Here is a 144,179-nt window from a genome sequence, read left to right as displayed (position 1 = left end):
CAAAGATTTCATATCCCCTTATTTTCACTTCCAAGCGCTTAGATTGGGCAAGAGCTCCATCCCCATTCAACACTGGGAATAATACGACTACAATTGAATCCAAAATTTCTATCACTAAGGCGAAACAATTGTTAAGTGAGTCTTGCTCCTGACCTTTTACGACCTTTCTTGCCATTGTTAAGTTAGTGATAGGGGTATAAATGGAATCTGGCTCCCCCATTGATTTTACTTGTTCGAAGCTTGCAAAGAAGAATCACGTGACATGACCCTGGGACACTGCAATCATCATGTAAAGCAGTTGTCAAGCAGCCCAAGTTTTGATCACGTGACCATGGGGACTGCAATGTTCGGGCAAAAAGAAAGATCATCGATCACTTTTTTCAGTGGCATTGTAACTTTGAACAGTCACTAAATGAAAATTTGCAAGTCGAGGATTATCCTAGCCAGGGGGTAGGCAAACTTGGCTCTTCTATGACTTGTGGACTTCAACTCCCAGAATCCCTGAGCCAATCATGCTAGCTCAGGAATTCTGGGAGTTGAAGTCCACATGTCATAGAAGAGCCCACTTTGCCTACCCCTGATCTATACAAAGTTCCTTAAATGTGTATGAAATCAGTACTGAAATAATAGGAAAGACTTTTTCCTGAAAACAGCTTGAAATATCCCAAGAGTGTTAAGGGTTTTCCTACTATCACAGCATTCCAGTCAAAACTTAAATAACCTTGCATTGATTTTGTGAATCAGCTTGGTAGATCCATGTAGCTCTGGATCAATATTTTTAATACTGGGTTTTCTCCAAGAAATAAAGGAAATGCCCAGCAATAGTTTTTTTATTTTTTTTCCTTTCCTGTCTCGTTTTAGAAGATCCAGTTACTCACTCGCTCGCTTCTACTCTCTATAAATGCTTCAGGTTCTCAGATAACACAGAATCGATTTAAAGCTCAGCAAGTTTTATTTTCGTCAACCCTGGGAAAGTGCCCAATTACCAAGCTTGGTTATGGAGCCTTATTTGCTCAGTTCTGGATTCAAAGAGCGGTGACAGATGCGGAATATATGACATGCAGGAGGACGGGAGCTGTCATTGCCAGCCCGGCTGCAGAAATGCACAATGGAAAGCTTTTGCCACTGCAGCTCAATAGAAGCCCTGTTGAGACATTTCTTCATTGGCTGCATTCATTGCAGCTGTTGTTGTTTCTAAAGGCAGTATTTACATTTGTGGAAGCTGAAGATGGCTGAGAAAGCAAGAAGGAGATTCATTTCTGTTTGAGAGTAGGAATATTAAAAAATAGAGATATCAAACATTTTACAATAAATTGGGCATGTTTGGAAATGGGGGAGGGGGAGATTCAACTAATAACCATTCAAGACGATGGACTATGAACCAAACAATATTTAAAGAAGAAAACTTTCAAAAAATGTTAAAACAACAATTGGGTGAGTTTCTCCAAATTAACAATGATGGTAACACTTCCACACAAAACCTATGGGACACAATGAAAGCCTATGTGCGAGGAACCTATATTGCATACCAAAATAAAAAGAAAAAACAGAAACAAAACAGCCTATCCACACTAAAAATAAAACTTCAGAACCTTGAAAAAACCCTACAAATGAAACCAGACAACGCCGAAATTTTAGGAGAATTGAATATTACAAAACATTACATAAACCTGCAAACTCAAGAAGAACTCTCACATAAATTAAGGATTGCCAAACAAAAGCACTTTGAATTTGCAAACAAACCTGGGCGATAGTTAGCCTCAAAACTCGCTCACCAAAAGCAGATAAAATTATAGAGGCATTATATGACCATACAGATGCTTTAAAAACAACACTCAGCGATAAAAAACAAATAATTAAATCTTTCTTTGAGGAATTATATAAAAAAGATGACGTAAATGAACAATTAATAAATAATCTATTCAAGAACTTAGAAAATACAGAAAAAATAAATAAGGAAGATCAGGATATGCTAAATGACAAAATAACATCAATGGAACTAACTAGTGCAATTACAAAACAAAAAAATAATAAAACCCCGGGCACAGACGGTATACCTGCCGAATTCTATAAACAATTTCAAGAAATTCTGGAGCCTATAATGTTACCCCTTGTTAATGAAATTCTCGAGGGTTCAAAACTTCCTTCCTCCTGGAACGAGGCCTACATAACTTTAATACCTAAAGATACACAAAATAGAGCTCACATTCAAAATTATTGTCCAATATCCCTGCTTAACTCAGATTATAAAATCTTTGCATCCATCATAGCCGAAAGATTTAAACGAATATTAACTGTTAGAATACATACAGACCAAAATGGCTTCCTTCCGGCAAGAAACATAACAACAAACACAAGGATTATTTTGGACTCTTTAGAATACTACGATAAAAACATAGATAAACCAGTAGCATTCCTATTCGTAGATCTACAGAAAGTTTTTGATAGTTTATACTGGCAATTCTTTACAACACAAATAGCGTCAATGCAATTTGGTAATAAATTTACAGAAGTCATTAAAACTCAATACAAACAGCCAAAATACTGATAAACAATGATATGACAGAAACAATAAGTATAAAAAAAGGAGTGAGGCAGGGCTGTCCCTTAGCCCCCCTGATTTTTATCTTTGCACTAGAAGTTCTACTAAATAAAATAAGACACAATAAGGAAATCCAAGGATTAAAAATTAAAAATGAACACTATAAACTTCAAGCTTTTGCTGATGACATGGTGTTCATTGTACAAGACCCCTTAAAATCTGCACCTATCCTAATTAATGAAATAAATAAATTTGGAGAGACTGCTGGATTAAAAATTAATAGAGAAAAAACAAAAATGATAACAAAAAATATGACAAAACAGCAGATATCGAAATTAGAAGAATCCACTAAAATAAAAACTGCCAAAAAAGTTAAATACTTAGGATTATGGATTACCGCAAATTGCAGCACTATCAAGAAAGACAATTACGATAAACTAATCAATGAAATGGACAAAGATTTTTGCAGATGGTCGAAACTCCCATTCTCTATAATGGGGAAAATTGCTGTAATTAAAAGCAATATACTTCCTAGATTTCTATACCTTTTCTAAACTGCACCCATTAAACTAAATAGGACCTTTTTCAAAAACTTACACAAAAAAATTCGCAAATTCATATGGACAAAAAAAAAGGCCAGGATAAAACTTAAGGACCTACAAGACCATAGGTCAAGGGGTGGATTTGGGTTACCAAACATGGAACTATACTACCATGCCTCAATTGTAAACCTACTGAAAGAATGGATAATACTTAAAAATTCTAGAATATTAACACTTGAAGGCTATGACCTTCAATCCGGGTGGCACAAGTTGTTGATGACAGACATAGATAAAATACCAACATATTTCAGATCACACTACATCCGAAAAACCTTAATTAACACCTGGCACTTCATTAAAAAAAACCACTACCTCTGCATCCCAAAATGGATTTCACCAACAGAAGCCATTATATACCCGAATGTATTAACCCCTGATAAAATTATAACATACAACCAACTACTAAACAAAAATAATGAACTAATCCCTAAGCAAAAACTCATGGAAAAAGGTATTAAAGTAGATTGGTTACACTACCTACAAATAAAATCAAAATATAATGAAGATAAGAACAAATCAGACTTCCAAAAAAATAACCCCCTCGATAAAATAATTTTTGGTCCACAAAAAAAGCAAATATCAAATATATACAATATCCTCTTTCAACATGATACTGTTGAAGAAATAGTTAAAGGAACTATGATAGCGTGGTCACAAAACTTTGGGTACACAATTTATTTAAACGAATGGGAAAAAATTTGGACTGCTAACTATAAATTAACGATGGCAACCTCATATAAGGAAAACCATTATAAAATGTTCTACAGATGGCACTTGCCACCTGCTAGACTTGCAAAAATGTATCCAAATCTATCATCATTATGTTGGAAATGCAGAGAAAAACCAGGTACATATTACCACATCTGGTGGACATGTGAAACCACCCAAAAATATTGGGGAAAAATTAAAACTATACTAGAACAAATTACTTCTCAGACTATCCATGCGAAACCCGAACTATTTCTACTAGGAATCACAAGACAAAATTTTAGTAAAGAAAACAGATATATTATAATCCATATTATTACAGCCGCACGGATTTTATATGCACAATTTTGGAAGCAAGAAAAAAACCCAACTACTCTATCACTCTTGATTAAAATAATGGAATGCGCAGAAATGTCCAAACTAACAACGGAACTGCAAAACAAGGATGAGACAGATTTCTACAAAGCTTGGGATAAATGGTACCTCTGGTTAAAAAAAAGGAATTATCTAAAAATTATTCATCAAGAAAAATATCCAACAAAAACAACTTGAAAAAATAGCAATTTACATCACAAATCATAACATCAAATTGAAACAACAAACTGTAAACATCGATCGACACGAACTCCAACTTTACAAAGAAAATAAACCACTAAATGAATTATATATATTGGCACTAAAAACTACATTCAAAACATATCGATAAAGCCTTAGGGTAAAACACACCAACTACGAGCTCAAACTACACGCCGCAAATCATGAAAGACCCAGCTCTAACGCTGGTTTTCGCTTCTCTATCCCCCCCCTTTTTTTCCCTATCCCCCTTCCTTCTATATCTACTTCCCTCCCTTCACAACCCCCTTCTCCCACTCCCCAATTACTACATAAGTAGAGTGTAAAAAATGTACAATATGCATATCTCTTTTGTCTTTCTGTATTTGGTTTTTATTGTATATATTTAATAAATTTATTTTCAAAAAAAAAAGGAAATGGGGGAGGGGAATTGATAAAGATTAACAAAAAGTTTTTACAGTCTATTTTTTTGGAGAGAGACTGAAGCATTCAGTTAAAAATAGTAAAGACATGTAGTGGTCTGACTTCAATTTCAAAGCAAAAATATGAAGTTCTCCACATGGTATCAATATTGTTTGGTTGGTTGGTTGGTTGGTTGGTTGGTTGTTGTTTTTTATACCGCCCTTCTCCTTGGACTCAAGGCGGCTTGCAACATGTTAGCAATAGCACTTTTTAAGAGAGCCAGCATATTGCCCCACAATCCGGGTCCTCATTTTACCCATCTTGGAGGGATGGAAGGCTGAGTCAACCTTGAGCCGCTGACCTACAGATCTACAGTCAGTTTCAGTGACCTGCAGTACAGCACTTTACCTACTGCGCTACCTTGGCTCTCTATTATTACTATTGGCAGTTCAGGAAGGATACTACAGATAGGAGATTCATTGGCTTATCTGTGAACGTTTTGAAGTAGACTGGCATTCTTTTTATTCCTAAACATGAAGCGTGAAAATATGAAGCCCAGAATCTGAATCCAGATCTCTGTGGAGAACCTTAAACACAGCCCAAAACACACAGCCCATTTTAGATGCTGTGGTTCAGCATTGTGTCCAAACCCAGACAGCACTCACAAACTTCCAGAAATAGATATGAATGGACCCAGAATGGAGATATTCTCCAATCTCTTCATGAAATTAGTCACAGTTGTAAAAATAGAGACAAAATCATTGGATTTTGTCCACCCTATATTCAATGACTCCATCTCTGTTTATGACATTATGTTCCCAGTGGCAGGACTCAAATAATTTAACAACCGATTTGCCCAAGGTCAGGTTGGCTATCGTGAGAGGCATGGCCTATTCCCGCCTTCAAGTTCCAATGCACATGTAGGACAAGCCTCCGGTTGATAACCAATCTGGGGTAACCGGTTGTTAAATTATATAAATACGCACACACACACACACACACACACACACTATCAAAGTGCAATGGAGAAATGGGCAACGGAGCAGCCGACACAAGGGAAGGAGGAGCAGGGAAAAGAAAAATGGAAAGCGGCCTTCTACTACACCAGCCACTTTATTGCCCGTTTCTCCATTGCACCACAGCATAGCACCCAGGATCCATTTTGATAGTGGGGAGAGGGATTTAACAACCAGTTCACCCAAACCAGTGTCAACCGGCTAAATCCCATCACTGCATATACCACTTTGGTATTTGCTATTTTGAAATATGTGACCTGTTGTCGTCCACTACAAAGATAATTGGGATAGTATCTAGAGAGGAGGATTTGCTGTCATGTCTGCAATGCACATGTAAACACACCTGTTGTGTCTAGATCTGTTTAAATACTGTGTATGCAAACCATTATTTATCTAAAAGCCCAACAAAAATGAAAGTTGACATTTGAAGTCATGCTTACAAATAAAGCATACATCAAGCAAGCAATGGCTTGACAAATTCAAATTACATAGAAAACTAAGTCTACTGTTAATTATAAGGAAGAGCTTTTGCTCTTATTATTACTTACAGAAGAAATGAAGGAGGATAGAAGAAAGAAAGAGGAAGGAAGGAAGGAAGGGGGGAGGGAGGGAGGAAAGGAGGGAAGGGGGGAAGGGGAAGGTAAGGCAAGGCAAGGCAAAGCTAACAGTTGACAAATGGATTTTGAAATTGACCAAAATGGTTTGGAAAATTTTATAAGAGATTGGAAGTCATTTGTTTCTGCATGTTAAATACAACAATGGACTGTTAACAGAGGGTTTTGAAGATTAGTTTAACTTTTTGGGTTACCAGTTAACTTTTTTTTTCTTTACAGTGAACAGAAATTGACTTGATTTGATTGATAGACAATATAAATTTCTATTTGGAATATTTCTAAAAGTTTGTTTGTTTGTTTGTTTGTTTGTTTGTTTGTTTGTTTGTTTGATTGATTGATTGATTGATTGATTGATTGATTGATTGATTTCTATGCTGCCCTATTCCTCAGACTCAGGGATGCTCACAACAAAATAATGCATAACATGTAGAAATATAAATTTAAAAAAACATACTAAAACCCAAATTTCTTAAAATATCAGTCACTTGTATTCAGGCAATCAAACATGAATTCATTTGTCAGCTTGGGCTAGATGTTGGTCCCAAACCTGTTGGCAAAGATAGGTCTTTAGACTCTTGTGGAAGGTGGGGAGGGAGGGGCAGTACGAATCTCTGAAGGGAGTTGGTTCCAAAGGGCCAGGGCTACCACAGAGAAGGCTCTTCCCCTTCTGTGCATTATAAAATTATTTATTTGATTTATTTGATTGTTTATGCCGCCCTTCTCCTTAGACTCAGGGTGGCTTACAACATGTTAGCAATAGCACTTTTTAACAGAGCCAGCATATTGCCCCCACAGTCCGGGTCCTCATTTTACCCTCCTTGGAAGGATGGAAGGATGAGTCAACCTTGAGCCGGTTATGAGATTTGAACCACTGACCTGCAGATCTACAGTCAGCTTTAGCGGCCTGCAGTACTTCACTCTACCTGCTGCGCCACCTTGACTTTGCACATGTGCATGCTGCTTGCACAAATGCAGCTTTTGTATGCATGGTCATTCACAACTTGCGCAGCCTGGTTCCCAACGGGCATTAGGTTCCCTGCTTTAAAGCAGTGGTGAAATCTAAAAATTTTCCCTACTGATTCTGTGGATGTGGCTTGGTGGCCAGGTTACTGGGTGGGCATGCCCAACTTGTAAAATGTGGTGAAACTCACTTAATAATGCTCTTGCTTAGCAACCAACATTTAGGGCTCAGTCATAAGCTTGCTTGCTTGCTTGCTTGCTTGCTTGCTTGCTTGCTTGCTTGCTTGCTTGCTTGCTTTGTTTCTTTCCTTCCTTCCTTCCTTCCTTCCTTCCTTCCTGCCTTCTTTCTTTCTTTCTTTCTTTCTTTCTTTCTCTCTCTCTCTCTCTCTCTTGGTGGCAGGAGAGGAAGAAAGGGCTCTGGGAGACTGGGTGGCCCAGCCTGGCAGCAGTGCATCCCCTGGGCTGAATGTGGGGAGCGGGACCAGGGGCAGGGGAGAAGGCAAGCAGATGTCCTGGGGCTCCACAGCCCAGTGACATCTGCCCACCATCCCGGAGCACCACCAGCACCGCTGGTGCTTACCCTTGCTTCCTCCTTTTTCTGTAGGTTGGCCCAAAGCCACTCAAGTACCTAAGGCATGCTAAACCCCATACTACATCTTCCAAAGCAGACCGCCCTGGCTTGAGGTGAAGTCACGGCAGCCACGGCAAACAAACTCCACTCCATTTATGGTTTTAGCAAGATGGACTGACTCCCTAACTGAGCCTCAAAGCAACAATGCGGAGAGAGGTGTGGCTTTGGAAGGCAGCTGCAAGCAACACCTCAGGTGCTTTCCCAGCAAGACACTGTTGTCACACCACTCACGGGCAGTTTGGTGTGGCAAAGCACTCTGCCCACTCAGCCAGCTGTCAATCATTCTCCCCTCCCTGCCACTCATTCACCTCTCCACCTCGTGGCAGGGCAGGCAAGTGGGCTGGAACTTCCATGCATTCAGAGCAAAAAAGAATGAGTCTAAAAGGAAAAAGGAGGTGGGAGAGAGAGAGAGAGATGGAGGGAGAAAAGAGAGGTGATGTAGCTATATAGCTGCCTATTTTTAACATCCCGAGCCATTTGAGCAAGCCAGGTGCAAAAAAATCCCACATATATACACACACACATATATATACACACTTTCACTCCGCAACAGGCACAAGCAGCACGGAATCCAGATGTTGTTCCCCCCCCATCCTCGAAATCTAATTTAAGGAATTGAAAGGAAGGAAGGACCTTTAGGATTTTGCGCCCCGCGGGCTGGGATGAGGCTGCGCCCAGTTCTGCACTTGGCTGCCACACTTCGTGGAAGTGAGGAGCAGTGCCATTACCAAATTGCACCTCTTGGGAGGGGAGGACTGCCTCTTCTCCCCCCCCCCCTCCCTTTTTAAACCTGCTTCCAGTTAAAGTTACAAGAACACAGGGTTTTTCGTGTAGTTACAAATTCAAACTCTTTCAAATTTTTCTTTTGCTCTCTCTTAGTTGCTCCTCCGGTGTTTGTCCGACCCAGCGCTCCTGTTCGGTGCTCCTCTATCTTGGCAGGAAAGTTTGGCCAAATCTTCTGGCAGTTGCTGATTTATTCTCTCTGTTGCAAGATTTAACCTGGCTACTTTCCCCCTCTTTCTCCTGTGGGCTCTGGGTGTATGAGGCCAAGAAGGAAAAGAGAAACAGCCATGTTGAATGCTGCAGCAGAGAGAAGCCGAACTCCCCACCCCCAATTCCACAGTGGAGCTGCCCAGAAGGCAGTTCCTGCATCTGCCTGTCACTTTATGATCCCCTTCCCCCCCCCACGTCAAAGTACCTTAAAGGGACAGACTGCGGTGGATCGCTCTGTGTATGCTAGACTTCCAGGGACAGCGCGAACAAGACACCAGCACTCTTCCCTCCAGGGCAAAGCCCTGTACTGCACCAGGAGGCTGAAATGGGAATTTCAATTTGCCCTTCCCTCCACTCCAACCTGCGCATGCACCTTGGCATCCTGTTTGTTTCTCTCCGCCCCCTTTTTGTGTTTCTCTAGCTGTAACACTGCAGGGGGAATAAGAATCTAGCTTTGTTGCTGTCCATTGCAGCTAGGAATCTCAAGGCATGTGTGGTTCGGATGCTAGATCATACTGGCCAAAATTTTGCTGAGGCACCAGGAAGATGGAGGAAGGGGCTGGCCAACCTAAGTGCCTGAAGGACCCCATTCTGTCATCAGGACTCCTAGATGAGGCATGAGTGAAGACAGGAAAACCTGCCCTGCCTACCTAGCACCCGGATTGCCACAAACATAAACATTCATTCTCGGCTTTATTTGACATCCCTAGCTGTGATGGAAATAGGACTGACCCCAGCTGCGGCTTCTGGCTCCGAGCTAAATTGGAGGGACATGAGGGCTGTGCTGGCAAGCTGCAGAGCAGAGACAGGGCAGGGCAAGTGAACAGTGACAAGGGGAGTGGTTCAGGGGCGTGGCCAGCCAGCCGTTGCTACCAGTTCGGCAAACTAGGCCACAAGTCTGCTAATGGTTCTCTCGAACCAGTCCGAACCGGTAACATTTCACCCCTGCTTTAAAGAATTTCATAGAACCTGAAATTGAACTGGATCAAATTTGTATTAACAAGCATATACTGGGTAAAGAATTCCAGATTGTAGATTTGCCAGAATAACAAAACAGATGGTGATAAAGCACTGTGCTGTCCTGAAATGAACTTGAATTCTCCTCCCCCGAATTTAACATCAAGTAACAAATGCTACCTTGTAATGATGGACGTCATCTGGCAGCACAGAATGTCTTTAGGTATGCTTCAATTTCTTATGTAAGGAAAAATAATAATAATAAGGGACATAGAATTTGGAAGAAATAGTGAGTCAGAGGTGAAGATTCGTTATGCAGCAAATGAACTGCTCAATATTACCAATTGTGACCTCTGATTCAGCATTTGCACCGTAATTCCTCTTATTCTTGCTTATGAATTGTAATAGCCTATTAGCGGCATCTCAAAAGAGTAACCTACGATCAAAACAATGACAACAGATAATTCGACTTGTAACCATTCTTTTAGCAACCATCTGAAGCTACAACGGCACTGAAAAATGTGATATTCAACTGGTTCTCACACAACCATGGAGCTAATCAGTTACATGATTAAAACTCAGGTGCTTGGCAACTGGCATATATTTACAATGGTTGTAACATTCTGGGGTCAAGTTGTCTCCATTTACAATCTTTCCAGTCAGCTTCCAATCAGCAAAGCCAATGGGGGAAATCAGATTCACTTTAGAATCATGTGACTCGCTTAACTGGATGAATCACTTAACAACCACTGCAATTTTAAAAAGGTCATAAAATCAGGAGCAACTCAACAACTGCCTTGCTTAGCAATGGAAACTTTGATCCTAATTGTAGCTGTAAATTGAGGGTTACCTGTAAAGTAAAATGCTCTGAATGAAAGGAAATAGTGTCTACCTTGATGCAATAACCAGAAAACAAAACAAATGTTCAAGAGTTAAAATTGGATGATAATTTATTTCATTTAATTATCAACTTCAAAAACTGCAATGAGATCTGAAGACAGTGACCAGACATGCTTTTATTGCTGACCTTTGATTTTACGAACTTATTTTAAAAGTTTCCCTCTCCTCAGCAATAGGTTTTCCCATGATTCTTACAGTATGTAAAAATTAAGCATTACATTTATACGTTCTCATTTTTAACATAAAAGTTACTAGTTTACACCAAGACAATTCATCTAGACCTAGGCAGGCATAGTTGAATGGCAGCAATTTTTTGAGAGAGAGGGAATTTTTTGATGATAAAAAAAGGATTAGGATTTTAGGCTTAGCCTAAGATTTTCTTCTTTGTTTGCTGCATAATCCTTTCTCTGACTTCCATCAAGAGTTCTATCAACTCCACATCAAATAATATTTCAGTTGTGCTTTTAATTGAAGAAGACCTCTGAGTATGTATGAGAGATCATCCATATGCATTCCTATCATATCTACAATTCTACAGACTGACTTTCTTAGAAATGGGACAAAATATTAGAAATATTTGGCTAAAGTTACATTTCATTCTTTGCTGTCAGATGTCTTATATTAAAGCAAGGGTGCACAATTGAGCCCCAGATAGCTCCAAAAATTATAATCAAGTGTTAATGTTGAATGTGACATAAAGAGAGAGATAACTACAGTGGTACCTCAAGATACGAACCCCTCATCTTACGAACAACTCGTGATACGAACCCGGGGTTCAGAAAAATTTTGCCTCTTCTTACGAACTTTTTTCGAGTTACGAACTGGCGTTCGGAGACTGTTGGGAAGCCGCGCAGCTGTTTTAAAAGGTGACAGCCTGGCGGCGGGGCTTCCAAGAAGCCTCCCGAACGCCGGTTCGTAACTCGAAAAAAGTTCGTAAGAAGAGGCAAAATTTTTCTGAACCCCAGGTTCGGTTCGGGAGGTTGCTGGGAAGCCCCCCAGCCCGGCTGTCACCTTTTAAAACAGCCGCGCGGCTTCCCAGCTGTCTCCGAACGCCGAACGCGGAAGTTTGGGTTTGGCGTTCGGCTTCGGGAGACAGCTGGGAAGCCACGCGGCTGTTTTAAAAGGTCACAGCCGGCCTGGGGGGCTTCCCAGCACCCCCCCGAACCCTGAACCTTTGCCGAACTTCCGGGTTTGGGGTTCGGGGGGGTGCTGGGAAGCCCCCCAGGCCGGCTGTCACCTTTTAAAACAGCCGCACGGCTTCCCAACAGTCGCCGAATGCCGTTTTTTTGCAGGGGGGGTTGGGTTGCACGGATTAATTGACTTTACATTGTTTCCTATGGGAAACAATGTTTCGTCTTATGAACCTTTCGTCTTACGAACCTCCTCCTTGCACCAATTAAGTTCATATCATGAGGTATTACTGTACAAGACTTATATTAACTCTAAACTGCTATATTTCAATAAATTTAAGTGTCTATGAAATTCAAGGAAATCAAATCTAATTTCTGTCCCCCTTTCTCCTACCTGCTACTGTTCCCAGACTGTTATTCAAGACAGGAATAGCTCTCCGCTGAGAAAATTACATCGAAACGTCATATGAATATCTGGGCATTCTTTGATATGAATCCAATGTATATGCTACCATCCAATACTGGGCGCAAATCCCATATTCATCCAGAAGAGGATGTGCAAATAGATAACAATAGCATTTAGCAATAGCATTTAGACTTATATACTGCTTCACAGTGCTTTTACAGCCCCTCTAAGCAAATTACAGAGTCAGCCTATTGCTGCCAACAATTCTAGGTCCTCATGCTACCGACCTCGAACAGATAGAAAGCTGAGTCAACCTTGAGCCGGTGGGACTTGAACTGCCAAACTGCTGGCAAGCAGCAGTCAGCAGGAAGTAGCCTGCAGTACTGCACTCTAACCACTGCACCACTACTATTTCACAAGAGCTGAATGACACACATGGTAAACTCTTATGAAGAACGTGATTATATTTAAATGTTACCACCCATTCTCAGCATAGTTATCAATTTTCTTCCATTAAGAGAAAACTCTTGATTTACTCGTTTTGAGCACTGGTTGACTTCCTTTTGAGCACCCTTTGGCATCTAACATTTTAGTGTTAGGGCTAAAGGCAATATTCTTTCAATTTCAGGGTGTTGTATATTCTAGCAAAAGGGAACACCTAAGTACTTGTAATGTATAGAAAGCATTCCATATTTAGTTCACAGTGACAAAACTGGGCCATTTGCTGTCTCTTGATACTTACTCATTGGCTATTATAATTACTCACTGGTTAAAAAAATCCCAGACTGTATCAGAGAAGTCACATTCTAGAATAATATTGAGAATAGGCAAGGGGAAAGTTAAAGTTTAGTGGATCATAAAAAATAAAAAAAATATTGCTGTCGATATTGCATTACAAAGTAGATCTTAAGTCAGTGATGGTGAACCTTTTTTTGCTCAGGTGCCAAAAGGGTATGTGTGTGCCAACACCCATAATGCAATGCCTTCCCCCCCCCATGCATGTGCGAGCACACACACACTGCCCCCTTTGCACATACACACAAAACTCCCTGAAGCCTCAGGACATCCAGTAGCCTATTGGGCCATTTTTCACCCTCCCCAGCCTTCAGAAAAGCCTCCTGAAGCCTGGGGGTGGCACAAAATAGGCCCAACGGGCCTACCAGAAGTTATTGTGGTTAGCTCTGGCCCTGCTCCTGCCCCAAGGACTGTGGATGTGGGGGAGACATACACATACTGCAGGCCTGTTTTGCCCCCAGTGGAATCTGCTGATGAAGGCTCCTCTGACCAAGAAGACATGAGTGACAGGGAGGAGGAGAGTGTGGCAGACAGCTCAGAAGGAGATCAATTATCTAACTCCTCCTTGGATTCAGAACAAGAGTTAATGATACAGCCACGCATGCAGAGAGCGATGCATAGGCAACAACAACTGAGAGATTATTATCAAAGAAAATGAGGCCACCTGTGGTTGGGTGGGGCTGTGGTAATTAGTGAGGCTGCTATAAATAGCAGCCTGTGGGTTTGGCCATTGTGGAGGATTATCTGATCCTTGTGTTTCGTGACTGCTTTACTGACTTTGACTTTTGGTGTGCTGATTTTTCCCCGCTTTGAAATTAAACCAGAGCAAAGTGTGTTTCACTTTATGAAAGAAGAAGGACTGTGAATTGCCTCACAGCTGCAAGCTAAGTATCACAGAACTGCTAAGGGACTTGTACAAATTACCAGTTTGTTTGGAGAGGAGTGCTCTTGGCTATACCAAAAGAGGGCTTGGTTTAAGTGAATTTTCATTATAAAGAACATTGTTTTGAATTTTCAAATGTGTGTGTGTCTGAAATTTGTACCTGTGAATTTTTGGGAGGATTCTACCAGAGAGCCTGACAGAACAGAAGTTCAGAAACAAACTTCTGGTTGAGCCATTTTTTGCCCTTCCCAGGTTTCAGAAAAGCCTCCTGAAGCCTGGGGAGGGCGAAAAACGGCCCAATGGCCCAACCGGAAGTTCATTTCTGAACTTCTAGTAGTCCGTTGTGTCTGTTTTTTGCCATCCACAGGCTCCAGAGGCTTTCCTAAAGCCTGGGGAGGGCAAAACTGGCCTCCCCTGCCCTCTCGAAAGTCAAAAAAAACAGCTGGCAATCACGCACATGCATACTTGAAGTGACATATACAAAATCTCACGTGCCCTCGGATATGGCTCTGCATGCCACCTGTGGCAGGCATGGCATAGATTCGTCATCGCGGTCCTAGATATTGAGTTACTTTGTCTCCAATAGCCAGTTTAGAGAGATTTACCTTTGTCTTAGCCCATTATTTCTTAACATTAATTTCTTAAATACACACTATCAGTACCTAAAATTAGGCTGGAGAAAATAGTTCTGAGCATAAATGTCACAGGGTTTAAACTACTGTGAGGACAACCATGGAGATGTGTCTCTGTCAGTCAAAGGCACGTAGAAATGCACTGCTATATCAGACACCATTGTCAGCTGTTGCCTTTAGAGCCAAGAGTCTATTCTCAGCAGCCCCAGTTCCTGCCGTCATCAAGAACTACAAGACCATCTGCAAACCTTCCCATGTCCAGTCCCAGATGTTGTTCTTAGATGTGGATATGTTAAGACACCCCACATCATCAACCTGCAAGTATCAAATACACTTTACAAAAAGAGAAATTTATGGATTTGAAGGGATATAAATCAACTCTGCAAACCTAAACCCGCAACTCTAAATACAAGGAGTAAACATAACATCAGTGGGACACAGCTTTGAAATCAAAGTACACCACATTAATTCTAAGAGTGTCTTTTTCAGTGTTACAATACCAAACTGAAGTAGGGACTATAAGAATGTATAGTTATATTATATACAAATAAACATTTGCAAAATGCAATATTTATAATTAGGATTTGTCAGCTAAGAATGAGAAAAAAAATTAAAATTTAACTGGCTGAATATTCCCAATAAATGCAGATCCCAATAAATGCAGAGGATTACATGATACTAGAAAATTCCAAATGTCACTGTTGTTAAATGATTAAATTCTCATTGCTAGGTAGGATTAGGAATTTATTTTATTTATTTACTTTGAATCATTTGACCCTAATAACTACTTGGACAAGACCCTGCAGTTTTCTAGGCAATCTTTTCAGAAGCTTTTGCTTCTGAGAAGGAATGACTGACCCAAAGTCATCCAGTTGGCTTCCATGTCTAAGGCAGAACTAGAACACAACTCTCTCAAAGTGGATTTTGGGAATTGGATTTGGGGCACCAAGCCCAGCTCTAAAGGTTACCGTTTTCATCTTAGGCTTGTAAAGACTCAAGAAAGAATGCCAAGCAAAGGCAAAAGGCCAGGTTCCTGGTATTTATAGCAGCTCTGACTCATATACAAGCTTCATACTGGATGGCAACTACAGGACTAATGTATCTCTAAGAGCAAAAGGGCTGAATCTGTAGAGACCATGGGCCATAAAAGATCTGGGTTAAAGGACTGATTGGGCACTTTCCAAGGGCTATGCCACATCCATGAATTAGTAGTGCACTGTCCTCCTTGGAACCCATGTATCTCTTTCATCCAAGTAATCTAATGGAGGAACCCAAGCAAATATGAGAGGAGGAAATGGAGATAAGCACCATGTGCTAGAATCAGACACAACTAGAACAGGGGAAAGCTTTACCTTTACCTTTAAAACAAGTACAATGATACCTCGTCTTACAAACGCCTCGTCATACAAACTTTTCAAGATACAAACCCGGGGTTTAAGATTTTTTTGCTTCTTCTTACAAACTATTTTCACCTTACAAACCCACTGCCGCCGCTGGGATACCCTGCCTCCGGACTTCCGTTGCCAGCGAAGCACCTGTTTTGCTCCCCTCCATGGGAAACTCCCCCTCTGGACTTGTGTGTTTTTGTGATGCTGCAGGGGACTCCCAGCAGTGCAAAAATGGGCACTTTGCTGCCAACGGAAGTCTGGAGGTGGGGTTTCCCAGCGAGGGGAGCCTCAGTGAAATCGCAGCATCACAAAAATACAGAGGTCCGGAGGTGGGGTTTCAAGGACTTCGGTGTTTTTGCAATGCTGCGATTTCACTGATGCTCCCTTCGCTGGGAAACCGCACCTCCGGACTTCTGTTGCCAGCGAAGCACTCATTTTTGCGATGCTGGGACTCCCCTGCTGGGATTTCCCTGCAGCATCGTAAAAACACAGAAGCCCGGAGGTGGGTTTTCCCATGGAGGGGAGCCTCAAGGGAATCCCAACAGTGCAAAAACGGGCACTCCGGCTGGCAAAAGGGGTGAATTTTGGGCTTGCACGCATTAATCACTTTTCCATTGATTCCTATGGGAAACATTGTTTCGTCTTACAAACTTTTCACCTTAAGAACCTCATCCATTAAGTTTGTAAGACAAAGTATCACTGTACATGCTCTTATAAACAGATAGATTCTCCAGTGTTCTGCTTGGAGAATCCAAGAGTGAGATGACTTCTATCTATTTGCCAGAGACTTTTTATTTATTTTATTTATTTATTGGATTTGTATGCCGCCCCTCTCCGTAGACTCTTTGTTGGCCATGCCTTCTCTGCTCAGTCTAAGCTCCACTTTTTCAACTAGCCATCCAATGGAAATAGAATGGTGCTGCAGAGAAAAGGGGCCACCCCCTACGATCCTCAGAACAGGCTGCTAAAGGGAGGGGTTGGATTCTCTCACAGCACACTAAAAAAGATATTCGGGTAATACTAACGTCCACTCTCCAGTGAGCTGCTTGGAAAATCCAAGCATGGGACATTCCCAAACTTAAGATTCTATGGGTTAAATTTTGTGTTGTCTTTTTTAATATGAAAATTTTCAATTAAAAGTATTTAAAAGAAAAGGTTCTATGGGAACAGGTGGGGGTTTCTCTTCACCGGCACTACTGGAATGCTCCTGGTGACTGGTGCAGGCATGCACAAGTCCAGCGGGCAAGAGCACAAGCGTCGTCAGGTATCGATGCCAAAGTATCTCTTGGAGCACCATTGACAGAAGGCCCAAAAGGTTGCATGATAAATTCTATTTGTTGAGGCCCACCTGGAAGTCTGAATAGTTTGTATCATCTTCCCAGAGAATTTATTCTTCCTCAGGAGGTTCATCTCAAGTTCCGGATGTAACAAGACCCCTAACTGAGAAAAACCCTGTCCCAGGGAATCCTCTAGGGACACTGAGAGGCTTACCAGATTGGTGTACCAGGCGTGTCTGTGCTAATAAAGGGTGATGAGAAGGACCTCCGCTCTCTCTGACAACAATTTCCTGATTACCCTCCAGATGGTATTCATTATTATTATTTATTAGATTTATTATTGATTAGATTTATTAGATTTGTATGCCGCCCCTCTCCGTAGACTATATATATCATATTATACCGTGTTTCCCCGAAAGTAAGACAGTGTCTTACTTTCTTTTTATCCCCAAAAGCCCCACTATGTCTTACTTTCGGGGTATGTCTTATATTTGAAAAAAATTGTCGAATTTTTTGTTTTAACCATAAAATTAACATTTATTAACAACCTGAACAGACGGAGGCGGCAGACGCGGTGACGTATGGAGGGGGGCGGCGCGGAAGTGGGCAGGAGGCGGCGCTCATTAAGATCAGAGGGAGGTGGCAGACGCGGCGACATATGGAGAGGGGGACGGCGCAGGCGTGGGCAGGAGGCGGCGCGCAGCTAGATGAGAGGGAGGTGGCAATACCCCTGTGTTTCCCCGAAAGTAAGACATATGTCTTACTTTCGGGGTACGGCTTATATTAGCCGACCCCCCTGAAACCCCCGATACGTCTTACAATCGGGGGTGTCTTACTATCGGGGAAACAGGGTATATATATACTTATAAGTACTATCTAATATGAGATTGACAAAATAAATAAATGAAATAAATAAACATAGGTAAGGGGTTAGCCTACAATGAGTCAAATTTATTTGTTTTTTCAAAGATGAGCTGTAGTTTCCACAATTGTAAGCTAGGCCAAAGATCTATCCTCAAATGTTTGTTTCAGCCACAATTGTAAGATTGTAAAATCGCAGACAGGCCTCAAGAAAGACATAGCCAAGTTCCAATAGAGAAAGTATAGTGCATTTGCAATAGATTAAGGGTCATAGAGAATTGTCTTTTAAAAAAATAGTCTTGAAAAATAGAAATGTCTTAGTACACAATGAGTTGAGCACAGTATGGCAGTAAATCGAATGCCTTTTGACAGCTGCAGGCCCATAATTATTTGTAGCTGATTTACTGATCTCATTGAAGCTTTTTAAGTACAGTATTTGGAAAAAAAATGTAATTTATTTGGAGATCCAAAGAAGCAGATGTTTAGAAGCAAATACCATATTTAGATATTTTAAGTTCTTTTTTTTAAGTTCTAAATTCTTTTATCATTAATTTGCCAATTGGAAGAAAGTTCAAAGGGTTTTTTGGTGAAAACTTAGAGCTTTTTCTTTAGCGTAATTAATTGCTAGGCTTTTTCCAGCACAGAAAGATGCTACTGCTATTAACACCAAAATTAGTCAGGAAAAGTAAGCAAAGGTCTGAAAATTGAATATAGTGATATCCTTCAGAGACCGAAGTTAAATAGATGTAATTCTGCACTGACCAAGCTCTACAGATTCTTTGCTCACAATTGTTGAGCATCCAAATTATAACTTCTCACAATAAGTCAGGCCATGCAGGGATTACTGTGCCAATCACATGGTACAGGGTGGACAACAAAATGGAAACACCTTGCAGCTCTTCTGTGGAATCCAGATTTGTGAAGCTCCCTTCGAACAGTTTTTGTGGAAACTGGGTTCTGTACATGTCTATTGAGCTTTGCAGTGATTTTAGGAGCTGTGGCCTTGCGATCCGCTCTAACAATTCGCTTTAGAGTCCAACGGTCTCTCTCAGACAACTTTGACTTTCAACCAGACCTGTGCTTGGCTGAGGACGTTTTCCCTTCTCTTTCAAAAACAGTCATTACTTTTGAGACATTACCTCTTGAAATGCCAAACATTCAGGCACTTTTTGTTACACTAGCGCCTGCCATTCGAACACCAACAATTTGGCCTCTTTGAAAGTCTGAGAGGTCTGCCATTTCTAGAAGGTTATAACCAATTTCCTTAAATTTCTGTTTTAAAAAAAGGTAGTTTAAAAAAACATATCAAATAACAGAATTAAAAAAGAACATTAAAATATGTCACGTTTTGATTGATTTGAACATGTTCAAACATTATGATGCCAAAAGGTTAAGTGTTTCCATTTTTCTGTCCACCCCCTGTAGATTAATTTATCATGTCATTATTTAGTTTCCTGTAGATGAAATCAAAAATAGAAAAAAGTAAATGTGAAGAAACCTGGAACTGACAATTTAGAGTTTTAGGCTACTTGTATCTAGCTGGGATACAACAGGAAACCACTTTACTGTTTTTGTGGCAACTTTGCTCATGTGTCTTTGAGCTTGCACTTTATAATATATGAGCTGAAACCACACAATCTCTGTTTGAACAGTTCTTTTTTGAAGTGTATATTCAGACGTAATTCTTTGATTCAGTTGAGTAATGTTGGCTTGCACATAATGTAATAGAATGCCAAAAATTATAAAATGGGCTCAATACAAATCACAACTCAAAAAAACAATTGATGGTAATAATAAATTGGCTAGTTAATGCACATGATTCGGGAGAATGATGAATGGATATATACATGAGTAATTTTACAAATTCCATAGCCAACAATCTGAAATGAACGGACAAGTTGTTGTTAAAGTCAACTTTTATTAATCAAAAGAATAACAAAAATAATAACTAATCAAAAGCATAAAACCTATCGGAAAGAATAACTGAATATTAAAAGAAATATATATAAGTATTTTGTTGTGAGCCGCTCCGAGTCCTCAGAGAGGGGTGGCATACAAATCTAATAAATAATAATAATAATAATAATTCAGGATATTTACTTGAAACTATAAATAGGCTGAAGAAAATAATAGTCAGCAGGATGGTTGACGTATGTGTTAATTGTTTTGTATTCAAGCTTTGATACAGATTTGTACATATCAAAAAATTGTGTGTGTGTGGGTCTGTTTTGTATTGTATTTGTTTTTTATATGTAAATATTTAATAAAGATTTTTTTTTTTAAAGAATACACTTTGTACAGTTCTGATCACCGCAATGCAAAACAGGTGCAAAGAAGACCCTAGAAGGTGTGCAGAGAAGAGCAATCAAGATAATAAAGGGTCTGGAAACTAAATAATATGATGAATGGTTGAGGGAGCTTAGTCTATCGAAGAAAAGGATTGGGCGGGGCGGGGGAGAGAGATAGGATAACTTGAGGGACTATTATAGAGAAGAGGGGATTGACTTATTCTCCAAAACACCAGAGGGCAGGAAGAGAAGTAATGAGAACAAGCATGTTAAAAAGAGATCCAACCTAGTAGTAAGAAGAAATTTTCTGAAGGTGTGAACAATTAATGGAATAGCTTGCCTCCCACTCTGGATACTACAACACCAGAAGTTTTTTAAAAATAAACTGGCTCATTTGACCAGAATGGGCCTCCTGTCTTGAGTAGGGAGTTGGATTAGAAGACATTTTCAGCCCTAATAATGGAGAAGGGTTCTTTTGATAGTCGTACACATTATCAAAATTATTCATTCCCTGGGAGATTCAGTTCAAATCCATGCCCAATCATGGAAGCTCTACAGGAGACTTTGAGCAAATTACTCTCTCTCAGTTCATTTCACCTCCTAAAGTTGTTCATGTAAGATAAAATGGAGGAGGCAGTGTTGGTTATGACCTATAAAGCCCTTCATGGCACCGGGCCAGTTTATCTCAGGGACCGCCTTCTGCCGCACGAATCCCAGCGACCAGTTAGGTCCAACAGAGTGGGCCTTCTCCGGGTCCCGTCAACTAAACAATGTCGGCTGGTGGGACCCAGGGGAAGAGCCTTCTCTGTGGCTGCCCCGACCCTCTGGAACCCCCAGAGATTAGAATAGCCCCCACCCTCCTTGCCTTTCGTAAGCTCCTCAAAACCCACCTCTGCCGTCAGGCATGGGGGAATTAAGATAATCTTTCCACCTAGGCTTCTACAATTTATGCATGGTATGTTTGTATGTATGATTGGTTTTATAACAAGGGTTTTTAACTGTTGTAATATTGGATTTTTACATTCTGTTTTTTGTCACTGTTGTTAGCCGTCCCGAGTCTACGGAGAGGGGCGGCATACAAATCCAATAAATAAATAAATAAATCTATAAACTGCCCGGAGTTCCTGGAAGGAGAAAGGAATATAAATCTCATCAATGCATGATAGATGAATAGTGTTCAGTACAATAAAATAACTTGGCCTCACTCTTCTGTCTTTCTTTCCTTTCTATATCCATCACAATTGGAAGTTAATGAATTTATACCCTGACATGTCCCTTTGCATTTTCCACCATGTCCAGAACTGAGACAAATGCTCTCAGAACGAAGCAGCAAAGGATGAGTCACAGCTGAGCTATTAGAGGAACAGCCTTTACCGGAAGATGGAATTAAAGAGAAAATACTGTAGCTTTTAGTTGAAGGGGGGGTAGTTGCTTTCATCAACATCCTGCGTTGCTGAATATGCTGCACAGAAGTGAACTGAAAACAACTAATAATGTGCTCGGTCTAAGCTGCTCCTGAAATTGCCAAATGGTGCTGTCCTGTATTGATATGAGAAGTCGTGCCTCTCGTCTTACAATCGGCATGCCTGATGTGGTTCCCACAAGCACTAATGTTTATCTGCTAAGGTCTTAATAAAAGAAGTCAATCATTACACAAATGATCAGCAAATATAGCCTGAATCTATCCTGAATACACATACACACTTCAACCCACTGTTCAAAAATGATGCTGTTAGCAGCAGGAGAAGGAAGGAAGGAAGGAAGGAAGGAAGGAAGGAAGGAAGGAAGGAAGGAAGGAAGGAAGGAAGGAAGGAAGGAAGGAAGGAAGGAAAGAAGGAAGGCTGACAAAACATAGCATTTGGAAAGCAGCAGAAACCTTGCCAAAATGCTGTTGCCTGGAGCAACCAACTAGTCCCATAGCCCTATAACTCCTGTGCACCTAGAAAGGAGTTATTATATGGTAATTTGGGGGCCAGTTTTCATTTCTAATTTAACATTCTCAATATTTGAACTGAAAATATAAATGGTTATTTTTAACATCAAAACCCTGTTCTGGATTATCCTTTTTGGTCATTGATCATATTTTTATTAAAAAGAAAAATCTCCCTGGGTTGAGCCCAACTGCTGGTAAATTTGTAGGGGAATCCACATAGTCTTCTTTGAACTTGTATGGTATTATTGGATATTGCCTTCCCCGGGCAAGTTTTCAATTTTCCAGTGAAATCTACAACCCTTGGGTTTGCTGGTTTTATCCTATAGTCTAATACAAACCAGGTTAGCTTTTTGCAATCAGCCTGGATCAGTCTGGTGCTGCCGACAGTTGTAACAAATTACTGATTGAATAATGCCCGCATAGTGTTTTTCAAACTTGGCAACTAAGAGGTGTAGACTTCAGCTCCTAGAATTCTGCAACCAGCATATTAGCTGAGGAACTCTGAGAGCTGAAGTCCAACAACATTCCAAGTTTGAAAAACACTGTGTTAAGACTGTAGTTAGAGTCTTTTAAATCAGTTAAGTGAAGATGGCATGCTGCAGAGTAGCAATCTATTGCATAATCTGAGCAACAAGAAAAAATGAAAGGCAGCGGAAACCAAGTTCTTTATTTGGAAATGTGCTCATGTGACCAGGAAAAAAGGACAAAGCTATGCTTGGCTCAGTATTAAGCAACTTACAAGAGGGGAGGTTAAAAGAAGTGACAGGTCACATTTCTGGTAAAATGGGGCTCTGCCATTTTGCATATGCATAACAATGATCTCAAAATTCCCACTGTATGTACATCAGTCAATCTATAATAAAACCCGAAAGAGAATCATAAGATCTGTCTAGCATCCTTATCTCTAATTAAACTTTAAGAAGATGATGGGAGCAGAGTTACATGAAAGCTGTGTCTGTCTATTAAAAGTAACTAAATCCCAACCTACTAGCCTGACATCTGAGAAAAACTGAACTATGCAGTTTACTAACTATTCTGCTGTGACGCTGGTCCTACAGGAGGCCTTTTAGATGGTGTGAAGTATGCAAAATAAGACTTAATATAGAACTAAATACAGTGATACCTTGTCTTACAAACTGAATTGGTTCCAGGATGAGGTTCTTAAGGTGAAAAGTTTGTAAGATGAAACAATGTTTCCCATAGGAATCATTGAAAAAGCAATTAATGTGTGCAAGCCCAAAATCTACCCCTTTTGCCAGCCGAAGTGCCCGTTTTTGCGCTGCTGGGATTCCCACCTCCGGACCTCTGTGTTTTTGCGATGCTGCAATTTCACTGAGGCTCCCCTCGCTGGAAAACCCCACCTCCGGACTTCCGTTGCCAGCGAAGCACCCATTTTTGCACTGTTTGGATTCCCCTGCTGGGATTCCCCTGCAGCCTCACAAAAACATGGAAGTCCAGAGGTGGGGTTTCCCATGGAGGGGAGCCTCAGGGGAATCCAAGCAGCACAAAAACGGGTGCTTTGCTGGCAATGGAAGTCCAGAGGCGGGGCATCCCAGCGGCGGCGGTGGGTTTGTAAGGTGAAAATAATTTGTAAGAAGAGGCAAAAAAATCTTAAACCCCGGGTTTGTATCTCGAAAAGTTTGTATGACAAGGCATTTGTAAGACGAGGTATCACTGTATAAGAAATGTTGGTGTTTAAGAGCCACGGTGGCACAGTGGTTAGAATGCAGTACTTCAGGCGACTTCTGCTGATTGCCAGCTGCCTGCAATTTGGCAGTTTGAATCTCATCAGGCTCGAAGTTGACTCAGCCTTCCATCCTTCTGAAGTCAGTAAAATGTGGAGCCAGATTGTTGCAGACAATATATGCTGACTCTGTAAACTTCTTGGGGAAGGCTGCAAAAGCACTGTGTAAATCTGGCCCTGGGATCAGGTTGCTGCTACTCAATGCCAGGTCGGTGGTAAATAAAGCTCTCCTCATCCGGGATCTGATCCTGGATGAGGAGGCCGACCTGGCATGTGTAACTGAAACCTGGCTGGGCCCAGAGGGAGGAGTTCCTCTCTCTGAAATTTGCCCAGCCGGGTTTCAGATATGGCACCAACCTCGATCCCGGGGAAGGGGGGGAGGAGTGGCTATTATAGCCAGGGAGAGCCTTTGCCTGCGTAGACTCGTTGCTCCGGAGATTGCGGGTTGCGAGTCCCTCCTGGTGAAGTTGGACTTAGGGGTTCAGGTGGGCTTGTTTCTCACGTACCTGCCTCCCAGCTGCGTGGCACAAGCCCTGCCTGTGCTGCTCGAGGAGGTAGCCGGGCTGGCGGTGGGGTTCCCTAGGCTTATTGTCTTGGGGGACCTCAACCTGCCGTCGCTCGGCGAATCCTCTGGACTAGCACAGGAGTTCATGGCCACCATGGCAGCCATGGACCTGACTCAAGTAGTTCAGGGTCCGACTCATGAGGGGGGGCACTCACCCGACATGGTATTCCTCTCTGAGCAACTGAGTAATGGTCTGAGACTAAGGGGCTTAGAAGTGCTGCCTTTGTCATGGTCAGACCATTTTCTGCTGCGGCTTGACTTCCTGGCTCCAATCCTCCCCCGCAGGGAGGCGGAACCAATTAAGATGTTCCGCCCCAGACGCCTGATGGATCCAGAAGGTTTCCAGAAGGCGCTTGGGGTTTTTCCAGATACACTCGTCCGCAGTCCGGCAGAGTCTCTGGCTGAGGCCTGGAACAAGGCTGCAGCGGAGGCCCTTGACCGAATTGCGCCGCTGCGACCTCTCCGTGGCGCTAGACCCCGTAGAGCTCCATGGTTCAACGAGGAGCTCCGGGAGTTGAAGCGCCAGAAGAGACGTCTAGAGAAGCGATGGAGGAAGAGTAAGTCCGAATCCGATCGAACACTTGTAAGAGCTTTTATTAAGACTTACAAAGTGGCGCTCAAGGCGGCAAGATGCGCGTATCATTCCGCCTTGATTGCATCAGCGGAATCCCGCCCGGCCGCTCTGTTTAGGGTAACCCGCTCCCTTCTTAATCAGGGGGGAGTTGGGGAGCCCTTACAGAGTAGTGCCGAGGACTTTAACACGTTTTTCGCTGATAAAATCGCTCGGATCCGGGCCGACCTCGACTCCAATTGTAAAACAGAGTCGACTGACAACGAGTCAGTCGAGGTGACTGGGGCTAAACGTCTTTGTCCATCTGTCTGGGAGGAGTTTGACTTGGTGACACCTGATGAAGTGGACAAGGCCATTGGAGCTGTGAGTTCTGCCACCTGTTCACTGGATCCGTGTCCCTCTTGGTTGGTTTCGGCCAGTCGAGAGGTGACACGGAGCTGGGCCCAGGAGATTACCAACGCTTCCTTGGGGAGGGGAGTTTTTCCAACACTCTATAAAGAAGCGCTCGTGCGCCCCCTCCTCAAGAAGCCCTCCCTGGACCCAGCCGTACTCAACAACTATCGTCCAGTCTCCAACCTTCCCTTCATGGGGAAGGTTGTCGAGAAGGTGGTGGCACTCCAGCTCCAGCGGTCCTTGGAAGAAGCCGATTATCTAGGTTCCCAGCAGTCGGGTTTCAGGCCCGGTTACAGCACGGAAACTGCTTTGGTCGCGTTGATGGATGATCTCTGGCGGGCCCGGGACAGGGGCTTGTCCTCTGTCCTGGTGCTTCTTGACCTCTCAGCGGCTTTCGATACCATCGACCATGGTATCCTTCTGCGCCGGCTGGAGGGGTTGGGAGTGGGAGGCACTGTTCTCCAGTGGTTCTCCTCCTACCTCTCCGGTCGGTCGCAGTCGGTGTTAGTGGGGGGTCAGAGGTCGACCTCTAGGTTTCTCCCTTGTGGGGTGCCTCAGGGGTCGGTCCTCTCCCCCCTGCTATTTAACATCTACATGAAACCGCTGGGCGAGATCATCCAAGGGCATGGGGTGAGGTATCATCAATACGCCGATGATACCCAGCTTTACATCTCCACCCCATGTCCAGTCAACGAAGCAGCGGAAGTGATGTGCCGGTGCCTGGAGGCTGTTGGGGCCTGGATGGGTGTCAACAAACTCAAACTCAATCCAGACAAGACGGAGTGGCTGTGGGTCTTGCCTCCCAAGGACAATTCCATCTGTCCGTCCATTACCCTGGGGGGAGAAACATTGACCCCCTCAGAGAGGGTTCGCAACTTGGGCGTCCTCCTCGATCCACAGCTCACATTAGAGAAACATCTTTCAGCTGTGGCGAGGGGGGCGTTCGCCCAGGTTCGCCTGGTGCATCAGTTGCGACCCTATTTGGACCGGGAGTCACTGCTCACAGTCACTCATGCCCTCATCACCTCGAGGCTCGACTACTGTAACGCTCTCTACATGGGGCTACCTTTGAAAAGTGTTCGGAAACTTCAGATCGTGCAGAATGCAGCTGCGAGAGCAATCATGGGCTTCCCCAAATATGCCCATGTCACACCAACACTCCGCAGTCTGCATTGGTTGCCGATCAGTTTCCGGTCACAATTCAAAGTGTTGGTTATGACCTATAAAGCCCTTCATGGCACCGGACCAGATTATCTCAGGAACCGCCTTCTGCCGCACGAATCCCAGCGGCCAGTTAGGTCCCACAGAGTGGGTCTTCTCCGGGTCCCGTCAACGAAACAATGCCACTTGGCGGGACCCAGGAGAAGAGCCTTCTCTGTGGCGGCCCCGGCCCTCTGGAACCAACTCCCCCCAGAGATTAGAATTGCCCCTACTCTCCTTGCCTTTCGTAAGCTACTCAAAACCCACCTCTGCCGCCAGGCATGGGGGAATTAAGACTTCTTCTCCCCCTAGGCTGATACAACTGTATGTATGGTATGTTTGTACGTATGTTGTTTTTATATATTAGGGGTCTTAAGTTAGTTTTTTAGTATTGGATTTTTTACTGTACATTGTTCATGATTGTTGTTAGCCGCCCCGAGTTTTCGGAGAGGGGCGGCATATAAATCCAATAAATGAAATGAAATGAAATGAAATGAAGCTATATAGTCTATATATAGCCTAACTGCTATTGCTATTACAGAAAGTAATTCAGTTCCTCATTGAGTACTGAGTTCTGGGAACACAAAGAAAGTTTCTGATAAACTGGATATGAGAGATCCAGCCTCAAAGCAGAGAATGAAAAAGTGCACTTGAGAACAGAGCAAAGCACGCAAGAGCTATGGGGAGGAAGTGTTCTTTAATTAACTGATTTTAAGCTTGATGAGAATTGTCTCTTACAGGTTTTAAGATTATATTTTTATCCTGGATTAGCATAAGAGATGCCATTTTGAAACCCATTGGATTGTCCCTCTGGTCTGTCCACTACATGGGACTTGACAGTGGAACAGATTGAGAAAAAAGGCAATTGTTAAAAAATAGACACTATATCCTTTTTTTTTTTTTAAAGAGTATGATGTTTTATTATTGTTGAACCGGGGTGGCGCAGTGGTTAGAGTGCAGCACTACTTCAGCTAACTGCTAGCTGTAGTTCAACAGTTCAAATCTCACTAGTGGCTCAAGGTTGATTCATCCTTCCATCCTTCCAAGGTGGGTAAAATGAGGACCCAGATTGTTGGGGACAATATGCTGATTCTGTAAACTGCTTAGAGAGGGCTGTAAAAGCACTATGAAGTGGTATATAAGTCTAAATGCTATTCTATTAAAAGGGGGCATGATAGCATTTTTCAAAAGCTATCAAGAACACTATTAAGGCTACAAATAATAGAAGTATGCAACCTGCAGACGATTGCCCTGTTATTGGAGAATTAATTATTTCAGAGTTCAAAAGACATATAAGGGATTTAAAGTTAAGAAAAAAGATTCCACTTGAAAAGTTTATTTATTCGTTCATTCAATTAATTTCTATGGTTACCCATCTTGCAATTCAGAAAATACATTGCATTTTTTAAAAAAACATTTTAAAACAATAAAAACAGGAATACCAGTAAGTAGCATGCAAAAAACATGCAATTCAGCATACACTAAGCTCACCATACGTCCCACTTTTGGTGGGACAGTCCCGATTTTTAATAATTTGTCCTGTGTTTTGCGGGATTTTTTAAAAGTTCCAATTTTCCTTTCTCTGGACGGCCCAGAGCGAATAAAGTGCTTCTTTTCTCTGGGTGTTGAGAGAGGGAATAAACTTCTCCTACCGCCCAGAGAAAGGAAGGACTTTATTCGCTCTGGGCAGTTTAGAGCAAATAAAGGGTTTCCTTTCTCTGGGCGCTGGGAGAGGGAATAAACTTCTCCCAGCACCCAGAGAAATGAAATGCTTTATTCGCTCTGGATGGCTCAGAGCGAATAAAGCAATTCCTTTCTCTGGGCGCTGGGAGGAGGAAGCTTCTGCCACCACCGAGAGAAAGGAAGCACATTCCGTTATTGGCTGGCCTGCCAATCTTGGGATAGAGTGCGGCCCCTACTTCTTCCCGGTTAGAAAAGGGGAGGAGGGATGAAAGCAGTGATGGCTCCAGGGATGGGCGCGTCTCCCAGGGAGACTAGACCAAATTTTTAATCAAGCATTGCCCCACCCCCCATCAATGGTGTTCTGCTTTACCAATGTTAAAATCTGGTCACCTTAACATAGACAGGAACAAGATATATTACCAGTTAACAACATAATCAGGAAATTAGACTCTTGGCACATTTAGCACCCCAGGCTGAGGAGCATTATTGTGAGCCACTTTGAGTCTTCAGAGAGGGGTGGCATACAAATCTAATTTATTATTATTATTATTATTATTATTATTATTATTATTATTGTTGTTGTTATTATTATTATTGTTATTATTATTATCATCATCATCACCACCACCATCATCAATAATAATAATAATTATTATTATTATTATTATTATTATTATTATTATTATTGTCAGATTGCTAACATTAACAGCAGGCCACAGAAGACTTCTGATCCTTCTTTGCTCGCATCTTCCTCAACATCTCAGAAGGCAGAAGTTACACACCTTAGGGCTCAGGTTAATATTTTCCAAAATTGAATAATACTTCACATAAGGGTTATTTAATTGAGAGTGTGGTTTAACATTGATTATGTTTTGACATGCAGCTGAAACATCGTGACTCCTTAGCTCAGTGATGGCTAACCTTTTTATCATCATGTGCCAAAAGTGTGCGTACATGCCCCCACCCATAATGCAATGCGTGAGAGACCCACATGCCGCAACCCCTGCACATGCACCCATGACCCCTGTGTTCCCCCCTGCACATGCACACACAACCCCCCCATGTTCCCCCCGTACCCCATTTTGGGCCTAGCAGGCCTCACTGCAGCCTCATGGGAGCAAAAATGGGCCGCAGCCCTCATGTCCACTTTGGGCCTTGTAGGCCTCCCTGCACTTATAACCCCTAATACAATGTGTGTGCGACACCCCCCTCCCCCCATTCGCATGCCCACCCTGCAAATGTGCAACAGAGACTGAAAATCAGTTGGCTGGCGGGAGGTGCATATACATGCATGGTGTAGCTAAGCTGAGGTGACGGCTAGCGTGCCTGCGGAAAGGGCTCTGCATGCCACCACTGGCACACATGCCATAAGTTCGCCATCACAACCTTAGCCCAGTAGCAGAATTGTAAGCTAGCTTCCCTTTGTGCTTCATTCAAACCTGGTCTGATGCAGAAAAATCACGCTGCATTCCCACATCTAATTCTCCTGAACAGAGAAAGTGCCCCAAAATAATACAGCAGTTGTCATATATATAAGGGAGATCGTGATGTGTTGAAACTATCACTAAGCACACAGGTACACATCCCATATACACATGGGATTAGTCTTGTATCCATTCAACCAGAACACAATAACTAGGTTTACACATCCCAGTAAGCTGTTTGTCTTTGCCTTAGTGTGTTGTAGGAGGCTTGTACACCATGATTCATGGCTTAGCTTAACTATGGGATGCCACAAAGTGTTTGATCTAGATGAAGGGTCAAACTGGCGGCCCACAAGCTAAATGTGATTTAAACAAAAAATTGGCTACTTCTTCCTATCTTTCTGCTTATTTTATCCATGTCAAGCTCTTTAAAAGAGGAAGGACTTGAGCTTGATTATGAAGGAACATGTTTATTAAGAAATAGTAATCAGTATTTCTAATGAAGTTTTAGAAGAACGAAGATTCAAAATTAGGAACAATCTGAAGTCATCATTAATTCAAAATAAAAGTAAGATAGAATAGCAAATGTGGAATAAAAGGTTATTCCCAACATATATTCCATTCAGACTTTCAAATTTTTTCAGAGCAAACTCTACAGATATTCGGAAAACTAGCCTATTAGCTGTTTTAACCCTCTGGGCCAGAATAGCGTCATTTAATTCAGCTTGCATCAATGTCACATTCCATGCCCTGTAACTCCACAACATTGTGAGTATCTGGCATTTGGGTAGCATTTAAGATGGCTTAGTGAAACACTATCTATAGCTAGCTGTAACCCTAGCAAGAGCATTGCAAGCAAAAAATAGTGCAGTTTCCACAGGCTCCACATCCCTACTTCTCGGGGAAGAAAAACAGCCATTATGTCCCGTAGCGCTTTATAAATTAAGCATATTATTATTATTATTATTATTATTATTATTATTATTATTATTTAAATTTGTATGCCGCCCTTCTCCGTAGACTCGGGGTGGCTCACAACAATAGTAGCAAAACAATATGTAATACAAATCTAATAATTTAAACTAAAAACCCATAATTTAAAAACATGCACACAACACACCATACATAAACAATATAGGCCTGGGGAAGTTATTTCAGTTTCCCCATGCCTGACGGCAGAGGTGGGTTTTAAGAAGTTTACGAAAGGCAAGGAGGGTGGGGGCAATTCTAATCTCAGGGGGGAGCTGGTTCCAGAGGGTTGGGGCCGCCACAGAGAAGGCGGTGTTTTGATTCTTCAGTATGGAATGGCCACATTCCATACAAAGAGGCAGGATTTAAATGGAGAATAAGTGATGACGTAGAATAATAATCGTTCTCGGTCCACACTGAATTGAAATACAGAAGCAGAAATGGAATGGCGTATACAGGTAGTCCTCGACTTATGACCACAATTGAGCCCAAAATTTCTGTTGTTATAGTGAGACATTTGTTAAGTGAGGTTTGCTCCATTTTATGACCTTTTTTGCCTCATTGGTTAAGTGAACTGCTACAATTGGTAAGTTAGTAAGCCAGTTGTTAAGTGAATCTGTCTTCCCCCATTGACTTTGCTTATCAAGAGATCGCAAAAGATGATTACATGACCTTGGGATACAGCAAGAGCCATAAATATGAACCATATAAATTTTTGAGTAAAATGGGATCAACTCACTTGCCTATTCCCTCCTGACCAGAACTCAGAAAATCGGGAAGGCTTAATTTATTCCATATACAAGAAATAAAAGGAAGAGGAGATTCTAAATAAAGGTATTCATTGTGATTCAGCTCCCTGCCTTATTCCAGTTTTTTATCTTCTTAATTTGTTAATCTATAAATAGGGGAAGAGAAGGAGGAGGAGCATAGAATGGGTCAAGGGAAGAAGCATAAAGTTCAGCAACCAGCTTTCCTCATTCTAGCTGCAAGGTCATAATTGCAGAGTGTTCATTCTTTGTCTATTGATGCACAAAAGAGAGCCGGAAAGTTCAAGAAGTCAATCAAACCCTTTGATCATGCCCATTTCTGAAATAGGCTACCAACTTTCAGACAGCAAGTTAGATAAGGGACTTCACAGAGATCAACCATTATGCCAATTTGTCCTAGTATAATTTTCTGTCAAAGTCCTAAGGGTGCCCACACTCAAATACATGTGCTGTGCATAGGTTTTCTGAATAAAATCTAAATTCCAACTCAAGCAATTAACATTAACAACATTTCCAACAGAAAAAGTCCTCTAAACTTGTCAACAATATAAAATAAAGGCAGGGCAATATCAATCAAATAAAGGATATACAGGTACTGTATGTAATTTAAAAAAAGCTATTTTTGTTTCTCAACAGCTCTTCAGATACTAGATAAATCATAAAGGAAACTGAACAATATTAACTTATTAATAGCTCAGCTATTTTCTGCTACACCTTTTTCAAAGAATGAATGATCAATCTAGGACTCATTGCTTTAATTAAAATTTAAAATGGACTTTTAAATATTTTATTGCATATAAAAAAAGAAGAGAAGATCTTCCTTTATGTGAGGCAATATTCATAACAATGAATATATTATCTACAATACATAAAATATGTGCCTCAGGTTTGAGAAATGTGGTAAACAAGAAATGTGATAAACAAGGCAAGAGCAGGTTATTTCAGAATTGTCAAGGGTATTGTTATTAAATAGAATCCTCCTTTGTGGGATCCAAATGTTCCCTGTTTGAAAATCCATTAGTTACACAGAAACATTAACCAAATGCTTATATGCAGCTTAATATCTTCAGACATGCGTATTGAGAACAGGTTTTAAAAATATTTTCCTGCCTTTAAATCCCTTATTCTCAGGATATTATTTCTAACAACACTTCCTCTCTTAAATGGTGTTTTGCTAGCCTGATGCCACTAGGAAGAGATTTCTTTACTTATTTTCTTTTCTTCAGTACCCAGTAACAATCCACTCCTCCATGGCCTTGAAAGAGAGATGTTGTTGGGCCATTGTAATCTGATGTGTTTGGTGTAAACTAATTCAGTAGTACCTCGTGATACGAACCCCTCGTCATACGAACTTTTCGAGATACGAACCCGGGGTTTGGAACTTTTTTGCCTCTTCTTACGAACTTTTTTCGCCTTACGAACCTACCACCGTGAACGCCGAACCCGGGAGTTTAGCAAAAGTTCGAGTTTGGGTTCAGAAGAAAGCCGAGAAGCGCCGTCGCCCATCTGTCGCCCTTCCGAAACATGGACTCCAGGAAGGACGTCTTCGTGACATCAAAGCTCTGCCCTTGGAATTCCCTATTGGGATTCCCCACATCCGTTTGAGCCTCCCGACTGGCTGACAGCTCCATGGCTCTTCTGCGAAGGTGACAGCTGGGTGGCAGCACTTCTCGGCGTTCTTCCGAACCCAAAACCGAACTTTTGCTGAACTTTTCAGGTTCAGCGTTCGGGAGAATGCCGAGAAGCGCCCAGCTGTTTCAGAAGGCACCCAGCAGAATGCCGTTTTTGCAAAAAAAAAATTGGCTTGCACGCATTAATCGGTTTTACATTGTTTCCTATGGGAAACATTGTTTCGTCTTACAAACTGTTCGCCTTACATACCTCCTCCCGGAACTAATTAAGTTTGTAAGACAAGGTATCACTGTATTGTAATCTAGGTTTCCCAAGGCCCAAATTCACATTTTCCATCAACAGTCCTTCCAAATCATACTCTATAGAGCAGGGGTGTCAAACTTAAGGCCCAAGGGCCAGATCCGGCTCACAGGGTGCTTAGATCTGGTCCGTGAGGCCTCAGCCAGAGAAAACAGCTCGGGAAAGCCACAGGCAGCCCTCCCAAGCTCCATTTTCACTTGCAGGAACCATCACAGCTGAAAAAAGGAACCAAGGAGCTGTTTTTGTTGGCACAGAATTCAGGCCACTAGAGGTGCCCCCAGGGGTGGGCTAGGGGTGACAGGGGGGAACACAGTGGGATAACAAAAATGGAGCTCCACCCCAGAGCACACAATTTGCATTGAAAGATGTTGAAAGAAAATGCATAAGCCACGCCCACAGTGTGGTAGTAAAAATTTTGGTAGCCTATCCAACATGACATTGAGCTGGCCATGCCCACCTTTGCCATGTCATGCCCTCCCTGCTTCCCGCCTAAAGTCAAACACAACCCTGATGCAGCCCTCATTGAAATTGAGTTTGACATGTCTGTTATAGAAAGATTACCAATAGGCTTCTGAGGGTAATTCAGGGTGCTGGTTGCCTATACTGTATTGTAAAGCTCTTGCTGGCACGGGAGCTAGTTATTTAAGGCAGTGTTTCCCAACCTTGGCAACTTGAAGATATTTGGACTTCAACTCCCAGAATTCCCCAGCCAGCAAATGCTGGCTGGGGAATTCTGGGAGTTGAAGTCCAGATATCTTCAAGTTGCCAAGGTTGGGAAACACTGATTTAAGGAACTGTGTGTCTTCTGCCTGGCCTGTATTAATAGGCAGATTTGGCATGCTCCAGGTCCCGTCCATTAAGCAGTGCCACCTGAAGTCTGCTTTCCTTGTTGCAGTGTTTGCCCTCTGGGACACTGTTTCTCTCCAAATAGGTCTGGCCACCTCCACGGCTATGTTTGAAAGAATCGGTTTAAAGTAGGCACTATGTCTCTCTCTTAATGATTGCCTTACTTCCAAAGCGTGGGCGGGGTTTTTGTTGTTGTTGTTTTAACTGTATTCTATGTACCGTTACCACCCAGAGTCATTAGAGACCTGGGTGGCCTTATAAAATTCCAAAGTAATAAATAAACAGGGATTATAATCGGCTCATAACCATGTTAAATATTTGCAAGCTGCAGAAGTGTAAGGCTGTTACAGTTATAAAATTAGCATACTTGAGATGCATTGCTGTCTCTAAGAATGTGAATATGTACTGTTGAAATGAAAGTTTGTATTTAATAATTGTGTATTTATATCACCCCATTGTTATAGCTATAATCTTAAAAAATAGCAATAAACAATAAAATTCAATGTAACAATTAAGAACAAAATGGCAGTTTGCCAACACAACTTTATTGACTATTAAATATTGACTATTCCTGAAGTATTTTTTAAAAAACTATTTTTAATAGTAAAATGTGATTCAGATGGAGTTGATCTGATCAGACAGAGTTAATTTGATCAAAAGCTAAACCATTAGCAATCACACTACAGTGGTCCCCCGATTATCGCGAGGGTTCCGTTCCAGGACCCCTCGCGATGATCGGTTTTTCGCGAAGTAGCGGTGCGGAAGTAAAAACACCATCTGCGCATGCGCAGATGGTGTTTTTACTTCCGCCGCAGCAGCGAGGAGCCGAAGATTGGGGTTTCCCCGCCGCCCACGCAAACTCCTCGCTGCTGCCGTGCCCGCCGCTTGTCTGCCCGCCGCTTGTCCACCGCCTGCCTGCCCGCGCGCCCGCCCTTCGCCCGCCCATGCCGTTCGCTCGCGCCGCTTCCCAGCTGAGTCCTGAAGCGAACTTCCGCGTTTGGCTTCAGGACTCAGCTGGGAAGCGGCGCTGGGGTTTCCCCACCGCCCACGCAAACTCCTCGCTGCTGCCGCGCCTGCCACTTGTCCGCCCGCCGCTTGTCCGCCGCCTGCCTGCCCGTGCGCCCGCCCTTCGCCCACCCACGCCGTTCGCTCGCGCCGCTTCCCAGCTGAGTCCTGAAGCGAACTTCCGCGTTTGGCTTCAGGACTCAGCTGGGAAGCGGCGCTGGGGTTTCCCCGCCGCCCACGCAAACTCCTCGCTGATGCCCGCCGCTCGCCCTCCCGCCAGCAAGAGGGGGAAGACCCAGGGAAGCTGCCCAGCAGCTGATCTGCCCGGCGCCATCTACGCATGCGTGGCCATAGAAAAAAGGGCGCGCATGCACAGATGGTGTTTTTACTTCCGGGTTGAAAAATCGCGATATAGCGTTTCGCAATGATCGAGATCGCGAAACTCGGGGGACCACTGTATTAGAAAATATCAAGAAGAGACAACTTGCATATAAATAACATTAAAAAAGAAGCTTAGATATTTATAACAGGAACAAAATAACTGCAGAGTTATACAAAGATAAGAAACAAAAAGGAGACAAATAATTACACAAAGTATAATATATAGAAAAAACAAGTACAATGTATGTATATATGTGTGTGCGATTGATGTGTATACATAATATATTTGTATATTTTTGCATCTGTACTGTATATGTATTGTGTGAGTGTGTGTGTGTATACCAACATACATATAAAACTTTATGTCAGGCACAAGAAATCAAGAATCAGAGTTCTTCAGATGAGTACAAGTTTATTCCTAAAAAAGAATCTGAACCACCAATGGTCAAGCCAAATTGCCTGAATTTTAATGGCTGGATTTTAATGGCTGAATGGCCTGATGATATGCTTGACTTTCTCTCAGGTTCAGCCTGGTCCTCTCCTACAATTTACAACTCATGGTTCTGGACACAGTTAAAGAAAATGTCTAAGAAATTTCAACTGATGCTTCAATTCAATGACTCTGAAGAAGACGGTCAATTTAGAGACAAAGTTCAAGGCATAAGGAATAACGTGATAGGTGACTTCAGTTTAGAGACTGTCATATCCTCAAATCTTCAGACTTGTGAGAGCTACTTTTTTATTAGAATTCACAAATGATTCATTAACTGTTTCTTTTATTATTTATTTATTTGTCAACAAGTGCAAGGAAACAGGACACATTTTTTAAAATGGCACAAACAAATGGATATAAAGAAGCAAAACATAACCATAAACACACAAAATGAGTACATACAAATGGGCACAGTAGGCACCCTGTGCGCTTATGCATGCCCCCTTAGGGACCTCTTAAGAAACATGTAATCTTTCCCTGAAAATAATAGCATGTCAATTTTTGATCCAAAAGACACAGCAGACCCCCTACTGTATTTAAAACTACGGTATACGGTAGGGTGCAATTCTGCTGCAGCAAAAACGCATCCAAACATGCAGCTGCATGTTGGATGCGTGTTGGATGTGTTTTAAATCTGATTTGCATCCATCTAGATCTACAGGTTCTTCTTTGAAACACATTTTTGGGATTATTTTTACCAATTAAGGACGTCCTTCTTTTACCAAAACTAAGCTAAATACATTTCTTTCTTGCTATTTTCTTCTATAAATTCTTCCAACTCCATTTTTACTATTAAGAGAAATACGAATTTCCACATATAATATAGCAAACAAATAGAAAACATATGCTCCATTAATGAGGAATATTTCTGAAAAGTTGAGATAAGGTGAATCATTCCTCTTCTCTTCTTTATGCACAATAAGCAGCCCATTTGATCTATCATTTCCCTTTGCTCCATTGATATCACGGACTATTTTAGAATATCCAAAATCCCTACTGGCAATTTATTTTTTATTTTCCTCTTATATAAAGCAATATAAATGAATTCTGCTTTGACCATGCACGTTTCTGAATTTTACAGAGGTTTGATACTGAACTATAAAACAGCATTCAATTTTTCTTCTGCTACCACTTTCAGCCCAAGTTCTATAAGTTGTAAAAATTTTAAATTCCATACATTTAGTGGTAAGAGTTGATGACTTACAAAGAGCAATACAAATCAGTGCAGTAGCACTAGTTATGTCACAATCAAAGCAGTGGTGGGTGTGCAGTCTGGCCCAGCTTTTCTCTTAAAGAGAGACAGAAGGATCATATTCTTGTTTTGTAAATTACAGTATCGTAATAACAGAAGCTCCTGTTTTTCTTTTAAAAATAAGGCTAATGATTCACCAACTGAGATGAAGAAAGCCTCCCTGTAAGCAATTTGATTTTTTTTACAAAACTTTCATACTGAGAAAATCATGGTCTGTTCACCAAACAGGATGCCAGCAGGCTCATCTAGAGAATGTAGACCAGATCATGTGGCACACAGACCTCTTTCAAAGGATAGACTGACAATGCTTATTGAGTGAAGCAGACTTCTGCCTAAAGCAGTGTTTCTCAAATAGTGGGGTGGACCCCCTGGGGAGGCACGGAGCAATGCCAGGGGATGCATGACCCCCGGGGAACATGCTTTTTTTGCTGCAGGGAGTAAGGGTTTTTTGCACCGAACAATAGCACACAGCGCAGCGCAGCAGGTATGAAATGCATGTAACAAATCCTTAGGAGACACCATGGAAAAATATTGGACAGGGATGAAAAGAAAGGAGGAGAGAGACGGAGATAATGAGACAAATCTAAGTCTCCCTAAAGCTAAGACGTGGAAATATGACGAAGTGTATGAAGCGCTTGGCTTCACTGTGACTATGGTAGGAGACAAGGAAAGACCGCTATGTTTACTGTGTTTAAAAATGTTGACAGCAGACAGCGTGAAGCCTAATAAATTAAGGCGTCACTTAAACACATTACACCTCAATCACGCTGATAAGCTGCTTGAGTTTTTTCAGTGAAAACGTGCTGAATATTGCAAACAATCGTCCTGGCAGAGAGTTGGGGATGCGCGTGAAATGTTTACTTCTTCCTGGGGGGGTGTAACAGAAAATAATTGAGAAACATTAGCCCAAAGGTAGATTTGGCCCTGCCCATCACTAACCTTTTTAGAATTCCACAGAATGATTCAATAGATAGCGTTCTTTTATGTCCTCCTCTGGAACATTAAAAACCAGGTTGAAAAGACCTAGCTTCCCATCTGCTTCCCATCCTATCATGGTCAAAGTTCTCTGAAGAGAATGAAATCCTTCAGAGATGCAAAATTAAATCTACTGAATCGTTTAGTACAGTGTATCTTAAGCTTGGTAGCTGTGTGGACTTCAATTCCCAGAATTTCTGAGCCAGTTTGCCAAGTTCTCATCTTCAAGTTGCCAAGCTTAAGAAACACTAATATAGCACAAAGATTTTTTTTTTTTTAAGAAAAGGACAAATATCTGGAGAAAGTGTAATGGAAGATATGGCAATTGTGCAAGAGAACTTCAGTATCATGAGAAGTAATGAGAAGAGAAGACTATTTCGAACAAAAGTCATCCATATTTTTTAAAGGTTTTATTCATTGCTTATTCTTACCAACTTTTAAAGATAATGTGAAAATATAAAAATAATGAAATCATTATTAGACAGCTCCGCCAAAGATAGTGATTTTCCATTATTGTCCTATGATATTTATTTATTTATTTATTTATTTATTTATTTGTTTGTTTGTTTACTTGTTTGTTTGTTTGTTTATTACAGCATATGTCGCCCAACTCCCAAAGGACTCCGGGAGGCTTAGCAACGGAATACAATATTTTTTTAAAAATTAAGTATTGAAACAATTAAAACCCATACATATCATTACATGGTCAGATCTCGCCAATTACAACCACAAGCTCAACACCCTAGGCCTGCCAGAAAAGCCAGGTTTTAACTGCTTTTTGGAAGGCCAATAGGGTGGGGGCAGTTCTGACCTCCTGAAATAACTGGTTCCAGACATCCGGGGCAGCCACAGAGAAGGCCCTAGCCCGTGAGACTGCCAGCCAACACTGTTTAGCTGATGGGACCTGGAGAGACCAACTCTGTGGGATTGCACAAGTCACTGGGAGTTGTGTGGAAGAAGGCAATCTCAAAGATTACCTGGCCCTAAGCCATGTAGAGCTTTAAGGGTAATGGCCAACACTTTGAATTGTGTCCAGACACCAATAGGGAGCCAGTCCAGCTCGCGGAGAATTGGTGTGATGTGGGTGTACCTAGGTGCACCCACAACAGCTCACACAGCTGCATTCTGGACCAGTTGTAGTCTCTGAGCACTCTTCAAGGGTAGCCCCATGTAGAGCGTGTTGCAATAATCTAATTGTGAGGTGACAAGGGCATGATTGACTGTGAAGAGTGCCTCTCGATCCAGTTAGGGTTGAGTTGGTGCACTAGATGAACTTGTGCAAAGGTGCCTATAGCAACAGCAGTTAAATGTTGACCTAATATAGTTTTAGCTGTGAGTCCAGGAGGACCCCTAAATTTCTAATCCATTCTGAAGGGGACAATTTCTCCCTCCCAAAAGCCAAGGAGGGACAGTTGAAATAGTCTTTAGGAGGCCATATCCACAGCCACTTGGATATTGTTTAAAAAGGCATTTGTATATATACAGAGTTTGGTAGACAAAGTTTGGAAGATTCTTGCACAAAGGCCAATCATTCTAAACAAAGTTGCATAAACAACATAAGAAAAGAGCCTAAGAGAAATATCAATATAAGGACTAAACCTATCTATTAGATGGCAGAAAATAACCTTCTGTCTCAAACTGTTAATTTGTGGTAACATTAACCCAGGACACCAATAGTTATTGTGAGCAGACACAAAATTTACTATAATATGACATAATGAAATAGAACTTGAAAATATTCAAAGCCAGTCAAGAATTTCCTTGGGTGGTAACAAAACCAACTTAAAAGTGATATATTGTTAAGAGCCATTTTTTAATGTAATGTATGACTGACAGAAAAAAAAGATAGCTCAGATAAAAAAGTCATATTTCCAAATTAACTTTGCCCCATCTGATTCCTCCTGTACATCAAATGTATAGCGACCATATCAGTCTTCCCAGTTTGATGCCTTCCATGTGTACTAAACTGCCGTTCTCTGACTTCTTATGTTGATGGAAGTACTGGCAGGGAATTCTAGTAGCCAAATGGCATACTAGTGGAGTATTCTCAAAAGTCTGACATAATTAAAAGGTGTGAAAAGGCTGGTGTAGATCAGTGGTGGGTTGCTACTGGTTCGTATCAGTTCGCACAAACCGGTGGCAGAAATTGGCCATCATTGCCGAACCGGTAGTGAAGGCTGGCTTGCCATGCCCCAAAACCTGTTCCCTGGTCATCACTGCGTGAAACTGGCTGGTTCATGCACAGAGGGTCATACCCAGATGTGACACATGCACACACACTTCCAACACGACACACACACTTCCGAACCGGTAGGGAAGGTAAGAGAAACCCACTTGTGGTGTAGATTATATGAGCAGAAAGGCCAATAGACTGATATGATGTATGGTAGAATTGTAAGAATGTATGATAGACATTTTAAGGAACTATTACTCTGTATCCAACCACTATATACCTCATGTCCAGCTTTTTCAAGAAGATCACAATGATCAAACACAGTACTGAATTCAGAATTGACCTTTATACACAGAAAAGAGGAACTGGGAGTTAGCAAACATCTCAAGTGAGGAAAGCATGGATTCCTTTTTCTTATTACAAACCTGTCTATTCTCTCCCATCGCACATTGTTCCTTCAACCCTTACAAGCCCTTTCATTTATGCTCTGGATCCAAAGCATGAAATTAAGAGTAGGAGATTGAAGTTATTATATCAAATACCGGTACGCTTTTTATGTATATTTCATCTCCCACCATTCCGATATCTCATTGCCACCAAATTACAGGCAGATATTCCAAGCAGCCTTGAGTTCCCACAAGACTTCAGACTGACCATCTGTGAATTACAGAAATGAACATTTGCCTTCTGGATAAATATAGCAGAGATCTCCTGCATCTGTTACACAGATGACTAAAAAATTCAACCACCTGTCCTTAATTTTGACGTAGTTACTAAGAACACTATATAACTCCATTGTCCCATTTCTAGTCCATGTTATAATTTATTTCAAATTTCTGTTTAATACAAAAATCTTTCAGAATTAAGTATATGGACAATTAAGTATAAGTATATGGACAAGTTTACAATATTACAGAAAGCTCAAATGCTCCTATAGCTATGGTTTACAAACTATGCACTGATTGAAATTGGAGTTCCTTTTCTAAGAATAATAGTCAAAAATTCTTCATCCTCTCTCAATTTTCTCTAGAGTTGAACTTGTTGGTATATACACTGTATTTTCAAAGTCCATTCTTAGGTGAAGTAACAGTACACAAAATGTCAAAAACTGCTCCTATGCATTGCTAATTGACAAGGAATATTCAGAAAACACCGTGTTATATTCTGGCTTCTTCTGCTTTGCAACATGCACTAGAACTCTACAATACTGGCTGGCATCTATGCCAGGGACAAGTGATAAAACAAGCATCAGACATCAACATGCAAGTATGCAAGGGCAGGCTGTGCATCATGATATTACATATACCTCCAAATGTCATGAATTTGATGTAATTTCAGTTTGCTGTGGATGTCTATGACAATACACAGAGTAGATTGTAAAATTCCTTGTAGGTGTTCTGCTAAATTGTTAAATGGGATATTCTTTGACAATAATGATTGAGCATCAGTATACCAAAAGCACACCTGGAATGTTTATATTCCATCGAAGAGCCATGCTGAATCAGGCTAAAGCCCATCGAGTCCAGCGTTCTGTGTCACACAGTGGCCCACCAATTGTCCTTGAGGATCTTGAGCAGAAAGAGAAGGCAAGAACCTCCCTTTCACCTGATCCCCAACAAATGGTACTCAAGGGAATCCTGCCTGTCTCAACCAACATAGAGGCAATACATGGACATCTGTTTCAATAACCACCGATACACTTGGCATCCATGAATCTGTCTAATCCTGCCTTGAAGCTATCAAGGCTGACAGCTGTCATGGCCTCTTCTGGAAGTGAATTCCATAAACCAACGACCCTCTGGGTGAAGAAATATTTCCCTTTATTTGTCCTCGCTTTCTTACCTATGAGCTTTAGGGAGTGCCCCCTTGTCCTAGTATTGTGTGATAGATAAAATATTTTTTCTCTATCCACCTTTTCTATCCCATGCATGATTTTATACACTTCGATCAAGTCACTCCTTAAACACCGTCTTTCAAGGCTGAAGAGACCAAGGCATTGCAACCTGGTTTCATAAGGGAGATGCTCCATTCCCTTGATCATTCTTGTTGTCCTTTTTTGCACCTATATCCCAACATATATCTCAACACATAAAGAATGGCTGCTGGAACTGGGCACATCTAGTTTAATGAAAAGAAGGACTAGAGGTGGCATGATATAAATATTCCGATATCTCAGGGATTGCCATAGGGGCTCAATCTATTCTCCAAAGCAACTGAAGGCAGGACAAGAAGCAATGGATGGAAGCTAGTCAAGGAGAGAAGCCAAATAGACTATGTAGAAATTTCCTGACAGAACAATTAATCAGTGAATCAACTTGCCTTCAGAAGTTGGGAATGCTCCAACAAGGTAAGTTTTTAAGAAGAGAACCCTTTGCCTGCCTGAACAGTGGATTGGACTAGAAGACCTTCAAGGTCCTTTCCAACTCTGTTACTCTATTCTATTATATCCAAAGTCCATATCTTAATCGGTAAAGAGACAGAAAAGTAAAATTACTCTTAGTTAAATAGATAACCCTGTATTTGAAACCTTGTATTTAAATTCTTGGTAAGCTAAAATGGAGAAAATACACAAATACATCCTTAGCTTTTTTTTTGTGGAAGGTTTACCAAAACCAAAGTTCTTAAAACATTTACAAAATTGTTTCACAATAATCAGTGATAGCATTCCAAGAATATGTTCACAATCTAAAAAAACCCTTCCCCAATATAATATGTATTAGGATTTCATCTTTCAAAAATCTCAGCCAGCAATACCAATGGGATCTCAATCATTCTGGAAGCTAATAGGTTATGGCATAGAAGAAACTAGTTATTACTAAGTCAGTCTTCACACTAAATATTCTGTAAACCTAATTAATATCTTCATGAGAAAGCAGAAGGATCTCTGTCAAAGTGACCATGAGGTTTAACAAAGAAAACAGGGTATAGATTAATCCTTGAGCATTTCAGCTTCTGAAAATCAAACCAGCAATATCTTTGTATAATAAAATCATTTCCTTAATTTGCAATGTACTTCATGAAGGGTGACTCCCAGAATAAGACTATAAATCTGTAAAGAGTTTGAAGCAGATGTTTTGGATTAATTTTCATCAGCTCCTGCCAGCATGAGCAATGACCAGAAACTGTGTAAATGTAGTTCAAAACATCTGGAAGACATAAGATTACTTTTAAACTAAAGATTTACTTTTTAAGATACCCTTGAGTCACGCGCAACTTCCAGTAACTACATGAACACATTTCTTCACAATAGAATGGAAATTGCTTGCCATTATCTTCTTCTGAAATATTTATTTGATTGTTTATTAATTTAATATCCACAGTCTCCTTGTTTACAGCAAGCAAAGCATAAATAACTATTGTGATTACATTTAAAAACATTCATGGTACAAAATAAAAATTTTCAAACCACAAGAACAGTAATAATAATCAAACTACCAATAATCAATTGATTAAGGACATTATTTGTATTATTTATTTAATCTCCTTAAAGCATTCAAAACTCTTCAATTTCAATTAACTTTCAGAAAGTTAACAATATGGGAGCAAGGCAAGCCTGATTTCCATAAAAGAATTCTGCAATTTCCATCACAGAAAAGCAACACCTATCCATTTCTGTTCGACTACTACATTCAAAGTAGAAAATCGTCTCCAGGAACATACAAGTCAAGTTGGCCAGTTCTAGCTACCGATGGCAGTGCTACAAGAATCTCCATCCCAGGCCACCTAAAGCCTTGCAGATAATAACCAACACTTTGGATTTCACCCAGAAGCCAGAGGAAGATATTGTGGAATCCAAAGTACCAAAGTAATGTGATCATTGCAACCAATAACTGGATCACTCCTTCCTGACCAATTGAAGCTTATGGGTGGTCTTCAAAGGCAGCCCCATCCAGAGCGCTTTGCAATAGTTCATGTGAGCAATGATGGCAGAATGCATTCCTGTTGCAAAATATTCAAGTATGGTTTCAATTGGTACATCAAACAGAATTGGGCACCTCTACTTCACTAAATTATGAACCCGTTCTTTCAGGAGCTGTATCATGCCCTCCCCATCAATAGACAACACCAGAACTGACAGAAATTGATGTACAAACACTCTATCTTGCCAGCATTCAACCTCAATCTATTCCATGCCATCCAGATCACAACTGCACCTTAAGAGATGCCATAAGTATTCTTAACTGTAATTTCCAATGTCCCTCTATTGTTGGAAATAGTTTATATCAGAACCAGACAACCTACGGCCCTCCAGCTGTTGTTAAACTACAATTTCCAGCAGTCCCACCCACTCTCATTTCCAAAGGTAATGGATATAGGGTAATATACTTCAGCAATATATGGAGGGTTTATGACTATATATTTGTGGGGGACTACAGGAAACAGGCAGAAGAAGAGCTATGTGGATATGAGAAGAGGCAGTCCACCCAGAGTTGGGGCTTTGCAACATTTCAAAGAGACTTATACTGTACATTATTCATTCTAGCTTAAATTATATTAATATTTTAACCCATGAATTAAATTAAGAAATTCTATTTTCATGGTAGAAGATGAATCAATTAAGACATATTTTCTGCAAAAGAGCAATGGAAAAGTGTATTTTGTTCATGTGATTTATCTACCAGCTGAAACCTGTCATAGAGCTGTTGCCATACTTTGTAAGGGCAATATAGCTTTGCACAGTATAGTGCAACTCATCAACAGGCAAAGGCTTCTCCTGTAAATAGATCTGTCTCATTTAGAAACATGGTTCAGCTTAATCAACTTAGATGAGAAGTTAATATAACCTTTCCTCTAATATTATGTTTCCCATCCACTGGACTAGCCCATCTGCTGAAGATGGAATCACAAAACTCCTTTACAAGACAAGCAGGACTGGAACTGCCAGCTGTCTGCAAGGACAGCTGTTTGAAGTCAATTCAGTTACAGATCACCCCTTCACAAAAGTCCAAATATACAGGGAGGAGTCCAATGCAAGACACGATAAAAGATCATGCATGTCACAATATCACTGCAATGTGTAATTTGTATCATTTGCACAATGAAGTCATGTTGCCTGTGCCGTCACTCCCCTGTTCCCCAGATACCTACAAACACACATTTTGTCTTCATGTTTAAGGCCCTGCTCCCATTGTTGTCACAGGGTGGAAGTGAGGCATGAAATCATGAATAGGAATTTGGCAAAGGTCTTTCTCCAGAGGGAAAACAGTTGCTGGCCATCTGGACAATTGCACAGTGAGATTAAGAAACTCTCGATTATCTCCTTCCCAAACCAAGGTTTTTCATACAACAAAGTCTTCAGAAAGGAAATACTGTACTGGCCATCCCCAGCAGGCCTCAAGAAGGTTTGCAGAGTCACACCCTGAACAGATGACTAATGCCTAAGAGATAGAGAAAGTGTTACGGGATACCCAAAATAAAAGGAAAACTTCCTCTTTTTTCTACCACCATCCAGAGATAGCTGCATGGTGTCTGGTAGGCTTTGCCAGGAAGGTCAAGTGTCTGGGAACAAAAACAGGACAAGACAACTCCAGGATTAGTACTTAATGTTTATCACTTCAACACTATAGTTGTAGAGGTCCAAAAGCCAAATTGCCCCAAATCATCCATAGAACCAATAAGGGACTAGATAAAGAAACTAAAACATACAAGGAAAGGTTGCAGGAATTGGGCATGGATAGTCTAGCAAAGAGGAGGTCCAGAGGGGACATGATAGCAATCTTCAAATACTTGAGAGGCTGCCATGGGGAGAAGGGGGTCACATTGTTTTCCAAAGCACCAGAGAGCCAGACAAGGAGCAACAGTTGGAAGCTGTCCAAGGAGAGGTTCAACCTGGAAATAAGGAGGAACTTTCTGACGGTGAGAGCGATCAACCAGTGGAATGGCTTGCCAGCAGAGGTGGTGAACGCTCCAACACTAGAGACTTTCAAGAAAGGACTGGACTGCTATTGGACTAGTGTGATGTAGGGTCCCCTGCACCAGCAGGGGGTTGGACTAGATGATCTGCAAGGTTTCTTCCAACTCTAATAATAAAATTAAATTAAATTAAAACCACACAGATGGTGGTACATTTGAACCTGATCTCCCAAACCTAGGCTGATACAGCAGCAGCTGGTACCATGCAGACAAGAGACCACAGGGTAGTGAATTAAATTCGATGCTCCCATTGATCAATCCTAAGAGAGGTTTCCAGAGATGAAATATAGGTAGTCCTCAACCTACGACCTTAACTGAGCCCAACATTTCTGTTGCTAAGCAAAATGGTTGTTAAGTGAGATTTGCTCCATTTTACAAGCTTTCTTGTCATGATTGTTAAGTGAGTCACTGCAGTTGTTAAATAAGTAACCCAGTTGTTAAGTGAATCTGACTTCCCCACTGACTTTGTCAGAAGGTCACAAAAGGAGATCACATGAAACCCAGGACAATACAACCATCACAAATACTGGCCAGTTTTGCCGAGAATCTGAAGGTTGACCACAGGGATGTAGCAATGGTCGCAAGTGTGAAAAACTCCCTTTTTTTCCAGTGCCGCTGTAATTTCAAACAGTCACTAAACAAACTGTTGCAGGTCAAGGACTACCCATACTCTGCCCTTATTGAACAGTCAGTTAATAAATTACTTTCCACAGTGGGGGACAGAGGTTGTGTAAGAAAAGCCATTGTAGGAGCTTGTTACTACTGCTTGGAATTTTGAGATTTATTTATGTATATACGCATGTATGTATGTATGCATGTATGTATGTGTGTATGTATGTGTGTGTGTGTGTATGTGTGTGTGTATGTATGTATTTTATTTATTTATTTATTTATTATTTAGATTTGTATGCCGCCCCTCTCCGCAGACTCGGGGCGGCTCACAGCAGTGATAAAACAATATACAATAACAAATGTATGTATCTATGTATGTATGTATGTATGTATGTATGTATGTATGTATGTATGTATGTATAAGATTTGTATGCCGCCCAATCCCGAAGGACTCTGGGCGGCTTACAAAAATAAAAGTAATATAAAATACAATTTAAAATTCCTTTAGTATAGTCATATCATGTCATGCAATCATACTGTGGGTGGAATTAAGGAATAGGGATTTTGGAGGAAGAAATTTCCAATACATGTCTCAGGCCAGATCTGAAGGCACAGAAAAAGAAAAGCAGTCTGCCACTCAAAGACAACAAGGAATCCGGATCAAAACAGATCTGGCACAGCACCACCGGGCACACTGGTTTGTCCACCTCTTCCCAGCATTTATACCAATAGAATATACCGCTTCATAGTGCTTTTACAGCCCTCTCTAAGCGGTTTAGAGTCAGCCTATTGTCCCCAAGAAGCTGGGTCCTCCTTTTACCTAACTCGGAAGGATGGAAGGCTGAGTCAACCTGGTGAGATTCGAACTGCCAAATTGCAGGCAGCTGGCAGTCTATGCAACACTTCTGCCGTCCTTCCCCCACCCCCGGACTAGCCGCTCCAAGCCCTCGGAGAGGGGCGGTATACAAATCTAATAAATAATAATATTTATTTTATTTATTTTATTTATTTATTATATTTGTATGCCGCCCCTCTCCGCAGACTCAGGGCGGCTCACAGCAGTGATAAAACAATATACAATAACAAATCTAATATTAAAAGTCTGAGATAACAAATCTTACATTAAAAGTATAAAAACCCCAGTATATAAAAAAGCATAGACACAAACATACCATACATAAAACTACATAGGCAAGGGGAGATGTCTCAATTCCCCCATGCCTGACGGCAGAGGTGGGTTTTAAGAAGTTTATGAAAGGCAAGGAGGGTGGGGGCAATCCTAATCTCTGGGGGGAGCTGGTTCCAGAGGGTTGGGGCCATCACAGAGAAGGCTCTTCCCTTGGGTCCTGCCAGCCGACATTGTTTAGTCGACGGGACCTGGAGAAGGCCAATTCTGTGGGACCTAACGGGCCGCTGGGATTTGTGCAGCAGAAGGCAGTCTCGCAGATATTCTGGTCCGGTGCCATGAAGGGCTTTATAGGTCATAACCAACACTTTGAATTGTTACCAGAAACTGATCGGCAACCAATGCAGACTGCGGAGTGTTGGTGTGACATGGGCATATTTGGAAAAGCCCATGATTGCTCTCGCAGCTGCATTCTGCACGATCTGAAGTTTCCGAACACTCTTCAAAGGTAGCCCCATGTAGACAGCGTTACAGTAGTAATAACCTCTGGATGGCCTCAAGATGAATTAGTCCGGTGGCTCCCACCCTCCCCGCCACTTGGGCCAACCTAAGCTCTTGCAGAGCCTCTTCCGAAAGCCGCTTTATCCCAATAAGCCCCTTTCTTGCAGCTTGACCTCACACCTCAAATCAAAAGGGGAAAGTAAAAAAAAGGGCTGAGGGAAGAGAAGAGCCAGCTTTACAGGCAAGCCAAAGCACGAACGTTTCACTCTCCCCCCTTTGGACCACTAAAAGCCTTCACACCTAAGTCGAGGGGTCCTCAAACTTGGCAATTATAAAATTCTGGAAGTTGAAGTCCACAAGTCTTAAAGTTGCCAAGTTTGAAAACCTCTGCCTAAGTCTATAGAGATTCTCAGTCATCCAGATCACAGTTGTCCCAAAGGTGTGTTTTTTTTCTTCCAGGAGGCACCTGGATTTTCCTGGGTTTTTTTTTTTCATTTGAAGACATTTGGCTTCTCTTGAACAACTGTCCGCAAGGAATATTAAATCCTTCCATTTTCCCCAGTCCTGTCAGAACTGAAGAAGCTTCCTGGATGGGAAGTGAAACGTCTTCAAAAAAACCCAAGAAAGTCCAGTTGCCTCCTGGGGCGGAAAAAAACACATTTGGGACTTCACACCTAAGGGGAAGGTGGGGAAAGTTTGGGAATCCCTAGCCAGGAAGGTGCTGCAGTGAAACTCCGACTTGGTTTTAGTTCAGAGATAGGCAAAGTTGGCTCTTCTATGACTTGTGGACTTCAACTCCCAGAATTCCTGAGCTTATCATGTTAAGGGTTAGCTCAGGAATTCTGGGAGTTGAGGTCCACAGAGTTCCTAAGGAGTTGAGCCGCCTATAAATTAAATAAATAAATGTCACAGAAGAGCCAACTTTGCCTACCCCTGGTTTTAGTTTTATTAGACTGCAAGGGGGGGGCGGTCCCAAAGTCACTTCCATGGAGGAAATTCCTGAGGGAGAATATGTGCAGCCGAAGGCCTCTTTTTACCTCAAAGGAGAGGAAAGGAAATGCGGGGGGGGGGGGGGATTTGCCGAAGGGAAAGACGGCGGAGGGAAATCTCGCCCGCGTTTCATCTGACGTAACTTGAGCCGTGGCCGATCCGTTGTTTTTTTTCTTAACCCTGAAAAGATCGGTGATCTTTTGCAAGTCCAGCCCTCCCGCCCACATGTAAGAAGCGCAGCTCCCTCGGTGTCACAAAAAAAAAAGCACTCTCCCCCACCCCCGTGTTCATTAATCCGGCCATTAAGATATGCATGGTGGCGTGTTTTTGGTTTCTTTTGCTACTGTTTTATTTTTTTAACTCCTGGTTTTAAATTGTTTTAAAACCCGTTTTAAGGGGTTTTAAGATTGCATTTTATGTGTATTTTTTATTGTGAACCGCCTAGAGTCCTTCGGGAGTTGGGCGGTAGATTAAGTCTAAATAAATAGAGAGGTAGGTAGGTAGATTAGATAGATAGATAGATAGATAGATAGATAGATAGGTAGGTAGGTAGGTAGGTAGGTAGGTAGGTAGGTAGATACAGTAGATAGATAGATAGATAGATAGATAGATAGATAGATAGATAGATAGATAGATAGATAGATAGATAGAGATAGATAGATAGATAGATAGATAGATAGATAGATAGATAGATAGATAGATAGATAGATAGATAGATAGATAGATAGATAGATAGATAGATAGATAGATAGATAGATAGATAGATAGATAGATAGATAGATAGATCCCGCGCCAAGGCTGACCACCGAACTAAGTTTTGGCCATTGAAACCAAAAATGCGAGGGAGAGGGCTCTCTACTCTCCTCCATCGCCCCCGAGCCGCATTCAATCCTCTCGCTTCGACCGGTGCGACCAGAAATAGCCGCCGTCCTGCGTCAGTCGGGCAGCGCGCGAGTTGCCCCCCCCCCCCCGCTTCTAATATTTTGCCTCGCTCCATTCTCTTGCTTTGCCAAAGCCGCAAGGTGAAGTGGAGGGGGGGAGCATAGGATGGAACCTCCGCCCCCCTCCAGCCTCTCTGCCGACGCCCCGGAGCGATAAAACATGGCTAAGAAAGAAAGAAAGAAAAAGAGGGATCGGATGATGGGGATTATCTTTCGATCCAGAGCAGCAGCGTGCAGAAAAGCGGGCGCCTAGAATAAACCTTCGCCGCCCCGCCCCTCGGCCGAGAATTTAACAGGAGGGCTGAAAAGACTTCGCTCGATTCCCAATAATCCAGACTCACTATTTTTCCCGGGTGCTTTCCAGATGTGTTTTTTAAAGGGGGGGGGACTACCAAGCTTCCGGGGCCTTTTTCCCAATCTTGCGCTTTTAAGTCGCGATCGCCCCGATATTGATTTAATTTAATTGTTTTAAATCGGGGGGTTTTTTTGGGGGGGGGGGGTATTTAATATCATAGCGTATGTTTTGGTTGTGAGCCGCCTAGAGTCCCTAGAGAGTTAGGCGACATACAAATTGAAACAACCAGTAATAAATAAATAAGATTTGGAAAGAAAATCCCCAATCTGGAAATCATCGTCCTCCCCCCCCCAACCCCCCCCCCCCCAAAATATCCAGGGTGGGTCTTTGAGAAAACGCATGCAGGCGTGGGTAGGGGTGTCTTTCCTCCAGCGGATCTTCCCTCCTCCTTTCGAATACCGGGATCTCAAAGCGAGTACAACACACACACGCACCCCAAAACAATAGAGCCAACGGCGGGAGGTAGGGGGTGTAACGCGGTGGAAGGCGAAGACAAGATCGGACAACGTGGCCGAGCTGTCAATGTCAACGAAAGGAAGCAGACGGTGTTGGAGAGAATTGGTGCATTACGTTGCAACCGCCCCCCCCCCCCCCGACACAGGGATACCACATACACGCAGCAATTGCAACAGCAGCGCCCCCCCCCCTTTTTTTTTCTTTTGTTGCTTTCGCTTCCTCGGAGGTGAAGAAGTGTCCCCCGCAAACGATGAGCCTCCGAGAGCCTCCCTCGTTATTTCATTGGGTTTCTCCCTCCACCCTCCCGTCTCCTGCCTGCCCTTTTCCTTACCTTCTCTTGGGCCCTGGTGAGTTTCTTCTGCATGTTGCTGGCTATTTTCCCTGCCGTGACTCCCTTGCCCATCTCAGCCATCTTGCCGTCTTTTTAATTATGATTTTTTTAAAAATCGGTACGGCGGCGGTGGAAATGAATCAGATGGCGAGGAAGAGGAGAAAGACGGAGACCGAAAAAATGGCCATAGTCCTTCTCAAAAGCTTAGGGAGTAGAGGATACAGCCTTTTAAAGAGACAGTACAGCGCAGGCACGGCGGCGTCTTAAAGGAACAGAGCACCCGGGTTTGAAGCAGGGCTGCGCAGGAAGGTTTCCGGGTGGGAAATGGGACAGCGTGGATATGGATGAGAAAAGGGGGGGGGGGGTCAACCTGAGGAAGAATCAAGAGCCGATAGCGTTATTGATGTTGTTTCCCCCCAAGAATCTGGTTGACTAGTGACATAAACCGATTGGCATATGGATGAGGGCTTTTAATTTTAAAAGTAAAAATATTTGTTTTATTTATTTATTTATTTATTTATTAAATTTTTACGCCACTCAATCCCGAAGAATGGGACGGATTACAACAGTAAAATAGTATAAAACAATTTAAAATCACATTAATGGAGTCATACCATGCCTGCATATGTACACCATATAGGTAATGTTATTAAGAGGTTTTTAAATTATCTTTTAAATTGTCTCTTTTCCAAATGTCCATTTTTGTTGTAAGCCGCCCAGAGTCCTTCGTGAGTTGGCCAACATGTGTGTGTGTGTGTGTGTGTGTGTGTGTAGCTTGTTGTGAGTTTGGATTTTTTTTTTCCCCTGTGTAATATTTTGAGTGCCTTTGCGAAGTTTCAGCGAAATCACATTTGCCATCTTCAGGTGAATGCCTGCTGCTCTGAGTATGGTTAAATGTCACTGAAACATCTCAAAGACACTCAAAATATTACATGGGGAAAAACCCAAACTCGCAACAATCTACATACATATACCCATGAAAATCTACGAAAACATATATAGGTTCACATCCCAGTAAGGGTGTGGCTACCTGATGAAGGCAAGTAAGCCTGAAATAGATCTATAGTAGTCTCCCTTCCTTTTCATTATCAGCAAAATATGTTACACACACACACACCTGTTTGTTTAGAATGCCCAGTGGGAAGTGACAACTGTAAGGCATGAGTATGCATGAATAGGCCTCCCCAACCCAGGAATGGGTGCAGCTGGCCTGGAATGAGACAACTTGCCATACAGGCAACTTATTGTGGTCAACTTACCATGGCCTGGCCAACTTGTGGCAGCCAACTCATTAACGGTCAACTCGCTGCGTGACAACTTCGCTGTGGGACAATCTAACAATTCTATTGAATCATTTAAAATGTTTTTAATTTTTTACTATTCAATTTTATTCTGTTCCTCCTTTTGCATTCTTCCTTTAATTATTTTATTCTATCATTTCTTGGATATTAGTGTAACTCTTGTCCCAAGCGAGTTGGCCCACAGCAAGATGCCCTTGGTGAGTTGTTCTGCGGCAAGTTGGCTGGGAAGAGTTAGCTGTAGTGAGTTGGCTGTGAAAATTGGTTATGGTAAGTTGGGCATTGCCATGGACCTCCCCTGGCCACAGCTTCCACCTGCCATATTTTTCAGAGCATAAGACGCACCTTAGTTTGGGGAATGCTTTGCACATGTGCAAAGGGTAAAAGAACTGAAATGGCGATGTCCGTGTTGGTGGCAGAGCCTCATGCTCCCTTTGCGACCAGCACTCCGAGGACCAATAGGCACAAGCGAATGATGATAATTTCACCCCTGGTACCATCTTGATGTGTGGACTTCAACTTTCAAAACTACAAGCCAAGATTATGCTGCTGAAGAACTCTGGAAACTGAAATCTACACATCTAGAGAATACCGAGATTGTAGAATGCTAGGTGGGATAGGTTTTGTCATGAAGCTGCTGCCTCACACTCAAGTTCTTATTAAAAGATGTTACATACTGCAGTGTATAATGTTTTATTTGCACTGAAAATCATCCACTTGTCTTTTGTTGAGTTAACACATTATCCTAAGTTAGCTTGCAAAGGCTGAAAAAGAGGAGTTTTAAGATTAGTGTATTATATGTATAAATTGTATTCTATGTATAAATTGTATAAATAGTGTATTATACGTATCAATAGTAGTTGTTTCAATAAAGTATGGTTTAATAAACTGTGGCCTAATTTGTACCAATCTATCCGTGATGTGCATACTAATCTATAACAGTGTGGAGGAAGTTAAAAAGCAGAGATGATGCTATGCATTAGGCAAAATATTAATATTAATATTACAGACCTATCTCTACAAATGAACAATGCATTGAAGTATTTTCATTGTTTTATTCAGAATGCAGGAACAAACTTCCAGCAGACATGGTTGGTAAATCCACAGTCAGTAACTGAATTTAAACATGCCTGGGATAAACATATATCCATCCTAAGATAAAATACAGGAAATAGTATAAGGGCAGACTAGATGGACCATGAGGTTTTTTTCAGCTGTCAATCTTCTATGTTTCTATGAGCATTCTGAGAATACTAGCTGTCAATGCGCAGGAATGCTTAAATAACTGAAAAGAGTGGGTTCTTCTGTCCTGCTTAGCCACAGTGCACTTTGGGTTAATATAGGTCAGTCAGTGTCTTGTTGTGGGGATAAGATAAGTGGAGATTTCTGTCCCCATCCCCCACAAGAACATCATCTACAGTTCTTTGAGAAAATGTGGAACACTATGACAATAAAGGGGGAAAAGTATAGATATAACTGGAGGACATCTGATTTAAAAATAGCCTTCTTCAAAACAAATTGGAATTCCTTGGTTATTTTTTTTCCTTAAAAACATTTTGCTTCTCATCCAAGAAGCTTCTTCAGAACTTCAGCAAAGAATTTCGAGGGGAAAACAAAAACACAAGAAATGGTCAGCTGCCTTTGGGAAAAGCACATTTGGGACAACCATGACATGGATGATTAAGAATCTCCATAGATATTCTTCAAAACAAGTTCCGCTTATGGTGGTTTCATGGACGCATCTGCACAATTTTCTTAATAAGGTAAGGAAATGATTTGCCACTGCCTTCTGGAATATGTTTTTGATTTCCCATTGTAGTCTATAGCTCTGAATTTGCCTCTTGATCCAAACCCTGCTTAGCTTTCTTTAATTTACACCTTTCCTTTTTTAAAGTAATGCAGTAATAAAAATGAAAAACTAGTCAGGTCAATACAAATAACACCCACATGCATACACACAAATTCAAACAGCAAAGACAAGGTACCATATTTTTGGACTATAAGATTTTAAAGATGTAAGTAAGAAAAAAAAGGGTTTGTCCTCCCAGGCCCTAGGAGCATTCTGCAAACCTCCCAAATCCTCTGCAAACCCTGTTTTTTGCAAAAATGCACCATTTTTGCCTGTTTTTGTTTTGTTTGTTTTTTTGTAAAAATGAGATGGGTAGAGGGTTTGGGAGGCCTGCAGAGAGCTCCTGGGGGCTGGGGAAAGGCATAAAAAGCCCCATTTTTGCAAATAATGTCCCATTTTTGCCCATTTTTTTCCAAAAAACAGCAGTGTTTTTACTTTCCTTAAGCCCCCAGGAGCACGCTGCAGGCCTCCCAAATCTCTGCACATCCTTTTTTTTTTTTTAATGGCCCATTTTTCGCAAAAATGGGACACAGGGATAGGGCTTCGCGAAGCCAAAAATGGCTGTATTTTGTGTATAAGATACACTGCCATTAACACCACCAAAGGGCTCCCTGTCACTGGCGCTACTGGAACAATCCTGGGGATGGTGGTTTCATGGACGCATCTGCAAAATTTTCTTAATAAGGTAAGAAAATGATTTGCCAGTGACTTCTGGAATATACTTTTGATTTCCCATTATAGTCTATAGCTCTGAATTTGCCTCTTGATCCACATCCTGCTTAGTTTTCTTCAATTTACACCTTTCCTTTTTTAAAGTAATGCAGCAATAAAAATGAAAGATTACTGAACTAGTCAGGTCAATACAAATACATGGGAACGTGCGCATCCAGCATATCGGTGGGTGCATGTTGGCAGACGGGCATTTGCGCGTTGGCATGATAGTCACCTTCTGTGCATGTGCCAGAAGCAAAATCTGTGAGGACGTGCACAGGAGCGAGTTTTCAGCAATTTTAGAAATATAGAAACATAGAAGATTGACGGCAGAAAAAGACCTCATGATCCTTCTAGTCTGCCCTTACACTATTTCCTGTATTTTATCTTAGGATGGATATAATAATAATAATTATTATTATTATTATTATTTATTAATTAAATAATAATTATACTGGGATCGGCAAACATAATTTGCCGCTACATCACGCAGTCCTAGGTGCTTGGGAAGCACCCGATTGGTGATGAAATATGAAATCCAGCATAGTGATCTCGTTTGCTGTGTTGTATTGACATAATAATAATAATTATTATTATTATTATTATTATTATTATTATTATTATTATTATTATTTATTAGATTTGTAAGCCACTCTACTTTGAGGACTCGGAGCGGCTCACAACAAGCAATACATATACAAATCCAATATTAAAAACAATTTTAAAAGACCCTTATAAAAACAGTCATACAATCCAGACAAACCATACATAAATCGAAACAGCTAGAGGTATATCAATTTCCCCTAATATATGTTTATCCCAGGCGTGTTTAAATTCAGTTACTGTGGATTTACCAACCACGTCTGCTGGAAGTTTGTTCCAAGCAGCTACTACTCTTTCAGTAAAATAATATTTTCTCATGTTGCTTCTGATCTTTCCCTCAACTAACCTCAGATTGTGCCCCTTGTTCTTCTGTTCACTTTCCTATAAAAAACACTTCCCTTCTGGACCTTATTTAACCCTTTAACATATTTAAATGTTTTGATCATGTCCCCCCTTTCCCTTCTGTCCTCCAGACTATATAGATAGATGTAATTTTCGGTGATATTTTTGCTTCAGCGCAGGTGCAGAAGCAAAATATTGGCAAAAATCGCAGAAATCTTGCTCACACACACATTATCATGCAAGATTTTGCTTTCAGCACAGAAGCCGAATCCTGTGCTGACATGCACGCCCACCCACCAATCAGCTGGAGCTGTGCGCGTAGATCCATTTTCACTACTGGGACGCCACATTGCCCCGTACCGGGTGCAACTTGCTACTGATTTCCACCTTCTTTTACGGGGGGAAAGGTGTGTCTTATACTCTGAAAAATACAGTATTTAATTATTATTTTTTAAAATAAAAGATTGTCTCCTGAAAACTGTATTAGTTAAAACACTGGTCTCCATAACAACAGTTGGTTAATCCTTTTTGCATACTATGACATGTAATAAAACAGAGGCCAAATATTTATAGGACTAACTTGATAGTTTAAGTTTATATTATATACTGTTTACTTTATAGTTTAAAACAGGGAGAGACAGATTTCCAGTTATTCCATCCATTTTTGTTATAACCAATTTGGGCTGAATGCCCAAATTGCTCAAAGGCCGGAATGTTCCACCAAGTCTAAAAAGAACAAAATCAAAGCTTGCTGCAACAAAATATCAAAAATTTATATCCTTTATCTAATATTCCTATGCTCCCAAACATAACTGATAAAAAGAATATTACAGAATACTTGCTGACAGGAAAATTGATACAGGATTGCAAGCTTAAGCAAAAAGGATAATCAGAACTGCAGAAAAAACAATTGCTGCCAACCTGCCTTCCATTGAGGACCCGTATACTGCACGAGTCAAAAAGAGGGCAGTTAGAATATTTACTGAGCCCTCGCATTCTGGACATAAACTGTTTCAACTCTTACCCTCAAAACGTCATTGCAGAGCAATGCACATCAAGATTACTAGACACAAGAACATTTTTCCTCGAATGCCATCACTCTGCTAAACAAATAATTCCCTCAACACTGTCAAACTATTTACCAATTCTGCACTACTATTACTAATAGTTTTTTCTCATCATTCCTATCACCCATTTCCTCCCACTTATGACTGTATGACTGAAACATGTTGCTTGTATCCTTAAGATTTTTATTAATATTAATTGTTTCCACATTGCTTATTTATCGCCTATGACAATCATTAAGTGTTGTACCGCATGCTTTTTGACAAATGTAACTTTTCTTTTATGTACACTGGGAGCACATGCACCAAGACAAATTCCTTGTGTGTCCAATCGCACTTGGCCAATAAAGAATTCTTATATTCGATCTTCTATTAAGCAATAATTTAAGATTTTTCTTCAAATGTTATTATGCAGGAATACATCTCCAAGACTTGGAAACAAGTAGCCTTGTGAAATGATGCACATTTGTACCAATCTTTTGTTTCGACGCCAGGAGACTAATGGAGTATTTTGAATCTTACACTCAATTGGGATACTTTGTGATATATGGCCAGATTACTTACGGGACTGCCTTCTGCCGCACAAATCCCAGCGGCTGATTAGGTCCCACAGAGTTGGCCTTCTTCAGGTCCCGTCGACCAATGTTGTCTGGGGGACCTAGGGGAAGAGCCTTCTTTGTGGCGGCCCCGGCCCTCTGGAATCAGTTCCCTCCAGAGATTCACACTGCCCCATCCTCCTCACCTGTCACAAAAGCCTTAAGACCCATCTATGTCGCCAGGCCTGGGGCAGTTAGATCATGCCCCATCTTCTTTCTGACCATTAAATGTTATGTGTGGATGTGATTGAGTTAATTGACTGTTTTTTAAATGTAAGGGGATTTCTAGCTTAGAGTTCTTAACTATTAGATTTTGTAAGCCACCCAGAATTCTCGGAGAAGGGCGGCATACAAGTCTAATAAATAACAACAACAACAACGATAATAATAATGATGATGATAATAATAATAATAATAATAATAATAATAATAATGGCAATGAATGAAATAGATATGTAATTAGAGCTGATTTTTAATCTTATTTTCTTATGACCATACTGTATAATTTGTATTTCATAGTAGTATTTATAAATTTGAACGCACCTTCATTTTATGTGTGCCTTCATTCTGTAGCCGTTTTTGTTAAAATGTAGCAACTACAGCATGTGAAGAACTAAAATTTCTGGCTGATCCTTCAACAGGGAGAAATATTAATTCACCAAGCTTCATAATGAAAGGCCTATTTCTTTACTCTCGTTATTAAGAAATTCCTGTTATTAACGAGTTACCTGCCTGCCATAGGTTGGTTTGTCAGAGGCCACAATGATATCACACAGAAACATTGTTTCTTAACTCTTTTTAGTATCTTTTGTAATTTGGTACAATGTTAGTGTAAATTGTTGCTTTGAAGTATACCCAGATTGAAGGAGGGAAATCAAAATGATCCTTCCAATTGATCGCAGATCTGAGTTAAGAGCTGTAGGAAACTTTTTATGTTAGGAATCAATTTAGAAATCTATACATATCTGTGTATATATTCCAAAAGAAGGGAAAAGAACAAATAAATAGTCATCACATTAACTTTCTAACATGACTTAATTTAATATTTGCCTGTTCTCCTGTCTTTTATGCATAGCATCTGTTCAATTATTAATATTGGCCTGTATCCTGTAGATTCCACATTTTCAGTTCTTAACACAATCTTTGAATTAAGCCAGAAAGTACACTGTGTTTGGTAAAATTATTTTGTGAAAAGTCTGGAAAATAAGTACTGAACCATTGGGAGGTGAAGTGGGCCAACAATATGTTCCTAATTTATATAACTAATCACAAATTAAATTTGGGGAAATGTTTGTGATCTTTCAACATAGTAACAACAACAAAATATGTCTATTTAAAAGCAAGTTGTCTAGATCCTGTGGAGATTTGTTGTTCTGTGATTAATGTGTGGGGATGTGAGTTCAAAACTGGGTAATGTGTCACATTAAGAGAAAATTAGCAACTGGCAAAACTTGAATTATGAGTCATTCACTTCAGTGACAAATAGTATAGAATAGATCCTTCCAGGATTGCTATGAGGAAGGTGGAAATGGAAATATTGTACTAACAAAAGTGTAAAAGATTAGATGAGGAGGTTCTGATTCCAAGTGACTCAGTTTCCTCCTTTGTTGTTTGTTTGTTATTATTCATGAAAGAGCAGTGCAGGATTTTCAGATAGGCCCTGGGCTAAGACATAGCAAACAGAGACAGCAACCATTGTCTGTATCCATATCATTTAACTCTCTGGAAATTGTGGTTGGAAATGTCTATTGCATGTAAAATCCCCCAATAATTAATGTATCATGTAGATTACATGTAGATTACATGTAGATTACATGGAGTCTAGTCAATGGTTTTAGAGAGGATGCAGGGATTTAAAATAAACCATTCCCCTTTCCAAGCCCATCAAGACTTAATATTTTTGTATAATATTGTTGGCACTCCTGACAGGCCATATCAGGAAGGTAATAAATTAATAATAGGACAATGCATCAATAACGGGTGCCTATTGGCTGTTCAATGTTATTTGAAAAACAAATTAGAGGGAAAATTCTGTTAAATAAATTCCAATCACAGATACAGTATTGTGTACCAAGCATTTTACATTATAGTGCCTATATATTCAATACAGTATAACTATTCTGTATAGTATCATTGTGGCCTCTGACAGATCAACCTATTCCAGGCAGATACTCTAAATTCATTAAATAAATAATTCCCCAGTTTAATTTTAGTATGTATGGTATTTATTATGTTAATTTTCCTGTTATATCAATGTATAATAATGAAAACCTATGAGAGACCAGGTCAACAATATTTCCATTTTGATGTTCGCTTGGATTATATCTATTGCTAGGTCATAATATTATCTGTTTGGTCTTCAAGCTGGAAAGATGCATATCCATTATGGTTTAGTAAAATGTAGGAAGCAGGCCAATGTTTTTGTGAATGAATCAATTACTAGTGTTCAGGAATGTCAAAACTGAAGCTAAAATCTGAGAGCATTCCAAGGTTATTGAGCAACATCAACAGCTTTCTGAATTAAAGGTATAAAACAAATATGAAATCTGTAGTATATAAACATATACAATGTGTGTCAGAAGTATATCAACATATAAGTATTATTCACTTAATAAATTATCTTTGCAATTGTGGGTTTTAAAATGACAGCTTACTAATAATTGGAAGCAAGGAAATTGGAAACACAAGAAGCACATAACAGGATAAGGAAATACAGATGAGGTTGGCTTAGAGGGAGTACAAATGTGAAAATAGTAAATATATTAAACGTGGGGGGATTCATGCAAGATGGAAATTGAGCCTCGTGGGGAAAGTAGTCATGAAAATTTTCAGGCAAAAGTTTAAGAACATTCAAAATAAAATAAAAGTTTTCACCATTATCTGATAATTTTCTGATTTTGAAAGTATGCTCATGATTCCTTCCAGATTTAATCTGGGCCAGAATCCTGGACATTTTTCACTCTAGCTAACTTATCTACTCATCTCTTTCTATTGGGAAGACTCAGAGAGCACTGTTCTGACTTGTTAATCACAAGATGGGTTAGAGATTTATGTTGAGTTGGGTTTTGGAAATAGTTGTTTGATTGAGAGCAGGTTTTGAAATTGATCTATAAAGAATTAATTCATCTTTACTATTTACTGTAGAAAAATCAGTTAAAGTAAATGCACAAGTTCTGGCACACAATTCATTTGACAGCCTAGAACAAATGGTATAATTAAGGAGTTGTCTTCACACACTTCTACCCACATACAAGATGCTTTGATTCAAGTGATGGTCTTATTGTTGGGTTACTCTGCTCTGGAAGCTGCCCAAGCAATCCCGAATGGAATACCTTCTTTCCTTTCCCTACCTCCTGTTATCCACCCACTCTTGCAATCTGGCAGGCAGGGGAGAATTCATGAGAGATCTCTATGGCATGAACACAAAAAAGCTTGAGATGGTTGCTGCTGGACAGGAGTGGGAATGAGGAGGGGAACAGCACAAGGCTCAGCCAGGTGCATGGTGACATGTCAGAGAGAGAGTGAGGAATGACGAGGCTCAGAGAGGGCACGAAGGAATATATGAGGAGCACAGTGCAGTTTGGAAATGGGATATAGAAGTGTGCAAGTCACAGGTGTGGTGCAGAGTGCACAGAGGATCTGGGGAAGGGTGCGCAGGTGAGGGAGACTCAACCTTGCAACCTGTGATCCTCCTGCAAGTTTTTCCACCTATCATTCTGGAGAAGCCAACAGGGCATGTGACAAATTGCAATCATGTGACCACAGGATGATGCAGCTGGCCTAAGCAGAAGACAATTGCCAAGCATCCAAACTCTGATTATATGACCACAGGGGTGCTGGGACAGCCAGGACTCAGGACCAGTTGCATTCAAAGGCTGACAAGTTGCTGAATGAATGGTAATAAGCCATCTCTATATCATTCATTTGTTTTACGGAAATATATTTCCACTTTTCCTAAAAATTCAGATGCAAAGATAAACATCCATGCTTAGACTAAATGTACCTTTTATAGGATTTTTTAAAATTAAAAACAAACAGAAACACTTAATTTTAAATAGGTACAAGCACCTTTCTGAATTCTGAATGTAAGATGTCTAGATGTATGCCTGTGAAATCTTTAGAAAAATATGTGCACGTTCCATTGGAACTGAAAAGATTGTGTTTCCCCCTATAATACCGGAGACAATATTAACTGAACACAAGATATGTTTTCTGCATTCCTATTTTGCATTATTCATATTAAACATATAGGAGTAGAAATTTGGGGACAAGTACTGTGTATTATAAATAGCATCTCCCTGGCAGGTCTTGGCTTGCCAGTCAAATGATGGTTTGCTGGAAAAATACCTCTAGATGAAATCTGAAAACAACTCAGCTTGAGGGTGTTAAGACCAGCAGAATGATAGCTGTATTAAAGTTGTGGGGCAATGAAAAATAGTCTCTGCAGCCATATCATTCCTATCTTTCTGCTCCAATTATTTCTTTGCCTATCTTTTCCAATTTATTGTAGCATGCAACATTGTAGCTGCAGAATACGGGGGGGGGGATGGTTGTGTGAAAAGATGATAGAAGTAAAGGAGCACAGACCAATTTTTAACTTACCGTACTTATTTCCTTTCTCCTTCTGAACAAGCTGTTTATTAGTGAGTTACTCCTGGTGTGTTCAAGTTACAGTACTGATATTTTCTAATGCCCTCTAACCCATTGTCTTTCAGATATTCCCTAAATATTTTTAGAATAAATTAGCATTGTAATTGGGAAAAGAACATAAAATGAATTTTAGAAATCATATTTATAAAACTAAATATTCTTTCTATGACTTCTTTGTGGCAACTTTAATGTTTAGATCGCTCAAAATAGTATCGTTGTAAGGAAGCTTTACTTCAGGGCTTAAACCACAACCTAAAGTATATCATAAAATAATAAACACTGGTCAAGAAAAAAGCCTGCATAATATCACCATGAAGAGCTGAATCTTGCCAACTACTAATCATTCTTCAGATACTAAAGCCCTTCAGGGCTCACTAAGATAAATTAAAATACCAGCTTAATCTTCTGTTCCTCTTCTGGTTCCCCCAAGGCTATCAGTGAAGTTCTGCTATGTAAGACCCTCAGATTCTTTCATAAATACACAGACGTTAGCACTGCATTAAATTAAAATTCAGTCATCATAAGCTTCTTCAATTCAGAAATAAGACTCACTGCATTGGATTTATTAGATAAATGAAAACAGAATATTTGTGGGAATAAGGCAATTGCATACTGGAAGTTTAACCAACGGTTGATGATAAAACCATATCACAATATCCTTTTCTCTCTCCTTGCCATAAATATTAATAGATAAATCACTATCTAGAAACTGCTTTAGGGAGCAGGCAGTGCAGAAAACTTGCATAAAGCACACTTCCCAAAATTAAATTCTGACTACAGTGTTCCCTTGATTTTTGCGGGTTTGAACTTTACGAATAGCCTATACCACGGTTTTTCAAAAAATATTAATTAAAAAATAATTCGCGGGTTTTTTTCTATACCACAGTTTTTCCTCCCCAATGACATCATTCGTCATCGCCAAACTAATAATTTTTGCAAATAAATAACAAAAAAATAATTATTATTGTTAATAAATAATTATGTTTATAAATATCAGGATCACTAAGTGTCTTATTCAACGGTGAGTACCAGTAATAATAAATGGTTGTTAAGGGAATGGGAAATGATAATTTAGGGGTTTAAAGTGTTAAGGGAAGGCTTGTGATACTGTCCATAGCCAAAAATGGTGTATTTACTTCTGCATCTCTACTTCGCAGAAATTTGACTTTCGCGGGCGGTCTTGGAACGCATCCCCCGCGAAAATCAGAGGGAACACTGTACAGTGGTTTCTTGTTTGCTTTTATTAGCAGAATTGGGAAAGCCTGTCCTCCAAAATCTGTTCACACTATCTTTCCATCTAAGAAAGATAGATCTAGCTCCAAAGGATGGAAAAACTTCCCACAGTATTTTTTCTAAAATGCAGCTTCCACACTGTTTTAAACTATGCAAGAGATCTGATGATCTGTAACCAATCTTTTCCTATAATGAATTATCCAATAAATAATTAAAAGCAAGCCTACACTTCTGGTATTATATAGAGATATATGCTATCACTGATATCACAAGCATATTCTTACAAAAATTCAAAGTAGTTGAATGAACTGTTATTCATCAGACTTGGTAACAACTAAATAGGTGAACAGAAATACATATTTCAAAAACTATATAGAGCAGGTTTTGTTTTTAAATTGGTACATTTTAGTCCTCAGAGAAGGGCGGCATCCAAGTCTAATTAATAATAATAATAATAATAATAATAATAATAATAATAATTTTAATGTTAGGTTGGAATTCCTTTGTGGATCTGACAATTAATTTTAATACAAATTAGTATCCAGATTTTAGCTGTCTAGCTCCAGGAAGCAAGCTTCTAAAGTCTTTATTTTATTTATTTAAACTTTATTTATTTAAAAAATTTACAGAGCCAACCATCTCATAACAATGGCTACATCTCCCTCAGCCTGAGGAAAACCTAAAGTAAGATTTTGCATTTGTAGTGTAGTTGGTGCTGTAGTTTACCCTTTCACATGATTACAAAACAGCAATCAGACCAAACAGCTAGGAGGAGTAGAGGGAAGCAATTGAAAGCAAATATCACTTCATACACAGAAATAAGAAGGTGAAACAAAAGGAGCAAGCTCTTTTTAAACAAAAAAGATAAGGGGAATTTGATATGCTCTCTTTGGTTTGGAGTCGCATGTGGTAGCAGAGAACACTTTTAAAGAATACTTTACTTATCTAAATGGGAATATCAACGTTGTTTACAAGAGACTACACAGAGTGTAGAAAATCCTTCGAAAAATAAATGAACACATCAATTAAATTGTTTATATATAGTAACGTGAGTGAAGATGGAAAAAATGTACAGTATAGCTGGAGACAGTATCCTTCATGAAACCTAATTCTGTGACTAGATAGGCTCTCCCTGGTCATCTCCAAGGAATGTATATTGCCTTCTTCCAGTAACAATGAGTCCCTGCTATTAGATAAGCCTTTTGAAGTAACTAATCTTTCATACAATAAATATGTAAATGAAGTAGTTCTTTCATTCCATTCAATAATATTGATCCATGCTTGACTTATTCATATGACCAGAAGCAGGGTAGAAAAATGTAATTTCCATTTGCATATATTGTTACTAGGGATGCAGCAATCTTTCTACAAATACAGTGTTCCCTCGATTTTCGCGGGGGATGCATTCCGAGACCGCCCGCGAAAGTTGAATTTCCGCGAAGTAGGGATATGGAAGTAAATACACTATTTTTGGCTATGAACAGTATCACAAGCCATTCCTTAACACGTTAAACCCCTAAATTGCAATTTCCCATTCCCTTAGCAACCATTTAGATTACTACTCACCATGTTTCTTTATTAAAGTTTATTTAAAAAAATATTTATTAAAGGTGGACGAAAGTTTGGTGATGACATATGATGTCATCAGGCGGAAAAAAACGTGGTATAGGGGGGGGAAATCACAAAGTATTTTTTAATTAATATTTTTGAAAAACCGTGGTATAGACTTTTCGCGAAGTTCGAACCCACAAAAATCGACGGAACACTGTACATGTATATGTAAACATGCAAAAAGAAGAAAGGATACTATTATACTTAGCTATAGGCAATTATATATTTGTGAAACTATTGCATTTTCAATAACTCCTTCAGTCTCCTTCAATAACTGCATTGTATTTTAGTTTCTATAAAACATGTATGAGAGAGTACTCCTTTTAAAATAAAAATAATCTTTGTATTATGAAAAGCCGCCCCTTTCTGTCAACTCTTAAAACAGCATCATATCTCAGCATTTAGCAAACTATCAGGTATATTAAGACATTTTGTTGACAGCTTATTACATTCCATTCTCCAAAAAAGAGTTTCTATTAAGTTGCATAGGATAAGCAAAAATATCAACTGAAACGTTTTTCTTAAGTTAGAATTTCTTTTTCTTTTGAAATTTGGGGAGGGGGGGGAAACCACTCTGGCAGATCTTTAATGTGGAAAAGAATGTAGTTTTTCAATAGAGAAAAAATATGACTTTATAACAAAAATGGTTCAGAGGCTATAAAAACAAAAAATAATATTATTTTTAATTTTCTGCATAGCATGGGGAACCATATATTAGAATTGCAGTTTAGAAAACTATCTTGCTAAATTTTCTTTCAAATTAAATCTGATCAAATTGTTTTCTCTGAAGTAAAGTTTTTGTGTACTCACTTAATTATAGTAAAGAGAAAAATTAGCTCCAGCTGCTCTGCTAACATTCACTGGTCATTCATCCATCTATCTTATATAAGCAGCATCCTTCTGGAAATTGCTTTAAAAATCTGGTTTTTCTTTTTAGTCTTTGCTATCCCTCCACTTTACCATTTTTCTATTCAGATTACATTTATATCCCCCTTTGTTTTGCAAAGTTCAAGGTGATACACATAATATATCTATTTATCTATTTTTGCAACAATATTCATTCTTTTAAGTGGGTTGGGCTGAGACAAAATAAATGATAAATAAATGAGAGAGAGAGAAAGAGAGAGAGAGATTGGGTTATCTATTTAAAGGAACCTCTTCATGAATTTAATTTAGGTAGTGATGTGTTAGAATATATTCGGTATCATTTAATGTAAATATATATGTAGATTGTTCTGAGTTCGGGTTTGGAACTTCAGCCTGATGATGGTGAATGTGATTTCGCCGAAACGTCGCATAGACATGCAAAACATTACACAGGGCAAAACCCGAACTCAGAACAATCTACATACATATACCCGTGAAAATTTACGAAAACACACACACACACAAACACACACACACACACACACACACACACACACACACACACACACATATATATATATATATATATATATATATATATATATATATATATATTTGTTTTCGTAAATTTTCACGGGTATATGTATGTAGATTGTTCTGAGTTCGGGTTTTGCCCTGTGTAATGTTTTGCATGTCTATGCGACGTTTCGGTAAAATCACATTTACCATCATCAGGCTGGAGTTCCAATCTCTGTGTTTTTGCAAATGAATATTAGCAACTGACATTCCTTCTTAGCATGTAGTGTGGGGGTGGAGATTTGCTTTGAATGTAGCAAATAGATTGGGTGACTATGCTTCCGTGATCTGATTGGTTGGTGTAATCATGGTTATAGAAGGAATGGTATGAAGATTATGAAGTGTTTTGTTTAAGTCTGATTTCCAAATATAAAATTCTAAAATCATAATAATTAACAGCTATCCAAGACAAACACAAACCCCCCAAATATATCCTAGACCTTACCAACCACTGCCTGACCAATACATACTTCATCTATAATGAACAAAGATATAAACAAATAGAGGGAGCCCCCATGGGATCACCTCTATCACCTGTCATAGCCAACCTCTATATGGAATATTTCGAAAATAATGCTTTAGAGCAAGCCAAATACAAACCCAAACTTTGGCTGAGATATGTTGATGATACCTTTGTAATTTGGCCACATGGTAAAGAAAAACTAGACAATTTCCTCACTCATCTCAACAGCCTACACCCCAAAATACAGTTTACTATGGAAACAGAAATCAATGATCAACTTCCCTTTCTAGATGTACTGGTCTATAAAAAACCCAATGGCAGCCTAGGACATACTATCTACCAAAAGAAAACCCATACCAACCGTTATCTAAATGCACACTCACACCACCACCCCGCACAAATCACCTCAGTGGCCAAAACTCTCATCACCAGAACCAAACGCTTAGCTGACCATGAGCACTTAAAAACTGAATTGAACAAACTCAAAGATGTACTAATTTCTAATGGATTCAAAGAGAAAACAATAACAAACCTAATCAATAAAGAGACACCCCCCAAAAAACAAGATCAAGAACAGGACAATGGCACCACCATCCTTCCTTACATCAAAGGCACCACGGATAAAATTAGTAAAATTCTACAAAAACATAACATCAAAACCTCATTTTGCACTAACCAAAAAATATCTAATATCCTAAGGAGCCCCAAAGATAAAATCCAATTAGAATACCAAGGTATCTATGAAATCCCTTGCAAAACATGTGCAGCCACATACATTGGACAAACTAACCGAAGAGTGAGCCAGCGCATGGCAGAACATATGAATGCAGTCAAGAAACAGGAGAAGACCTCCTCCCTTGTCCAGCACATTAAAAGAACAGGGCACGAAATTGACTTTGAAAAAACTAAATTACTCCACAAAACAGAGAATTTATATAAAAGAATCTCTCTAGAAGCTATTGAAATTGAAAAAAGATCTTTTTGTTTAAATAAACGGGATGATACCTCACGTCTGCCAGAGATTTGGAAACCAGCCTTAAACAAAATAAAAACTTCATTATAATCAATATGTCAATCCTTTAATTATTATGATTTTAGAATTTTATATTTGGAAATCAGACTTAAACAAAACACTTCATAATCTTCATACCATTCCTTCTATAACCATGATTACACCAACCAATCAGATCACGGAAGCATAGTCACCCAATCTATTTGCTACATTCAAAGCAAATCTCCACCCCCACACTACATGCTAAGAAGGAATGTCAGTTGCTAATATTCATTTGCAAAAACACAGAGATTGGAACTCCAGCCTGATGATGGTAAATGTGATTTTACCGAAACGTCGCATAGACATGCAAAACATTACACAGGGCAAAACCCGAACTCAGAACAATCTACATATATATATATATATATATATATATATATATATATATATATATATATATATTCCTCTTTTTCCCTCAAGAACATTTAAAATTTATACAATAATCAGATCTTTCATATTAATCTGTAATAACCAGAGTAATCATTGCCTGGCAAAAAACAAAAGTATATGCAAAGAAATTAATCTAGATGTGTATTTAATGTTTAAGTACTAAATATAAGACAAAAGTAGTGTTTATAGAAATACTAGAAAGCTGTAGGAATCCCAGATCTGAAACTGCAAAGAAATGATATGTATTTATTACAATGGCTAAGGTCTGCAGTTCTTCTGCCACATTTCCATCTCTACTATGAACTACACAAATGTGTGCTAAAGGTAAAGGTTCCCTTCCCATGTATGTGCTAATTACTTCCGACTCTAGGGGGCAGTGCTAATCTCCATTTCAAAGCCAAAGAGCCAGCACTGTTCTGAAGAGATCTCAAAAGACAGAGAATGGCACTGTGAAAACTGAATCCCTTGTGTAAAACAAATAGGAGTTGGATGATGAAGTTCTCACCAAAGGCAGAATGGCTGTAGCCTTTCAAGTGTAAAGACCAGCTGTTTTAGTTTTGGATTCACAACAGCAGAAACATTAACAAACCATTTGGCTCCTTGACACAGTTAGTGTGATGAGACTGGACAACTATGAAGCTTCCCCTGAACTGAGGAATTCCACCTTCTCTCCAAGAAATAGAAGATGGAGTCTTTAATCATCCTCAACTTCTATCACTAGGCTAACAATCCTATAATGTAAGTTGGGTGGAAAATTAGCACATTTCATGTCTGAAGATGAAAACAATACCCTACTATAAAATGCTATTGATCAATCAGTTAATTGATAAAATGCCAAATAATTAAATGATCAATGAAACCAAATGGAAATGTATCATTTGAAAGAGACAGGAGTTATATGGGTATCATGTTTTGTATGGACCTGTAAACATTTGTTGACGCTTATATAACAACTATTCAGTCCTGGTTTTTGTTGCTGTTGCTGCAATAATATTTAAGGGAGACATAGAATGTTATCAAAATTATTAATTTTATTGTATTGTTAACATATGCCTTCCTGAAACTCTTATATAATACAAATTAATTTACAAAATAGTTACCAGTAAACTTACAATTTTACAAGTAAACATTACAGTCTTTAAAAAGCTAATACAACAGTCTAAAATCCAGGTCCATATGGTATACAAACTGAGAATCTGAACTTGTTCTTTCATTCCTCCTCAAGCAAAGAATCTGCTGAAAGCAAGTTCACATTGTGAGACTAAGTTTTTTGTTGCGTTCTTCTCTCTGGGGTCTAAGGCAATTGGCGTTGGCCAGATTACTGTGCTCACTTGTCCATGGGTCCCCACTGCAGCCAACCCACCATCTGCATTTATTTTCAGTGGGTTCTCTGCTGGCACCCCTTCCCCAACAATAGCCTGTCACCACTCCTGCCCCAGCCCTTTCTCCCTGCCAAGTCACTGAGGGATACTTCTTCTCAAGCATTGCACTATATGGGACTCTTCTGCCTCCCAGCCTGGCTCTAGGAGACTCATTTAAGTGTCTTGTGTAGCGAAACACTCGGTAAGAAGTGTCCCTCAGTGACTCAACCAGGAGAAGACATAAATGTTGGCCATGAGTTGGTTGTGGTGAAGGGGCCCGTAAAGAAGTAATCTAGCTGGCACCGATTTTGTCCCATTCTGTCTCTCTGGAAACTATCCAGTGATATATAGAGAAATCTTATTTGAAAAATAAGTACAAAGCTGAGATTAGTGATAACAGATAAAATAGTATCAAGTGTGTCCAAAATTAGTAATATAAATATTTTGAACTAAATAACCTTTACCTATTAAATCTATACTGTAATCCATTTTGGTAGCAAAATATTTTGTTAAAAGATATAAAATTGTTTAGTGCAAGATGTTTAATTCAATGAAACTTACCATATAAATATCACCTTGCTGAAATCTGTCTTATCACAATAAAATCACTCAAATATAGCCCCTCTGGTAATTACTCGCTATATAAATTGTGCAAACAATTAGAAAGTGTCTATCTTTTGAACATGCAAAAACTATGTCATTATCTGTTTAACCTAGAGAGGGCAGTAACCTCACAAAGAGTAACATATAAAAGCAAGCAATTCAAAAAAGAATGCAAGGATACTAGTCAATTTTTATTTTAAAAAGAAAACTAAATTTTAAAAAGACATTTATATTTTCAGTCAATAAAAATGGATAAACATAAAAATTGATTATTTTATCAGTTGTATTGTTCATTGATTTAATTCTACAGAATTGAATATGTTATTTCCAAAGCTTTTCAGAGAATAAAGATCAGACCTCTGAGCAGGCACGAGCTTACATTTCATAATTTTCTTTAAAATGTCTTTATTATTTGGAAATAAAACATAGTCCGGACAGAAATTTCTAAAGAAAAGATGCAAAAATGGTAAATACTATATATTCCATCAGATAAAGGAATGTTCTTGTTTCAGAGATTTTACATGGGGTATGTAATAACTGAAGCTATTCTAAAATGTAAATTGGTTACCATTTAACCATGTATAGATAAACCATTAACTTTTTAAACTGAGAAGGATTTAATGATGGGTAATTAACTTGAATATATTTGAGGCTTCTAAAATAAATGTGTTGGTTCTTGTAAAGCGTTGCCTAGGAAAATAATACAATGCATGTTATGCTTAAGGATTCTAATAAGGCTATGATCTGTACGAAAACAGTTCAGGAATACATTGGTGTGAATTTGACAATATCCCTCTTCTGTTTAGCAGACCATCCTTTTTCAAGCTTTAATGAATAACAGAGAAGTACTCATGGGAGGTTCAAGATACTTCTTCCAAATAATTTTTGAAGCACGCACAGCCCAAATGCTGCATGGTGAATTGATGCATTAGTTGCCTTTACAGTATCTCTCAGAGATAAAACAAAATTCTGTGCATATAAAAGGATTAGTTTGATACTTACATAACATTTTGTGTTACGTACTTTTTAGGAAGCAGATATGCTTCTGTGACAGCATCTAAAGCTTAGAAGGAAAATCCCATAATAGCTAAGAGAATCTTCAAGAACCTTGCATCAAAGCTAAAACTGGAGATCTTCTTAACATTAATACTTTCATTTTCTGTCAGCAAATTTCACATTGATGGAATCTGCAGGCGTCAATAATCCATGAGTTTTGGCAAAAACTGGTTTAGTTTTTGGAGATCTTTTTATTTCAAAGTGCTGAAGTAGCTAATAGGGAAAAATGGAACAATATCAGGATTCATAAAAATGAAATATCAGAAAGGCAGCAATAACAGTTATTGTTTTAGAAGTTGGTGTCTTATAAGATATACTATACATTGTGTTTATTTAATTATACAAATCTCAAAACAAATATGCCAGAAAAAGATTTTTTTTTAATGAAAGGGGGGAATCTATTGTTAAAAAACAAAAAGATATATACAGTAATGTACATAGAAAAGTTTTAAAAATTAAAAAGTGCAGTTAACTGTCCAAGAAAGAGGGTGATTGAAACAAATATAGTGACTCTTCTAGAGCTATATGTTGACCAATGAGCTAAGGAGAGAATAGGAAGGGTTTTTTAAAAAGGCATTACCATATTAGATTGACTCACAGTGCCATCTAGGAAGGACAAGGCAAAGCACATGAGAAACTGCTTTTTCCTCCAGTGCAGTATAAAATCACAGATAATGAAACCTCAAATAATGAGAACATGCCAATAGAATGAGATTACTTTCCAAAGTCTATAGTCTTCATCCTCTTCTCATCCCATAGAAGTTTTCTGTTCCATTTTGATGGTCCCAAATAGTGTCCAAAATGTCATTTTACAATGAGAAACAGGTAAAGTTTTGATGAATGCCACAGCATGGCTTCTTTTTCTTTCCTTCTGGCTAGTTAATTCTACTCTTTGTAGATCTGACCCCATTAGTTTCTAGAGATCGCTTTAAATTATCATAGCTTTAAAAATTCCTAGATAAATTCAGTTGCTGGGCTTCTCTATGGAAATTCTGTGCACAGAATTCTTTGATAATGCCAGAGCTGCCCTTAAGCAATAAAACTGGGAATAGACTTTCAAACAAGCTTAAGTAAAATGTGACATCCCATTATTTATCATTTGCTTTCCAAAGTGTCTTATTTTAAAATTTTAAAATTACATTTAGTCTTTACTTTAGCCAGGTTGGATACTATGCCCTCAGCAGTTCTTTATGGATATTTAAGGGCACTCCTATGCATTTTTGGTTATGTTTATATGGTGATGATTCCATAGAAACTGTAGGCCATATGCTATTATAGTGTTTCCTACATAAAGATTAGACAAACCCTTCTATACATCCTGCCTTGAAGATAATCCCTGGTAAAAATAACATCTCAAGTTACATAGCTTTGTTCTGTCATTTGTGTGATACATGGTACCATTACTTAAGATTGGAACTTCTTCTAGTAGTATTTTATTTGGATTTATTTTAGTAACTATGTTCTTAATTATTTTTAGATTCCATTATTAATGTTTTTCTCTTATGCAGACACACATACATATAGAAGGGTCTAACACTTTTTTATTCAATATTTGGATTGCATGCTTTGGGATGTAATAAATCTGAATTGAATTGCTCTATGCAATTTATCTACATTTATTCTTTATCCTTTCTCCCTTGATGAGAGCAGATCTCACTGGATCAGCCTAGGGCTCTTGTTTCCTCATAGCAGCTTGCTGTCTTCTTCTACTTTTGATTCTATTATGTGCTTTTCGGGTCAATTTTTGACTCCTAGCAACTCCCTGGATAAATCCCCACAGGTTTCTTGGCAAAGTTTTTCAGAAGGGGTATGCCATTGCTAACTTCCTAGGGCTGAGACAGACTGACTGGCACAAGGTCACCAATCTGGTTTTGTACCTGAAATTAGAGCTACAGTCTCCTACTTCTAGCCTGATGCTTTAATCAAACTGATTGCCTTCTGCACATTGACTTAATTTGGTGGGAATTGAAGGAGTTGCCCCTCTTGTGTCACAGAGACTCAAGCTGGCTTCTTTCACAGTCTGTGTACAGGGATTTCTTGATCATGATGCTAAGCATAAATGCTAACACAAACCACTCACGACATCTGAAGTGAGCCATAAGCAGTTTGCAAGCACTGGGAGCATCCAAGGGCATGTTTGCCACAAGCAGTCTGCAGGGCACTTCAGGATGCAACAATAGGACAGAGAGACCCCTCTACTGAGATGGTTAAATAACATGAAACATGCAGGTGGAAAGCTAGTGTGAGCTATGAATGGCACTGCCAACTCAGCAAATCCCGGCACATAGGAAAAAAAGATCAGCTGGTGCAAGAAAGGAGAGGCAATATTAGTACACTGAATAGCAATAGCAACAGCACTTAAATTTATATACTGCTTCACAGTGCTTTTCATTCCTCTCTAAGAGTCAGCATATTGCTCCCAACAATCTGGGTCCTCATTTTTACAGACCATGGAAGGATGGCAGGCTGAGTCAACCTTGAGCTAATGAGACTCAAACTGCCAAATTGCAGGCTGCAGGCAGCCAGCAGAAGTAGCCTGCAGTACTGCATTCTAACCACTGTGTCAGCACATCTCTTAGATAGTCTAACCCTAATACTTAACAAACTACATTCTAGGTGCATGTAAACCCACCATCCATTTACTGTATGCATTAAATAATTTTTAAAAACAACCTACCTCAAGGCCCAAAATGTAGTTAAGGAGCAGATAAATTACACATATACCAAAGTCACATAGATCTCTTTTTTTCATGGATATGTAAAACCTTAAATAATGAGACTGTGTATAGTAAGCATTACCTATACTAGTAGAAACTCACGGTCTTTTGGCGTGCTTTTGAGAAGATTGATGCACAGTTTCAATACAAGGATTCAGAGAGAAAAATAGCTTTTGTTGCGCTAAATTTACTCATAGGACCTACTGGCTCTTTTGTTTTATATAGTTTTACATAGCTCATTACATATGAAGAAAGTGAATGGAAGATGCGGGAGATCGTTCTTTCCTTTGCTTATCTGTTATAGCATCAACCCTTCAGCTACAATGTTCTTAACCTTATTTTTAATAATAATTGATTCTTTCTCCACATCCTCATTCAAATTCAACTAGATTTAAAAGGGGCATCTTCACATAAAGCACCAGTTTTTCTAAGGAATCTACAGGGCATCTGGAATGCCTAGTTATTCTCTGGAGTTGGTAGCAAAGAAAACGGAGGTTTTCTTTTTCCACACAAAGTGTTTGGACTGTAAAAAGAAACCAGGGCAGAAAAAACATAAAATAGCTGTCCTCTGAATCACCAAGCCTGCCTAAACTTTAAGAAGACAAGGTAGAGAGTATTTTTCCCTCTGGCTTTAGCACTAAATCAGGGCTCCTAACCTTGCTGACTCAGAAGATTTAAGGAGAATGTTTGTTTAATAGTTCTTAGGCCAGTGACGGCGAACCTATGACACAGGTGCCACAGGCGGCACACGTAGCCATATCTGCTGGCACACAAGCTGTTTTCCTAGCTGTTGCCCAATATGCATGTTTGCGTTTGCCAACTGATTTTTGGCTCGCACAGAGGCTCTGGGAAGACATTTTTGGCTCCAGGGGGTATGTATGTATGGATGTGTGTGTGTGTGTGTGTGTGTGTGTTTGTTTGTTTGTTTGTTTGTTTGTTTGTTTATTTATTGGATTTGTATGCCACCCCTCTCCATAGACTCGGGGTGGCTAACAACAATAATAAAAACAGCATGTAAATCCAATACTACAACAACTAAAAAACCCATATTTTAAAACCAATCATACCTACAAACAAACATACCATGCATAAATGGTAAAGGCCTAGGGGGAAAGAGTATCTCAGTTCCCCCATGCCTGACTGCAGAGGTGGGTTTTAAGGAGCTTACGAAAGGCGAGGAGGGTGGGGGCAATTCTAATCTCCGGAGGGAGTTGGTTCCAGAGGGCTGGGACCACCACAGAGAAGGCTCTTCCCCTGGGCCCCGCCAAATGGCATTGTTTAGTTGACGGGACCTGGAGAAGGCCCACTCTGTGGGACCTAACTGGTCACTGGGATTCGTGCAGCAGAAGGTGGTCCCTGAGATGATCTGGTCCAGTGCCATGGAGGGCTTTATAGGTCATAACCAACACTTTGAATTGTGATCGGAAAGTGATCAGCAACCAATGCAGACTGCGGAGTGTTGGTGTAATATGGGCATTTTGGGGAAAGCCCATGATTGCTCTCCCAGCTGCATTCTGCACGATCTGAAGTTTCCGAACACTTTTCAAAGGTAGCCCCATGTAGAGAGCATTACAGTAGTCGAGCCTCGAGGTGATGAGGGCATGAGTGACTGTGAGCAGTGACTCCCGGTCCAAATAGGGCCGCAACTGGTGCACCAGGCGAACCTGGGCAAACGCCCCCCTCGCCACAGCTGAAAGATGTTTCTCTAATGTGAGCTGTGGATCGAGGAGGACGTCCAAGTTGCGGACCCTCTCCAAGGGGGTCAGTAATTAATGGACGGACAGATGGAATTGTCTTCGGGAGGCAAAACCCAAAGCCACTCCGTCTTATCAGGGTTGAGTTTGAGTCTGTTGACACCCATCCAGGCCCCAACAGCTTCCAGGCACCGGCACATAACTTCCACTGCTTCGCTAACTGGACATGGGGTGGAAATGTAAATCTGGGTATCATCCACATACTGATGATACCTCACCCCATGTCCTTGGATGATCTCACCCAGCGGTTTCATGTAGATATTAAATAGCAGGGGTGAGAGGACCGACCCCTGAGGCACCCCACAAGGGAGCAACCTAGAGGGGAGAATAGGGGAGAATGTTTTTACCCTCTCCCAGCTCTAGCGATGCCTCACCAGAAGTTGGGAATCAGGCTGTTCCCTGCCTCCAGAGGGCCTCCGGGACGCGGGGGAAGCTGTTTTCGCCCTCCCCAGGAATTGAATTATGGGTGTGGGCACTCGAGTATGCACAATACTGCAAGTAGGACGCTCTTTTGCCACCTGAGGAAAAAAAGGTTCGACATCACTGTCATGGGCTATTCTAGATAACAACAGCCAATAAGTAGGAGAGGGGAGGAGGGAAGTTATTCCCTTCAATCTTGAGGATGTAAGGAAAGAAGCCAAAAGCAGTAGTTCCCAATAGAGTGGCTATTTACCATTGTTATCTGCAAGCGCTGCCATTTAAAACAGCCCATAAGCCTTTTCCACCTCCAGCTTAGAGGAAGACAGAGAGAAGGTGCTAGAAGTCCAACATCTTCCTCTCTGATTCAAATGGGTGGTGCTTTTCAGGGAATGTAAGGCAGTTAAAGGATTTTTTTAAAAGTAGTTACTTGTTCATTGCATGTTTTTCCTTTCATCATAACATTTTATTTTATTTTTCAACATAGGTACAACTTGCTTACCTGTATTAGTACAAGATGAATTTCCAATTCAGCAATTCGCTTGCCTATGCAACTTCGAATACCATAGCCAAAAGGGATGGATCCAAAATTATCTACCCTATCTATATTGTTCTTCCTTAGCCAGCGTTCAGGTTGGAATTCCTTTGCTGAGGCAAAATTATCTTCCTGATATGAAGTAGCATAATGACAGAGTGCCAACTGTGTCTATTAAAGTAAATATAATGTAGCATATATATAAATATATATATCAATCCCCAAGTGCATGTACTTTTTTATAATTTCACAAATATCAAAACACTATGACAAAAATGTTTACCATGTTATATATTGCTTCAAAAATATTTCAAATAAAATCACAATAGCCTTGAATAAGCTAACTGTAATAGTCACAGTTGTAATTATGATAACAATTAGCTTGATACTTGTATTAAGTTAATATTTAAACCTGACAGTATTTTTTTTATGTCATAAAAACATTATTTTAAAAATTACTCAGTATTTTGTGGGAGGAGGAATTTATAACCAAAGTCTACCTCATCAGCTCCGGCGTAATTAGATTTAATAAATTAGCAATACAAATTAGCAATTCAATGTCTGTTTTAGAAATGTGTTACTGTCCACAATGGATTATAAATCACTATTGACATACTTTGGGTCCCTTTCACATGGGCTTCTCATCCCAATATAAGCAGCATTTTTGCACTTGTGCATTTGCTGACAAATAACCTAGTTCTCCTTTTCTTGAGCAAGGTCAGTATTGAGTATTATTCACTCCAATTAATCAGAGAGTACAAAAATGACATCTGGCCAAGAGTCTATCTTCTTTTTTGTTCTTCCATCAGCACAACTATGAAGAAAACATTTTTTTTTAAAAAAACAAATCCATTTTTCAGAAATGGCAATGCTGAATTGATAGTAGAATTGGATTTTGAAGGTGGAATAAAATTTAAGTTCTTGTTAGTGGGAAATTCTCTACCCAGCAACTCAGAATCAGACTGCAAAGCTAACTTAGTTTCCCAACTCCCATGGCAGTTCCATAACATTTTAGGAACCAGCGGTGGGTTGCTCCAGGTTCAGCCTGGCTCTGTGAACTGGTAGCAGCGGCGGGAGGCTCCGCCGACTTGCCCAGAATGCTTCTGCAGATGCGCAGAAGTATCCCACATGAGCAAACCAGTAGCAATGAGTTTTAGAACTCACTACTGGTAGGAACGCCATTAGTTCTGCCGCACGAATCCCAGTGACCAGTTAGGTCTCACAGAGTTGGTCTTCTCCGGGTCTGTTCAACTAAACAATATCGTCTGGCAGGATCCTGGGGAAGAGCCTTCTCTGTGGCGGCCCCGACCCTTTGGAACCAACTCCCCCCAGATATCAGAGTTGCCCCCATCCTCCTTGCCTTTCGTAAGCTCCTTAAAACCCACCTCTGTCGTCAGGCATGGGGGAATTGAGACTTTCCCTTCCCCCTAGGTTTATAAAATTTATGCATGGTATGTCTGTATGTATGATTGGTTTCTTAAATTGGGGTTTTTAAATTAACTTAAATATTAGATTTGTTTACATTGTATTATTATTGTTGTTAGCCGCCCCGAGTCTATGGAGAAGGGCGGCATACAAATCTGATTGATAAATGAATAGATAGATAGATAGATAGATAGATAGATAGATAGATAGATAGATAGATAGATAGATAGATAAATAATTCACCCATGTGGCAAAGAATTAGGAATAAAAGATAAGGAGTTTGTTCTATTGCTTTCTCTAATGTGGTGCTACATTATTCGTGCTCTGACTTTGTTGATCTGTTTTTTCTCACATTATTCAGTGCCATAATTTGAGGAATGTTTAAGTCCTTTGTTGGATCTGGACAGATATTGTTCAACTGTCATCAATGGTTATTTCAACAGCATTTCCGTTATTGTGAAAGTAATGTGATGTAACATATCTGACCACAAAGGGTAAGTTGTGAAAGTTGCTGAATTGATATTTCCTCAAGAAGCTGTGATACCCTGTATCTCCACAGAATTGTGTACATTTTTAATTCTATTTAAATTCAGGAGATGTTTCCCACCAATCACTGAGCAAGATTTAAACCAAAATCTAGTAGCATACTGGTTCAATCTGAAGAAGGTTTTATGCGATTTGAAGGGAGAAAAAGGACCTGAACAGCAGAGTATCAGGGTGTGTTCATTACTGAGCAGGAAAACAAATACTGTAGTCAGAAAAAGTGAAACAGGAAAAATATGCTCATCCAAATAGAATCTCTCACTAATGTAAAATGAACTTATATTCAATATGGAGACATTATTTTATAGTTTTTCATCCAAAATTTTTAGTTTTGATTTTTGATTAGGAATTCCATTAGCAGGTTCAAAAGCCTGAAAAAAATTCAAATTCCTCTTCTAGCATTCTCACATAGGAATACTGTTACTAAATCATAATTCAAGGATCAGCAGTTAAGAGGTATAATTTTTTTTCAGTTCTTAAAGTAATAATCTCATATTAAAACTAAATGAATCAATAATCTCATATTAAAACTAAGTGAGACAATTTCTTAGTTCATACTTTTATATACAGTGGTAACCTTGATACTCAACTGTATTTAAACTCATTGAATTTGGTATTCAATGCATTCTGCAAAGTTTGTCCCGGTACTCATTGTTTCCTTAATAATCAAAGCACAAGGTAGAATTTGTCATTGTTGGGTGCCTTGTCATTCACTATATTATTCCTTATAAGAAAATTTTGTTGGGTACTCAGTTTTTGATACATATCCGGCCTCCTCAAACCAATTAACTATCAATAGCAAGGTACCACTGTACCCAAAGTAAAGCCACAGCTTATTTTTTCCTAGTCTCTTGATAGAATCATTGCCATACTTACCCCTTTAGGTATCAAGTAGCCTCCAACAATCATATCTTTCTGGGTAACTCTGCCATTTCCTGGTAATACTGGAAATAATCTACAAGTAAGTGTCAATTAGATATTTAGTGTCTGTATCATTATATTCAGAATATTTTGATGATAATACATTAAATTATTCAGGATCATAAAAAATCTTAAGAGAAATTATGAAGAGCTTCAGATTGTATAATTGTTAATAGAATGAGATAAAATATTAAAAGTGTTGTATCATTCAGTAAGAAACAATACAATTCTGATTTCACAGAATATAAACTGGTTGAAGCAAATGTAAGAAACAGCTTTTAAAGATATGTCTCAATATTATTTAGCTTTAATATAATTTTTCTAAAAGTAGTGCTTATAGTTTAACTGGTGCCGAATGGGGGACAGCGAATGGACCACGATAAATGCGCTGTGCTGGTGATGAATGGGCCATGGCAAACAGGCAGCACTGAACAGGCAGCGGTGGCAGCAAACAAGCCGTTGTGGAAGCAAATGGGTGGAGGTGAATGGGTGGTGGCAAACGGTCTGTGTTGGCAGCGAACAGATCGCAGTGAATGGGTGGCATCAGCGCTGAACGGGCCAGATGAATAATGGATGGATGCTGGGAGGCAAAGACTTATTTTTTTTTTTTGTTTTTCCTCCTAAGAAAAGGTAGGTGCATCTTATACTTCGGTGTTTTATGAAAAATATGGTATATAAAACTTCAAAAGCTATATAATACATATTTTGAAAATACTCAGTGTGGCTCAGCGATTAAGATGTTGGGCTTGATGGCTAGAAAGCTATCATTTTCACCCCATCTCCTGCCAGCCTAGCAATTCTACAGCATGCAAATGTGAGTAGATAAGTAAATACTCCAGTAGGAACATAACAGCACTCTGTGACATCAAGCTGGCCACATGACTATGGAAATGTCTTTGGACAGTACTAACTCAATGGCCTTGAAATGGAGATGAGCACCGCTCCCTATAATCGGCAACAACTAGTGGAGTAAAATCTACCGTATTTTTCACTCCATAAGACGCAGTTTTTTTCCTCCCAAAGTAGGATGAAAAATCAGCCCCGTCTTATTGAGCGAAGATGCAGGCGGTGAGGCGCTGGAGCAGAGGGGGGGCGGCGATATCCCAGCAGCCAGCTTCCAAGCCGCATTCGCCTTCCTCCGCCGCCGCCAGCCGGAGCGAACTGCTGGGCTGCGCGTGGCGGGAGAAGCCCGGACAACGCCGGAGCGCTGGGCAGCACTACCGCCACCACCGCCGCCGCCACCACGGGGAGAGGCGGGCATGTGGGCTGGCGGCATTAGGCTTGTGGAAAGTCCGGGGGCAGCTCCAGCGACTCCCCTCCCGTGGCTGCTGTTGAGGCGGCAGTGAGAAGCCCAGACAACGCCGGAGCGCTGGGCAGCACTACCGCCGCCGCATGGAGAGGCGGGCATGTGGGCTGGCGGCATTGGGCTTGTGGAAAGTCCGGGGGCAGCTCCAGCGACTCCCCTCCCGTGGCTGCTGTTGAGGCGGCAGTGAGAAGCCCGGACAACGCCGGAGCGCTGGGCAGCACTACCGCCGCCGCCGCCACTGCGGGGAGAGGCGGGCATGTGGGCTGGCGGCATTGGGCTTGTGGAAAGTCTGGGGGCAGCTCCAGCGACTCCCCTCCCGTGGTTGCTGCTGAGGTGGCAGCGGCGTCCGCCTCCGGCGCGCGGCTCTCTCTCCATTCTTCTCTTTCCCCCTCTCGGGCTCCGAATGCGGCGGTGGGAAGAGGAAACGAGGCGCAAGGCAGCGCGTCTGCAGGAACGGGTGGTGGGGCGCCGTTGTTGTCCTTACGGCGCAAAGCCACACAGTCCCGGATCGCTTGCTTCCCCGGCCAGCAAGCCGGCTGCCTGGGAAAGCGTTTTTCAAATGCGCTGTTATTGTAATAAATATTTTAGCCCACTTTTTGGCTCAAAATATTTTTTTTCTATTTTCCTCCTCTAAAATCTAGGTGCATCTTATCAGCAGGTGCGTCTTATAGAGCGAAAAATACCTTTTAAAAAAATATTATTTTGAAATTATGGAACTAAATAATATAATGTAGTCAAGTTACCTGTTGGTAATTAATAAAGATAAACTATTAATTATTTCTATCTTGTTTTAATCAGAAGGCAAACTATAAATCTATAAATTGAGTTCAGACACAGAATTTGAGGATCAAAATGAAGATTAGTTCAAAGGTTTAAGGGAAACTTTTCTATGTCTTCTCACTCTATATAAAAAAACAACAAGAAGGGAGACATTAAAGTGAGCAAGTGTTGGCATGGCAAAAAGCTTTTCATTCTCACTGTATCTAAAAGAGGAATAAATAAATTGCTAGCTCTTTTACTCCATCCTTATCCACAGTTTCATTCATGTTGTATAAATTTTTCTGACAGTTTGCAAACAAACAAATGAGGCAAGTTTATCAGCTGCAAAGCCACTTTTGTAAAGCCACTTATGTAAAGTCTTTTGCAAATTATGGTAGGAAATCATAGATTTTGGATAATCAGGATTTTCCCAATATTATAGCTGTAATTATGGTTATAGATTTTTGGATTGGGAGAGAGAAAATCTCTTCAGTTCTAGGTAGCTCAGATCAAGAGCTGGTTCTGAAGTAAATCAAAGTTCTTCTATGAAATAGTCTTTTAATGCTTTAAGATAATATTGATAATCCAAATTTAACAAGTATGTTACTCTATTGATCTAGGACTTTGATTCTGATGCATATAATATTTCATTAAGATTATGAATATATTAAAGAAATACAGTATTTGGTGGCCTTTGAGCTTAACATTTGCACACATAAATATGTAAATTTGTTTGCAGTATTTATCAGAATTGGTGTCTATTTTTCATGATCGTCTACTGTATATTCATTAAAAAGAACCACCTCCCAAAATTAAGCTGTTTGCCATTTACAATTAAAAGTATGAATAGTAGTCCAATCATAAATTATAATATTTATATATTTTTAAAAAACTATTAGTGTAACACAAACTATTCCAAAATGAAGAATAAAGAAAAATGCAAGGAAAATATGATAATAGGGTCAATTGAATTTCATTCAAATATAAATGTACTGTGTATATATTGAATCTATATATCTTTTCTTATAAGAATGCAGTCTAGAGCCAACCTATTATAATGAGAATGTTTATAATTATCATTTTACATTTTTGTACACTTACCTTAAGGTTTCTTTGAGAAGAGCTCTAATCATTGGCAAGTTGGGAATATGGTGTGCATCAGGAACTTTATCTTTTCCCAAATTATGAACTATCTCTTTATAGATAGAATCCTGCACTTCTGGATGCTTTGCTAAAAGATATGTTGCCCAGGATAATGTGAATGAAGTCTTGGAGAGGGTTGGGGTCGGAAGAGAAGAGAGGTGGGGAAAGAAAAGGGATGTGATATTATTCATTAAATAAGAGCATTTTTCATTTTCAACCAATCATATACATTTGGACAAATCAAGCTATATATCAATCATGGTAGCAATAATTATCAGATACTGTACTTTCTCAAACAACATGGCCTTTGTTTGTTTTGGTGATCTTTTGCATGTTGGATTTCCAGAGAATCTAATTCTCTTTGCATAGAATTGTAACTGTTAAAATTGCTTGTTTTATAGCATTTATCTGGCTGCCCAACTTGAACAAGTACAGAACAAAAAATGTATACAAAAATATCCACCCCCAGGCAATTATAATTAAAATTAATGAAATAACTGGAGAATTTTATTATATTCCATCAGATGGGTACTCTGTTCATCTTATCCCAAGCTCCTAATGAAAGAATCAAATCTGCTTTATAACAGCCTGCAGCATTGGACATCGAAAGGAAGCACCACCACAATGAAAGCTCACTTCCTAGGTCCCATGAAATAACTTTATTTGAAGTAAAGGACCCGAAGCATGCCCTCTCTCTACCAGAGTGGGGAAAAACAGACAACAAATATAGCATTAGCAATAGCATTTAGACTTTTATATCGTTTTACAGTTCTCTACAACCCAAAGTGGTTTACAGAGTCAGCATATTGCCCCCAACAATCTGGGTCCTCATTTTAGCAGGATGGAGGGCTGAGTCAACCTTGAGCCCGGTGAGATTTGAACTACTGTACTAAATTGTAGGCAGCCAGTAATCAGAAGTAGCCTGCAGTACTGCACTCTAACCACTGCACCACTAAGGCTCAATATGTTCTCCAATGCTATGTAGGGTTTTGCAGATGATAACCAGTACCTTCAATTGCATACAAAATCCTATGGGAAGCCAGTGCAGATCCCAGAGTAGTAGTATTACATGTACCTACTGAGGACCACCTATAAGTACCTGCATGACAGAACTCTACACCATCTGTAGCTTCTGAATAGCCTTAAGGGGCAACTTTATGGAAAGCTTGCTTGTTTCTTTCCTGTCCTTACTATTTTACAAATTACTCAAGGCAAAGAACATCTTGTCTCCTTATTTTCCCCACAACAACTCTGTGAGGTGGATTGGGCTGAGAGAGAGAGAAACTGGTCCAAGGTCACTCAGCTGGCTTTCATTGTTAAGGCAGGATTCGAATTTATGGTCTCCTACTTTATAGTTTTAATGACATTAGCATCAGCTAATCCCTAATCATCTCAACTGCCTGTTTCTGCAACTTTCTCAACTTTCCAGTGTCCTTTTTGAGGAGTCTACAATTACAATATCAACAATTCTGGTGAAATTGTGCTCAGTATTCCAAGTACACTTTCATCAAAACATCTTCTTTTCCTATATTAAATATAATGCAATACACTACTGATAAAATAATTGACATTTCTCTTTTTCCATTCTTCCATCTTTCATTCATTGTTTCAATTTCCATTTCTCTTAATGTTTATACTAAAATTAAGTGCTTTCAGTTTTGAGTTTTAATTCAGCCCCTCAAATATTTATTTGTATTTCAAGTTCTGTGTATACTTTTAATGACTATCAAAACATGTCATATTCTTAGGATGAAGTTTACAATAGCATTTCATTTTTATTTTTTTTGCGACATCTCATGAAGCGAAGGTGGGGGGAGAGGCATCTTTCTCTGAATTCTGATTTCATTTCTTTTACAGCATTTACCTGCATAGCTTAGTCGACTGGATCTGGAGGAGGCCAACTCTGTGGCTCTTATAGGTCTCTGGGAGGTATGTGGCAAGAGGTAGTCCCGTAAATAGTCTGGCCCTGAGCCATATAGGGATTTATAGGTAATAACCAATACCTTGAATTGTCATTAATGTAGTATATAGATGACAGATTAATAACTTGCAAATAGAATTAGTACATTAAAATTTTGTGGCCCCATTTCTTAAGGGATGGGAAATTAATATTATTGTAATATATTTTAATTAGTATTCACCTAGAGGCGATAATATGTGTTTATGTATTAGTTTATTTTCTTAAGGAATTTTTAAATGTCTTATTTGGATTGTATTTTTCTTTATTTTCTTAAAAAATATTTTTGGAATGTTGTATTTTAACCCTCTTTCATTAAAATAAAAATATCCTAAAATGCCTTTGCGCCTATACTTGTTAGTGCTCTGCTCAAAAAAATAAAGGGAACACTTAACTGACAATCAATTTCATGTGCTTTTGTGCATATTTAACTTTGTACAGAACAAAGTATTCAATGAGAATATTTCATTCATTCAGATCTAGGATGTGTTATTTGAGTGTTCCCTTTATTTTTTTTGAGCAGTATAGAAACATTCTGATAAAAAACAGTGTACTGTTAAATCCTGGCTTGCATGGAAAGCTCCCATATACAGTTGCATTTTTAAAGATCTCTTTCTGTATACATATGATGTGTGTGTGTGTGTGTGTGTGTGTGTGTGTGTGTGTGTGTGTGTGGTGTGTACACCTTGAACTTCAGAGAATCAGGCAACTCAAAGTGCCATCAGTGAAAATTATTTATTACAATTCATCAATATGTGCGTTAAAAAGCAAAAATAATGAAAATAGAAGCCCCACATTTTACTATGTAAAATACTCCCCTAAGTTATTCTCATATATAATTATAAAAGAAATTTAATATAAAAAGTAAAATATTTATTTTTAAATAATTTTATTGTATTTTTATTTATGTTGCATAGAAGACACCTTGGGGCATGGATATACAAAAACATAGGATATAAATAATTAACTTACTGTGTCAACACCTGCCAAAAGCATTTCAGTCATATTGGCATAAATTTCTTCTATTGTAAGCTCTTTTCTTCTAAGCAGAGCTGTAAGTAGTCCACCTTCTATCTTTTTTCCTTGATCTAAAAGGGACTTTATTTCATTCATTTTATTGTCAACGTGAATTTGACCTTTGTGATTAAAAGAGAAAACAAAACAAATAATGTTTATCAAAATTTGAAAACCTATGCTGTTATCTCTTGTTTATAAAGTAGAGTTTTATATAGCTTTAAAAAAAACATTTGAGACACACACACACACACACACACACACACACATATATATTCAATTGCTTTAAAAATGTAAATGTCTTATTATTGTCAATGCGGGAAAGTAATTTATTTTCTACCTATGGAGATTCTCAGAACTGAAAATGTTTCTTGGATAAGATATGAAATATTTTCAAGGAAAAAACTCAAAAAATGTAAGTTGCTTTTTGGAATAGCACTTTTGAGATACTTTCTATTATGATAATATTCAAGAACTTGCAAGATTACACATGTACTAAAAAGTGAGTGGAAAAGCCAGATTCACTTAACTTTACTAATTTAACAATTGCAGTGATTCACTTAATTCTGACAAAAAATGTCATAAAATGAGGCAAGACTCAATGAGATGTTGCTTAGCAACATAAATTTTGGACCCAATTGTGGTCAGAAGTTGAGGACTATCTATATGCAATTGAATCTAGTAAATAAGTCCAATGATATTGCTTAAAATCAAAACATTGTGATAGTAATCCATTCTAGAGGTACCAGAATGTGGATTACTATTATCACTCTATCCAAACTAAGTTGCTCCATCTGACATGTTACTGAACTTAATTCAAAATTCTGGTACTTATCTTTAAAGATAAGTTTGGAAACCTAAAACTCAAAAAGGTCTATTTTCCCATGACAACCATAAAAGGCCTTTTCATATAGAGATTACATATTTTTTTACATTAACAAAAGAAATATTATTTGGCAGGGGATTTCCCTATTCGGAATAGAGAGCTACTTAGTACAGATGTTGTATATGCCTTCAAATGCCTAATTGTATTTTTATATTAGCCAGCCATCTTAAATTATTGCATTTTTAGTGTATTGAACAGTTTTTATTCCTCCCATTTTAACATATTAGTAACTTAATATTTGACATTGTTGCAACATTGCACTTCAACAGGCATTATGTGGTATAGCAACATCCATATTCTGAACGTTAGCAAAGAAACATGAAATTTTTAAAAGTAAAGGGTTCCTTAAGACCTAAAGTAAATCCAATCACCCTCTCTCAAAAAAAGTACCACACACTCTATGAAGACCAAAAAAGGATATTTTTTTTACTTCTGTGTTTTAAAATACTGCATGAAGAAAGGTTTTGCCTATTCAAGTATACATTGCATCTCCATTTTCAACTCCTTCTATAGAGTTTGCTGTGACATTGAAAAAAACCACTTCAGATTATTTAAACATTAATACTAAATATAATTTGTCCAACCTGACTTGAAACAGACACCGGGGGGGGGGGGGGGGGGAGAGAGAATCAGTATGCAGGAAAAAAGAAGCCATGAAAGAATTTGGAGGATCACACCACGAAGTCCGAATAAAAAATAATAATAAGGGAGAAAGATTGGGAAATTGTTTTCTGCTTGCTAAAAAAACAAGGATAAAAGTTATTTACATTACAAGAAAGGCTGAGAGTGGGTAAATAATAATTTTACAATCATAACTATACAAATAATATTATATTTATGTATTGTTAGTCAAAATCTGACTTTTTTTCAACATAATTAGAATATGGTATTTTGATTGTTGCTGTAGTAAATATGTTTACAATTAGGGCAGAACATCTGGCTGCTTTAATTTCAATTTTAAACACAATTTAAGAAAATGAATATTCATAATTAGATTCAGTATTTCAGGATGCTTATACGGTTACACTTTGACTTTCTTTAGCTAACATAAATGATATTTGAATTTCAATCTTAAAAAACAAAAACACTTACTAAATTTAAAGAGTCCATCCCACGATTTACAGAATTCTCTCCAAGGCTTTGGAATAATTGGACGGAGCCACTTGGGAATAGCTCCTGCATACATAGTAGATTTGAAACTGCTAAACATCAGCTCCAATGCTTCAATATATTCCAGGGTACTCTTGGGAATGTGATTTTCCAGGCACCCCAAACGACACTCATACAAAACAGTTGCAACTCCTGTAAGGGCAAAGTAATGAAGAATTTGTTTTTCTTGGCAAAATATTGCACAAAACAATACCATGCAATAGGAATGAGTTATTGTTGCTCAGAAAATGGTGACTACTTCCGGAATCAGGCCACACAACCCAACAACCAAACAGCTTGTTATGCTTCTCTAATCTTAGTTCCACAGCCTCCCACAATGTTGTGGAACACTGCAAAAGGCTGTGGTCTGCTGCAGAGCTCAAGGGAGGGAAGTGTAGCATGGCACTCACCATTTTCCAAACGACCAGAATTCAACGTGGTTGCTTGGGAAATGACAGACACTTCCAGAATTGCACTATGTGGAACACCAATGCAGCAGCCTATCCTCCTTCCCTAACCCAAATTCCCATATTGAATTGCCATTTGCTAGATAACTCATTAATTCTGCCATCTGTTAATTATTTTTCTCTAGAGTCTCTCATAACAGACTCTAACTCAACCCTGATAAGACGGAGTGGCTGTGGGTTTTGCCACCCAAGAACAATTCCATCTGTCCATCCATCACCCTGGGGGGGATTATTGATCCCCTCAGAGAGGGTCCGCAACTTGGGCCTCCTCGATCCACAGCTCACATTAGAGAACCATCTTTCAGCTGTGCCAAGGGGGGTGTTTGCCCAGGTTCGCCTGGTGCACCAGTAGCGGCCCTACCTGGACCTGGACTCACTGCTCACAGTCACTCATGCCCTCATCACCTCGAGGTTTGGCTACTGTAATGCTCTCTACATGGGGCTACCTTTGAAAAGTGTTCGGAAACTTCAGATCGTGCAGAATGCAGCTGCGAGAGCAATCATGGCCATGTTACACCAACACTCTGCAGTCTGCATTGGTTGCCGATCAGTTTCCGGTCACAATTCAAAGTGTTCGTTATGACCTATAAAGCCCTTCATGGCATCGGACCAGAATATCTCCGCCTTGTGCCGCACAAATCCCAGTGACCAGTTAGGTCCCACAGAGTTGGCTTCTCCGGGACCCGTCGACTAAACAATGTTGTCTGCTGGGACCCAGGGGAAGAGCCTTCTCTGTGGCAGCCCCGACCCTCTGGAATCAACTCTCCCCGGAGATTAGGACTGCCCCCACCCCCCTTGCCTTTCGCAAACTCCTCAAAACCCACCTCTGCCATCAGGCATGGATAAATTGATTCTCCTGGGCCGTTTCCACTTTATGTATGGTCTGTATGAGATGTATGATTGTTTTAAATATTGCATTTGTACTGTTTTCTTGTTGTGAGCTGCTCCAAGTCCTCAGAGAGGGGCAGCATACAAATCTAATAAATAATAACTATGGCTATTGGGAAGGGTTTATGGAACTGACAACCTTTAACAACCTCAAGATTGCCTACCCTTGATTTGTAGAGTATTCCATTTCTTGTTTGAATGTTGTAGCAGTGACTTCAATTGATAATAATCACTGATATAATAACATGGTTTATTATTTTATTCCTTATTTAAAAATGATGACTCTTACCTTCCATTGAATATTTAAAAAAAAGATTATTAACGTCTGCCACAGTTTCCCCATCTTCTTCATTTCTAAGAATATGGATTCTCTTAATTAAATCTGAAATAACTTCATTAATTCCTCTGGAGAAAACTGCAACATCACTGGGCTTTACCATTTTTTGTCTTAGTACACGTCTCATTTTTAGCCATTGTTCCCCTTCCCTAGAATAAATAACAAGTAATGATAATCTAGACCACTTTTTTCTGTTAAAAACAAAATTTTCAGTAAATGGAAATGTAACCATACTGTACTTTAAACTGTTTCTGAAAGGTAATATTTGTACAAAAATCATTAGGGCAATATATAAAATGCTTTATTAAAAATTATGTTAAACATAATTCTTATTATTGTCATTTTATTGGAATGCGTCTATCTTTAAGTTATGAATTTTGTCAGGTAAAGAAACACCTCTCTTCCCCTTATACTAGTAATTTATTATTTATTATTATTTATTTATTTATTACTTAGATTTGTATGCCGCCCCTCTCCGAAGACTCGGGGCGGCTCATGTAATGTAATGACATTTGGAAGAAATATGTCAGAGCTTTTTGTTTTAAAAAAAATCAAGTTCTTTTCCATATGATGTTATCAAAATTATGCTTCCACTGTTGCTGAAATAAAACTGAACATGAAAAATATCTCACAAGTTTGCTAAAGAATTTTTGGTAGGTGCCTAGATTTTAATACTTTTCTAAACACAATCCAAAATCACTTTTTTAAACAGTTCAGGAATTTCTTTTAGATGTTCTTATCCTTGTGAATTATTATATCCAGATAAATCTTTCTGAAAAACCAAGATCACCTTTCAATCAGTGCTCCATCTCCAAATGCTTCTGTTTTCTAAATATAGGCCATGAACCATTAGAGGAAAAAATATTTTTAAGAGATGGTATAATTATTTTTATGATAGCAAAAATTTAGTCTCCAGCTGACTATAGTAAATATATCATTTTGCTACTGAGTTTCAACATGACAATTTGGCGTGCTTTCAGGACTACTAAATGGTTATTGGAAACTGCATATAGCCTACAAAACCACAAGCTGATCCAGAAGTGATGATGACATATATATTCTTGGGAGTACAGTAATGCTATTTTACTAGATAATCTGAAAAATCTTCATCTGTCAAGGGCCTGTTTATTTGTTTTTTCTGAGAGAAATGGAAAGCTGAAAATGGAAAGATTTGGACTGAATTCCACAATAGAAAATTATAAAAAGTAGATTGAGAAGAATCATTTAGATTTAAACAAATTTGCCTAGTTATTATGAATAATCATATAAATTTTCTATGCTTATATGCTACTGATTTTAATATGCCTTAAAATAGTAGGGGGACTAAACTATAACTACAGTTTTAACAACAAATGACTCTGTGGTTAACCAAAATAAATTGAATGTTCCATTTCTGGAATTACAGAATTGGGATCTTTGTGTTACTACATATCGTTTCATTAAAATTTTGCTGACATTTTCTAAAGCACATTTTATAAAATACTTAGCTGCCACAATTTTATCCTAGATAAACAGAATAGTTCTGACTCATAAAGGGACTGGCTTTCTTTTGAAAAACCACACTGCATCAAAAATCAATTATTCTCTATAGGCATCTACCAATATACAATCCTTTGGGATATAATCACATTATAAGTAGTTTCTTTAATAAAACACTTTAATTGAGAACAGTTGCATCACTAGCCTTAAGAAGAATATAAAGTTAGAATATTGTTTGACAATACCCTCCAAAAAATTATGAATGCACTCACGCTGATATAAGTCCTGTAGCTCGTGCCCGTAAATCTCTATATTCCTGCCAGGAATCCATGTCAGCTCTTTGCGGCGTGCAACCTTCTTCCCGTAGAACCTGGGCCACCATGTCTTTATCTGCAATGGACACAACTAGTTTGGGACCAAAGTGAGACTTGAAAATTTTTCCATATTCCTGTACATGTTTCTGCTATGAAGGGGGGGAAAAAGAATAAATTACTCATCCCTCTTGGCAATAGTGACATTTTTATGCAGCACTGAATTCAAATGTGCATTATGATATCAAACTGCAATTAAAAATAAGAGCAATAATTTTCAAAGGAATTATATTTATTTGCTGCTCATGATTCCAAGATATTGCCCAAATCTTCTTTTCAAAGCTTCTCCTTCTAATAATAATCTTTTTTACTGTTTTATACTGTCTTGCCCAGAGTCACTTTTTCATAAAATGTTCTTATAAATTTGATAAGCAAAGTAAAATAAAATTTCTTAGTTCAGGTAAACCTCTTTGAATGGCAAGGTTATTAATACTAAGGCTTCAGTGGGAAAACTATAATAAGTCTAGCGATAAAATATAAACAGGATGGTTAACAGTTATTATTAAACCTAGACCAAGCATATTGGAACACACTATCCTAGTGAACTTTGCGGGCTATTAATTGAAACTTCGGATATTATATGCTGAAAGGTGAAATAAAGAGTCAGAATATTGAGCACGTGGTAAAGTTGCACTACAAATCTCAGTAGGATTGATGATGGAGAACCATCTCTCCTGTTGTTTCTGAAAAGGTATTACAGGAAGTCCTGTAATAGACTTACAACCACAATTGATGCCAGAATTTCTGTTGCTAAGCAATGCAATTGAAAAGCAAGACAGTCAAATGGCTGCATCACTTAGTAAACTCAACACTCCCTGTTGCCTTTGTTAGGTGAGAATTGCAGGTAGTTAAGCAAGTACCTGCCCACAAGCCCTCGCAGCCCCAAATTTCGCAGAAGTAAGGGCACTGATTCCAACTCCACCTATCCTTCTGTTCACCATCTCTGCCCTTTGGCCACCTTGCACCCTGCCTTGTGGGACAGCAAGCAGTCCCAGAACTTCATGGCTGTGGGGCTCTTTGCCAAGAAGCTGCAATTGCCACAACCTGCCCCAGCAAGCATTTATTAACCCGGAACCTTTCTCTCCCAATTTCCCATACCAACCTCTTGCTTTTTGCACCCAGCTATTGTGGTTGAAGAACCACCTTGATGCCTTAGCCTGTCTCCTTTTCAGACTCACGGCCACCATGCTTCCTTGCTCCAGCTTCTCCAGCTAACACCTGGCTCCCCAGTCTATCCTAGCAGTGTGATGCCAACCACAGCCCCTGTGAAGCACCAACAAACATTTGTTTATCCAAATACCTTCTGCCTTAGTTCCATGCACCTTTATTATGCTATTTGAACTCAGCTGCCATAGCAGAGGCAGAAGAGCTTTGCTGCATTTGCTATCTACTTTTCAATCCCAACTTCTCAGGTCAACATTTCATCTTCATGAGCCTTTGATAACCTACAAAGGCGTTTGGAAAGATAGTGCCATTTTCTGGAAGCTGACACTGCCTTTGGAAGGCTGGAATGTCTTTGAAAAGCCTTTGGCAAAAAATTGATGTGGAGAAGTGAGAGACAAGGCAACTGGGCAAACTTATGTTGACTGCTAATTGCTGGAGCAGGCAGGGGTGGCTGAGGCTTCTAGAGTTGTGCCAAAAAGCCTGAGAGTTATGCAGTTCTGCTTGCCTCCCATCAAGCAGGGTATAAGGTGGTCAAAAGTGCACAAACTGAGGGCAGATAGACAAGGGTTAAAACACTGCTCCAGTCATAAGAACAAGTGGATTGATACATGCCTGATCACATGATTACAATAACTGTAAATTTGGGTAAACGTCATATCTATTTTCCCAGCATTGTCCTAACTTTGAACGGTCATTCAATCTTTGAGAAGTCATAATAAATATCAACTTTAACTCCATAAAGGAACAGACAAAACATTACATATAAATTAATTTCACAGGCTAGGTTCACACAATACACCAAGTTGCTAACTATCCTATTGAAGTGACCACTGTGGGACACTGTGACAGTCTTAAGTGCAAGGACTGGTCATACGTCATTATGTTCACCACCATCTTAAATTGAATGGTTATTAAATGAATGGTTGTAAGTTGAGGACTATCTTTAAAGTTATGCTGTTCCCAATTTCCTTTTAATTCAAATGGCAGCCATCCGAAAAGTGTCTCCTGTATGTTGCATCAGACCTAGGCACTGGGGTTTGAGTCACGGCTGTTTACTGAAACCAACAGTTGACAAATGCAAAAAAGGCCATATTATGTGGGAGGATGCCATAAGTGGTTTGATGAGATGAATAGTATAGCCTTCTATTGGCCTGAGATGGGGTGGTTTTTTGAAAATAGTATTTCTTGGCCCCAAATCTTGGGCTAGATGCAATACTTATTAAAATAAACAGTATACTTTGTCAAGTGGACCAGACGTCCCCATTTGACCACCTTCAATTTCAATGAAACTTGGTCCACTTGACAAAGAATGAACCTTATAGGACAGAGTCTATTGTCTGCTTCATTAACCACAGAGTTTCCTGGGTATTGAACACCTGACTGTAAAATTGTGAGTGTTGGGCCATATTGATAAATTAGCAAACAAGGTTGTGACATCTGCAGATCAATCAGACTGTAGCTTAAGATGGCATTCCTGCTCTGTCCTTCAAGACTTTACTACAGTGATTTTCAACCTTTTTTGAGCCGCGGCACATTTTTTACATTTACAAAATCCTGGGGCACACCACCAACCAAAATGACACTCTAACACAGTACATATTATATATATACGGTAGTTAATAATTTAGTTTCTAAATGTATTTATACTCAGTTAGTGTGAAATCTGGGCCTGTTTCGATGAAAACAAAAGGGATATCCTGGCAGGAATGGTAGTTTGGGGACCCATGTTTAATTTCCCGCGGCACATTGGTTGAAAAACACTGCTTTACTATGGGCTTTTTTTTTACAGCCTGTCAGCTTAGATCAGATTCTTTCAAATTTATTCAGGCTGCAGAATCTGTTAGTTTAGAATCTGTTTTTTAAAACATAGGCTTTCCTTTTTAAGCATTACGTAATACTTTGGAAATAGATATATAGAGTAGAAGCAAGGAAAACCATTATGTTTTCATAATCCAATCAATGAAGAATAAGCTCCTCTAAAGCAATGTTGTGCCTCTTTAATCAACAAAGTACCAGCCATAGATGTTACATCCTGACTTAATATTGGAGTCAGGTTACGACAAACAGAACTCTCATTGTGAAACCACTAAATTCCTTCCACTTTTCACATGTGATAATGCAGGGAAAATATAATTATATTAAAAAGTTAAGCATACTAATTTATGAGAGACTTAAGCAAAAAAGCTAAACATTATTGTGCGGAGTCATTCTCACTTGATACCACTTTCAGCAGCTTCCAATGAACAGTTGAACATTTTCTCTATTTAGATGTAAAGTTGTACGGACAAATTTGAAATGATTATATTTGATTAGGCTTATATTTGATTAGGCTTATATTGTGATTTTAAAATCACAACTATACGACCAAGCAGAGTTTTCTGCTAATTCAATAATAGCTTCATCTATTTCATCATACAACACTTCCTAGTTTTGAAGGTTGAGTCATTTTTTTCCTCCTCTTGTTGTATTGCAGTTTTTAGACCTAAGAAGAAAGCTGTTCTTTGTCATTCAGTAGACGTCTGGCCAGTCTATTTTCCTAGGAATTATTCTCTCATCTTGCCTCCTAACTTCTGAATTTGACAATTTCCCCCACTTGAAGCTCAACGGCCAATTTATTTGATTATCTCCTTTATCCCAGTTGCCACAGCAGCATCTAATTACTGTAGCTCAAAATGCTGACATGTTATCCTTCAACATTAGTTCCTGTGAGCAGTTAAATACAGTGGAGGAAAGGTGGTTTGGCATCTTTGTAGCTTTTCCAATTAGTAATTGCTCAAAATATGTTTTGGACACGGCTAAGTAGTTTTAAAAAAAGCTTGCTAACAGTTTTTCAAAGTTACGTAAAGTGAAGTGTAGGGAATATAGTTAAAATATGGACAAATTCATATCTGATTAAATTTTGCTACTTTGAGTGGGATGCTCAGCTATCATCAGCTACATATTAAACAAATGGATTCATTTGGTTACTATAGTTTTCCACGATAGTTCAATACATCATTGCAAGATAGCCTACTGAACCATAATCAACTTCTTGAATATTGTTATGGATAATATGGACTGTCTTTTAACAATTGTGGAAGAATATGGGGGTGTGGGGGAGAGCAAGAAAGCTAATAAAGAACAAAGCTTTCTAAAAAAAATATGGACATGCAAGACCAATAGTAACCTGAGGTAAAACAGATAGAACTAGAACTCAATCAAAAGAAATTGTTTATCACGTAGAAAACAAAACCTAGCTGCAATGGACTTAATCAGCAACATCAACAGCTGAACTAGAATGATTGTTATAAAAAGCTGGACTCAAAGTTTATTAGAAATGTTGTATATACAGTATTTACTATCTGAATCTGCAGTTGTTTTTGCCATTTTCTCTCCTTGGGCAACTGCTTCTTGAGGATTTGTGCTCTATTTTGCGCTCAGTAAAGCTAGTAGTGTACTGTCTTGTCATTTAGTGTGAATTATTCACTCATCCACAATACCTATAAATTGTTCTCTCACTGAGAGAGATATGAATAAACTCCCAAATGCTGGCTACCGATGCATCCCCAGATACATGCTCTTGTTTGGGCTGAAAAGAAGCAAATTGGAAAAGGATAGAGCTGAAAGGGATCTTGAAGGTCTTCTAGTTCAGCCCCATACTCAAACAGGAGATCCTATACCATTTCAGACAAGTGACTGTCTAGTCTCTTCTTAAAGGCAAGCTGTTCTACTGGTTAATTGTCCTCACTGTTAGGAAGTTATTCCTTAATTCCAGGTGGCTTCTCTTCTTGATTAGATTCCATCTATTGTTTCTAGTCCTGCCTACAAGTGCTTTGGTAAATAAGTTGACCCCTCCTTGGAGTTCTTCAGTGGATAGTGAAATGAAGATTAGATGATTGAAATGTGGTAAAATCATACTTATGATTTATGGAGCCATCCATCCAACAACAGTGATTTTGAGATAGTCCTCAGGTAACATTAAGTGAGGCTGAAATTTGTCACTGTGATACAATGTTGTTGTGTCTGGTAGACAATTAGGGTTAGTTACCCACCCCTTATTTCCTGAGCGGGAAAATACAGTTACTAGATTGGTTGGCCCAGCCTGGCAGCAAGGATATAAATAGCTACCAGGCACGGCCATTTTGTTGCTTTCTTCTTGTTCTGGTTACCGTTACTTGCTGTATTACTAATAAACTGTTAGATCATTCTTGGCCTACTCTGCCTCATTTCTGGGAACAGATGTAACAAATGTCACTGAGACCTTATCACTTGGCTATGGCAATCCTGGTATCCCCATTGCTGTCATTTATCAAATTTTACCAGTCAATAGTTGAGGTCCCAGCCAGGAGTGGATTCCCATTACCGCTGCTACCGGTGAGCACTGTGTGCTTGGTTTCAGTTCTCTTATGTGCGCATGTGTCCCAGCGTGTATTTGCTTCTGTGAGTGCACAGGAAGCAAAATCTTGCAAGGGGATGCACCTGCGTGTGAGATTTCGGTGATTTTCTTTTGCTTCCGTGCATGCGCAAAAGCAAATAATTGCCAAGATCTCGCACATACGCAGGTCCCCTTGCAAGATTTTGCTTCTGCGTATGCGCAGGAAGCAATAATACGCTGGGATGCACACATGTGCAAGAGAACCAAAGCTGCATGCGCAGTGAAATCGATCGCTACTGATGCGCCATCCTCTACCGTACCAGTGACACCCCACTACTGGTCCCAGCCCAATCCAAGCCATTCCTACCTTGATCCCACTCAGCCACAAGTCTTGTTAGTGTATGCCAGTGATTTTCAACCTTTTTTGAGCTGCGGCACATTTTTTACATATACAGAATTATGGGGCACATTGAGCGGGGGGGACTGGGAGGGCTACAAAAAGTTTGGACAAAAAAATTATCTCTCTCTCTTCCTCCCTTTCGCTCTATTTCTCTCCCTCTTTCTCTCTCTTCCTTCCTTCCCCTCTCTGTCCATCCCTCTTTCTTTCTCTCTTCTTTCCTTCCTCTCTTTTTTGCTCTCTTTCTATCTCTCCCTCCTTCCCTGCCTCTCTTTCTCTCTCTTGCTTTCTTTCTCTCTCTTTCTCTCTTGCTTTCTTTCTCTCTGTGTCTTGCTTTCTTTCTCTCTCTCTCTCTCTCTCTTTCTCTCTCTTGCTGAGCTTCGCGGCACACCTGACCATGTCTTGCGGCACACTAGTGTGCCGCGGCACACTGGTTGAAAAACACTGGTGTATGCAATGAAGGGCTACCAAAATTTTTACTACCACACTGTGGACGCCCTGCATTTTCTTTCAACATCTTTCAGTGCAAATTGGGTGTTCTGGGGTGGAGACCCATTTTCGCTACCCCACTGCATTCTCCCCCATCCGGGCAGTAGCCCACCCCTGTGTATGGGACTGTTTCCCCCATCACCATTATTTTGGCTATCCACTGCGGGACCCAAGGGAAGAGCCTTCTTTGTGGTGGCTCTGACCCTCTGGAATCAACTCCCCCCCAGAGGTTAGGACTGCCCCCACCCTCCTTGCCTTTCATAAACTCCTAAAAACCCACCTTTGGCACCAGGCATGAAGAAATTGATTCCCCTCAGCCGTTCCGTTTTATGTATGGTTTGTTTGGGTTGTATGACTGTTTTTAAATCAAGGGTTTTTAACTGTTTTCCTGTTTTAATCATTGGATTTGTATTTTGTATTCTTGTTGTGAGCCACTCCGAGTCTTCGGAGATGGGCGGCATACAAATCTAATAAATAAATAAATAAATGATGCACTTCTGCACTTCTGTTTCTACTAGTTTTTTTCTCATCATTGCTATCACCCATTTCCTCCCACTTAGGACTGTTTGACTGTAACTTGTTGCTTGTATGGTAAGATTTTTATTAATATTGATTGTTTTCTTCATTGCTTATTTTACGCCTATGACAATCATTAAGTATTGTACCACATGATTCTTGACAAAACTATATTTTCTTTTATGTACACTGGGAGCATATGCACCAAGACAAATTCTTTGTGTGTCCAATCACACTTGGCCAATAAAGAAGCCTATCCTATCCTATTCCTGAACCAGCCTGGACCTTTTTACAACCTTACTTTCTCCATGATGCAGCTGGGTTTCCCTCATATGGTGGCCAGTCTCCTTTCACCAAAGAAGCCCTGTAGGCGCCTGCTGGAAGGATGATTACGATTGGCACGTAAGTATGCAATTAGAAATGGTTTTATACAATTTTATCTAATTACATTCCAATCTTGTTTATCACATATGATTTCTTTTGCACAGTGTCTAACCTCTGTAGACCTCCATAAAGCATAAATGGGATAATTATGCTTGTTGAGAAATATGAACCTCTGTTGTGAAACATTGAGGGTATCATTCCCAGCAACGGGGATGTCAAAAGCACCAAAGGGGCGGGGCGGGGAAATGAATCTACCGTACGTACGCAAATGCTAGATGAGTGAAAACACCCTCGCTCCATGGCAACCATGTTGTCATGGAATGAGGGCGGGCCTATGGAGGCGAATGTGAAAAAAAAATAATAAGTAATCAAGGAGCCAATAAGGAAAGAGAACAGTCAGGGAATCCTTCTAACCCGTTCTCCCGAAATTCGACCCGTCCCCTAGAAAGCGCGCGATATGGACGCGCGCGCGCCAGCGATTAAATGCAATACAGCAGGTCTTCCAACTTGGCAACTTTAAGGTTTGTGGACTTCAGCTCCCAGAATTCTCCAGAATTCTGGGAGTTGAAGTCCAGAAGTCTTAAAGTTGCCAAGTCCGCCCCCCCCCCCCCCCGCAAATACAGTATGACGTAGGGAATACAATACGAGGAAGGGAAATTGGAAGGAGCAGAAAAGATAGTAATTGGGGGGGGGGGGCTTCGTGGTCCTAGTTCGCTCCCCCCGCCCCCGCCCCCCGCCTTGGAAGCGCCGCGTGAGGGAAATGTGCCGCTGCTGGGGGTTTGGCACTATCAGAGGCTCGCGGGCGCGCGGGCGCAAAGCGGCTCCGTGGAGGGAGGCAAGCCGGCTGAAGAAATGGGAGGGCTTCTCAATGCCGGCCTTCTGCTAATGAGGCTGTTTAACTGCTTAGCCGGCAGCTCATGCTGCTGCGCTCTCCCTCTGTGTAAACCGTCCAAGTAAAATCTAGCAGGTTATACAACGAGCGGCAGATTTCAACAGCGTGGTATGCCGAAGAACGTGGGTAGGTCCCAGAATAAGCTAAGAAGGACAAAATGGTCTCTTCCTCCGAGAGAAAGAAGGGTGGATGGATGAAGAGTCTGGGGAAATAGTTTGCTGTTGTGGGTTCTGTGGGCAAAGACCAGCAATGCGGCTTGTACCCGGCGCTCTTGCAACCAGATTGGAAAATCAGAGTATTTTGGTCAATTTAGTTCAATCTCTGTGCAGAAATATTCTTGAGGGAATTAAATTTCTTTTTAAAAATCCCAAATGTATATCTACTTGGAACTAACTCCCCCTGAAATGGGTGCAACTTTAATCCAAGCATTCATTGAATAATTTCCCCCTCCCCCTCTTTTTCTTTTTTTTACAGCCGGGTTGTAAGTAAGGGAACATACACATGTAAACATGCTAATGTTAATCTGACTACAATTTAAAGGCTGCAGATACCTTAAGTATAGGGGTTAACCATCTCCTAGTCCTCACCTCCACAACTTATGCCACTCCACTGCAATATATGTTTTAGTTAATAAAATCAGAACCTAAAATATTTCTTCAGGAAGGAAAAAAAACACCCTGTCATCACAAGCAGACAATATGAAGCCCAGAATAGTAGATGGAAAGTAAGAAATACTGATTCTTAGTAGCAAACTCTAGCATTAAGATGCCATGGCCATAAAGAGAAAACTAAGTTAAGCTTTAAGACTGGCTTTGTGCAGCCAAAAGAAAATAGAATCAATTTCAACAATGATTGCTTTTCGTTAAATTGTACCTGGATTTCATGAATGCGGGCAAAACCATCTTTACAGAAAAATTCCATGAGATTGGAGAAAGTCTTGGGTCCTGGCATTTCTTTCAGGCTTTTCACTCTTCGGCGACTTGGATGGTGGCTGGGTTTGAGAAGTCCCTTGGCTTCCTCTGAGGTTTCCACCATCTCCTCTTCTTTGTCCTCTGTTGCTGCAGCTGCATTATTTTGCATCTCCAAGGAAGTGCTGCCTGAAAGTTTGGGCAGCTGGTGAAGCTTATTGCCAAAAACAACACTATAAATACAGTTCCTTTGAGCTTCAATCACCTGTTTGCAATCCATTTTCAAAGCTTTGGAGAGAAACGACATTTTCTTTTAAGTTAGACAAAAGTTTTGCTAACCCTCACAAACTGATTTTCATTTAGACTGAGCTTCTCTGTTTGATTTCTAGTCAAGCAGCGCTTCTCCAAACTCACTGCCTGAGCATCAGTTTACATAGGCCATTATTAAAGACTCCCTCCCCGGAGGCTGAAAAAGGCGGGGTGGTCTGAGACTTCAAGAGAAAAAGCCGATGATGTATTTTGTTTCATTTAGGTCGGATAAGTACCATACTAAAATACATTATTTTGCACTGCCAACTTTGGGGCTTCTACTTTACATTGGTTTGGCAAAAGAAATAGAGTTACATGTCTATTTTTTGCAGTTTACTTGGTTTTTATGTGTCATAAAACTAAAATAGAATATTTTAAAACTAATTTAATGGGTAGCAGCATTACAGAAAAAGCACAAAAAGACATCTTTCAGTGATATTCATCAGTGCTTAAATAATTTTGCATTTAATGTTTCATATTAAATATAGGAAATACTGTATCTTGAAGCTAACGTGCCTTGTCCTCTGAAACAGAACCAATTTTTTATGTAATGTTGATTTTGTTCATGCTATGCTTTAATATTTATTATAGTTGGATATTTAAAAGATCAAATAAATATGAAGAGGAAAAATACAGTTTTATCCTATCGCAATCTGTTTGTATGCATTTTTGAGAAAACTTGGTAAGGTTATCAAGCATAATATGGCATGGGCCACATTATCTGCGGGACCACCTTCCACAGAGTCAGCCTTCTCCAGGTCTTGTCAACTAGACAATATTGCTTGGTGGGGCATGGGGAAGAGCCTTCTCTGTCCCTCTGGAATCAGCTCCCCCCCAAATATTCGTACTGCCCCCACCCTCCTTGCCTTCCGCAAGAGACTTAAGACTCATCTATGCCACCAGGGCTTGGTATGATTAGACTCTAGCCCCATGGCTGATGAATGTTACGTATGGTTGTTGTTTGAGTGTGTATGATTGGTTTTTTTAAAATAATACTGGGTTTTATAGTTTTTTAATTAATTGGATTTAGGTAATTGTATTGTTGTTCTTTTTTATGTGTTGTAAGCTGTCCCGAGTCCTCGGAGAGAGGCGGTATATAAATCCAAATAAATAAATTTCATTCTCAGAATGAATTCTGACATGTAGAAATACAATTCTAATCTTGACTCCATTATAATTTCCTTTAAATGGGCAATTTGATCCCAATGGAAAAAAAGCTGTCATCCTCCAATGGGATCTATTGCTTGATTGCAATCCCATTTGTGGACATGGTACTATCCAATCTAAACATTAAGGATTTCATAAGAGACTATCTTGCAAATAGTTAAGTCATTTTTTAATTCAGGAAATTTATTGAGCTCAAATTTTAAGAGTATGTCCACTTTGATATATCAAAGTTATTAAACCACCCAAGACAAATTGGAATAATGCGTGACATAAATTGATGGATAACATTCATTTCCTGAGATTACATTCTAGATGTAGGATAATAGAAAAGACAAATCATTCAGCTGCAGTACCTCCAAAAATTGTCAATAGAATTATTATCTCTATTAGAATTGGGCTTTACTCTTGTGCCTAGTTTTGTATATATATCCACTGCAGTTACCAAAGTATTTCAATACCATATCCAAAGAAAAAAACCAAATTATAATTGGCCTCAGACTTCAAAATGGGAAGAATATTTAAAAACTAGCTTATGCCACTATCCACAATTCTATTTTCTTATCACGTTAGGACTCTGTCCATAACTGTTGGGTTGGCAATATATTGGCTGCAGGTGTTGCAGACTGCCATAAGAGGGAGCTAGAGTTTATAGCTTATTTCTCTGAATCACCCTCTTTGTCTCTCTTTATCTCACTGTTAATGGCTACTCATTGTTACCTTTGCTCTGTAATTATCTGCATACCCTGCATTGTAGTTATGTATTACAGCTAAAATGTGTTTAAGCTTGATATCTTTGTTTGATTATAACATGATCCCAGGCATGTTGCTATGGTCGTAAATTTGAAAAACCACTCCTAAATCACTTCAGTGCTTTTGTAACTTCAAACAATCACAAAAATGAGCTCTTGTAAATTAGGAACTACCTGTATAGACAATAATATTAGACATTTATTGACTGCACTGTTCACCCATTTTCTGACAGTCTCAAAATGGGTGAACAGTGCAGTCAGGCGGTAGGAAAAGCAAGTAGAATGCTTGGCTGCATAGCTAAAGGTATAACAAGCAGGAAGAGGGAGATTGTGATCCCGCTATAAAGAGCGCTGGTGAAACCACATTTGGAATACTGTGTTCAGTTCAGGAGACCTCACCTACAAAAAGATATTGACAAAATTGAACGGATCCAAAGACGAGCTACAAAAATGGTGGAAGGTCTTAAGCATAAACATTTTCAGTAAAGACTTAATGAACTCAATCTGTATAGTTTGGAGGACAGAAAGAAAAGGGGGGGGACAAGATCGAAACATTTAAATATGTTAAAGGGTTAAATAAGGTTCAGGAGGGAAGTGTTTTTAATAGGAAAGTGAACACAAGAACAAGGGGGCACAATCTGAGGTTAGTTAGTTAGTTAGTCAGAAGCAATGTGAGAAAATATTATTTTACTGAAAGAGTAGTAGATCCTTGGAACAAACTTCCAGCAGACGTGGTTGGTAAATCCACAGTAACTGATTTTAAACATGCCTGGGATAAACATAAATCCATCCTATGATAAAATACACAAAATAGTATAAGGCAGACTAGATGGACCATGAGGTCTTTTTCTGCTGTCAATCTTCTATATTTCTATAACAAAGACAACTGGTAAGAAAGACTATGTATTTAATATTTGGATTGTTATTCTGACTATTATGTGTATGGCGTTAGTCTGTTTATTTGAACATGCTATTTTTCAAAGTAAACATTTATTCAAGTTGGTATATCTGTGTGTGACTGAGTAGCTATTCATAACTAATCTCAATCTAAACATGGTTGTGATTACTGTTTTCAGACCTGTTTGTTGAAACATAGATATACTGAAGATAATTATCAGAACAGCAACAATACCATATGGCCATGCTCATAATAAATTGCTGGAAGTCCTTTTACTTCTAATAGATTTGTATTAGAGATAAAGCCAGAAGGTATACTATCTTTTTCCTCTGCAATCTCATAATGGTCTCTCAGTTTAGGTCTCACCCTTTCAATCACTATTAAGGCAGAACTCTTTGAAATCAACAGGAATTGTGTGTGAGTAATGATTGTTGGGCAGCAGCTTTTGTAATTGTTTTTTCACTCTTAGAACTCAAAACCTACCAAGTTTTTTTAAATCTTGGCAATTGTTATTACAGGGTTTACTAAGACTGATCACATCCCAAGCTTCCTCCCACTAAAGCAAAAGGGAAGGGAAAATTTAATTTGTTTTACTTGATGATGTTAGCTTGAGTCATAGTGACAGTCATTCTTCATGTTTGTCTTTGTGCCTTTTTCTGACAGCTGGGTAACTTTCAATTTAATTACTTCTGTTGTATACTTATTTATCAAACACCACCTAGGGAGAATATGTCAAATGAACTCAGCAGTCATGTCAAAATGACATCTTGTCCTTTGACACTTTCTAATTAAGAAAAGGAAATACACATTTTTAATATGAGATCATGGGAGTTATGCAGTGATGGATTTAAAGATTTAAAATAAGCTGAAATGCTAACATTTGTACACCATGTATAGTGAGTAATGCACTGCGTAATTTTTTTACCCATTACTGCAGTTTAAGAACATAAATAGAATGAATTAATCCTAGTACAACTCTGAAATTTTTCTGAAGGATGAAGAAAAGTATCCTTAGCAGAAGTCTGCATATGGTTAAATATTTCTACCCTTTTTTCATCCCTAGTCTTTCCAACAACTCTTTCCAATAACATTTTCTCAGCTTTATACTTTTCCCACATCCCAGCCCCAACAGCCCAGCTAAACCACTATACAGTACATTTTAAGACACCAGAATAAAATCAGGGGTAGGGAGATGAGAATCTTTTAATATAGAATATTTTTATTCAATGCTTTCAAGTATTTACACCTTTATGATCTTCTTACTACAAATATAAATATAAAACACATTCACAAATATTCTTAAGTATCTCAAACTGTTAAATAAAAATAAAGTTATTAGTATTCCTAGAATATAGAATACTGAAATAATTATCTTCAGTTGTGAGCAAATTGCTTATTCCATTTCCTTAATTATGAAATATGAAATTTTAATATTTCTTTTTATAGGATGAGATATAATGCATTTTCCTTATATTATTTCCTAAACCGTTTAAAAAGTGGATGAATATGTTTATTTGAAGATGCCTTGCTTCGTGAGGATTGATATTCCATGTAAACTGTATCATCTGCTCCAGACATGGAACTCATTGTGCCATAATGTCGGGATATCTAGAAAAGAACATAACATTTTAATTTTATTTACTTATTTAAAGCATTTATATAGCTACCATCTTTCAATCAACTGAACCAACTCTGGGCTGCTCCCAATCAAAAATTAAAAGACATATAAAATACATTTAGAATAATTTTAAATGGCATTTGAAAGGACATTACACTTTATAAATAAGACTACAGCCTTTTTCATGCACAAATTCAGGTGACAGAGTATTTACATTTAAACACCTGGTCACAGCTAAGTACCTTCACATAAAAGTTACAGATAAAATATGATTAGAGCACAGGCAGCTAGGATAAATCACAGGATTTGAATAAAATCCATTCCTAAACAACTAAATTAGTATAGACAACAAAATTTAAGTTATGAAATGGAAAAGTTCCTTCAATGCAAGAGAAGGCTAGTGATAAACAAGCTGAACGAAAAAGAGGGAATTCTACAAAAAAAATTCGTAGTATGCTCCTTTCCATGTTACTTTGAAAGACTTCATGGGAAAACAGAGTCTACGGAGAGGGGCAGCATACAAATCTAATAATAATAATTAAAAAACTTTTGTATGGTCTAGAGCAGTGTTTCCCAACCTTGGCAGCTTGAAGATATCTGGACTTCAACTCCCAGGATTCCCCAGCCAGCATTCGCTGGCTGGGGAATCCTGGGAGTTGAAGTCCAGATATCTTCAAGTTTGCCAAGGTTGGGAAACACTGGTCTAGAGTAATTATGAAACAAGTCAGGTTACAAAAATGAATTTAAGCTGAATTTAAGCTGCTATGGGCTGAGCAGCATTTCTACTCAATGCTCTACTTAATGTACCTGTTTACATTCTCCTATTAACTGGAAGACCTTCCATAAATTGCAATGTGTAAAACAAACATATTTTGAGAAACAAACATAAACAACTATGATGTTTACTGGTCTGCTATGCTGATTTCACTATTCTGATAACTGACAAAGCAAGCATCTGCAAGCTATAGTAGTGATAATGAAAAAGAATGAAAAATAATGGGACTGAGATTAAGAAAGGCAAACAAATGCTATCAGATACAACAACTGACAAAAGTACTGGAAATGGCAGATGGCTTTTTGTCATTTAGACTCAATAGACTCAGTAAAGAACTAATCAGTCAAGAAATTTGTCATAGACTAGTATTTGGAAAAGATATTCAGATTCTGTGATGTACCTATACCTACAAAGATCAGAATCTTACAAGCTATGGTATTATCTTTGAGGCTCCACAGAAGCAAAAGTTGGATTAAAAAAACCCCCCTAATCCTCAGCCACTGAGTGAGGTGATTAAGCAATTGTCTATGTGAGTGCTTTGTTCAAGAACCGCAATCTTGGCACTCTAGGTTGCAATCTCCCAGGTCATTAAGCAGATCAAGGAAAAGAACTGCTTGTGGAAGGATTTTAGCTCTGCGCGGAGTTGAGGCAAGTAATCCCCTCATTTTCAAATGTTCCTGCAGCCTGCCAAATAATCCCCCCCCTCTTCGTGCACTGGGGGTATTCTTCAGTGAGCTGCACAAAGAGCTGCAGAAGATTTTAGCTTCTTTCCTGCAGTCCGTGGAATTCTTTTACTCCCCTCTATAGTCTCTGCTTGTAACCTTCCCTGATGACATCCACCATTGGCTCTCTGGGGAAGGCTGCAAGTAGCATTCATGATTGTGGGGCACTTGGCAACCAGTTGTAAATGTGACCCAGTGGCCAAGCACCTGAAATGCAGCCATGTAACCACTTGAGAGCGAAGAGACATTTTACAATGTCCAGAAATGCTTCATGGGCTATAAACAGTGAAGGGCTATCAAAATATTTACTACCACACTGTGGGCGTGGCTTATGCAGGACACCCTGCATTTTCTTTCAACATCTTTCAGTGCAAATTGGGTGCTCTGGGGTGGAGCTCTATTTTTGCTACCCCACTGCATCCCCCCCCCATCCGGGCAGCAGCCCACCCCCCTGGCTGTAAAACACCCACTTCCAAGACTGTCATAAGTCAAGGATCACCTGTACAATGGTGTTGGGTAGACTGTCACAAAACCTGAAGGACCTTGGGGATTAATACCATTGTACCATTAATACCACTGTAGCAGACAGGAAAAATCCTAGGCTGTAAGCCAAAACATTCCCTTGAGTGATAAATGTAAAATTGTAAAAAGATTGGAACATTATATTTAATTTTCCTGTTATATAAAATCTTCTTAATTATGTGATTTAAATTGCGCCCAACTTACAAAACCGACTCTGAGATCTTGACATAATAACTACTTGCCTGAGACTTTGAGCCAAATTCTCCTGCAACCACCTCTTCCTCAGCATCCAGGTCAGTAGCTTGTAAAACCTTTTGGAGGAGCTGCTGCTGCTCTTCTTTGGTTGAAAACATAAGTTCTTCCTCTTCCATACCTGCAAGTTTAGTAATTACCTGGAAACAGGAAGAGACAGTATTATTCTATTCTATTCTATTCTATTCTACTCTACTCTACTCTTCCACTTCCACTCCATTCTACCATTGTTTGGTCTCAAGGGCAAAGTGCCTATACTGAATCTTACTTGGGAAATTTTAAAAATTGAGAAATGTTTTATTGGAAAACTAGCTCATACTGCATATGCTTCAAGGGCATATCTTTTCGGTACCACGTGCAATGGTGCGCATGCCCATGGAGAGGCTCTGAGTGGCACCTCTGGCACATGTGCCATAGGTTCATCATCACAGTTCTAGGGCATGGCTCATACTATCAAATGCTGCAGCACACTAGTCATTTTGTCACTTTTTCCTTGATTTATTGTCATGTAATTTCATTGATTAAAATGAAGGGGAAAATGCACTTTCACTAAATATCCTCTGCAACCACCAGATTTTATGGATTTATTGACAACCTAAGGCTTTTCTACAAGTACATTTAAGTGTGAAAGGAAGATTTATCCCTATGTTGATCATTTCCTATTTTCATCTGGGAATGCATATTATTATTTTTTGCACATACTGCCATCATATTCTGAAAACTATAGAACAACATATGTAATTATCAGGGGGTTACTCTGGGAAAATCCCCTTTTGCCATGGATCAATGATTCAAGGAGCTGTAAAATGCCCATCTAACATTCACAAATAAAATGAATTTAGCTGTAAATGTTCTTTCTTCTTATAGCTGTTTTATAATTTTCATTATTGAAATGTAAATATATGTACATTTCAATAAGCATCTGATAAGGAGATCATGATTTTAAAAGTTTATATAATTGCAACACCAGAGGTGGGCTGCTGAGATGGAACGGTGAAGTGTGCTCGCCCCCATGGCTCTGAGTGCTAGTGGAGTCCAGTGCGATTTTGGTACTGCACCTGTGTAGGTAGCAAAATTGGAGACACAGGTGCGCCTGTGTTTTGGCAGGTTTTTTTTCTTACGCACGCACGAAACAAAAAATTGTGCCAAAACACGGGCACACCTGCGTCTTTGTGTGCGATTTTGCTATCTGCACAGGTGCAATAGCAAAATCACGCTGGACTCCACTACCACTCAGAGCCACGGGGGCGAGCACATGTCACCGTTCCACCTTAGCAGCCCACCTCTGGGCAACACTAATGATGAACAAAAAGTGTTCAATATGTTGATGATGTCACTGACTTTATATTACATTATAGGTCCAAATTTTTGAGCAGAACTCTACAAATACAAAATAATCACAGATTTTATCAGAGTGTGCCTTGTTTTACAGACAGTAAAAATCTGGCATCTGATGAAGTGAGCTATAGTTCAAAAGAACATTTTCTTTTAATATTTTCTAGTTTGAAAATATGGTATAGACTTCCAGTTTTTGTATAATAATAGCTAACTATGCATAAAATAAATCTGAACTGTCTGGGTAATTCACCAAAGGGCCCTTGTGTCTTAATAGAAACCACAAGATTGTTTTATACTTTTTCACAAGAGTATAATCTTATCTATGCAGTCCTTCTGTATTACCTCCTTATTTGAATCAAACACCTAAAAAATTCCAAAAGTACAACATAAAATGACAAACTAATAAAGTGTATCCCTTAGTTATTTTAGTACAAGCATCTTTCTTAATACAGATAAAGAATTTTGGCATTTAATGCAGGTAGTTTTCAACTTACCACCACAATTGAGCCCAGCATTTTTGTTAAATTAAACATTTGTTAAGTGAGTTTTGCCCCATTTTTACAACCTTTCTTGTCACAGTTGTTAAGTAAATCAATGCAGTTGATAAGTTAGCAATCCAGTTGCTAAATGAATCTATGTGCTGATGACACCCAACTCTATATTTCTACTCTTGGTGACCCAAGTGATGCTGTGGCCATCCTCTCTCGGTTCTTGGAGGCTATAGAAGCCTCTACGGGGGACATCTGGCTTTGACTGGACGCTGGTAAGATCGAATGGCTTTGGATACACAGAGCTCCGGGATTCAGGACTTTGTCATCTTTGACTCTGGATTGTGTGTCACTACCCCAGAAAGACCCAGTCTACAACTTGGGGGGGTTTCTCCTGGACTTGCAAACTTCTGTTTGAGGAAAGGCAGCAGTTGCGGCTAGGAGAACCTTTACACAACTTTGTATTGTGCATCAGTTGCAGACCCTCCTGGACCAGGATTCCCTGCTTTTAATCATTTAGTCCCTAGTCATTTCACGGCTGGACTAATGTGCTCTACATGGATTTACCCTTGAAAAGCATTTGGAAGCTACACCTGGTGTAGAATACAGCAGTAAAAGTACCATAGTTTTGCGGGCTCCAAGAATGGCCTCTGTAAGAGTACTGTTCTGCAAGCTGCATGGGTTACAGTCTGCTTCCAAGTGCAATTCAAGGTGTTGATGATCACTTTTAATGATCACTACATGGCATGAATCCATATTACTTTGAGGGACCATCTCACCCCACTAGGATCAGCCCATACCACTCATGCCAGCAAAGGTACTTCCCCCCACCATTCCGCTCCTGCCCTCCCCATGTGTTCTTGGTTTTAATGTCTGATTTTAACTTTTTAAGTTGTAATAGCATATATCACTGTAAGCCTCCCAGAGATACTCTGTGATAAGATAGGGAGTGGGGAGCAATAAATAATACATAAATAAATAAATAAATGTGGCTTCCCCATTGATTTTGCTTGTGAGATGGTCACAAAAAAATGATCTTGGAACGCCGCAACGGTCATAAATATGAACCAATTGCCAAGCATCTGAATTTTAATCACATGATCATGGGGCTGCTACAAAAGTTCTAACTGTGAAAAACTTTCATAAGTCACATTTTTCAGTGCTCTTATAATATTGAAAAGTCACTAAACGAACAGTTGTCAGTTGAGCACTTCCTGTATACAATTTGCCCTAGGGGCAGAAACATAATTATAATGCAGCAGCTATTTCCATTAAAATAATAAATTTAAAATGGACTGGTTTTCAGTTGCTACAATATAATAAAAATATTGGACATCTAGTGGCACATTGATTGGATTGCAGTACTCTCAAATTCTGCCCACAGTCTCGAGTTTGAACACAGTTTAAACACTGAACATTAGAAAGATTAAAGCCCGCTCTGTATTCTCAATTCTGTAAATTACAAATAACAGAATTACCTTAAAGCTGTAGCCTTGATCTACTAAAAACCTTTGACGTTTTGTAGAATATGCCATTTCTTGAGTGTCCTGAGATACCAAAGAATAAAAAAAGGCATTGTATTCCTCTGCAATCATTCCTGAAGAAAAAAAAATAGAAATGGAAGATTAACTTACATCAAAACAAGTCAAAACTTTCAAGAAAAACCAAGTTCTGTTGTCTACAAAAGTTACTTCCTAGCATGCTATAATTAAGTATATTAGTAACAATATTCTGCCAAATTTAAATGTAGAGATTAGCGAAAGAAAACCCCATTTTTTTCTCAGCTGAAAAACCATGATTTCTTGCAGGAAATTTCTAGTAAGTCTTCCCCCCCCCCTTTAATGCAAAATCCAGCCATCTGGCACATGACCTATAGCAGAATATATGACCTATAGCAGAAATCCTGGAGGCCTCCTTGAAAATAAAGATGATATAGAAGACATTATCACATTTTTTTTTACATTAAAAGAATTGTTTACATTTACAAAATGTTAAGATGCAGAAAGGAAGCCCCCAAGATAGCCAACTAGGTATCTATATATAAACCAGGCAATCACATGCCAAACTGAAAGGGGGGGGGGGCATTTTTAAAGAATAGAAAGGATGTAATTTATCAAATAGTTTGTTAGCATAATTTTAATGTTCTTAATTTGGAAAATTGTAGAATACAAAAAAAATCATTTTATAAGTTCAAGTACGTGTTTACAATTACCCTTTGTTGTAATTTAACAGCTGACAGAGGCTTAGTTTTGGGTCTAGAGGAAAGAGTACTTTGCACTAAAACACCTGGGAATCCTTTAGCAAACACTCAGCCAGAAAGTGCTTATATGCATTAGTTTTAAAAACACACCTCATACTCACGTCAGATGTCATTATTGCTAACTTTATACTTTGACTGGTCAAGCTGCTAATGGAATACCTCAATCGCTCTGTTTCCTTTGGGATAGTGTGGCATGAAAGAATATTTCTCCAAGCCCTAATCCCATTGTAAAATAATATTACAGTAGTGTTAGAATTTTGGCAAAGCTGCCATCAAAGTTCAATCAGAATAACCAAAGTTTCTTTAATCTAAAATCTACTAATCTGTATCTTCAAAAAAATGAAAATTATTAAATGTTGGGAAGAATGATTAGGCAAGAAAAAGATGGCCCCCTTTTGAAGTACTTTTTATAATTACTTTTGAATTTTGATATAACCTGTGACCTTGAGCTGACAGTGACAAAACAGAACAATAGCAAATTGTATGTGCTTAGTCAGCTAAATAACATTACTTTCATGCTTCAGGGTTCCATTAAAATTACAGAATCTTGCAACACAAGACTCAATTTACCTTTTTTAGCTCTTAAGACTCGACCCAGCCTCTGAGCCTCCTGTCTTCGAGAGCCCCCATGAGATGAAATCTGAATGAGAACATTGGCTTCTGGCAGATCAAAAGATGTATCACCAACCTGTAAATGCATAAGCACCCTTTAGGAAACAAGCTACACTGCTCAAAAAAATAAAGGGGACACTCAAATAACACATCCTAGATCTGAATGAATGAAATATTCTCATTGAATACTTTATTCTGTGCAAAGTTGAATGTGCTGACAACAAAATGAAATTGATTGTCAATCAGTGTTCCTTCCTAAGTGGACAGTTTGATTTCCCAGAAGTTTGATTTCCTTGGAGTTATATTCTGTTGTTTAAGTGTTCCCCTTTTATTTTTTGAGCAGTATATATTCTCATATTAACATAGATAACCAAATCTTAGTAAAGCATATTAGCTTGTGGCCAACAATGAAAAACATATGAATATGAAAAATAATAATAATAATTTACAGATTATTTTTCAAAATGAGTGCTAAACATTTCTCATTTAGTCCAATATCAAGCAGAGCATCATCCATTACCTTGGAAATAAAGATGGTATTGATTTTGGGATTGTGTTTGAAATTCTGCAGTATTTGCATTCTTTCCCCCTGTGCTGTAGGCCCATATATATAAGGTCTAAAAGAGACAATATGCATACATAGAAAGGTTCAAATAGTTACATTTTACTTCTTGGATTCAGGTTCATCATACAATCTATTATAAATATATTATGATTAAGATTAAAAAATACACATCAATATGCTTTCACTATGTAATTAAGCTATACTTTTATAGAAGAACTTTTCTTTTTTTGTAGCATTTTTCTCTCGTTTATTTTTAGTTCACTGGATTGCATTCCCACTCATTTGGAGACAAATTCATTCTGTCAGACACCCCTCCCGCCACAGAAATAAATCCTGACAGTTGTAAAATGTTATGTGCTTGATGTGTGCCTCATGACTCAACAGATCAGTGGGCGGAATATATCTACTAATCCTACATGAAAGGAGAGAAGCAGCTGTTAAAATAAAAAAGGTATTTTCTTCAGCTGAACCAAGGAACTTGTACTTTAACAGCTGTGTTCTTCTTTCCCCTTTCCCCTTATATCTGATCACATCTAAATTGCACTTTTGAATTAAATTGTTCTGGTCTCAAAATAGTTCACTGAGATATACAGTGAAAATGAAGAATCAACATATCTTTTGTTGCAAAGTAAACATATGCTGCCACAGCATGGTGGAAGTATTCAATCAAAGATACAATCTAAGGTGTCTGCCAAATTCATATGACATACTGAAATAAAATAAGAAGCTAACACAATTCAAGTTAAACATGTTTTTAAAAATTCATCCAATTTGAAATATATATTTAATATCCAATAGGAGAGGAGGGGGGGGGGAAATCAAGCTTAATATAAGCTTGAAAATAAATCATAAGCTGAGAACGGATTGTCTCTCCAGTTCCATGGTCCAGTTCCATGGACCAAGTAAATATGCTACAGTATTAATGAAATAATTTAAAATATCCTCAAAGGTGGCTTTCAAAATTATTTCAGATTACAAAGCCACTTTAGATTGAAATTTTAGCTGACTGATAAAAGCCCACTGACTAGGTTGGTGATTCTCTTTCATCCCAACCCACTTCACATAGATATTGTTGCAGGAAAATATGGAGGAGAAAACTGACAGGGGAAACAGATATGCTGCCTCTGGTACCGGAGGAGAAGCAGAATATAAATCTAAACTACTAAAATGATCAAGCTACAGCAACAACTACAATTTCAAAGAAACAAAAAACACATTATTACATAAAACAATCATACTGTAGCAATTTTCCTTGGAGTTTCTCTTTTGAGTTTATATTCTGCCTGATGCTAGACTTGAACAATGTATTAAATTCTGTTTCTGCAATCTATTCTGGCAGTGAAGGTACCTTGCTCTTCTGCGGCATAGTTTTTTCAAATGCTAACTACAGTATATGTAGAATTGATCTTTAGAGTGCTAAAAAATACATGGCAAATTTTGACCAGCACTTATAATGTTACCTAGTTTGGGAATATGGAACGTCTTGCAAGAAAACAAGCAAGCTCAGAGAGTATTATGTAGCTTTAAGATAACTTCAATCAAATTCAATTAAATATAGATTTGTCCAATTATTGTCCTTTTCTGGAATGAAGTCCTCAATACTATTAAAGGCCCAGTATATCCCTCTGCTTGCAAAAAGTTATGTGTTTGTACTTGTATGTACTCGTAACTGTACATGTAGGAAAATAGATTGTTGATAAAAAAAGTGCAAGAGCCTTGTGTAACTTGCATCCATTTTTTAAATTGAGGAATTTTACCATTTCTGAAACAACCTCAAGAAAGTACTGTAACTTATTTGTCAATAATTCTTTCTAACTTAAGAAATCGTTTTGTCCCTGCTTGATAATTGACTCCTGTAATTTCATGCAAATAAATATATAAAAAGTAGCAGGTAGTACTGTTGATTTTAAGGATTTAATATGCAAAGCCACAAATCTGGAAGAAGTCTTTTTTTGCTTCACTTATGAAACACACAAATATTTGTAATTCAGGAATACTTACTTGCCCAATCTAACAGCATACTCCTTCAATGCAAACACATTGTCAGCAAAGACTATGATCTTATCATTCCTTCGTTCATGGAATTTAATTAGGAACTGGCAAGCCCTAAATTTGTTTGGGTTCATGGTATAAAGCAATATCCGCTTCTTTGTTTTAATAGCTACATATTCTCTGTAGAATTCAGGTGACATTGGACACCAAACCTACAATTATATCCAATAAAGTACAGATTTTAGTAAGAATAGTTCAATAGGTTTACAGCAGAAATGTAACAAGGATTACAATATTACACTGTATGATAAAAAAAAAGTATTTATGCTAGCAGGAAAAATAAGACAAAGGCAGATATTTTCAATCTTATTAAACATTTCTAATTACGGTATTTAAAAACCCATATAGAACTATTACCAACTTCTAATTCTATCCCTAGCTACAACTGACTAAAGAGAAGCTTGTTTCTCTTCCCTGTTGAACATTTTCCCCTCAGACAGAAGACTCAGAAAAAGCATGAAAAAAGCAATGTGCTGCAACTAGAGAACAAGAAAACTGAAATTATAGATGGATGGATGGATAGATAGACAGAGAGAGAGAGAGAGAGGTAGGTAGGTAGGTAGGTATGGTGGGCATACATACATACATACATACATACATACATACATACATACATACATACAGGCAAATCAAGCTAGGATCTCTAAAACAATGCACATACAGAAAATTTAATTCCAGTATCAAATGGCCCAGCATTTTATACCCCAATTGTAAGTTAGCTGAGGAAAAATATTGCTGCTAGATAATGTATTTGCTGTAGCCCAGCTAGCACTGAGCAAAACATTCCTTACCTCAGCACACTGGACTTTAGCAATATAACCGCTGTTCTGCAATTCCATCCAATTGGCTTCATAGAGTTTAGGCCCAATCAGGAAATTCAGGTCTACAATTTTATCATCTTCTCGGACAAGAGTAGCTGTTAATCCAAACTTGCAATGGGCCTGAACAATAGTGAGCACACGCCTGAACATTTTTGCTGAAAAAAGTGTGCAAAAAAAAAGTGAGATCATGCCTAAGGAGTATTTAAAAATATAGTCTTTCATGCCATGAGTTATATTAAATGAAGAACCATTTTAGAATCTTACATTAAAATCAGAAGTATTTAGTTCACTTCCACACATATATCTCTGTCAGGTGAGTCAAACTCAAGGCCTGTGGGTTGGATCAGGTACATGGAATGCTTAGATCCGTTTCATGGCATGCTTAGATCTGGCCCTGGAAACAGCAAAGGACTGGTCCAAGGTGTCTTTGCCAGTGAAAACAGAGCTCGGGGGAGTGGGGGGGGGGGGCGGCCAAGCTCAATTTTCATTGGCAGACGGCTGCAGGAGGCCATCACGATTGAAAACAGACATCAAGCTGGCTATGTCCACCCAGCCACCCAAAGATCAAACACAACTCTGATGAGGCCCTCAATGAAATCGAGTTTGACACCCTGATCTACATGATCAGTTTTGTTGCAACAACTTAACAATATTTCCTCATGCAATTCATTTCACAAGTTAAATTTACAGAAATTATAGAAATTTAATTTACAGAAAGTAAATTTACAGTAGTATCAATTCGGGCAAATCATTACTAACTTGGCAAATGTCTAAATCCGAAAGCCATGAACTAGTTTTAAACCATACTGGGATTTTTTTTATTCTCCACCAAAAAATAAAAAAACCTGCAGCAATTATCATTAAACTAAGTACAATAAAAAGGTATATTTTTGATATTTAAAAATGCATTGAATTGAGCATTCATGCTATTACTTCTTTCATTTTACATGTTAGATTCATTATAAATACATACTACTTTTTACAAAGCAGTATCGTCAACCTATTTCAGGATAATCAGGACGCCTATAATTCAGTAATGAAACCTGGGCTGGAACAAAGCAATAGTCATTAAGAGGAGCTTTACCAGGTATGGTATGCACTTCATCAAGGATCATCAGACCCCATTCCTGGCTCTTCAACCATTCCATCACTCTCTCTGCCTCCCATGATCTCTTTGTTGTGTGTCCCAACATGGAGTACGTGCTGATAGCTATAGAACAGCCAATTGGCTTGTCTTTGGCATCAGAAGTAAACCGGCAGATTTGGCTATCGTCAATGGTAGACCACATCTTGAACTGGGATTTCCACTGCTCCACTGAGACAGCAGAATTACCCAATACTAGGCACCGCTTACGGATGGTGCAAGCAGCTGTTACACCTACAAGCGACTTGCCAGCACCTGTAATGAATGAAATAAAAAATTATCAAAGCTTTGCAATGAATGTATTACTATCCAGATAAAAAAATATTATAATATTGAGCTCAATATGTCCCTCTGAGAAGAGCTTTGAAAATTTTAACCTTGTCTTATTTTTTTTTTAAAGACACCAACATGGTCTGAAAGCAACTCATGCCACTCTGTTGCTGAAACTTCAGAAATCAGGTGAGAATTCTGTACGAGATGCTCAGAGATATTGAAATGAGTAGTCTACAGGAGGAAGAAATAAATTTGGATATACCGTGAAATAAATGCTATTTTTACCAGTATTGTCTCAGAATCTAATCTCAATCAGGTAATTTTAAGGAACATTCAATTTCAGCAGAGTCCACTTACCACAAGGCAAGACAATAACCCCAGATCTAGCACGACCATTCCCAAACATTTTCCTCAAACTCTTCTCCTGGTATGGTCGGAGAACAGCTGTAGGTTTCAAATCTATGTTAATATCTGGATTCACAGAATCATTTCTGAAATCATACTCAGCAAGCAGAGGGAACTCCAGATGAATGCAACGCTTCTGAAGCTCTTCAATCATTTCCTAGAAATGGAAACAGAAAGGTAGGAGGTTCTTTTACAAATCTTCTATTCTGTTATTCATTTAAGGCTGTAGGAAAATGCTGAAAGTTTTCCATAAAGTTTGTGGTGTCGAGTTGTACTTGTACTTTCTTCTAAAACACACACATTAGAGCAATCCAGAAACACTTCCATGTTTCATGAGTCACAAAAGCAATGCTTTACAAATTATTCAAGCAAATATATTTTTGTTTTGTACTCCAGCAAGATTGATTAAAAAAGTTCTGCACCCTCTCATTTTGAAATTGTTAATTTAGTTGAATTGTCATACTAGTGTCTTATCATGTTTGGTGTTTATACATATAATAGATGTTCTTAGAGTGGCTATATGGGGAGAAGCACATTATCTACATTCTTTAATATTAAACAAAATTTGCACAAGAGCCCAATCCATTTGTTTGAGATCCAGTATTTGAACATCACTTTTGCCAAAAAATCTTTCAAAACTTACTGCCCCAGGCCCCTTTATCTATTTAAACTATCTTGCATTCAATCATTTTTAAGCTTTTCACTAGAGATTTAATTCCTTTAAAAGTTTATTCTTTACCATGCAATCTCACCTAGCCGTACTGTCTTTTTTAAGCTGCTTAGAGTCAGCATACAAAAATCACAGGAATAACTTTATTTTGTTAAACAGAAACAAGCTATATAAATGTACTTTCACTCCATTCCTTTGATCAGCCTTCAATTTTTACATCACCAGAGAAACTAGAGTGTTTGGGATTGATTTCTTTCATGGACATGTGTTGCAGTTATACAATACTACTAAGGCTGGTTTTAGTTATAGCCTGAAGTGCTACAAATTTAATGGAAGTCTAGGCACAGAGACACGGTATTTGGGGAAGAAAAGATTTAAATAAGCCGACATCTCATCACATCAAAAATAAGATGTTATTATTTTATAAGAAGTTCATACCCCATATACTTTTATTAGAAACATAGAAACATAGAAGTCTGACGGCAGAAAAAGACCTCATGGTCCATCTAGTCTGCCCTTATACTATTTTCTGTATTTTATCTTAGGATGGATATATGTTTATCCCAGGCATGTTTAAATTCAGTTACTGTGGATTTATCTACCACATCTGCTGGAAGTTTGTTCCAAGGATCTACTACTCTTTCAGTAAAATAATATTTTCTCATGTTGCTTTTGATCTTTCCCCCAACTAACTTCAGATTGTGTCCCCTTGTTCTTGTGTTCACTTTCCTATTAAAAACACTTCCCTCCTGGACCTTATTTAACCCTTTAATATATTTAAATGTTTCGATCATGTCCCCCCTTTTCCTTCTGTCCTCCAGACTATACAGATTGAGTTCATTAAGTCTTTCCTGATACGTTTTATGCTTAAGACCTTCCACCATTCTTGTAGCCCGTCTTTGGACCCGTTCAATTTTGTCAATATCTTTTTGTAGGTGAGGTCTCCAGAACTGAACACAGTATTCCAAATGTGGTCTCACCAGCATTCTATATAGTGGGATCATAATCTCCCTCTTCCTGCTTGTTATACCTCTAGCTATGCAGCCAAGCATCCTACTTGCTTTCCCTACCGCCTGACTGCACTGTTCACCCATTTTGAGACTGTCAGAAATCACTACCCCTAAATCCTTTTCTTTTGAAGTATTTGCCAACACTGAACTGCCAATACAATACTCAGATTGAGGATTCCTTTTTCCCAAGTGCATTATTTTACATTTGGAAACATTAAACTGCAGTTTCCATTGCTTAGACCATTTATCTAGTAAAGCTAAATCATTTACCATATTACAGACGCCTCCAGGAATATCAACCCTATTAGGATAGTAAGATATAAGTAAATTCATATATTTACCTGCTTCACTTCAAAAGACACAGTTTGAGTTTCCTCTTCCTCTTCTTCATCTTTATCCATTTGTTCATAAAATTCAAATAAGTCAGCAGGAACATCTGGTTTATTCTGACTGTCTGCCCCTTGAGAAGTTGATGGTCCGCTATTTTCAGCAGACTTAGAAATCTAAAGTAGACAGAATTCTCAATTAAGCAGAGAAAAATGAGGCCAGATAGAGGACAATGTTGTTTGGCCGGGCCTAGGGGACGAGTCTTCTCTGTGGGCCCTCCGGCCCTCCAGAATCAGAGATTCACAGTGCCCCCAACCTCCTCGCCTTCCGCAAGAGTCTGAAGACTCATTTATGTCGCCAGGCATCGGGCCATTAGATTCTACCCCCCTGGCCAATGAATGCAATGTAAGTTTGTTCTGTGAATGGGAATGATTGATTTTTAATGTCACAGGAGTTTTAGATTAATTAGTTTTTAAATTAATTGGATTAGGATATCTATATTGTTTTTATGTTGTAAGCCACCCCGAGTCCTTGGAGAGGGGTGGCATATAAATCCAATTAATCAATCAATCAATCAATCCTTCCCTAAGGATTAATAGTAGTGAAAACAGACACAAAAATATGTGGTATATTCACCATATTGAAAAGGAATTCTTATAAAGATTTGACATAATTGTTCAGATATAGTTAGAGTAAAGCAAATAGACCCCACACTACATAAAGGCATGGAACATAATCTCAACATACTGCAGATTTGCTCTTGAATGTTTCTGTTATGAGTTCAGTTTCTTCCCCCTCCGCATTTCTCAGGCGACATTCCCTAATAACTTGGTCCTGAAGAAGTTGCTGAATGACTTCAGGGTGGGTGCTTTCTACAAAATACCTAGCAAGAATTTAAAAGGGAAAAAAAAGGGAGGGGGAGGAAATTATACAAATAATTAATTCCACAAATGTTATAATTGTTTACTATTTTAACACCTTCCTCTATAGAAACGTGTTTCTATAGGTTTTTCCATTTTCTTCAAGTAATGTGCTATTCAGCTGGAGAAACACAAATAATTTATATCTGACTATAATCCTTAAAGGGACAATGGCCACATTCCTACATAAGAAACCACAAGCCTTGGGTTAACAAGTTACAATTTGAATGCACATACACTGGTGAGCTCTAGTTATTCTGTTATTTGAATTTGGGCGTTTGTTGCATTTTGGTTTTAGTCCCTTTGTTTTTTCTGTAGCTACATCACATATTTGTTTGTTTGGACCTACAGTATATCTGATTCTATTTTACTCCTATTTGTGTAGACATTTGCCCTCAAAATATATTGCATATGTTTCTGATCCAATGATATTTTAAGGTAAACAGCTTATGAAAAACCAAGATTGTTAACTGACATTTTATCAAAGCCAAAACTAGTATCAGGGTACACATTTGAAAATGCCATACTCTGTAACTTAAAAATAATAATAATAATAATACAAGTAACTCTTTACCTGTTATGTTTCAGAACCAGCTTCACCTTTCCATAACTAACAGTACATAGCTACAAAATAATAATATTAATTAGAAACAGATGCATAAAATCTATTTGTATTACATATATACATGTTTACCTCCGGAACCGCCTACTACCGCACGAATCCCAGCGGCCGATAAGGTCCCACAGAGTTGGCCTTCTCCGGGTCCCGTCGACTAAACAATGTCGTCTGGCGGGCCCCAGGGGAAGAGCCTTCTCTGTGGCGGCCCCGGCCCTCTGGAATCAACTCCCCCCAGAGATTAGAACTGCTCCCACCCTCCTTGTCTTCCGTAAACTACTTAAGACCCATCTATACCGCCAGGCATGGGGGATTTGAGACACCTTTCCCCCAGGCTTATTATAATTTATGTTTGGTATGTATGTGCTGTTTGGTTTTTTAAATTGATAGGGTTTTTAGTTTTTTTTCTTAATATTAGATTTGTGCCTGTACAATATTGTTTTATCGCTTGTTGTGAGCCGCCCCGAGTCTTCGGAGAGGGGCGGCATACAAATCTAATAAATTATTATTATTATTATTATTATTATATAGAATTATGTGACAACAGAAAACTATTTCATAAGAAAAGAAAATCAAAACTAAAGGTTTGGCTGCAATTCATTAAAAAATGCCATGAATATTGATTTAGACCATATGATTTCATATACTTTCTCCCAACTTAGCACTCTTTAAATCCATTATATCAAAATGCCTACGTATCACCCAGATGGAGACAATTTGTGCTATAATATTTCTGGAGACCCAGAAGTTGGGAAAGGATGGTTTAGCAAAACTCATCATAACAACTCTCTAAAGCAGATTTTGCCACCTGTGCCCATATTTTAGCATTTACTGGCAAAGTAAAAGAACATTTACAGTGCAATGGACAGGAGCAACAACTGTGTTCTTCTAGAGGGTATTATCAGAGATGAAATTTTTTTTTAAGGTTAGAAACGGCCAAAAGTTTGCTTTGCATTGTAAAATCTTGGCCATGTTCCATAACAGCAAGTGGGAGCATCGGTTTATTACCATGAAAAAAACCAAGCCATTTATATCTATCTTGAACCAACTTTTCTCTAGTTGCACCTTTTTTGTCTCAGTTATGAAGTAAATGATCAAATGTAAATATTAAAGTATATGCCATATTTCTCTTTTGATTTCCAAAATAATTCTCGCCATGAAACTCTGCGCCAAAACCAACCACAAGAGAAGATGCAGTATCTCTTGTGATGTTTTATTCTGCCCCCCCTCCCCTAGCATCCAGCCTTTATATCCTGAACATGCAATTAGATAATGAATTACAGTGTACCTTAATAAACTGAATGATCCCATCGGGCACACCAGTCTTACTCAGCTTTTGTAGATATTCAGTAATATCGCTGGTTTGCAAACCCACACTGACAGCAGCATAGAGGGAATAAGCGGTCAGTTTATATTCATGGACATGAGTAGGTCGGCAAACTGGCTCAGCAATAGCCACAAGAAAATCCTGGGCATACTTGTAGACAGGTGAAAAGCCTTCTAAGAAAACATGGCCATCAGGAGCCTAGAGAAGAGACAAACACTGTGAAGATAACTTAAATAACTACATGTACCAAAGCTGTTAAGCATGATGCAAGGAAAAGAATTTCACCCTAATTGTGAATGTAATTGTGTTTCTGCTTTAGTGGAGAGGTGAGGGGACATGTGGCCTTTTTAGAGATTATCAAGTACAGCTCCCAGCATCTCTCATTATTGGTTATGCTGGCTGAGGTGGCGATTTTTGAACAGAGTCATTCAAAAGATGCATTTCCAAACCATCTGGAGAAGAGAGTGATATTTTTCATAAAGAATGATATTTTACCCAAAGAATGAATAAAAGGTTTGATGTAACATCCTAGAAAATTCATCCACAGAGCAAAAGTGGTCCTTCTGCCTGCATGGGTGACCTTTTGTTATTAATCCTCTCTTCCCTCACCATACAAATCACCAAAAAATCAGGTATCTTATCCTAATGCAAGGGCCTAACTTACAGCAAATATTCCTTCCAGCTTCTTTAAAATACTGTAGATGAATATGTATAATGTGAAATACAGAGTCTCATTCATAAACCCAACAGGTATAGAGATACTATTTATAGGTTTACATGTATAATAATAATAATAATAATAATATTACTACACTGGGTGGCATATAAATCTAATTATTATTATTGTTGTTGTTGTTGTTTTGTTGTTGTTGTTGATTCTTAGTCTGCTAACTTCTTTGATTGGATTGTGTGATTATTTTACTATAAGGTTTTTTTTATTGTTTTAAAATTGGATTTGTACACTGTTTATTTTGTTGTGAGCCATCCCGAGTCTTCGGAGAGGGGCAGCATACAAATCTAATTAATAATAATAATAATAATAATAATTATTATTATTATTATTATTATTATTTATTAGATTTGTATGCTGCCCCTCTCTGAAGACTCGGGATGGCTTACAACAAAATAAACAGTGTACAAATCCAATTTAAAAACAATTTAAAAACCCTTATAGTAAAATAATCACACAATCCAATCAAAGAAGCTAGCAGACTAAGAAACAATAAGCTACGTGTGTCCTTTCTTTGAACAAAACTGTTTTAAAAAGCAGTGCATCTAAATGAACTTACCACCCACAATGGGCGGGAGGAATGGTCAGCTTTGAGTGGCATCTGGTTCCTGTAGTCTTTTGCACCATATTCATCAACTTTGATCCCAGATTCTTCCACTTGCTTCCCTGCAGCTGATGGAACTGCTTCTTGGGACTCTTTGCCTGTAAGGTCATATTCTTCTTCCTCTTCCTCCTCATAGTGGCGCTTTTTCGATTTCTTCTTATCTGGAACCCCAATCCGTAGTTAAACACACATGCAGTTCCACAACTGTTTTCCCTTCAGCCACACAACAACACAAATGGATCCATTTCTTAATGCAAAGCTTTGAGGGAACCATGAATGTCAGAAGAGTTTTTTTTACTAGTTTCAGAAGTAGTTTTATGGTAAACAGACTGGCAAAGATTGCTTTAGCTGTTCCAAGGCTTCGTCTCACTTCCTACATTCAAGGAGAAAGCAGATAGCTGTACAAATTAATATTAATCAATATTAATATTGTTTCCTAATTGCTTATTTGACCCCTATGACAATTGTTAAGTGTTGTACCTCATGACAAGTGTATCTTTTCTTTTATGTACATTGAGAGCATATGCACCAAAGACAAATTCCTTATGTGTCCAATCACACTTGGCCAATAAAGAATTCTATTCTATTCAATAAAGAATTCTATTGTTACCAGCCTTCATTTAGATCAGTAGTTCTCAACCTTTTTAATGCCATGACCCCTTAATACAGTTCTTTTGTGAGCCGCCCCGAGTCTTCGGAGAGGGGCGGCATACAAATCTAATATATTATTATTATTATTATTATTATTATTATTATTAATTATTCTTCATGTTGTGGTGACTCCCAACCATAAGTCTAGTGCCAATTCTCCCAACAGAACTTTAAGCTGATTGACAGGAAGGTCAGAGGGACACACCCACTATAAATGCCTGATTCGTTGGATTGTAAAAATATGTTCCAAGGTGCCAGAACAGAAGTTTTAGTTACTAATACCATGGGAAATTTGTCTTTTCCCATGGTCTTAGGAGACCCCTGTGAAACTGTCGTTCGACCCCCAAAGGGGTCCCGACCCCCAGGTTGAGAACCACTGCTTTAGATTAAGGCAAAGTTAGGCATACTAATCCAACATTTTTTTTCTAAATAGAGGAATTTTTTTTAAAAAACCATCCCAGGAAATACTGCATCTTAAATCTTATTAAAGGGCTTGCCATGATTCACATACATACATACATATACATACTGTACATACACACACACACACACAACTGCTCAAAAAAAAAAATAAAGGGAACACTTAAACAACACAATATAACTCCAAATAAATCAAACTTCTGTGAAATCAAACTGTCCACTTAGGAAGCAACACTGATTTTACATGCTGTTGTGTACATTCAACTTTGTACAAAATAAAGTATTCAATGAGATTATTTCATTCATTCAAATTTAGGGTGTGTTATTTGAGTGTTCCCTTTATTTTTTTTGAGCAGAAATATACATGTATATGTGTGTGTGTGTACACATATACATACACACACACACACATATATATACATACATACATATATTCTGCATGTGTAAATTTTCCATGGGAAAATATGCACTTACAGAATAGCTTATTCTTGGTTATAGCAAGGGGGGGGGGGGAGAGAGAGTGACGAGTGTGCAAGCAAAAACAAGGTCTTGCTTTAGAGGGGAAATAAATAAAGCGAGTAGATGAAGCACCAATGTATCACAAACGAGGATGTCCTGATCATGGTTAAAGGCATCACTGCCACAAAGCTGCCAGCTGGGCGTCACGATTTGTAAGCATAAAGAGAACCGGCGTTAGAACCGAAGACGAGACTTGGCATCCCGGACAAAAGCAAAGAACAGCTTCCAATTCTAGGGTTGACGAAGCCGAGGAGCCTCCCGAGAAAGCGCACACGACCTACCTCGCTCCTTCTTGCCCATCTCTGAAGGAGCTCCGTCGACGCAGCAAGCTCCTCCCCCCCACCTCGTAAGCGTCTCCCGTTAGTCCCACCTCTTCCGGAGCAGAAGAGAGCGAATCCGATTGCTCCTCCTCTGTAACGTCATCATGGGGGTGGGCTGACCGGGAGGAGGAGGCCGACGCGTTTGCGGTAGTCATTGATTGGGTGGCTTTCTCGCTCCCATTTTTTTTTTTTTGCTTCAAAACTTTGATACTTTAATATTGTTATTCCTGTTATTCTAAAAACAGATATGCAGCTGAACAGAAGAAATACAATTACAAATAATTCAGCAACAGATATTTATTTATGGGTACTCTGACCTTTCCCTAACCTCTCAAATTACATACATACATACATACATACATACATACATACATACATACATACATACATACATACGTTATCTTCTGTTGTTTTAATTATCATAAGGCTGAAAAGGCTACATTGGGATGAATAGATTACTGTGGGATGAATCCTCCCAGGAGGCAGAGTGAAAACTTTGAGAACTGGGGATGGGAGGCCTCCAGGAAATCTCAGGGCTTGTCGGAAGGGGGGGGGACCCACTGCACAGACTGTCCGTGTCTGCAGTTTCCACTAGAGCAGCAGCCTCACACAAGGGCAAGTCTGCAAGAAATTTCCAGTAGAAATGTTTTTAAATCTTAGCAATGTCGACGTGTTCCAGCTAGGTCTTTGTTTAATTCAATGAGATCTATTGCTGTGTGGGAATGGATGTAGGACTGCAGCCATAATTAATGTTTATGAGTGGGTTGTAGTTTTTTGTTTCTTCACCTTTTCACAATCCACACTAAGCCATGAAACTGGAGAGGGGAGAAGAATCAACTCCTGCCTCCAGCAATTAGGAATAGGTGAGGGTTTGAGGGAGGGGGGCTTGCTTCTTGTAGAACAAATACCAATTATACTGGGGAACAATTTGTAAAACAATTTCTATTGAGTTTGATTTTTGAGCTTTTTTTATAGTTAATTAGGTATGCTGGTTTCAAAACTAGTTAGTTTTCTTCTACCACGTCGTTTTTTCTCTATACCTTATATATGTAATATAGTTAATTAGGCAACATGAGCCTCAAATTGCATTTTTTACATAGCCATCTTGCTAACTTCCCAGAAAATCTTGGTGCAGTCAGTGACGAGCAGGGTGATCTATTCCACCAAGATTTGAAGGTCATGGAGGTATGGTATCAAGGTAGATGCGATGGAGGTACGATATCAAGGGCGATGCGATGTACATATGATGGCTGACCATTGTTGGAGCATCAAGCGAGAATGTCCACAGATTAAACACTTCAGAAAAAGCTATAAGAAAACATTTTACCTTAATATGTATAATCACCGTTTGATATTTAAAAAAGCTATTTGTATGAACACAATTTAACTTGCAGTAACTATTATGGCCTTTGTATGAATAAAACTATTCTTTACAAACAGTATATTTGGTAAGTTTTTTTCCCTTTCCTTTATATGCATAATTGTATGACTTTTGAGGGTATCCTATAGCTTAAAAAGTTGATGTGATAGACAAAAACTCTGGTTATTTTTGGATCCAGAGGCCAAAAGTTAGTTGAAAACAAGTCACAGATTTAAGACAACAAAATTGCTTTCCCCAGTGTTATGAAACTATTAAAAGGTATTTTTAGGTCAGTCATGTAATTCAGGGCCTCTTCACTGATGAGCTGAAGTATCTCCTCTTAACAATGTTGACTACTTGGGGCAGGGGATTTGTTCTCTCTCCTCCACCCCCCACCCCCCAAAAGAAAATAATGAGAACATTTCAAGTGTCTCCACTCAGTAGCTCTCGCCAAATTCCAGGAGGAAATCATCATTCAAGTACAGGATAACTCAGCATTATTTGATCCACATTTCACCATAGAGGTTGCTACAAATGTGGAATTTTTCCATCAGATATTTTGGAGGATTATGTATAAAGAGAAATGTTGGAAGAGAATAATAAGAATGAGGCTAAATTCAGAGCAGAGAACTACCTATGCAAATAAGCTCTGTGGTGTATTTTAAAATCCCTACTCCTAGTGGCTGAGGTTATTTCGCAGACTATTTTGTTTGCTTTTAAAAACTTTAGACCAAAACAAAACTTAGTCCTAAGAATGCATCTGACCATGTAAACATTTTTTAAAAGTTAAAAGTAGTTGGCTGTACCTGTTATTTGTAAATGTGCTTGCTAGTCCAAATCCCTCACCAAAAATAAAAGGTCAGAAAAGAAGGTAGTGTCCGAAATATAAGGGTACTTAGTGGGAAGCTCATCTTCAGTTGGTCTTTGGATTAATCTGTCCCAGGCTACACTCATCAGCTGCCAGGTAAGTTTTTTAAAACTCTAAATATATCCAAAGATGCTTTGAATTCTTCAGACCAGGGGTAGGCAAAGTTGGCCAATCATGCTAGCTCAGGAATTCTGGGAATTGAAGTCCATATTTCATAGAAAAGCCAACTTTGCCTACCCCTGCTTCAGACCATGTTTCTTCTCTCTTGCTTATTAAATAAATAATAGTACAATGGAGAAAGATTGGATACACAGAATTGCTTGGGCACTGAACAACCCAAGTTCATACAGCATGCTTTACCCGAATTCACAAAACTTACAGAACCATAAATGGAGTCCTCGGAGAGGGGCGGCATACAAATCCAAATAATAAATAAATAAATAAATATGTTTGCTTATAAGCCTGTCCCCACAAAGCAATCTAAGGTTAAAATTACATTTACTGACTTGTGTGAATGCAAGTCTTCAAGTCTTTATAAGCCCAAATATATGGAGACAATTTGATGTATGTTTTATTTTAAATTACCTTAAAATACCAAATTCAAAAGTTGCTCTACCATTTATCTTGAATTATTGACTGCTAGCCTAGGAATAAAAATCTTGTTTTAACACAAAGCAAAAATTAGCAATTTAGTTAGTGGCCTACCATTTCAGCTAAAGCAGAGTGAAACATACTGTTTGTGTATGTTGCTTAGAGAAGTGCAGTATATAATCCTCAGTTTATGACCATAGCTGGGACCCGAAATTGGGTTGAGAGTCATGATGGTTGCAAGTTGAGGCATCCATGTGATTGGCCTGTTTTTTCAACATTTTCACAACTGCCGTTAACTGAACCATGCAATTGTTAGGTGAATCCATTCTTCTGAATGGATATTTTTTGCTAGAAATCAGCAAAAAAAATCACCAATTGCAATCATGTGACTATGAGATGTTTCAAACAGCTAAGCACTTGATATGCAGTTATGTAACTACATAACTACATAAAATTTTCAATAGTTGTATTTTACAGACTAAAGCACACATTCAAAGGCCTTCATAACTCCAAATGCTTGTAAAACCAGTAGTTGTAAGTCTAGGACTAACTGCAAAAATAGTTATTCTAGTATTATACACATTGAAATAAGCAAACCCCCTTATATAGAAATGCTAAATTAAATGAAAAGTATAACATTTATTGAGATTGTATTTTAAAACCCAGATATGGCAAATTGCAATCAGTGAAATTTATTGCCAAGTTTATTTATATAGGACCTCACTTTGGATTATTCAAAATCTATTTAATGTTTATAAGCCATTCTAATTGCCATTTTTCACCTGCAGAGTAAACTAATCTGCAAGACATTCTTGAAATATGTATAAACTATAGACAGTATACGAAAGCATTATGCAAGCGCTAAATATTATTAACATACTTTTTGAAATAGAACGCACACATTGGAAATAAATATTTGTTTTATTAACACTTAAAAGTGCCATTATCTATAGTCATTCCATAAGCTCATAAGGTTACATCCAGTATACCTTTGCACCATAACCTTTCCATAATGAAATAACATGGAACGGGAGGGGGGAAATCTTTCTTGTATTAATTCTTGCAGGTCGTCATGCACAATCGTTCTGAACGAAGATGTGTACCAGCAATATACACATTTCATAAAACAAAGTCATTTGGTCAAACACAAGATAATAAAAGCATGGCTTACTTTATATTTGATAAAGACCCCAAAATAAAATAAAAAGCCATTTACCAGCAGGGAAATAATGGATACATACTTTTTTAAAAAATTAAAAATTATACATTTTGTACAAGCACTATAACAAAGTCCTAATGTGCATGAACAATGGAACAAACCACACCATACCAGGCCATTAGTACACTCTTTAAAAAAAAGAATACCAGTTTTATGTCAATTCTTGAAATCCCCAGTGCTCTATTTCCCAACCTTATAGTTGGTACGTCTTAATCATTAATACAAAGATTCCTTCAAACTAGGTTGTCAACTTAAATTTAAACATTGGTATTCTGCTAGTACCCTCAATATGCTTTAATTTTCCTAGTACCAGAAAAAAAGGGAAAGATTTTAAGATTCAGAGGGAGACAAAACATTCATTGTAACAAAAGGGAACAGGCAATAAAAACATCATCTGACTTTTCTAAGATTGGTTATGTGTCTCAATTTTTTCAAGCAGCTATAAATTCAAAGATTGCTTTCAGCTTTGCAGAGCAGTACAGTATTACTATTCTCTGTATCAAGGAAACACTTTTCGGGGGGGGGGGGGTTGGAGAGAGAGAGAGAGGGAGGGAGGAGGGGAGAGAGAGAGAGAGAGAGAGAGAGAGAAAGGGAGAGATACAATCCTTACAAGACAAACCAAACCATTGTCCAGCCAGAGTGTTTTAATATACAATTCATGTCCAATTCTGGAAATACAAATACATTTTGAATGGTTAAAAACAAAAATTAAAAAAATATTTTCTGAACATCAGCCAGCTGAAAATATATTTATCTAGTAAATTATCTTTCAAAGCTTTTATATATTTATCTAACTAAATGCAGTACCTTTAAAAAAAGAATTATTTAAAAATGTAGAAATGAATCTGTGGTGTCCGTTGGAAAGAGAAAACAGTACATTGAAGGTATTTTTGTATACCTTATTTTTGAAAGTTAAACATCTTTGCCACAACTCAAAGTTTACCAAGGCTTTGATGAGTGCATGAAGTTTCATGTAAGCAGTGTTTTCATAGTTGCTTCATACTTCTAAAACGTTTGCATGCACTCTCATCACTCATAGGTGAAACAATTTGACATTTGGCCAATTTTCCACTCAAATAATGATCAAATACTCAAAACAGAATGTGAAAACATTTACATTAAAGACCGAAAGAGAAAACTCAGTTAACTGCTATTTTAAACCAATTGCAATTTATTACCAATATTTGATTGGTATATTCCAACAGTATGAAGTCAGCTGGAAAATCCCTGTTCACAAATGGAATGATTTGTGTGCATGTGGGTGTGCATCCATGTGTGGAAAAGAGAGAGAATAAGCTGCTTAGATGCAACCAAGTTGTTGGATTAGATTATGGGGAACTAGTAAGCAACATTAATGTCCTGAGTTCCTCAACCAAGATAAAGCCAGAAGTTGAATACAGTTATACTGAATTAGAAAATCCTCATACATTCAAGACAGTAGTACATTGCACACATACATTTTTGCATACACTCCATAACAGTTGGTCAGAGTATTAAATCAGTGTACAAATTAAACATTTTCAAAAAATGTGCAAAAGAGTCAACATCGATAGAAAAAAATACCATTGTGTACATACATTACAAACTGTGCCCAGCATTCAAACAGAGAGTAAAAACATTTAGAGAAATAAAGGGATTAAATAGAGAATTTGAGAGTTGCATAAAAATGTACATTAGATCAAAAGGATAAGAATTATATATTATTATTCATAGCTTTTTGAAAAATGAGTCTGCCACTGACTTCCTCATATATAGTGACACTTGCTAGAGGTATGATAGTATGAACATATCATAATTGTTTTAATTATTTCTTTTTTACAGTTAAAAGTATCAAGTTTTAAACTGGTGATATTAGCAAAACAATCATAGAAAAAGCAAGCAACGTGAAATTGAGCTTTTAAACCCTGTTCCAAAAGAAAGCATTATATATTTTTAAAAACTGATGGTGTGCCTATTGGGTGCACATGTGCATACATGTATGGGGTCGAATGGGGATATATGGTATTTGAAACTAATAAAATTGAATAATTCTAAACTCTAAACTCTTAATTCTGAATATTCCCATTATTGACACCATTTCATTTCTGAGGTTTCTCAGAAAACCCAGTAAACTTCGTAGGAAAGTAATTATAATTGCCCCCCATTAAAGAATATTAACTCCCAGTAATATAAACCACCTCTCCCTTATAACTCAATCATTTAAGTTTGAATATGTCACAATGAAACACTGTTCAAGAAATTATTAGCTTTTGTGTGTTTAGTTTAAGGGGAGAAACAAAAACAAAACCTGTACTACAGAGCATTTATATAATTCCCCACCTATTCCCAAAGGAATGTAATAGGTTTGCTATGTACATTCTCATTTGATATGAAAAGTTTGCACTTTCAAGATAAAAATGCTGCCAAGATTCCAGTAACGCTGAAATCTCAGGTTTGCTCATTTGCTTGCATGTCTTTAATATTCATTGTCCTAAGATACCAGAGACTATGGCTCTAAATTGTCTGGAATGATGAGACTGAGTATGTGCAATGTTTTAAATTGCTATGGCACAATGAATACTTTGGCTCATTATACTAAGTCTAATTTTCCCCTTAAGCTGTAAACTTATTTTCAGAATGGATTAATTGATTATTTATACTGAGTGGGAAAGATAGTACAGAAATACTTAGATGGAAACTACAATCCATCTCTAACCCATTTTAATCTAGTATAAGGTGTGATGCCCACCCATAGGAGAGAAAGGGGATAACAAGAAACAAAATATATAGTTTATTTTTAAAGATAAATTGTCTTTTAGAATAAATATTCTCTAGGCAGAATGTAGCAAAATTTAAAATTAGCAAAATAAATAAAGCAAATGGCCAAAACCAATCCAAATGAAAAATATAAAGTACTTAAATGAAAACTTTAACGTTTACCCTGTATAATTTTGAAAGGACTTTGATGCTCGCCCAATATTCTCTACTTACTGTAAATTTCTACAATTTGACCTTTTATGCCTGATACATTTTTCAGGTCGATCGGAGACCTCTGTTCACAAACAAAAACATTCCCACTTTTTTCTTATGCTGCAGCCCTTGTGTCCTCTCAAAAATAGACTTTCAAAACAGGGACTCCTCAAGAACAAGGTCAGATAGAATATGATAAAATGTTAATGAAGAAAGAAATCAGATCACAGAAAAAAAGGAAGGGATCTTGGAAACCATTTAATCCAACCCCCTCCCCATGCAGGAATCTATGCCTGTGGATCAGTCTTTTTGTTCCTCCCAAAGAAATACGTTTAATTTAAAGTCCTTTCACATTCCTTGCCATGGCAATATATCACATATTATGCACATTGTTAAACCCAAATTAATATTAAAAACAAGCTTCTGTCCCAAATTGAGATTTCATTGGGATTTTGCCTTCAGTGTGTCATCAATTTAGGAGCTAAACACATACAAATGAAATACAATCCTACTTTTTTCCTTGTTTACAAAGTTTGTGAATCTGCTATCAAGTTGTCAAGATATGGTCTCTTGAGCTGTGTTCTATATGGGATTTTTAAATTTTCCATTTGGTTTCATCTACTATTCATCTATTAAGAATGGCATAATGTAGTCAAAGTGGTCACTGACTTTACACTGTACAGCCTGACAAAGAACTTGGCTCCAGCCTCTCATAAAAGATGCTGAGGTTTAGATAATTATCTTCAGAGTGAATAATTTCCTTTTTTTTCCTAAGGCAGTATACTGTACATTAAAAAGGGTATTTATAAGGACTGCTTATTAGATTTCTTTCACTAAGGAGAATTTATTTTCCAATTTAAGACTGGGAATTTTGGAAAATCATTATAATTAACACACTTGCTTGGACAGATACTTCATTCTGCATAAACCAAATGCTCGATTTCATGGTTGATATAGTCTGCAACATTTCCATTTCATTTTATAATCATAATAATTAAAATAGAGCTGCTGTGCTCATATACAGGATCATTTGCCAGGTACACATTTCTCTGTGGTTGTATGACTATTTTCCCATGATCAAAGGGGAATCAGCATGATCACAGCTATGTGAATATTGCTCCATTTCAAGAATACCATCTAAATAGTAATAGTCTTCACCATCTGCTACAGAATACGTCCAAAGGTCTGATTAGTATAATGGATGATATGAGAATAATTTGCCCTAGAGAGATGATGAAACCAATGATTGTTCTGATGGGGTCTATATATCATCTGCAGGTACAATCTAAAGTAGTGGGTATATTTAGGATATACTCAATACATCCACTGTAGAATATAACTCCACAGCTCAAAGGCCAATGACAAATACAATATATTTAAGCCCATGTTTAAATTCATTAAAATATTTCTTTACTTTTCAAAAGGCTTCAGATGAAAATTTAGTCTATATTATAACTGTAGCATTTTTCATTCTGAGCTTTCTTTTTTCTTTTTTACTTTCCACATAAAGCTAGATTTTGGATAAAGTACCTCATTTTCCCTTAAGGGATATATCTACTTCACTTTCTGTACCAGATCCCCTCTCTCTCCTGTTTCAATTGGAATCTACACATTTAACACTGAACTAGAGTCAGCTCAAGCTCCCCAAATAGTATAACCAGTAGTTCCCGAGATTGTAAGGCTTGGATTCCAAGGACTGCATTTTATGACCTCAGAACACATTTAAATATCCAAAAGCATGGTGGGTATAATTGTAGGATATTACTGCTTAAGGAGCTACTTAGATTGCATGTGTGTTGGGAGAGCCATAGTAATAAATATATCCAGCACAACTTAGAAATCACAGGAAAGTTGCTAACAGCCACTAAACTAGATAAATAGTGCTTTTGGCTGTACTTAATGAGTACAAAAGCTTTGGTTTTCAGTAACTTACTAACATATACATATTAAGTATACAAACAAAACTGTACTGGTATGTTGACAGTAATACTTTTGCTATTAAAAAAACCCTCACCTTAAAGATATACATTCAAATGTAAAAGTCCGTACGTCTCTATAGCTGCAATGAATTTCAATTTTTTAAAAAATCAACAAATATATTAGAATATTTTGACCAATTTTCTTAAATGTCAGACACTGCTGCAAAGTTGGTTGAAAGTGTTAATGAATTCTACATTAAATCTGGACAATAGCAGGAACAAGATTTGTCCTTATTAAAGCTACATGGCACTAATAGAATACAAATACTGTACCTTATTTGAAATCACATCTGATTTTCCTATTCAAAACCAATACTGTCGCTTGCTTTAAGCAAATACTTTCTTAAAAGAAAGCACCACTAAAATCATTCTCAGTTCACTTGAGCCGCTGATTATTCTAGAATTAAATAATTTGCATGTAGGTAGAACTTTGCAATTGCAGAATTTACAAGTTCTAGGGTTAAGAAAAAAGAATGTAATAATACCTAAGTTTAAGTGCTATGTCTATTTGAAATTAGTGAACCTGGAATATTTTTAACAGATTAGTTTAAAATTAATAACATAATTGGTTGGATAAAAGTTTAACATACTAACAATAATTTTAAAAGCAAGGCTTGCAAGTCTATATATAGTGATAACTCTGAAAAAGATTATTGTTGTAAATACTCCCTAATTTAAAAAGGAAAGGGGAAATTTATTATGCTACTTAGTAAGTGGTCCTATATGATTTGAATCTTTTCTGTAATCAATATGCTAAGAAAATAAATTTAAGGCATAAAGATAAAGGCACTCAGATGTCTTTGAATGCTTTGTTAGTATAACAAGAACACTTTAATCCAATGTGTGTAATCCATACTTAAAAATTAAGGAGTGAAGTTTATTCTAAAAATTAAAATTTCATCATGATCTTTTTTTTTTTTAGATTTTAGGCTTTCTAATTTATCAAAACATCTATTTTCTTAATCTAAATACTATATATCTGAAGGTACTGGTCAGACTTCATGCCAAGTCTCCCTGTCCCTTCAAATTCATTAAAATATCAGGTTTCAAGATGTAAAATACAAATAAATTCACCACATTCAAATGTTTAATTTAATTTGTGGTTTAGAGAAATGCTTGTTGTGTGCTAAGTGTATCTATGGCTGCTAGGAAGCAAGTGCTCTAACATCTACCTTTGGTGGGTGCCCCATGTCATACATGGAAAGAAAGAAATTAATATTTGAATTTATGATTGGCACAGCTATTCAGGATTATACCCAGAAACATAGCCTCTAAGTATGACTCTGCTTTTATCTTTCTGAATTTTAGTTATGCTTCACACCTGGGTTTGAACCATCTGCAGTTTCAGAAATGATTTCTAATGCAGTTGGACACACATCAAATCTTGCACAAATGGGCTGAAAAATACACTGAATGATATCTCATGTAGCAGAAAAGCCAGCTACATATTTGTCTTCATTTTTAAGACAAAGACATGGTTATGTACTACATGTAGCTTATGTCTAATCACCTTTGAGGGATATCAAATTTTCCCTTTAGTGTTTCCAGTTCTATTTTAGAATAATTATTTGAATGTGACATATCCCCATACCATTTTTTCCATAATCATTTTAATACTATAAAGAATATATAGACTTTGAAATATTGTTAAATAATATTTATGAGAAAGCAGTCATTTGCAAGCTTTTGTTTCATAATGTTATATATGTTTATGCTTTTGACATTCTAAGACTAAAAAATAATAGATTACAAATCAGTCAACAGACACAATTTGTACTGGCAAACTTTGAAGGATTCTAAATATCACCTTAGATATTCAAAAACATAAGTATTTTTATATTAGTGTTTTCTTTCTAGCTAAATTGATATATTTATTAAGTTTCTAGTTAGGAGACTTTTGCCTATAATCACAGAAGCTGCCCCAAGTTTCATTTGCTGACATCCAATGAATGTAATGAAAATGATCAAAATTTGCCTTGAATTATAACAGCAAACTTGCTGTCAATCACTTTGCGTTGTTTTGTAAACTTTAATTACAAATTCATACCAAAACTGGGCATGCATTTCAATAACTACATGCCAAATTGCTGGGAACTGACACTTGTGGCTTAAAGATAAATCATTAGTAACTGAGCTACTGTCTTCCATTACAGCTAGTATCTTTTTTTTAAAGCACTTTTATATTGTCATTGTCAAGATAAAACACAATATTAAAAGAAGGCACAGGTATCAGTTTTACTCTGCTTTCTTTCTCCCTCAGCTACACTATGGATTTGAGGAGCACAAAGTGCCCTGCAATCTGGGCAAGTTATCTACAATTTTGGACTCTGCCGGTTTTCAAGATACTTCTTTGGACATTGCAAGATTTTCTCATTCTTAATTTGCACTAGGCAATATCTTTGAAGATCACATTATTATATTTTGGTAATAGAAGTACTCAGACTAAAGTTATGCAAATAGTTAAACAAGGTACAAAATTAAAAGGAAATGCCATCTGCATTTTATGGGTCCCTAGTTTATCTTTAGCTCCCTAGAATAAAAATAGCATGGATAGAAATAACCCATGCTACTTCAAATATAAATGCACTTAAAATATAGGTTTATGGTCATTGTAAATTGTTCTGTATAGAAATGATATGTAAAATATACACAGAAAAATAAATCTTAGAACTACGGTATTTTGATAAGGAATATATTTTAAATTGCACATAACTTTAGAAAGGCAATGGGCTACTGTATCATTATTTTTTACCTAAAGCAACTCCTATACTCATCAATATTCAAACAACTTTATCACAACTTTATTCTTGTTCAGAATATATTAAATTCTAATTGCGTAAATTTATTTTTTCTAATTTATTAGCAAAAAGTGTTGCCTCACTCTTAAATTTCTTATTCTGCATGAATTTAAGCCATCTAATATCTTTTTTTACTTCTTCACATAATACTGAGAATTATAGCAATTTTAAATACCTTATTACTTTTAAACTGCAGAATTTTGCAGTTTTAAGAATTTTAAGCTGCAGAATTTTGCAAATTTCACATTACTTCTCTCTTTTGGGGATTCACAAATTCATAAGCTATTCTTTTGCACTGGCATCCTTCAGTCTCGAAAGACCATGGTATCATAAGCTATTCTTATGCATTTGTTTAATAAATAGTCCAAAGAAAAAAGCCTTCTCCAAAGTTGTTAGTCAGCACTTACTATTTTATATAAAATATGTACTTTCTACATAATCACATTTATCCTCTGTCCCAGTTGTTACCACAGTATCATACATCACGTGAACATCAGACCAGGTGATAATCAGGTTAGTGCTATGCCAGACTCTTTTAGAAGACCTTAGTACAGTAGCTAACCTGTGCCATGCCGTGTCATTTTTGGTGATACGCCTGGCCTCCAGACCCTCTAGGAGTTGTATAAGAAGCTCTGCACTTGGAGGGCCTCTGGAGCCTCAGAAAATCACACAGGAATGCTTAAGAATGCTCTCGGGTGATTTTTCTGAGGCTTCAGAGGCCCTCCAAGAGCAGGGCTCTCTTATTCCACAGGATGAGGAGCAACAGGGGAGTCACGAAAGGCTCCCTGACTGGGGGAGGGGAGGAATATGACATTCCAGCAAAGTCATTGTTGGCATTTTCTGAATTTTTGGTATGCAGAGCCCATCACCCTCACTGCCCTAGTATAATTTTAAGAACTCAATGCCCTTAGCTTCTAAACTCCAAAAAGGCATGGTGGGATAAAGCCGATCCTAGAGAGATCAAATTATAGCAGAAAAGCAGCATAAACAGGCTGTTATTTACATAGTGAAAGAGCAAGGAGAGGCAACCACTGATTCTATTCCAATAGTATCAAGTTCATGTTTTACAGCTAAAACAGTCCTTTGTAAATTTGTTTTAAAATATAGCTGATTAGTATTGCCATTTAAGCTAGAAATTCTGGATGGAATTTGATTCCTGTCTCCCTGTAAAAAATAATTTAAGGCTCTGCTTCATATTTGGAGAAAAAAAATCTAACAGCTTAACCCTATGCATATTTGTTAATAAGAAAAAGTATCACTGCATTCAGTGTAACTTATTCCTTAATGCATTTAGGATTGTTGCTTTAGATACTACCTTCTGAAATAAGTGGAAGGTTAATTAAACTTGATTCTTCAAAATAGTCTACATGAGCAAATATTTCCATTCAACAATTTTGAACTGGTGCAATAGCGCTGTTCAGAGGTCACTCAGAGGCTGCAATGATTGTCTGACTGCTAGATTTTAAACATTTCAAAGCCCTGTTAATTGAGCAGAGCACATAATTTTGATAAAACTATTAAATATACATATACAACTTGATAAATGTGGGAGGAGGACTTCTCTTGTGGTCTCTATTTTTAGTCTACTTGGGACCAAGTGATGCTCATTTTCATGTTTTACATAATTTGCATAGCTATAGCTTGATGGAAGTTTAGCAAATTCAGAATCTTACAGAGCTTCCTTACAGGGACCAGGAAAAGACAGCCTGTACTCAGATGTAAGATAATACAGAACCATAGTTGTGGTTCTGTTATGTACAGAACCATAACAGACTGAAGGGTTACAGGAAAGGAGTCATAACAATTATGATTCTCTTTTACATATTATTGTAAATTTTAAGCACACCTTTAGAAAAATAATCCTGACCTCCTTATAGAAACATTTCTGTTAATTTCAAGTCAAAAAAACCTCTTAAAACAATTCCATTAATAGGTTATATTATTTTTTTAGAGGATTTGCTGTCAATTTTGTTCGAGATACATTTATTTTTCCAATTTAAATTATCTTACAACTATAGACTAATGCATAAGCAGTGTTCCATGTACTCTTAACAACATATGGTCAACTTCCAATAACAAAAGCCATATTTAATGGCTGCAGCTTATTGCTGCAATCAACAGGGCAGCAACAACACCAAAATGTATAACGTTAGGATTATTATTTGTACAATTCTTTGGTGGTTGTTGGTTTTGGGATATTAAGATTAAAATATTTCCCTAATTCTATAAAAAATGGAAAAAAATACATTTCTATTTATTGGTGATCTACTGTCAAAATTACATTTTAGTTGGGGAAAGATTATACGGATCAGGACTGCCTACTTCTCTTCAGCATGTCTTAGAGATGCTCTCCAGAAGTACAGGCTTTATCTATCTGAACGTATTTGAACAATAAATAAATATTGTAAACTCATGTTACCAAGTCATGATTAAGGTGCCAAGAGCATTATGTAAGTATGAATCATAAATCATATATGTAGGGGGGGCGGAGCCAGCTATGGAGCTGGGCGGAGGATGGGGAGTGATGCTCCAGGAAACCTAATGCCTGCAGCGATTGATAAGCTTCATAGAAGCCATAGACCCCTCGGAGGGGGTCAGAAGATTGGGGGATTCCTGGTAGCTGTTTTGGATGGTGATCTGAGTGATGGACTAGAAAGACCCTGGGGAAGATTGACGGGCTGGAAATGACGATGCATAATGGTGACCAAGTGAGCTCCTAGCTGGCAAAACAAATGGTGTGTGAATAGCAGGGCAGATTTGAGACATGACCTGTTTAAAGCAAACCGAAACTCTGCAGAGAACTTAAAAAGCAAAGTGAGATCTGATCTGGAAAAAAGCCTTGGAAGTGTTTAAGAGAACATTAATGGTTTAAATTCTCAATACAAAAGGAGGAAAGTCTTAAATAAATTTTGTAGAAATCATTAGCTTTTCAAGAAGTACATATAAAATGAAAATATGAATATTTGCTGAAAAAAGATAAATTAGGAATATTATATGCTTCCCTTTCAAAAGAAAAAGACGGGTTATTTTTTATATAAAGGAAAACATCCAGGCAAAACAACTATATAAAAATTCAGAGAGGTGAATTTTAATGGTGGAACATGTCTTGAATAATAAGCCAGTAACTTTGTAAATATTTATGCTCCAAATGAAGAGCAAGAGAAATTTTATAAGAAACTTTAAGAAATCAAAATAGAAGTAGCTGGGGATAATATTTGTATTTTAGGCAATTTTAATGGGATCATTAGTGAATAATTTGATTATAAAAATGGAAAGAATAAGAAACTTAAAAGGAAGGTGCTCTCTAAGTCTTCTTTTGAATAGGCTAAAGAGTTGAATCTAAAAGACTGCTGGAGAGAAAGACATTTGACACAAAGAGGGCTTACATATTATTTGAATAAATATTGAAGTAGATTTAAAATTAGCAGAGGTAGAAATAGAGAATAACTTGGAGGCAGATCACAAAGCAATAAAGATAAATTTGAAAGGCATTGTAAGAAAAACAAGGTGGACTTTAAAAAGTGCAATAAGGAATCATAAGGGTTTTAAACAGAAAATAAAAGAAGAATTAAAATTTTTCTTCCAGGAAAATACCAAAGAGCAAACTAATTTGCAGAACCTCTGGGATACCACCAAAACAGTAATGAGGGGGACAACAACTGCGTATATGGCCAAAGATTTTAAAAAGAAGAAGCTAAATAGGGAGAAATTAGAGGATGACTATAGAAAACTTGAAGAAGAATTAATAAAAGAAACAAATAGAAAGGAAATTAAACATCAGATGATATTGGCTAAACATAGAATAAATTTTTTAGATAAGGAAGAACTTGCACAGCAAATTAAGTATAATGAACAAAATTTCTTCGAAAATGCTAATAAGCCGGGAAAATGGCTTGCCAATAAAATTAAAAAACGGAGAGAAAAAAGTCTTATTAGCACTCTTAAAAAAGAGGACGGAGCCGTCTGTTATAATTTAGAGGAAAAGAAACAAATAATTCAATTTTTTATAGAACATTGTATAAAAGGGATGATTAGGTTAATATAAGGAAAATACAAGAAATATTTAAGATGGCAGACATTCCAAAAATTCCAGAGGATACAAAACAGATGTTAAATAAAGAAATTTCATTTAAAAGAACAGAAAGATATAAATCACCAGGCTCAGATGGTCTTCCAATAGAAATTTATAAAAGAGTGCAGGAACAGTTGGAAGAACACCTACTAGAAATATATAATACTGCGCTGAAAGAGGGGAAAATACCCATGTCCTGGAAAGAATCTAATATAGCCCTAATATACAAAAAAGATACAGATCATACTTTGATTTCAAATTACAGACCTATTTCACTTTTAAATGTTGATTATAAAATTTTCAGTTCAATAATGGCTCAGAGATTAAAAGGATATTTAATTTCATCCACATAGATCAGAATGGCTTTTTACCCAAAATATATTTGAGGAACAATTTAAGAATAATAATGAATGTAATTGAATATTATGAAAAGACTGGAGAGGATACTATAACTCTGCAGTTCTTATGTGGATGAGAGAATGGATGATGTTAGAAAACACTAGGATTTTAACACTAGAAGGCCATGCTGGATGGCACTCTTTCCTGCGGGATAAAAAGCATTTAACTCATCTTACTTTACAAAGCATTTTATAAGGAATTCATTGCTCTACATATAGAGGCATTTCAAATTGGTTTGTCCCCCTAGATGAAAATACTTGCAGATAAAATCAAGATTAGAAAGATAGGAGAGAGGGGAATATTGAAACAATAGCATTAGATAAAATATTGTTGGGCCCAGAGGAGAAATTGATTAAAAAATGTACTGTTACTTACTAAATTATAAAATGGAAACTGAACAGGTGAAGGAAAATATGACAGGATTTTGGATACACTATTAATTTAAATGAATGGCAACAGATAGGGATCAGAAATAAAACTTTAACATTAGCCACAGCCTATAAAGAAAATTTATATAAGATGTATTTTAGATTTATTAATTGTGGGACAAGTTTTATGATTGGATGGGAACAGGGAAAAAGGAAAAAGAAAAAGAGAACCAATAAGTGGTAGAAAACTTGGAGAGTAAAGGTCAGAGTTTTGGATATAAAAGGGAATAAAAAGGAAAGATATATCTGATTAAGATCACTGCTAAGATTTGGTGTATATTATGTAAATATGACTTGTGTAATAAAAAAGAAGCACTGTTAGAATTGTATTACAGGCATGTCACAAAGTGTCAAACTTTTTCTGATGTTTCGTTTGTCTTGTTGTATATGTTTTGTTTATAAATAAAGTTTATTGAAAAAACAAATCATATATATATACCTTTATATTGTTGTACATGTGATTTATGATTCATACTTATGTAACTTATGTTTTATATGTAATTGTTGATAGCATGATTATAGTTATCATTATCTTCATATAATTTGACTTACTTTGGACATTTTGCAGAAAGCCTAGGAAACAATAGTAATGCTTACATCACCACTTATGGAAAATGGAAGCATCTTTCCCATTTTCCCGTTACTTTTATTGTTTGGTGCTAGACATATATTTAAGGGCAAGTCAGCAAACACATATTCTACAGTTCTATTGTTAATATATGTCCAAATATGGGTTGAAACAATTGGGATAATAATCCCAAATCTGTTTATCCCTTTATTATTATTTAAATCAAAAGTAAAATATCTAAATAAATAAATTAAAAAAAACTTTTGGGAATGAAAA

At 38.4% G+C, this 144,179-nt stretch overlaps 3 protein-coding genes across 12 annotated transcripts in view; all 3 read right to left on the bottom strand.

Moving 5' to 3' along the window:
• The window catches only part of BIN1 (bridging integrator 1), a 142,704-nt gene extending 90,379 nt beyond the window's left edge, over nt 1-52,325 (bottom strand). For 2 of the 8 annotated variants that reach the window (XM_070729905.1, XM_070729914.1), the window contains exon 1: nt 52,090-52,293. In XM_070729905.1, coding sequence (XP_070586006.1) covers nt 52,090-52,170 — 81 coding nt within the window. In that variant the 5' untranslated portion in view covers nt 52,171-52,293. Of the gene's footprint in view, nt 1-52,089 lie in introns of all 8 variants that reach the window. The other 6 variants (XM_070729896.1, XM_070729923.1, XM_070729962.1 and 3 more) reach the window with 5 other exon arrangements.
• An 18,082-nt stretch (nt 52,326-70,407) lies between these two features.
• On the bottom strand, nt 70,408-102,007 carry CYP27C1 (cytochrome P450 family 27 subfamily C member 1). 3 transcript variants are annotated; one of them, XM_070729866.1, is made up of 9 exons: nt 101,554-102,007; nt 92,386-92,576; nt 90,587-90,783; nt 88,886-89,095; nt 86,866-87,029; nt 83,895-84,061; nt 80,684-80,762; nt 77,807-78,010; nt 70,408-72,629 (listed from the first exon to the last, which is right to left on the bottom strand). In XM_070729866.1, exons 1-9 carry the CDS (start codon nt 101,893-101,895, stop codon nt 72,513-72,515), a joined length of 1,671 nt encoding a protein of 556 aa, XP_070585967.1. In that variant the 5' UTR covers nt 101,896-102,007; the 3' UTR covers nt 70,408-72,512. The 3 variants fall into 3 exon arrangements, with proteins under 3 accessions (XP_070585967.1, XP_070585976.1, XP_070585985.1); XM_070729875.1 differs by having other exon boundaries at nt 92,386-92,503; nt 101,554-101,742; XM_070729884.1 differs by lacking the exon at nt 101,554-102,007 and adding an exon at nt 93,587-93,650.
• Nucleotides 102,008-105,910: 3,903 nt separating this feature from the next.
• ERCC3 (ERCC excision repair 3, TFIIH core complex helicase subunit) lies at nt 105,911-126,736 on the bottom strand. Its single transcript, XM_070729854.1, has 15 exons — nt 126,634-126,736; nt 124,718-124,923; nt 123,390-123,626; nt 122,060-122,109; nt 121,313-121,448; nt 120,580-120,741; nt 118,511-118,715; nt 117,821-118,135; nt 116,707-116,891; nt 115,865-116,067; nt 113,819-113,915; nt 113,257-113,374; nt 111,905-112,023; nt 108,591-108,740; nt 105,911-106,319 (listed from the first exon to the last, which is right to left on the bottom strand). Exons 1-15 carry the CDS (start codon nt 126,650-126,652, stop codon nt 106,185-106,187), a joined length of 2,337 nt encoding a protein of 778 aa, XP_070585955.1. The 5' UTR covers nt 126,653-126,736; the 3' UTR covers nt 105,911-106,184.
• Between the last annotated feature and the right edge of the window lie 17,443 nt (nt 126,737-144,179).

Source organism: Erythrolamprus reginae, chromosome 1, assembly GCF_031021105.1.
Source record: "Erythrolamprus reginae isolate rEryReg1 chromosome 1, rEryReg1.hap1, whole genome shotgun sequence".
Taxonomy (NCBI): domain Eukaryota; kingdom Metazoa; phylum Chordata; class Lepidosauria; order Squamata; family Dipsadidae; genus Erythrolamprus; species Erythrolamprus reginae.
The sequence above is the reverse complement of the archived record's forward strand: the minus strand, read 5'-3'. Positions and strand labels throughout refer to the sequence as shown.

Coding starts and splice junctions, on each gene's coding strand:
- CYP27C1 (XM_070729866.1), bottom strand. CDS start 101,895: ATGTCGTTTCTCTCCAAAGCTTTGAAAATGGATTGCAAACAGGTGATT. Junction 87,030..88,885: donor GGATGGACTCTTTAAATTTA/GTAAGTGTTTTT, acceptor TTAATCACAAAG/GTCAAATTCACGTTGACAAT. Junction 80,763..83,894: donor CTTCTCAAAGAAACCTTAAG/GTAAGTGTACAA, acceptor ACTTACTTGTAG/ATTATTTCCAGTATTACCAG.
- ERCC3 (XM_070729854.1), bottom strand. Junction 123,627..124,717: donor CCTCCCGCCCATTGTGGGTG/GTAAGTTCATTT, acceptor TCTCTTCTCTAG/GCTCCTGATGGCCATGTTTT. Junction 113,916..115,864: donor TATGCTGTTAGATTGGGCAA/GTAAGTATTCCT, acceptor TGTCTCTTTTAG/ACCTTATATATATGGGCCTA.